Here is a 121,896-nt window from a genome sequence, read left to right as displayed (position 1 = left end):
AACTAGGTTTGATTTCTAACTACGCTATTTATTAGCTGAGAGACCCTGGGAAAGCTGCTTAATCTCTCTGAGCCTTACTGAGTTCATCTACAGCTCAAGACAGGGGACCTACATAGAAGAATCCCCTCTACAGCAACATTCCTGAATGTCCGAACTGCTTATCCAAGGACACTGTGGTCAGAAGACTCAAGACTGGGAAAAAGGCAGCTAATCCCATGCACCGCTCACAGCCTGAAGTCCTGTGTCTGCCCCCGCCTGGAACTGCACTTTTCTTTCCCCCTCCCCTCTCTGAGAAGGATGGCTCTTTGGGAATACACCCACTCAGGTGAGTCCCAAGGAGATAACCCTGCCAGCCTAGCAGCCACTTCTCCACTATACCCAGGGTAGACATGGATTCATTCCTCTGTCTGGACGCTGTCAAACCACAGTTGACACCACCTTCCCATCCACTCAGATGCTACCCTTGTCCCTGAGAGCTACCCCTTCACCAGAGCATGGAAGAACAGTCCATCCCCGACACACACACACACACACACACACACACACACACACACACACACCACGCTGCTGTTTTGCTTTAACCATATGGCCCACTTCTAGCATACCCAAGGTTGGAGTGAGTCACCAGTTAGACCCACATCCCAAACCATCCACAGCACACAGCATTACACGGGTCAGAGAAGGGGGGTGGACAGGAGAAGGGGGGATGGAAGGTAAGGTTGTTTTTTTCTCTTCTTTGTTTTGATGTGGGTCCCCTCTGTACACTGTGAATACCATTGGTTAAAGAACTTCCCTGTGCAGGGAAGAGAGGTAGGTGGAGAAAACTAAACTGAATGCTGGGAGACAGAAGGAGGAGTTAGTGAGAAGCCATGTAGCCCCACCGGAGACATATGCTGGAACTTTACCCAGTAAGCCACAGCCATGTGGCGATACACAGATTAATAGAAATGGGTTAAATTAAGATGTAAGAGGTAGCCAATAAGAAGCTAGAGCTAATGGACCAAGCAGTGATTTAATTAATACAGTTTCTGTATGGTTATTCCAGGCATCTGGGCAGCCAGGAAACGAACAAGTGGCCTTCTTACTACATTTGTTTTGTTTTTTACTAGGTTCAAATTTAGAAACCCCCTCAAGGGTGTCTTCTCCCATCCTTCAGTTGGAACAGGAGTGTGAAGCAGAAGACGGCAGGGAGCATAAGCTGATGCCACTGGGGGGGATTATAATGCCTCCCATTTAATCAGCATCTACAGGACCCCCAGCCCATGCTCCTCCATTGGCTCATGGCTCAGAGAGTAACCATGACTGGGGATGAGCTCTTCTCTGTCTGCAGGAACCTTGAGAAAGGACACTTGGTATGCTGAAGTGTCATAGTTCCCAAGCCAGAGGAATTCTCCCAGAGGAATGGTCTCTCAGGAGCCCTTGTCATCTGTCAGACCAGTACTCAGCATCCATGTCACTCCACAGATATTGAATGTGAGGGGACATAGTCTCCTGGGTGGGGTGACAGAGTCTGGAGGTCCTCTTCTGAGACTGCCCCAACTGAAACTGCCAGGAACTGAACCAGAACAAAGCAACCCCACTTTCTGCTGAGCAAGGGTCAGCACTGCACTGACATCTCAAAACCCAAGACAGCAAAAGTGACAGCTGGCCCGGCTGGGCAACACCTTAGGCAGGACCTCTTCCTGCCCACCCTCACCTCACATGCTTCCTCCCTCTCTGGTAGTTGTATGATCTTTAGGATGTACAGACAGTGGGCTGGTGGAGGAGGGAGTCCCTGCCTCTCTCCTGAGGTCACAGCTGTCTGAACCTGTTGCCCCAAGCAAGGTCACAAGCCTACACTCTAGAAGGGCTTGCTGCTAGCCTCCTCTGGCTCAGCATGGAAGGGCCTCACTCTTACTGGTTCTTCAATAGGATGATGGTTGATCTCCATTGTCTATGAGGCTAGACTTAGAATTGCCATGGAAACACACGTGTCTGCTAGGATGTTTCCGGAGGAATACAACTAAGAAGAGAAGACCTGCCCTAGATGTGGGGAGCACAGTTTCAACACGTGGACCAAGGTCTGGACTGTGCACACAAGGTGATCAGCCAGCCACTTTCACATCTACTGCTGTGCCTTTCCCACCCTGATGACAGGGACTGGGTCCCCTAAAGACTGTGAGCCAGCAGAAACCCTTCCTTCCTTAAGCTGCTTTAGTTGGGTATTTTGTTACAGCAACAGGGAAAGGTAGTGCGCCCCAAGCCCTTGGAGGTTCTTGGACCTGTCCCTACATCCCTCCAAATCATCCAATCTTAGCATACTCTTTTCTGCCAAGACATCAACTGATGGAGATATCAACAAAGCTCACATCGAGAACCCCAGTATTTATTATGGCCTTGAACCAAGAGCCCCAACAGGCTGTAAACATGACTGTCAAAAAGACTTCCCCTGCCCTAAACAGGCTACAGAGTCACAGGGTCCTCATCTGGGGACCAGCCTACCAGGCCCAGTCCCTGACACAGAGAGAATTCAGGAGGACCAGGCCTCAAGCAGGAAGGGTTAGGAAGCCTGCTTTGTAGGGCTTTCCAGATGGCTGGTCAACTCTTAACCACGGAGCCCGGGGATCAGCACATACTTGGGCTCTAAGTCTAAGCACTGGCAATTGCAGAGGGGACCTCAAATCCAGGAGTCTCTTTCAGTATAGGGAGCACTAAAGATTCTCTCCCTCCCACCCTGTTGTCAGTTGGAAAGAATGAGACTGGGTTCTGACCTGTGACAGCACTGGTTAGACACTTCTTAATAATAAGTTAGGCTACTTATTAGCCACAACATACCCTCTTTTTACAACTGTATTTTTTTTTTTTTTTGAGACAGTGTCTCATGTAGCCCAGTTTGGCCTCAAACTCCCTATGTAGCTGAGGATGACCATGAACTTCTGACCCTCCTGCTTCCACCCCTCAAGTGCTGGGATTACAGGCTTTCACTAACATGTCCAGTTTATGCAGTGCTGGGGATGGGAGTCAGGGCTCTGTGAACGTGAAACAAACACTGTATCCTAGCTACAATTGTATCCTTCAAATGGCTCTGGAGTGTTCTCTTGAAGTGTTTGGAATGTCTCAGGGGTTTTTGTTTGTTTTAGCTTATTTTTTGAGATAGGGTTTCACTGTGTAGCCAGACTGGCCTCGAACTCGCAGCAATCCTCCAGCTCAGCCTCCTGAATGCTGAGATTACAGGTACGAGTCACCTGGCTGGTCTATGTCTGGAATGTCATCCTGTGCAAGGATGTGGCTCAAAAGCACCCTTAGAGAAAGGCAGCCTGAGTGGGCTCTGCTCTGCACCAAACGAAACACCAGCCCTTTGCTTAACACCATCTGAGACCTCGGCTCGCCCTGTGCATCTGTCTCCCAAGGGCCCAAGCCTCACGCAGTACCCACATTCTTGCTGCCCCTCCTAGATAAAGTGTTCAAGAAGGGCTGCACAGGCAGAACCCAGCATCAAGCCCACACACATATAGAAAGACATCACCACACTGGTGGCCTCAGCCAGCTCCCGGGGCACGATCTTGGGCCCGTAGATGAGAACCAGTGTGCTGAGGTAACCATTACTGAGCCCCAGCAGGCAGGTGAAGAGCACCGGGTAGATGTCGGACTGGAAAAGCACGACAGTCAGGTGTGATCGTGGCTGGTAGTTACAGAGCAGGAAGAGGGGCACGAGGCAGACACGCAACAGTGCCAGTCCGGGGAGCACCTTGCTCCGAGGACCTGGTACCTGGATCCAGGCTGTGACCTGTCGGCCACAGAGGTCGGCAAAGTTGAAAAGGAGGAAGACGGTGAGGGGCACAAAAAACTTGGAGGTCCACGGAGAGCCGGTGCCCTTGTGCATGGACTGGATGTTGGTGGAGATGGCAGGGAAGATGAGAGCAGTGACAAAGTAGAGGAAGACAGTACAGAACCCAAGGCCAGCTGTCTTCTTCAGGATAGGTCCCAGGGGTGGCGTGTGTACCAAGTGTACCACTCCTGACCCAGGGCCTACCGAGGAGTCACCGGGAGTGTCCTGTGATGGGTCGTCTTCACCAGAAACCACGTGGACTGGGGCAACCGGCCTCATGTAGTACCTGTAGAGGGATAGCAACAGTCAATGGGTCACTACAAAGCCCATCATTCAGCAACTCCAGGGACACAGAAGGGGAGGCCTGGGAATCTGCTTAACCACTGCGGGACTCAGAATAGCCCTCAGAGATTCAGCAGGCAAAGCCTAAGCCCTGGGAGTCTCTCATCCAGAATCTCACAACATGATATGGAAGGGACAGGTTGTTAGATATGGCCTGTGTTCTCTCTAGCCAGCCTGCCAGACTGGACCCCAGTCCCTGGATCAGAGGTGGTGACCATACCATGAACAGGGACAGGAAACTACCCAGGATCACTGCACAGTGAGTGGAGGCCCCAGCCTGGTTTTGTTTTATGTTGGAAAGGAGAGGTTTAAGTAAATTAAAAATTAAAAAAAAAAATCAGAACTAGCTGGGCGGTGGTGGCACACACTTTAGTTCGAGGCCAGCCTGGTCTATAAGAGTTAGTGCCAGGACAGTCAGGGCTGTTACACAGAGAAACACTGTCTCAAAAAAGAAAAAGAAGAAAGAAAGAAAGAAAGAAAGAAAGAAAGAAAGAAATCAGAAATATAAAATGTAAGCAGAGTGTGATGGCTCAGGCCTGCAACCCTGGCACTTGGGAGGCTGAGACAGAGGATTGCAATGAGTCTGGGGACCTGTCTCTTATACAGTGAGCTCCTGTCTCCAAACCAAACAACTAAAATGGTGTGGCTGAGGGGTAACAGGGTATGGGGTGTGGGAGTGTGGCTCAGTTAGTAGGGTGTTTGCTCAGCATCTGTGAGGCCCTAGATTTGATCTACAGGACCACATAAACCAGACAAGGTAGCTCATATGTAATCCTGGCACTTAGGAAGTAGACGCAGAGGAGACAGAAATTCAAAGTTATTCTTAGCTACACAGTGGGTTGAAGCCAGCCTATGCTACACAGTCCATTCCAGGGTAGCCACAGAATGAAATCCTGTCTCAAAAAATAAGCAAAAATGCCCCCCCAAATCTCTGAGAAATTTTACATAAGTACATACACACACGTGCACAGACACACACGCAGACACACAGATGGTGGACACATACGCAGATTTCTGAACATGGAGTCCAGCTATAAAGATCTTAAGACTTCAGCATAGTGCCCAACTAAATTTTACAAATAACACACACAACAGTCTAGGTCACGCATCCCGGTCCTCATAAGCACATACCCATCACAATCTGAAGAACACTAACTTGTGGCCATCCTGTCACACACAGGGCCCTATGCCCTCCCTTTGTCTTTGCACACAGCTTAGCATACACTTAACTGCTCCCCTACAGATGACTCTCAGGTTGGTCCAGCCTTTCAGGACTGCCAGTCCCCAGGGCAGAGTATAATCTACACACACACACACACACACACACACACACACACACACACGGTCACACATTCCCTAGCGTTTTGGCAGGGTATTTCTAGAAAAGACCAGTGGATTCAAAGGTGGAGAGAAGAAACTTCTTTTTTTTTCTTTTTCTTTTTCTTTTTTTTTTTTTAAAGATTTATTTATTTACTATGTATACAATGTTCTGTCTATATGTATGCTTACAGGCCAGAAGAGGGCACCAGATCTCATTACAGATGGCTGTGAGCCACCATGTGGTTGCTGGGAATTGAACTCAGGACCCCTGGAAGAGCAGTCAGTGCTCTTAACCTCTGATGCATCTCTCCAGCCCCCGAGAAGAAACTTCTTTAAGTCCTCTGACCTCCCTATATACACCATGGTACCCACACCACACACCACCCCCCCACACACACACACACTCATCATGTATACATGGTAATAATACAATTTTTTTTTTTTTGGTTTTTCGAGACAGGGTTTCTCTGTGGTTTTGGAGCCTGTCCTGGAACTAGTTCTTGTAGATCAGGCTGGTCTCGAACTCACAGAGATCCGCCTGCCTCTGCCTCCCAAGTGCTGGGATTAAAGGTGTGTGCCACCACTGCCCGGCTATAACACAATTTTTAAACAAAATTAAAAATAGTATTGATAAAAAGAAGCCAGGCACAGCAGTATACAGCTGTGATCACAGCCCCTGGAAGGTGGAGGCAGGAGCATCAGGAGTTCAAGGTCATCTTCCAGCACCTTGCAATCTCAAGGAGACCCCAGCTCAATGGAAAAACAAAACAAAACAAAGAAAATACACTTTTGCTACTACTAAAAATATAATACACAAAAACTAGAATACAATTCTGTTGAATAGAAACTGCCCTTTAGATAGGAAGTACCACTTATCTGTGCTCTGTCCCTTGCAAGCTTTGAGCAAAGTGACTTGCTCTGTGACAGCACATATTTCCTCCTTTTAAAATTCTGATCACTGAGCAGGGCGGTGATGGCACACATGTTTAATCCCAGCACTTGGGAGGCAGAGGCAGGCGGATCTCTGTGAGTTTGAGGCCAACCTGATCTACAAGAGCTAGTTCCAAGACAGGGCCCAAAGCTACAGAGAAACCCTGTCTCAAAAAAAAAAAAAAAAAATTCTGACCACTGTAAACTCATGATGTTGGTTTACTGACTGTATTCATCAGGGTTCACTGCTAGAGGAACAGAACTACACACACACACACACACACACACACACACACACACATGCACATAGAAAGAACATGTTACAATGGTTGTAATATATACCTTATAGAACCCAGTGTGACCAACCCAGGAATGGCACCACCTACAACGGGCTGGGTCCTCCCTGTCAATCACTAATTAAGAAAATGCCTTACTGCTAGATTCTATGGAGGCATTTTCTCAACTAAGGTTTCCTCCTTTCAGATAACTCTAGCTTATGTCAAGTTGACATAAGACTAGGCAGCACAGGAGGACTGGAAGCTGAAGCCAGGGTTCTCAGTTCATAACTGAGGGCAGCCAAGCCAGTGGTGGGGTCATCTGTATGACTCTGAGCTCATTGGCAGCTCCTGAACCCGCACTGGGAGCCCCCCTGAAGTCAGTATAGACCTCTAAGTTCAACCCTCTACAAGTCCCAGTCCATGTGTGAGTTTCTACAAACAGGATTCCTGGCCCAGGTTTAATCAGCTAAGGTATAGATGCTAGATGCTTTATGGACAACAGGGTCCCAGGAGGCCCAGCTGGATGGTTTTCGGTCTGCCCAGGTGGACTGATAAACACCATCTGGTGGAGGTAGTACTGGGGTGTGATGAAAGCAGGGGCTGTGGGGACTTTCAAGATGTCATTCCACTCAGGGACGAAGGAATGAAACAAGAAGAGACCCTCAAGGCCTTATTACCACCCTGGGAAAAGCCCTAAGGTTAACTATCACAGGAGGGCTGCTTGATCACCCATCCTTTACCTCCTAAGTGTTAGGATAACAAACAAGTATGGGCCACCACGCCTGGTGTGTGTAGGGCTGGGGGTCGAACCCAGGGTTTTATGCTTTCAAGGCAAGCACTCTACCAACTTAGTTCCAATTCTCAGTCCTAGCTTCAGTTTTCGAGAGCAGCAGAAAACACAAAAGACACGGGCGCAACTTGTGAGAAACGGGGGAGCCCGCCGGCAGTGAGCTGAAGGTAGAAGTCTGGAGTCCTGTTCACCTTGGTCCTGCTGCCGCCTGCCTCCCTGACCCCTGGCCTCTTAATTTGCACATGGAAACATTAATAACCATGGGGTTAAAAGAAACAGGAATGTGTGAGTGTAAATGAGATAGACAAACTCCGCTAGGCTGCACCTCCTGCTGGAGCAGGGGGTGATGGCGGAGGTGCATTCAGTGGTTAGGAACCATTACTCCTTATTTTTCTTGCCCAGTCCCACCTCCACTGCATATAGTCTTCATGAACCCCAAGCTTGCCAGCCCTAGGGGTTCACATTTCCACCCAAGATCAACTCACTGACCCCGGAACCAAATTCTTACATGCCTCAACCCTCTTAAAATTCACAGTCCTGGGGAACAGGCAACCCATAAGGACAGGGACCTACGATCCCATTAAATGAGCAGATGTGGAGGGCAGGGCAGAGGGACCTCACCTGACATACTCCAGCCGGGGCAGCAGAAGGTAGAGCCACACGCAGAGCCCAAGGAAGACTGCTGCCGTGAGAAAGAAGGCAAGGGCGCTGTCCCGCACATCACTGGACGCTGCCAGGTCCACAAGTGAGGCCACGGCACTGACCGTCCCTCCCATGGCTCCCCCTGTGGAGAGCAAGAGGACATCACAATAGGCTCAGGAAGACACACTGCCTCAGAAGACGCACACATGCGCGCGTGCGCGCGCGCGCACACACACACACACACACACACACACACACACACACAGTGAAAACACCCTGGTTCACAGCATCTGAAGCTGGATGGAAGGTTGGGAATGGGGGTAGAAGTGGGGAGTCCCCGCAGCCTGAGTTCCAGAGCTTTGGACAGTGGGCAAGTGTTTCTGTCCATCTTACTGCCGCTCCCACACTGCAGGAACTGCCCTTGGTTCCAATAGACAATTCTTCCAACTTCCCCCAGATAGTTTCTACCAGCCCAGGTGGGGCTGGAAGTCGGAACTTGAGACCAGGCACAACACGCAAACTAGCAGAGTGATCAAAGGAACTCACGCTTAAATCAGAACCCAATCCCTGTTTGACCCTTCAGCCTGTGTGCTCTCTGACAAACCTCTTTACCTCTCTGTGCCTCAGCTTTGCTCATCTGTAAGTGGGAGTGTTTTGAGTGCCCACCCCTTAGGACTGTTCTAGGGATTAAAAGGATTATTCCATGTTAAACAGAGTCTGACACAGACAGGAGCCAAATGCCAACTAAATCTTCAGATTCCTAATTAACTGTTTAGCTATTCCCATCTTTCCCACATCAAAGTAGCAGCAACAATGGAGTAAACCCTTTGCCGATGGGGGGGGAGGGGGGGTGCCCACTTCGGAGAAGCTGTAATCCCCACCTGGGAGCTCTGGTAGAAGCAGGGTTAGCTCAGAGAGCCGCTCGGTGGCCGCTGGAGGAAGAGATCTTAACAGCCCCACTGACTGATCCCCTCTCCCTTCCAACTTGAATCTACAATATTATCGGCGGCAGCCACAAACTGGGCCTCCGGGAGCTCATCCCTCATGACTCCCGCTATCTCATCAGTTATGGAAATACATGCAAATGAGGGCTTTGAAAAAAAAAAAACCAAACCACCAGCACAAAACAAATGAATTGTTCCTCAGATGCCAACATGCACAGAATTCACAGATGGGCTCCTCTGGACAAAAAGCAAAGGCGGGCTGGGGGCCACAGGGAGACTGAGGCACCTCGGCTGGTCCAGGGTGCTGGCCTGGTTGGTGCCAGTGAGGGCCCCACACATTACTTTTCTCCAGGGCTGACATCTCACCCCAAATTTCACCTACCCTTTTAGTTAAGACAGAGTCTCACTATGTAGCCCAGCCCGGCCTGATACATTCTTCCTGCCTCGGTCTGTGATGTACTGGGGTTATAGGTGTGTGTCACCATACCTAGCATCCCCCACTTTTCCAAAAATAGACTCAAAAAAATAATAATAATTCCCAGGAGACACTCTTCTCTGGAGCTCTACAGGTGGACACGAGGGGCCGCTTGCCCTTGCTTGTGTCCAGCAGGGCTGAAGCTGAATTGAAGGGCTCCAACAGAATGGAGGCAGATGAGCAGATAGGAGCGTCTTTTTGAGGTCAGTGGTGACAGAGGGATTAGCATTTGATGGCCAGGTCTGCTCAGCCCAGACCTGCCTTTCTGGAAGCAATGCCAGGAGCGTGCTGACTGTACTCAGAAAACTCAATGACAAGTTCATTTTTATTTTCTTTTAGGACCAAGGGTTTCCTGGGATAGAAGCGAAGCCTAATCCTATATCAAAAATGGCAAGCAGACGGAGCTCATATCTCGACTCTGATCCAAAGAGAGTAATTGCCTCAAGTGCTGGCTTGAGAGGGAATTAGAGGCTCAGGAGGAAAGATAGGGATCTATTAGTGATGTCTGGCACTGGTATAGAGCGGGGAGGGGATATGCGCTTGTCAAGGTGCCTGTCATCCCTGCCACATGCTACCTGGCATATTAACTAATAGACACAGTCCTGCACATCGTGCAATTCTTCTCAGGTAGGCAAGTGCTACAGCATCTTCTGAACACCAGGGACACACAGGGACAGAGAAAAGAGCAGCCTCCAGGCTTGCTGTAGGGGACAGTGGTCTTCGCATAAAGCAGATGCTAACTGACCCAGTTCTGTTTACCTTGTGGTGCCATCTAGGTGAATGATAAAACTGCCAAGGTCCCCGTAACAGGCTTAGCATCCACTTGCAGACTTCAGCTAGAGAGATACCCCAAGTCAGGACCCAAGCAAGCCATGGCATGGCACGGTCTGGGAGAACCAGGAGCATAGTCACTAGGCTATCGGCTCTGATAGGACACAGTCTGGTCCATCTTTCCGCCCCTGGCAGGGGGTGGAGCCTCCAAAAAACTAGAAAGGAAAGAAAGACAGAGAAGAGGAAGGAAGGAAAAGGAGGGGAGAGGAAAAACTAAAGGGAAGGAAAAGGGACAAGGAAGGAGGAAAGATGGGAGGGAGGAAAGAAGGGAAGGCTGGATTCAGAAAGGATGCTTTGGAGGTGTAGACTTCCATCATGTCTGTGATCTTATCTCCCATCTACCCACTCTTGGGCTGGCAAGACTTCTACACCTTCCAGGGAGCCACAGAGACCCATCTGGAGTCTAGATGGGCCAAGGGCTGTGGAAGTTCTTCCCCATATGGCTTCCATTGTCACATCAAAATGAAGTGCTGTCCGATGCTCGCGCTGTGTACAACCTGGACCTATGCCACAAGATAGCCAGGCAAACACGGCGAGGACCACAAGGAGTGCCACCCAGCCCAGGGCTTTAATTGAGCCACTCCTGTGGATGCTGAATGGAGCAGTGGAGAGCCAACTGTCTTCTTAATCCACTGTCCAAGCTGCAGACTGAGCAGAATGAACAACTCTCAGCTATCGTCTCTGGGATCATTTGCTTGGTGACACTAAGAAAACACAGTGGACCCAGGACACATTTCCTTTTCCGGAAGGACCACTGTGGCTCCCTCTCATGCTGGGCTCTCACCTGATATCAATGCCTGGGCATTCCTCATGGGAAACGAGCCTGTCAGACCATACACGCTGCTGTTGAAGATGGTGGAGGAGCCGCTGACGATGGCCATGCACGCGATGGTGACACCAAAGAAGCCTCGGGTCCAGGAGGAAGTATCCACCTTCACCAGCACAATCATAACCACAAAGATGGCCAGTGAGACGGACAGCGAGGCCAGAACACGGACATTCACTGGGACCCTGGGGAGAGGACCAGAAGTGGTGGGAGGTGATTGGACTCCCCTCAGGGCCCTACATGGGTCAGCTGGTGAGTCACAAGAGAGAAGGGGTGGGCCTCACAGGTTGGTGAGGCTCAAGACTAAGACACCAGGCAAGATGCCACATATCTGTCTTCAAAACTACCCTCCTGTTAGACCCATCTAGCGCTTAAACAGCACAGCCACCCCGCTGCCTTCTCCAAATTTGGCAGTAGGCAAGGGAAGAGGTTCACCATCATTGATGTCACAGAACTTGGCTTGTGCCCAATTTTCTCCTAAATGTTCTCCACACCCCACCTCAGTCACCTCCCACCCAAGCTCTGTGAGTCTAATGCTCCTCACACCCCACCTCAGTCACCTCCCAGCTCAGTCCCCTCCCTGTTCACAGGTAAGGAAGCTGAGCTCAGAAAAGTTAGGAGCTGGCTCAAGGTCACTCAGCTGTGGGCCCCAGGAGCTCTCCTAAGGCTTCATCTAGAAGGTTTTAGCTGGGTCAGCAGCTGCTGAGACCACACCCTCACAGTCCAGAGCCAGGACCCCATGCATTCCATAAAAGCACTACCCTGCACCCAAGCCAAGTACTCCAGCTACCTCCCCAGCTCACCGACCCGGAAGGAGGGCAGGGATGGGGACCATCGGAGATGGCTGTGCAGGTCTCCACTGTAACAGAGAGAATACCATCCCAAGGCTGTCCAAACCGTCATCAGATTAGAATAAGTTCTAAGTCTGATCAGATCAGTTTCATTCCCCCACTAGCCAGAGAGAAAGTGGGGGCTGAGAGAAAAGCCAGATTAGATACAGAGATGTTCTCTGGATTAAAACAATAGCAACCAAGTTCAACTTATAAGGTAGAGACAAACAGATCTGTGCACACAACCAGGTGGGAAGTGATTTGCGTGGAGGGAGGAAAGTGTGATTACAAGGAGCTCCTGCCCCTGGCTGATGCTACTTCTGGATCCAGAGAGGCAGCTCAGGGCTGGAGGGAGAATGGGACTGCCCACCCCATCCCCCTTTGTAAGGGGAAGGACACAAAGGGAGTCCCCAGAAGCTGGGGTGGGATCTTAGGTGAACTTGGCTCCCACCCAGGCTCTTCTGTGACCCTGTGTTTTGATGACTGTCTTACACACAGGACCTGGGTGATGACTGCATTCCCGGAGCACAGGCACACACAGGAGGGTGGCAGGGCTCAGTGCACCCCAGTACTAGATACTCTGGCAGGAGGGCTGGTGGCATCTCGGGGCACAGCTGAGGGGCCTCAAGGAAGAGGACACGTAGATACAAGAGGCTAACTGAGCCTTGTCAAGATGAGCTGGAGACAGGCAGAACCCCAGCCTGCATGTAAGCATCCCATCTACCTCATGAGCCAGGCCTTAATCTTCAGAGGGGGCAGGCACATGGTGGGTCCGCAGGCTTGCCTGCCAGCATCTCTTCTCTGGGAGAAAGTGTTTCTTCGTGCCAGAGTGATGGAGGTGGTGGGCCATGCCACCCACACCAGTCCAGACTCAAAGAACAGTCATTGGTGATCCTGGCTACCACAAGTGGCCCACACAGCTCAGTCAGTCCTCCCTGGGATGGTACCATGGACCATGCAGTACGTAACTGCTCAAGTGTGTCCCGCTGCTGGTTGCCACCTTGCCAGCTCTTTGGGGGAAGGACCACATATGGAGTGCACCCCATGAAGATGCACAGAGCCCCAGGACCATGGGAAAAGGAAGATTCCCTGGACCCAGCTATGCCTGAGGGCAAATCTGACTTTAACTTTCAGTAAGAGAACAAATGACTACTTCCTGCCTGCCATTCATTCCTGCACACACCTACCCACTAATACAGAGACATCAGGGTTCCAGGGAGGGGACAACACAGCCTAAAACTCCAGGGACACTTCCAGGACACAATGGCCCAGGGTTAATTGGACATGACAGACTACTGACTTCCCAAGAGCAGCCTACAGCCAATGGCTGGTGAGATTGGTAGATACCCATCCTAGTTCCCCCTGGGGGTCAGGGAGAGCTCCCTTAGATTCCAGAGGACTCTGGTGGCTCTCTGTGTGACTGGTGACAAGGCTTCCTCTCCTGGTTACTTTCTTGCTCTCTCCACATTCACCCCCAAATTTACTACAGGCTTGAATTTTTCCTTGTTTTGGGGCCTGCTTTTGGGAAACTTCTAGCCTTAATAACCACTAGGGCCCCATACTAGGGTGCCTCTTCTTAGACTCTGTGGGGCTTCAGACAAAGTAGGACTGGAGGGAGGGCCAGGTAGAGTGGCTGGACCCCTGGAGCCCACAAAAGGCTGTTATGATAAATGAACCCAGTACCCTGGAGGCTTGCAGCTAAGCCTCAGATGGGATGCTCAAGGTGACCCTACACACTTACCTATCCCACAGAGCCCCACCTTCCTGGCATAAGAACTCACTCACCCACCCACAAGGCAGGAGCTAGCACACTGCCTGGCTTTGTCACGGATTTGCTGTGAGACCTCCGACAAACGTTCCCTCCCTCTGCTCCTTCCCTCCTCATCTCCAAAATGAGGTTGGCCTAGGTGATCTGAGGGTCTGACTGAAGAAATCTACTTGGCGACACCTTGGGATACCAAACAGTTTTCAGTGATTCCCTGGGACACCTGGTGAGGAATGTTGAAGGCAGAGACTGACCACAGAGGGAGGAGGTATAATGCAGGCAGTTGCCCCAGCTATATACCTCCTTCTCTGTTCCTGCCTTGTCCCTGAAGTTATGGTGATAAGGTCCTGTGGGGTGCCTGGGACTTGGGCAAAAATGGGTGGCTTCTTACTCAGCCCCCCACCCCAAGAGGAGCAAACAGCAAAATCACCCACTGGACTGCTTGTGACTGTCCCTTACCTGCCCAGGGTTCCTTATCTCTCTAGGTCCTGTCTAAGCAACCCACAGCAGAGCCCCCAAGTCCTCAGAAGACTCATGGAACAATTCCCAGTGTCCTAGCACTGGATGCCATGAAGTTGGAGGCCAGCCTTACATACACGATGGGGCACACTGCCTTTCCTCCAGCAGGGCGGGTGGCTTGGGATGGAAGCCCCTGGAATTCTAGGGTCATCTAGGCAAGTGCCAGCTCACCTGGTGTTCTACTCTAGGTAGGAGGCAGGCTGAGAGGCCACACCATCCCATGATGCTGGAGGAGGGTCGCCCATCCCCACTTCACTCCCTTGCCAGTGAGCGCTCAGGACCCCAGGGTATTGATTTCTTCCAAAATGTAAATCTAGCTCATCTGTATTTATAAAGCCGCAGATTTAACATAATAAAACACTTGGCGATTATGGATGAGCCAGTCAGAGCAGCCAGAGTGCTCCAGGAGGGAAGGAAGGAGACGTTTCAATCTCCCACTTTAAATAAAAAGCAGCTTCGCCCCAAACTGTCCTTGGCAGCTGGCAACAAGTGAGGCTGGAGAGCTGTTCCCCCAGGGCCCACACACGTAGCCTGAAGCCGGGACTAGGGAACCTGTGGAACCACTTTCCTGCCCAGCCCTCTCCTAACCACTCTCTCCCACCTGCCTAGCAGCCTGAGGCCTGGCCCAGGGGGCTGCAGTGCTGGGAACTAAGCACTCACAGGTAGCCCGCAGGGAAAGGAGATCACTCTTGAAAAGGAGCCCAGCTCTAGCCTCAGTGACCAAGCGACCCCCCGAGGTGGTCCCCTGAGTGGGCAGTTTTCCTTTAAGCAGGGCCACTGATTGGCTGACTGGCTATTAGTAGTGGATGTCATACACTCCAAGATCCCAACAGGAACTTTCCACTGTTACTGCTGACCCCAGAACTGGGCCACCAAGGAGAACGTCGGGGATGTGGCCCCCGCTGTGGCACATCTGTGACCGGAACAGGAAAAGTAGGATGCTGTGCCAACCTCCTACGTCACTGCACACACATGGAGATGGAGCATGGGGTTAATAGAATGTAGACTGTCCCTCCCCGTCAGATGGTGGCTTGGATCTTAAGGGGGTGGGCATTCTTGTCCACGGGTAAGTGAGCTGTCCTAGCTGGATAAATGCCCAGGGTCACAGAGCAAGTGAGAAGTCACAAGGCCTGGAAGGACAGAGGGTAGGTGGGATGGACCTGCCTGCCACTGCAAGTGCTCTTGTCTTTGTTTTTTTGTTTTTGTTTTTTGTTTTCCGTTTTTTTCTTTTCCAAGACAGGTTTTCCCTGTGTAACATCTCTGGCTGTCCAGATCAGGCTGGCCTTGACCTCAGAGATTCACCCGCCTCTGCCTCCCCAGTGCTGAGATTAAAGGTGTGTGCCATCAACACCGGGCACTCTTGCCTTTCCTGCCTTCTTCTGACCCCTTCCTCTCTGCTCTCTGGGCACTGTCAAGAATTCCACTCTGTCTTCAGTAGCCAGCAGTGCTGAGGAAACACCCAAGTCAGCTCTTAGCCACGAGAGCAGGAGATACACACTGGCCAGTTGGGGCAGGGACCCCAGAACAGCCACTCTGAGAGTGTCCTTGCTGGAGGCCAGGAGAGGTTTTGGTCCTTGGTCCCTTGTTACCTCTTAGCCTTGCCTGGAAGCTGTACTTGAAGATTTCACTGGAACAAAGGAGAGATACCCAAACAACTCGCGGATGAGCCAACTGGACTGATCAGTTCCTTCCACTTCCCACGCTCATTGTGTCTTCTGCCTTAAATCCTTCATGGAGCCCCACACTGGTAGCTTCATGGTACCCTATTTCCTGGGACCCCCTCCTGCTACGCAGGAGTGCTGACCTCTGTCCCTGAACGCTCTTGTCTACTTATCTATATCTTCCTTTCTAAAAACTATCCTCTGTGGTGGGTGAATTTCATTGTATTAGCAACTCAAGAACCCAAAAGCCACTGGCTTGGGTAGCTGTGAGGCTGGTCCTTGAGTTTTCTGCAGCCTCTTTCTGCCCCACCCCACCTAAGTTCACTGGGAGCTCAGAAAGGCTCTGTTGAACTCAAGGATACTTCCAAATTTTCCCTGATCATTTATACCCCCAAAGACTGCGTGTCTGAAGTCTAGGGACCTAGTGGGGAGACCTCTGCAGGTAGCCCTAGGGGCTGGAAGGTGAGGCCGAGTTCTTCCCCCTCTCTCAAACTACACCTTAGAGCAGTGGTTCTCAACCTGTGGGTCGAGACCCTTTGGTAGCCAAACAGCCCGTTCATGGTGGCTGCCTAAAACCATAAAAAAAACCCACAGATATTTATATTAAGATTCAAAACTGTAGCTGGGCAGTGGTGGCACATGCCTTTAATCCCAGTACTCGTGAGACAGAGGCAGGTGGATCTCTGTGAGTTCGAGGACAGCCTGGTTTACAAAGCTAGTTCCAGGACAACCAGAACTGTTTTGCAGAGAGACCCTGTCTTGAAAAATCAACAATAATATTAATAATAATTAGTAATACTAAGAACACTAATTATATTATTATTATTAATCATTATTATTTTGTGTGGTTGGGATCACCACAACATGAGGAACTATATTAAAGGGTCACTGCATTAGGAAGGTTGAGAACCGCTGTTTTAGAGGGATATCGTTTCCTTGACACTCCCTCCATGGGGATATGGGGTCTCTGTTTCCTTGAAACAGAAGAGGCTTTGTGACAGCCCTGACCAGTTGAGTGTGACAAAAGGGACACTATGTGGCTTGTCCCTGGCTTTCACGGAACATTGGCTCTTCAGCCACAATGGGAACAGTCTCTGACCCCACGTGAGCAAGCCAATGAGGACAGACAGACAGGGAGGTGGGAAAGGACAAGCATCTCCAGCTCTGTGCTGTCTGACTGCATCAGCATATTCCAGCGTACCCTGGATGCCTCCAGAACCTCAGGTAGCAAAAGAAACTAACTACTGTTACTGTTGCAAACCACTGATTATGGGTCGGAATCTACTAAACGACTGTGCCCTATACTATGATGTGTTTTGAAAGACTGCTCTGTACACAGGCTTAGAATGCACACAGGATGCATTCTGCTCTTGCCGCCTATGCCCAGAGCAGACATTACTAATCAATCCCAGCACCCTTGCTAAGGTCAGATCTACCTTAGAATGCTTTTCAGCAGGAGATCCAAGAACTGACAGAACATAGCTGAATAAATTTGTCACCATGGATCTGAAGCTTCTATGAAACATGTTCAAGGGAAACCCAGAATTTTGAATCACAGTGAGTCCAGCCATGATTATTGCCTAGAGGTAGCTTCAGGAAAATGCCAATAAGGTACTAGTACTGTTGCCACTGTTGGGTCAAACTGAGACTAGACAAGAAGGGACAGCCAGCAGGCTATGGGCCATACCAACTTACTTTTCTCTCGAATAAGTCCTTCTTCCATGGTGTACACAGAAGCCCTTCTGAAGCATTACCTGTGAGATGCACTGTGAGTAGGGGACTCACTGGATGGTATCATCAACATATTACAGAGTAGGTAGGGCAGGCACTGTTAGCATCTAGCTGCTCTTGGAGCCTGTAGAAGAACAGCTTCCCCAGGTCTTGGCCTACAGCAAGCCACACAGTGTCCTGACCGCAAGGGCCAGTGGCCCTATAGGTCTCTCAAAGGCAGAGGGCCCTTACCTGGGTGTCACTATAAGTGGCTGTAAATGAGCACCGACCCCTGACTGGAGCCCCTGGCACCTGCTCCAATCTGTAAACTGCACGACAAGGATAAACTGCCTGCCTCCAATTTGGGGGACCACCATTTAAGATGAAAACTCCTGCTATAGAACAGAGGGGCATGAAGAAGGAAGGGGGTGAAGGTCGGGGAGGCAGGGGGTGACCTACCTGTTGACAAGCAGGAAGTTGGCCACGAGGCATAGCAGGGAGGGCACAGTAGAGGCGACTGCCAGGTAGCTCTCAAAGTAGTTCTAGAAACACACAAGGAAAAAGGCTGCTTATCACTCGGGGGTACTGAGTGCATGAGGGAGGGCTGCTTTCCTGTCCCGGACACCTACGAGCCACGGCGAAGTCCACCCAACTCCATGTGGTTCCACCCCATCTCCAACCTGACAGTCATTCAACCGATAGCAGTCAATGACGGCAGTGCTACCTTAGCTGCGCTAAGTGCTGAAGTCACAGGGAAGGCTCTGGCTCTGTCCTCGTCTCCTGGGAGGCCCACACTTCCAGTGCTCCACTTGCCCCACCCACAGATTGGATCATGGGAGTGAGGCTCAATAGAGAGTTAAAAAGGAAAGCCCACCCTATTAATCTTGTTGGCCCTTTGACAGAATGCAGTAACCGGCCTCTCAGACTGTTTAGACAGCCTCAGTCCTGGGAGATTCAGCTCTCCCAAGGCTACTGCAGAAAGTCAGAAGGGTAAAGTACCTCCGAGATTAGCCAGGAGAAAGGACAGTCCTCAGGGAGGTGGAGACTATTCACCCAGAGCAGGATCAGGAGCTTGTCCAGTCACAGCAAGCTGGGACTCAGGGCTACAGACTAGCCTAATACAAATTGAATGCATCTCTCAGAACCCCCAAAGCTGCCCTCTCAGTTAGGATAGACTTGATTGTGTGAATATTATCTCTGGGTATCCCCAACTTCTAAAAACAACCACAGCAAGCTGTGAGGGAGGGGGAGCCAGTGGCCCTGGCTTCCCCCCCCCCCCCCGTACTACTGGGAGGGGGTTATGAAGGAAGAAAGAGAGGGAGAAAAAGAGAGGGAAGGAGGGAAGAAGAGAGAGAAAGAGGCAGAAGAAGGGAGGGAAGAAGGGGAAGAGAAGAAAGAATGAAAGGTAGGAAAGGAGGGAAAAGGGGAAGGAGGGAAGGAAGGAGAAAAGCCAGTCAAAGGTTGACTATCTTGCTTTGGTCGTGAACCCCAGATGAGCTTTGAGCTGCAGGAAAGGCTTACGGATAGTAAGCATTTGCTGTGTACCGAACAGGAGGGATTTAAATGGATTACACCATTTGACTCTAAGCAAACAAAAAGAAGCATCGAGTATTCCGCTCTGGAGTGCTTAAGAAATGCTGTGCACAACTCACAGCTGAGGAAACAGATCGCAAGAGCCAAATGCAAAGAACAGCGTGTGTAAAACCCTCATCCTGTCTATGAGAGGATGGAGGAATCCAAGATGTGCTTCTTGCCCCTCAGGAAAGCAGCGCATCCCACTGGGAGTAACAGGAGGAGTGTGAAGGCTTTTTCACAGCCCCAACCCCGGAGAGCTGCGAGAATTTCCTGCTAAGTTTGTACAGTTGCTGCTGCTTGACAAACCAGAAGCGAGGTGAGTGGCAAGGCATTCCAGAGAGCAAGTGGGCCCTACCCTGGAGAAAGTGGAAACTGATGGGTGTGAGGAGAGGTCCCAGGGGCGGTGGGGCTGTGGTGGGGCCTTGACAGAGGATCTGATTGTGCAGACAAAGATGAAAGGCATAAATGTCCGGGGTACATCCTAGTCTGCGGCACTGACCCTCTGAGGTCCCTTTGAAGGCTGCAGAGGGCTTTGTGCTCTTTGGAAGAGGGCACTCTGACTGTAAGGTGACAGCCTTGAAATTAAAATGATAATCGCAGCTCATCAGCCGTGAGCCTTAGAAATAGCCTTCCGCCTCTGAGGTGCCCCTTCATTGTCCCCGTCCTGATGGGCTCAGCAGAGCCTGCCCTGGGCTGGGCAGTCAGTCAATTACTTCCTGACACACTGGTTGAGTCCACGTGAGGCCAGGCAGGCAGAAGAGCAAAAGGAGAGAGCAAGGGACAACAGCCAGATGTGAGTTAGCGGGCAAGTGGAGAACCCCTACACTTGGCAGGCCCCCATCATCCCTTGACCAGACCTGGAAGTGTGCCCACATGAGGTGAAGAACCCGGTTCACTTTTTCCAAGCATGCTCAGCATCCCTGGATATATTAGGGACGGGGATTTTCCAGTAACTGAATAGCTGGTAGCCCAGCTGAAGGCTGTGCCTTTTAAGGTTGGAAAGCTTTTCAACACCAGGACAACTGCCTTGTTAAATTTCAAACCCCAGACAAACAGCTGAGGTGCCTATTTACATATCAAAGCGGACCTGACCTCCAGGTTCTTCCAACACCCCAGGGTTCCTATCTGGTAAATAACCCACCCTCTACCTTGAAAATTCTTCAGTCCAGGGGCTGGGCTCCCTTAACCCAGAGGCTCTTCCCTATATAATCCAGACATTTTGGTTACAAAGATACCTTTTGTATCTTTGGCCTCTTGGCTGCTGTACCTGGTTCCCCTCTCTCCCCTTCCCCCACCCTTCTCCCTACCTGGCCCTTTTCAATCTGGTCATGTCCACTCTGGACTCTCCCAGACGTCTCTGACTTTGTTAGGTGAGCACTCCACCAGTGAACTACAGTCCTGGCTCTCTTTATTTTGAGACACCGTCTCACCAAGTTGCCCAGGCTGTCTTTGAACCCACTCAACAATCCAAGCAAGCCTTGAACTTTTGGTCCTATCTCAGCCTCCTAAGCAGCTGGGATTACGGGCCCAGCCTGGCGGCAGACACTTAAGATGACTCCATAACTTCCACCTGGGGCATTCACAGCCTGGTGTGACCCACTGATCAATCATGGACTTCTGCCCAAGAGAAGTAAATGTGACAGGCATACATGGCTGAGTGTCCAACAGTACGAGATGATGTCTTGCTAAGCTCTGCATCTCCTCGACGGGAACACTGGTCTCTCCAGCCTCACCGTCTCATCTCTCTGGGGAAATGCACTGCTCTCCGGGAAGGACACTTGATATATGTGCTACCCAGGCCCACCAGGCCTTTGCACTGTCTACTGTCCAGGTTGGGCCCTTTAGCTGTGCATGGGTCCCGGGAAGGGTGTTGGGGGTAGGGGTTGAGTCAATGCCCCAGAGTCAGCTCTGACCGATGAGAGGCAGGACATGAAAAGGGTTATAATTCCCACCCTAACTGTGGTTCTGAACTGTGATGCGGTTGCCATGGCTTCTGGGGCGACAGTCCATGTGCCTGGGTAGTAGCTCTGTGTGTGGCTAAGCTGTAGTCAGCTCTAGGGTCCTGAAGCCTGTGTTTGTTCTCCTTGCCTGTCTCACATCCTTGCCCCTCACTCTGACCCCTAGCAGAATCCCCGCAAAAGGTTGGCTATGTGATGGAGGCCAAGTTTTGGCCAAGCCCTGTAGAGCGGTGTGGTACTGGTGCTATTCCTACAGACTCCTGAAGACTGGAAGGCCAGGTGGGTTTCATGAGACAGCAGGTAGAAGACAATGACAAAGCAGAAGGGCAGACTGGACCCCAAGCACCAGACCTGAACCTAGTGGGCCACCGTAAGCACTCAGTCAGGGCTGGGCAGCCATTGTCCATCCCAACAGCGCCTTCTCTTTTAACTCATCCTTTGCTGGTATCCCAGCGCCATGTGCAGGACAGCACAGTGCACGTGTGCACGGCTCCCTTTGGGGGTCTAGAGAAGCACACTGCCGTGGCCAGGAGACACCATACAGTAAACACAGAAGGAGGTGTGACCAGGGCCTTCCCATAGACTCCTCTGGGTGGCAGCTGGAAAGACTGGGAGAGTGTGTCCACAAACAGGGCAGAAGGGGGAGGAGGAAAGAGAGGACACTCAGCATGAGGTAAAGTTTTATTTTGCTTCGTCCCCTCTGGGAGCCAACCCGAGGCCTTGCTGCCCTCAGCTGAGCACACTGCCAGGATTCTAGACAGCCATGCTCTCAGGGTGCTCATGCCAGAGGGGGCTTCGGTCCCACTCTGGGTGCCCAAAGCCAGAGTGAAGTGAGAGCCGCTCTGAGGAAGCAAGAGGCATACCCAGCATTACAAAACAATGACAAACCAGAGGTAGCATGGTGAGCAGCAGTGGGCAGATTTCTAAGCCTCTTCCTGGTGGGGTTGAACCCCCAAAGCCTCCCAGTCCTAGGTAGCTGTGCCAGCACAGAACCCAGACTATAAACAGAACCTAGCCACGGGTGCCTGGTAGCAGCAGCCTCTCAAGGGCCCATGAGTGTGAACAGGCCACTCCGGGTCAGGGCAGGGGGTACGTGCTTCACTTGCGGTGCAATAAGAAAAGCCATTTTCATCTGCTGTGCTCCGGTGTAAACCCTAGGAATCAGAGAACCACTCTTCAAATGAAACTTAAAAGCCTAGCTGAGCCAGTCAGCCAGATGTGAGGCCATTTTCCAGCAGAGAACTTCCTCCAGCCACCTCGCTGAGAGGCCCCGTACTAAGCAGCTCTTCTGGAAGAATCTGATTCTGGGCTCAGGGTCCAGGTAAAGAGGTTTCTCTGGGCAGGGAGGGCCTGAAATGAGCCTGTTTATCTCTGGCAGGCCTTGGATAAGCTTCCTCTCCTCGGAATGCCATTAGGGCCCTTTGATATGAGTGGAGTACATTAGTCACGAGCCACAGTAGCCTCCAAGTCTGAAGGTGCTGCCACTGAACAGTTCTGTGTGGCCCCCACCACCAGCCTGCAGTGGAGGAGGCAGCTGGGCTCCTGCAGGGTAAGAAAAGTGATTCCAGCCTGGGGGTGGTAGATCAGGGCAGCCAAGCATTACCTGGATCACAAGGCCATGAAATTAGCAGCAGTGAGCAGGCTGCAGCCAAGAAGGATTGGCCATGCAGGCGCATGCCTTCGACTCTTATGGCTCCACGGCCTGCGATGCTAAGGATGTATCCCCATCCTGGTACAGTCTGCTCCAGGCGGAACAAGGTAAGAGGTAAACAGATGGAAGGCACTGGCTTCCTGTGCTCCTGAGGTCCCGAGAGGGGACATGGGCCTGGGATATGGGGAAGTTTTAGAGGCTACGCCATCTCCAAAAACCAGATAGGAGGCCAGGTCCCCAGAGGCTGGCTAGTTGGGGGAGTGGGGATTCCAAGGAGAGAACAAAGCTGAAGTTGGAATCAGATAGGGGCACCTCAAAACACTTAAGTCAGTCCATCTGAGCAACCACAGGTCCCTAAGGATGGGGAACCCCCATCAGATGGTTCTCCCAGCCCTGGGTCCTTTGACCCTTTAGGCCATTTCCAGGGCAAGGCATACTGAGAAATCTCGTTCTCCAAAGAGCAAAGCCTCCCCAGCCCTCCATCCTTGTTCATACTTTCTGGTCCCTTCCAGAAGGTCAGCACAGCTCCAGGGAACTTCTGGAAGGTGTCCCCACTTTTCCTATCTGCACAGAGTCAGGAGCACTCTCTCTTCCTTTCCCATCATAAGGGAGCACTCCTTTTCACCCCACTGCCAGAAGGAAGCACTGTCCTTCCTCCCATGAAAGGGCGGGGTGGGGGGGGGATTACTCCACCTTAGCCCATGCTGACTGAATCACTGCACCAAGACTGCCTGACTCAGCTGCACTTTCTCCTCCAGGGCTGGCTGGCTCTTCCTTCTCTGTGTGGGTCAAGAGCTCAAAAGAATTAATTTTTCTTTTTTTTTTTTAAAGCACTTTGACTTCACTGGTCCTCCTCCCACCAGGTCCTTCCTTCCCTTCCTTCAGGACTCCTAGAAAGCCTTGACTCCACCCTCCCTGCAGAGAGCTCTGTCTGCCTTCCTCCTTGGCTGCCCTGGGAGACTATTCCTGCATAGAGTCCCAGGGTCCCCACAGCCTGCTGCCCCCAAGCCCGTCTCCATCCTCATCCTCCTGGTATCACATGCCATGCCTTGCGCAGAGGGTCCAAGAGCCCTCCTCTGACAAGAGGGTACTCTTGGAACCCTGAATGACCCCTGATTTGGAAAGGAAGTCTTGGATCAGACTGAAGTAAAGGAAGGTGAACCCTGTACCCAAGGCATGGGGTACACATGAAAAGAGAGGGTGAGCACACAGAGGGGGGCTGACACAGAAATGCTGGGGGTCAGAGGCCCCCAGAGGCTGCAGGATACGAGGACTGCTCTGCCCAGGAGCCTTGGCTACTGCCTCCCAGTTTGACAGGCTGCTGAGTTACTGAGAAACACCTGCCTCATCTGTTGGCATCCACACACACCTCCCAGCCCCATACAACCCGATCTGTGCCCAGGCCTGTATCACCAACACAGGTTGGTGAGGAGCAGTCCTAGGACAAAGTGTGACTTGCACCTTTCTGTAAACATGAGGATACGGTCCCTTCTGTGACTACTGCCTGAGATGGCAGCTTTACTGGGCATCCTGGGGCCCTAGAAGCCTGAAGTATTTGATCATTGGTCCTCACAGGCCAGGCTAGTCACACTCATTTTGTATACGTGCACACACGAATGACATGTATTCTTCGGGTATGTGCACTTACTTATGTTTATTTGTGAATGTGGAGGTAGGAGGTCAACGCCAGATGTCCTCTTTGGCTGTGTCCATCTTATTCTTTGAGATGGGGTCTCTCACTAAACCCGGAGCTCACTGCTTCGGCTAGACTAGCTGGCCTGCAAGCTCCAGGGATCTTCGCATCTCTACCCGCCCCCAGTGGTAGCATTAAGCATACATACTGCTCATGCACGCTTTTGTATGTGGGCACTGGGGATCTGAACTCGGGTCCTTATGCTTATACGGTAGGCGCTTTAGCCACTGAGCCATGTCTCCAGCCCTCTTCTCTTTACTCTTAAAGATGCCCATGAAGCCCCCAGTCAACAATACAGAAACAGAGGCGCTAGCTCTCCCAAACCTGGGTCCCCCTGCCTCAGGCTGAGGAGTGAAATGGCTGTGTTCTTTCTGACAATCCTGTACCCCCACCCGCCAAGCCTTCCCAAGGCCCCAAGAGGACAAGCCAGCATCTTTGCTGTTCCTCTTTCTATTCCTCCTACACCGAAACCAGCTAGCCAAACAGTGGCTCTGGGGGCCCACAGAAGGAAGGGCCAAAGAAAAAGGATCCTGAGAAACACACACACTCACCAGCGACAGTCACTGTCCAAGTCTGCCTGTCTCTCTTTAAGCCATGGGGATACAGAACGGTGACCTTCTTAGGAAACTCCCTAGCTCCCATCCAGCCATGCCTGCACAGGGCAGCTTCTGGAGCTCCTCGGTGGGGCCCAGGAATCAGTCAGGGCCAAGAGCCATGCCTGAGACAGTTCAGGATGTGCTGCCATTGGAGGGGCCTCTCTGCTAGCCTCGCCAGGTGCTTCCTCTCACATGAATGGCGGTTTCACTGAGGCAACAAACTTCTCTGAAGATTCATGTGGCGCCAGAGCTACAAGTTGTGACTGGATTACGTGTATACATGTGGAGCACACACACACACACATACACACACACCAGTGACAGTCTAGTGGAAACCCAGGCCCTCCACTGTCCCTGCAGAACTTTCTCAGTCAGGGCCTACCCTTAAGAAAAGTGCTCCGGGCTTTTGCAAGGGCTCCGATTAGCTTTGCTCTCAGCTTACCCTCATGGATCGACCACATTAAAAAAGACACCGGCAGACAGCCAGGCTACCTTCTAGCATGCTGGGGAGATAGTCTCTGGATTCTAAGGATACAGGTGGGAAGAAATAAAATCAAAGACAGAGAAAGAGAGGGAGAGATGGATGGGCGTGGGTGGTGTACAGGCGGAGGATAGTGTGCTGGTGAGGAGAAAATCAAAAAGGAACAGGAGCTGCGGAAGTGGCCAGAGATGTGACTGACAACGCTTTAAGAAGCGGAAAAGCTGAAACAGAAGGGGGAGCCATCACAGGTGTTGCACACTGGGAACCGCATACTGGCCGGACTGTGGTTAGCAACAGAGGGTAGACAAGAAACCTAAAAAATGGCTCATTTATGGTTTTTGAGTCTACAGATGGCTTCAGCGGCCATCCACATGAGCCAAATGATGGGTAGCTGGCAGGGAGAGAGGCAGCTGACCCTCATCCTGATGGCCACCTACCCACACTCTATGGCAGGACAGCTCGAGTTCCTTGCAGCCCACTGACCACTGCTGTCTCTTTTCAAGGCGTGGTAGGGCTCAGGCAGGGCTTTAATTCACTTTGGTGTGTGGGTAGGGGTGGAGAGTAGCACCATGATTTGGGATCGTACTTTTAAAAAGTTCTTGACCAAACAGGCTACCTTTCCTCCATCTGGAAAGAAATCCATGCCACACTAAAATCTGCCTCTCTCTAGGACACCAGTGTTCCTATACTGGAGATAGTCTTGCAGGTCTGGTCCCCCTGGCAGCTGGCCACATCTGCACCCTGGGAAGCAAGTTTGAAGGATAGGGCTGGGAGCTGAGTACACACTAGGTACCCCAGCACTGATGGAGGCTGTAGCCCCACTCATCTGAGCAGCCACCAGCACGTTCCTTCAACCTCTACCCACCTCTGTGAGCAGAGGACACATGTCCTCACACCTCACAATGGCAGGAGGCGTCTTACGTTACAGGCTACAGCCCATGGCAGGCTGGGAAGCAATGGGATGGGTCCAGGCCAGAGTTCCATTTTACCCTATTTTCCTTTTTGTTGCCTGCCTTTCATAGTACAGGTGAGCTATACCGTTTCCTGGGGCCCTTTCCTTTGACCACCCTCTTCTTCTGGTGACAAGTCGTTGCCTCTGTTCAGTGTGGTGATGTCCCCTGCAGCAAGGACCAGGAGATTATGCCTACGAAGGCTCTGCCTGGCACAGGATCCTGCTAAACATCACAGAACTAACGGTCAACTTGGTGATCTTAGCTCAGTAAAGACCACTGCTGTGGCCCCACTTCTTTGCAAAGCCTGGGGAGGTTCCTGGGTCAGTCCAGGCCTCGCAGAGGTTCATAGTAGCGGGGAGGGGTGACACATATACCTTTCCTTTTCAAGGCTTCCTATCATCTTGATTTTGCACCCCCACCCCAGATGACTCCTATTTTTTTGTTTGTTTGTTTGTTTGTTGAGACAGGATTTCTCTGTAGCTTTGGAACCTGTCCTGGAACTAGCTCTTGTAAACCAGGCTGGCCTCAAACTCACAGCGATCCGCCTGCCTCTGCCTCCCGAGTGCTGGGATTAAAGGCGTGCACCACCACTACCTGGCAATGACTCCTATCTTGAGGTCACATAGGTCCCACTGCTCCTGTCCCTAAGCCCTGGAGACAGGAAGAAGACTATGCAGCCCTCTTCCAGGCCACACACTCCTGGTGAGCATCTCCCAGAGACAGTGGAGAAGACCCAAGCCCATCCCTGGCTGACATGTGGCTTGGGGACAACCCAGACACACTGAAGAATCAACCAAGCTTAATGACCTTCCATTCGCCAAGCCTCTCCAGCCAGCCCCCTGCCCCCACGCTCTGTAAGGGCTCTATCAGTCCCCCACCCCGGCTCTCTGCTATAGGGAAGGTCATTCCTTGGACTTCCGGGTAGGGTTGCTCTAATTCTCCAAGCAGGAAACAGGCTTCCCACTGGCAGGTTTGGCAACTTGACTACCACTGGAGGAAGTCCTTTGAGATGGCTTCCTAGAGTCTCTGGAGCTCTGGCCACAGCCCACTTAATGACAGTTGTTTTTCACTCCAGGGTGCCCTCTGACTTTGATCCTGATGTGGGTAAACCTCCTCCACAAAGCTGGGCATGTGTGTGCCCGGGTGAGTCAGAACTGGGTGGGTAGGTAGTTTATCACAGCTCTCTGGTGACTCCACAGTGGCTGGATGGTGACAAGACAGGACACAGTTATTGCAGGGACTCTGCTGGTCTCCAGCTTGATCTAAATCTCAGTTCTGACACTTGCTAGCAAATGACCTTGGGCTGGAGGCCTCAGACCTGGGAGCACCTCAGTTACCCCATCTGGAAACTGGGGACAAAACACTTATTTACCAGAATAGCGTGGGGGTGATGGATGGGTAAGTCACAGCGTGGGTGGGTACAAGCAACATGGCAGGGACTTAGTGGTGGTCAGCAGATCTCCAACAAGCCCTCTGATAACCCAGCCTCCAGTTCCTCTTTTAGAAGCCATGTCATCCTGGTTCCTTTTAACCCTTCCCCTCTGGAGTAGGGTGCCTGCTCTTAGTTATATGAGGTAGCTCCCAGATTGTGCTATCCTGTGGCTAGGCGATGCGGACTGGACTAGTAGGCGGTAAATACTGGAGTGGGACCCCCTAGGTTCCTCCATCTGCTGAGTCAGGTAAACCTGGCCTTCCCTAGGGAGAAACCTCATTTAACATCTATGCCAATCCATCTGAAAGGTGGGCCACGGTGACTCCAGATCCATTTCCCTACAGCGTAAGCCCTCCCTTAAATCAGGGTATCACTTTCCTCCTTAGCCATGTGATAACCAATGCCACACATCCTTGATGTATCTCCATGTGCCAGGCGCCTGCCAGATGCTTATCAGTGTGCGTCCTGAGAGTTGTCAGCGCAGTGGGAAGGCAATCCTCCTGCTTAAGTGGATCCTACATCCCTTATTATGTAGGAACACTGGGCCATGGTCACCAAAGTTTGGCTCAACACCCTGGCTTTCATGGTGAGGCCCTGACGGGAAAGCATTGGTGCTCTAAGGATGCAGATGTGAACCTAATGGGAGGCTGGGGGTTTCCCAGGGAACACCCATGGACTTGAGTGATTGTTCTCCCATCTGGGACACAGAGGGAGCTGATTTTGCTGTTCTTAGACTAGAAGAGCCCATCCAGTCTGCAGCAGGGGCTGAGAACAACTGAGGGGTCCTCCCAGCAGGAAGGAGCACCCCTAACACACACACAGACACAGAGGGGACCTTGACAGCTGGGGACCAGGAGTGGAGCCCAATGGCAGAGCTCAGGTCCCTGGGTTTCACAAGTCAGAAGAGAAAGCAGCCAGGTCACATGCTTGCACAGCCTCCTACACACCACTCTCGAAGCATGTCCACTTTTGTGACCGTCTACCTACCCAACTTCACCATTGCAATTCTCTCCAGCCCTGTCTTGCTGTATGTATGATCTTGGGCAGGTCCCCTAAGCCATCAGAGCTTCTGACTTTCTGCCTCCAAAGAGGTTATTCAGATATTCCAAGGACAGAAGAGAAAGTCCGTGTCGCTGCTGCTGGCCTGGTGGATCTAGGAAACCTGAGCCCTCACGGCACCCCTGAGCTATCCTTTCACGTCCATTCGTCTATTTTCGCACTGATAGTTTTGGTGCAGCTGCCCCCGACCCTATTGGCTTTATCTGAAGCTCCTATTCCAGAGAACAAAGAGGAGAGGGCAGGGAAGGCAGACGAAAGCTCTCTAAACCATCTCCAGACCTGCCAGCGACAAGAGGAAATGAGCCCTGGGATGGGAGATGGCCCCAAAGGCGACACAATGGGGAGAGCTGTCCACATTCCTTCTGGGACAAATTCCTCCACCTTAGCAACACACCGGAGGAAGGTTAAGAGGGAACAAGCTGTCTTCCTGACTCTCGGTGACCCTCAGGACACAGGGCAGACTGGGGCTATCAGCAAGATTGGAAGAGAGCAGGAGGGAACTAGCTGGCAGCGGGTGGAACAAATAGAAGGCAAAGAAAAAGAGCCCTGTCAAATGCAGACAGGCCCCCAGCACGCTTGCTTCCCCAGCCTGGCCCATGAATCGAGGGGGTGACAGGTCTCTCATCTCCGATGCCAAGAGCCAGGAGCTGCGGGCAGCAGGCAGGTACTAGGCCTGCACCTGCCAGCGCTCGAGCGCCGCAATAAAGTATCATAGCGGGACCCGGAATGCTAAGTGCCTGCAGCTGGGAGGGATTGGGAGCACCGTGGCCTTTCTCTGGCAGGCCTGAGGATGGATGGAGCGGGAGGGACAGGTGCTCACACAGCCGAGCCCTGCCCTGGGGAGACAGACAGATGGACAGACAGGCAAAGAGGTTCTGGAGGAAGTCCAATGGGCAGTTTCAGTCGCGGAGGCCTGTGGAAAGCTGAACAGCTTGTGTCACTAGTCCATAAAAGAACGAGGCCAGTCCCAAATGATGCCAGAGATGCTGTTCATACAATACCTGGGACGGCGGTGCCAGGCTTTATCCCGTGATGTGTAATAATGGGCCTCATTGCCACAGCTACCCTAGGAGGGCAGTATAACCAGTACATACATAAGGAACCAGAGTGTACAGGGCCCAGAGCCAACAGAGGCCACATTCTGGGGGAGCTTCCTAAAGGCCACCGTTCCCATCAGTCACCTGTGTGAATATGTAAGCCCTGACTCCAGGACCTGGGTGGAATGAGCCTGTCACCAACAAGTTCTCAGGGTGCTCCTGGTCCCACAGTTCCATGTGGTGGGCAGTAGGACTCTAAACCACCATGGTCTGTCCCTAAGAGCTTTTCGGGTACACATATGCAGTGACAGCCCTTCTCCAGACCCTTGAGCCATGTATGAATCCACAGGCATGTAGTAATGGCCCCTTCTATGCATCAGAACCATGTAGGCAGGGTGAGGGGTATGTAGCAGTCAGTGTCATATAAACCTTAAAAAAGGCCAGTGTCCCTTCAGCCAGATCAGTCAGAATCCCCGGGCTATGTGTCAGGGGAGGTTCTAGAAGTGGCTTCAGGCATGTGTGCGGTGGAGCCTTGGAGTGATGCTCAGAGAGAGCCCATCCATTGTCTGACTTGTGACATACAAAGCTGAGGCGTGTTCTAGAGGGCTGGCCAAGGACTCAGAAGGGCTTCCAAAGAAAGAGACGTGAGCCACCTCTGGGGCCACCAGAGGGGTTGGCTGGGGTCTGCTAGCACATTCCTTCTTGTCCCTGAGGGACCCACAGAGGAGGAGCACAGGGCTCAGCAATGTCAGCCTCCTGTGCTGGCATGCTAAGAAATAGCTCTGCCCCCAAGCGTGTTGCAGGCGAAAAGAGCCAGGTCTCCCAGGCCCCAACCCACTCTATAGAACCACTCTTAACAGACGCTTTTACTAGGTACAGTCAGGCTCCTCTGAGCCCTCCTCCCTTACTAGGCATTGACCTCGGACCATATGATGGTGCAGCTTTCCTTAGAGGATGACATAGTCACAGCCAGCATGGAGGGAAGGTTGCTGTGGTGACCTCCACATGATCTGGCTCAAGGTAGAAAAATAAGACAAAGGACTCTGAAAGCCAGTGCCTCCTTCTTGGGGCAGCCCCCGCTCACCCTTCAAATCCCTCTGCTCCAGGCCACGGGGGCCTGAGTGTGTCCCCAAGACTTCACTCCCCTTAGAACATAGGTGGCATATGTTTGAGTGTCCCCCAAACTTTCCTATACAGAAATACATTCCTCACCTGGAAGGAGTAAGAAGATGGAAACCGCATCCGTCTAGGATGTTTAGAGGGGACTATGGTTAGTCATGGGATGGCGCCCTACAGTTGCATTCTGGTGGCTATACGAGAAGAGGGAGAGGGACCAGGCTCACATATGCCCACGCTCATCTTCCGTTGTCACAAGACGCCTTGTGCCACCTGAAGATGACGAGAAAGTCATCACCAGACACAGTGTCTCAACAGAGGGCTGTAACCAAGAGTCAAAGCAATCTTCCTTTCTTCAGAATGGTCATCACTCACCTGACTGGTGGGACTTTGATCCCAGTCATGGTGAGCAGACTGGTACACTCTGTCTCCCCTAGCTATAGGGCCTCTAGTTTACAAGGGTGTTACAAAACAATGTTACAAAACTATGCTTAGACAGCTCTCTCTCTCTCTCTCTCTCTCTCTCTCTCTCTCTCTCTGTGTGTGTGTGTGTGTGTGTGTGTGTATGTGTGTGCGCGTGCACATGTGCACAGGACATGTTAAGGGGTGTGAAGCTTTGGTTTTAAGCGCTAAGAAATACAAGAAGACTACATTTCCCAGCCTTCTCTGTAGCTGATAGAGTCACGTGATTTAGTTTGGGCCAATAAGATGTAAAGAGGAGGAAGGTACACCTTCTAGGAAGTGTTCTTACAAGCAACAGGGCTTCCCTCCTTTGTGTCTTCCTATAGATATCATAATGGATGGAGCTTTGACAGCCATCTTGGATTACGAGGTGACCTTGGATGTGAGAACTAGCAAGGAGAAGCAACCCACGTGTCCAAAGTTGACTGTGACAGAAAAATGACCTCCTCTTGCTTTAGCTACTGCTATTTGGAATTTTCTGGAGCCCACAACTGACTTGATGCTGTAAGAGTTGTACCTTTAATTCCCGGAGGCAAAGGTTCCGTATTCTCACATGCACCATTACACGTGGTATAGAACCATCCTATCCATCCTCCCATAGACAATGGCAGACAATCTGAAGAATGGACTGGGTCTTCCCATCTCCATCTCTTCAGCCTCGGGAGGTAGAGACGAGGCCTGGGTACCACACAGTACAGGGCCTAGAGCCCAGTGGATTCTTTCCACGGTGCCCACCCAGACTCTGCACCAACAATACCCATATTATTAGCGTGCAAAGGTGCTCCCTCCAGCACCCCTAAGGATGGCCTGGCTCCAGGTTACCTGCTCCCCTGGTGAGGGAAATGGCTCTTACCAGGATGTCTGTGTCCTCGGAGTCCCTCCCTGAGGCCAGGCGGGAGCAGTTGCGGAGTTTAAATGCCCAGTACTCCTTGGCAGTTACAAAAAAGTTCCAGGGCAGTAGGCTCCCAATTCCCAGGCAGAAGAAAATGATGTAGGCACCATTGAAGCGGTCCTCTGGCCTCTGCAGACCGGGGGCTGGGTAGTCTAGTAGTTTCCCCAGCAGGGCTTCCTGGTCAGCTTTGCGAGGGCTGCTCAAGGCTCTGTAGGTAGCATTTGAGCTGTGATATACATTGTCCTCAGAGGCAACGGCCACTGTGGGAGCAGAGAGAGACGCAGAAGGGGCAGGTTAGCAAGCACTGAGGCTGGAGACTGGCTTAGCCTAGAAGACATCTCAGCCCATGCTAGGTCTACCCTGTCCTTGAAGTCTGGCAGGAGAGCTCCAGGTTTTAGGATCAGGAAGGAAGATAAAAGTCAGACTAGAAGAAGGACAGGCTATCAGAACTGGTAGTGACTGCAGCGGTCATCTCAGCAATGCAAGGACAGCACAGGTGATGCGTAAGTATGGGACAAGTGGCATGAACACCCTTGCAGGTACAGATTGAGGCAAGTGGTGCAGAAAGGAAAGCCTGGGTTAAAGGCATTCACATCTGAATCAGAACCCTTGATGGGCAAAGAATGAGACCCCAGCTCTTCTACATTATGCAAAAAGATAAGCAAGGGGGGAACCACACACACACACACACACACACACACACACACGTGCTTTTTTACATATGCTCCACATACCGTGGAAGACACACAGGGGTCTTCCAACAGTGGGTGTCTTTGGAGGGAGATGGGGACAAGGAAGGAGGAAGTGTCACTGTTAATTCTTATTTTTTGTGCCGTTTGAATTTGAGCAATGTATATTAGCTGTTCAACCATTAAACTGGGCCAGAAATAATGGCACACACAGGCCTATAACTCAGTGGGACTCTGGAGGTGGAGGCAGGAAGAGCTGGATTCAAGGTCAGCCTCTGCTGCGCGGAGAATTCAAGAGTTAACCTGGACTAAGTGAGACCCTACCTCACAAAGAAACAACTTCCGTCCTTCAGCACATGGCTACACCCAACACGTGAGCCATGACAGTCAGGTGCTAGGTACGACCTACAGATAAGAAGTTTGAGGCTCAGAAAGATCAAGTCACTTGCCTAGGTCACAGTGGCATGAAATGATACAGCCAGGCAGTCTGCATCCCCCCTGGGGATTCCTCAACTCCTTGCCCAGGGATGGTCTAGGAATGATACTCTGCTGGTTCCAAGTCCCAGCAGCCCTCCCTCTGAAGGCATCCTGCAGCAAGGAGCTACGAGCAGAGAAGGCCCAAGGGGACCATCATTAACACTGCTGAACGAATGGACTCTGTAGGACCCAGACATCACCCTGGACTGCTTGCTGCAGCTGCACACTGGAGCAGGCAGGCAGGAGGTTCTACAGGGCTCTGTCAGGGTGAGCAGGGCCCCTCGTATAGCCTTGAGTCACGTGGAGATCAAAGATGACCATAAACCAGACAGGGTATGCATGGAGGCACACACACACACGCACGCACACATGAGCACGCTTAAGAACACTTGTTCTTTCAAAGGATGTGAGTTCAGATCCCAGCACCCAAGGCAGGTGGCTCAACTACTTGTAACTCCAGTTCTAGGCGATTCAATGCCCTCTCCTAGTTTTTGCGGGCACCTGAAAGAACTTGTGCATACTCACACAAAGACACATGTATATACACTTAATTATTTTTAAATGTCAAAGAAAACCATGAACCACAGAAGCCACCAGAGAACTGGCAAGGAGCCGTTCCCAGAAGTTCAGGCTAGGAGGGTAGGTGCAGGGCCCAGTGAGGGTGACCCAGACCCACACAGGGCTGGAGCCCCTTCTCAGCTGCGGGTGTCTATTCATCAAGGACCATTCAGCCTTGACCAAAGCATCTGAAGTTGCCAGGGATCCTCTCTAACCGGGTCACCGGCCGTGCAGCAGACTGAGCAAAACCTTATTACTCTTTATAAAAGGTAGCTGTGGCTTTGGATGAACAGAGAAAGACAAAGAAAGGAGGGGAGGCCAAGAGCTTCCCCAGGCCAGGCTACCCCTGCCCCTGCCTAGAGTCCTGGGGTAAGGGCCAGTCAGAGCTGGAAAGAGTGAGAGCCTGGGGACAGAAAAGATGCCTGGCCACTGCGTGTGCCTCCATGACTCCTGAGGACACAGGTTGGGGGATGAAGAGCGAGCCTGACAGCAGGCTGGGACAAGTTCCCTCGGCAGAGGCAGCTGTGACACCCTATCTGGACCCACAAAGCCTTCTGGATCCTTCAGGTTGACCTGTCCCCACACGCAGGACCAGAGAGTGAGGCGGGGAGCCCAGGTTCAGCCTCGGAAGGGGGAGATCCAGCCAAACATGGGGGCCGCCGCGCCCGCACTTACTGTCGCTGTCGCTGCTACCTCCACCAGGTCCCGGGAGCCGGGCCTCTGCGACTAGGGCTCAGCCAGGCCGGGCTCCACCCATGCCCTCCCACTCGCCCTCCCCTCCTCAGCTCTCCCCGCCCCGGGCTCCCAGCGCTTCCGGGTTTGCCGATGCCTCCCTCTGGGCCCCTCCCCACACGCGCGCCCCCGCCTGGCGCACGGTAGCAACTGCAGGCGTCCAATTGCAAAGAAAAGAAAGTGAGTCTCTGGGCCAGGTCCCGCCCTGCTCCCCTGTTAGTACCTTCCCACGGAAGGGGCTGGGGTTCGGGGCCACCTCAGCTACATAGTAAGCTTGCTATCAACCCAGACTACTAAAGCCAGACGTGCACACCTAGATACATCCATGCACACTCATATACATATGTATGCTCGTACACACATGCATACATTAATGCACACACACATAACATGCATGCTCATATATACACATGTACACACACTCACATATACATACAGAGGTGAGGCTCAAAAATTAGCATATCTCAAAAACATCCGCAAGTGCAAGAGGAAGAATGGGGACCAGAACATGGCTCTGTGGGAGAGCACCAGCCAGCATGCTCCAGGCCACCCCAGGCGCATCCCATACACAGAGTGGGTTAGGGGGCCTCAGGATCAGGAAAAATCAGCAAACAAGAAATTAACCTGTACAGTTCTCCTTGTCTCCCTGTGTCGTTTACTGTAATCAAATCCTGAGTAAAACCAACTTGGGGAGGAAGGGGTTAATTTCACCTTAGCATTCCACTGAGAGAAGTCAGAGCAGAAACTGAGGCAGGATGCTGAAAGCAAGAACCAAAGCAGAACCCAAGAAGAACTTTGGCTTACAGGACTTGCTCTCAGTGGCTTGCTCAGTCGTGTGTGTGTGTGTGTGTGTGTGTGTGTGTGTGTGTGTGTGTGTGTGTTTGAGACAGGGTTTCTCTGTGTAGCCCTGTCCATCCTGGAACTCACTTTGTAGACCAGGCTGGCCTTGAACTCACAGAGATCTGCCTGCCTCTGTCTCCCAAGTGCTGGGATTAAAGGCGTACGCCACCACCACCCAGCTTCAGTTTTATTTCTTATACAGTTGAAGACCACCTGCTCAGAATGGAATGGGCCCTTCACATCAATCGTTAATCAATATCATTGCACCTGGAGTCTTTGTTTTTCGTTTTGTTTTTTCTAAACCATATGGTCTTTTCCCAAACTGGCCAACATGTAGAAAGACTGTGGAAGTGCTCAGCCCTAAAAGGAGCATCTAATACCACACCCTTCCTCTCAGGGGAGACTCAGGGGTCACTGAAAAGGGGTAGAAAGATTGTAAGAGGCAGACGTGGAACATGACTGCAAGGAAACAGAGTTTGGGGGCACAACAGGGAAGCTGCACATATGAACGCACAGGGGTTGTTATAGCAGGCACAAGACTCATGCAAACTTTTTTTTAATTTTTTTTAAATTTATTTATTTATTAAGGATTTCTGCCTCGTCCCCACAACCGCTTCCCATTTCCCTCCCCCTCCCCCGATCAAGTCCCCCTCCCTCATCTGCTCAAAGAGCAATCAGGGTTCCCTGACCTGTGGGAAGCCCAAGGACTGCCCACCTCTATCCAGGTCTCGTAAGGTGAGCATCCAAACTGCCTAGGCTCCCACAAAGCCAGTACGTGCAGTAGGATCAAAAACCCACTGCAATTGTTCTTGAATTCTCAGTATTCCTCATTGTCCGCTATGTTCAGCTAGTCCGGATTTATCCCATGCTTTTTCAGACCTAGGCCAGCTGGCCTTGGTGAGATCCCAATAGAACATCCCCATTGTCTTAGTGTGTAGGTGCACCCCTCGTGGTCCTGAGTTCCTTGCTCGTGCTCCGTCTTCTTCTGCTCCTGATTTGGACCTTGAGATTTCTGTCCGGTGCTCCCGTGTGGGTCTCTGTCTCTGTCTCCTTTCATCGCCTGATGAAGGTTAATATTCCTGAGGATGCCTATGTGTTTGTCTTTGGATTCACCTTCTTATTTAGCTTCTCTAGGAACATGAATTATAAGCTCAATGTCCTTTATTTATGGCTAGAAACCAAATATGAGTGAGTACATCCCATGTTCCTCTTTTTGGGTCTGGCTTACCTCACTCAGGATAGTGTTTTCTATTTCCATCCGTTTGTATGCAAAATTCAAGAAGTCCTTGTTTTTTACTGCTGAGTAATACTCTAATATGTATATATTCCATACTTTCTTCATCCATTCTTCCGTTGAAGGGCATCTAGGTTGTTTCCAGGTTCTGGCTATTACAAACAATGCTGCCATGAACATAGTTGAGCATATACTTTTGTTGTATGATAGGGCCTCTCTTGGGTATATTCCCAAGAGTGGTATTGCTGGATCCAGGGGTAGGTTGATCCCGAATTTCCTGAGAAACCGAAACACTGCTTTCCAGAGTGGTTGCACAACTTTGCATTCCCACCAGCAATGGGTGAGTGTACCCCTTTCTCCACAACCTCTCCAGCAAAGGCTATCATTGGTGTTTTTTATTTTAGCCATTCTGACAGGTGTAAGGTGGTATCTTAAAGTTGTCTTGATTTGCATTTCCCTGAACGCTAAGGAAGTTGAGCATGACCTTAAGTGTCTTTTGGCCATTTGAAGTTCTTCTGTTGAGAATTCTCTGTTCAGATCAGTGCCCCATTTTATAATTGGGTTGATTAGCCTTTTACGGTCTAGTTTCTTGAGTTCTTTATATATTTTGGAGATCAAACCTTTGTCAGTTGCAGGGTTGGTGAAGATCTTCTCCCAGTCAGTGGGTTGTCTTTTTGTCTTAGTGACAGTGTCCTTTGCTTTACAGAAGCTTCTCAGCCTCAGGAAGTCCCATTTATTCAATGATGCCCTTAGTGTCTGTGCTGCTGGGGTTATACATAGGAAGTGGTCTCCTGTGCCCATGTGCTGTAGAGTACTTCCCACTTTCTCTTCTATCAGGTTCAGTGTGTTCGGACTGATATTGAGGTCTTTAATCCATTTGGATTTGAGTTTTGTGCATGGTGATAGATATGGATCTATTTTCATTCTTCTACAGATTGACATCCAGTTTTGCCAGCACCATTTGTTGAAGATGCTCTCTTTTTTCCATTGTATACTTTTAGCTCCTTTATCGAAGATCAGGTGTTCATAGGTTTGTGGGTTAATGTCAGGGTCTTCTATTCGATTCCATTGGTCGACTTCTCTGTTTTTATGCCAATACCAAGCTGTTTTCAATACTGTAGCTCTGTAATAGAGTTTGAAGTCAGGGATGGTAATGCCTCCAGACAATCCTTTATTGTATAAGATTGTTTTGGCTATCCTGGGTTTTTTGTTTTTCCATATAAAGTTGATTATTGTCTTCTCCAGATCTGTGAAGAATTTTGATGGGATTTTGATGGGGATTGCATTGAATCTATAGATTGCTTTTGGTAGAATTGCCATTTTTACTATGTTGATCCTCCCAATCCAAGAGCAAGGGAGGTCTTTCCATTTTCTGGTGTCTTCTTCAATTTCTTTCTTCAAAGACTTATAGTTCTTGTCAAGTAGATCTTTCACTTCCTTGGTCAGGGTTACCCCAAGGTATTTTATGCTATTTGTGGCTATCGTGAAAGGTGATGCTTCTTTGATTTCCCTCTCTGCTTCCTTATCCTTAGTGTATAGGAAGGCAACTGATTTTTTGGAGTTGATCTTGTATCCTGCCACATTACTAAAGCTGTTTATCAGCTGTAGGAGTTCTTTGGTAGAATTTTTGGGGTCGCTTATGTACACTATCATATCATCTGCAAATAACGAAAGCTTAACTTCTTCCTTTCCAATACGAATCCCCTTGATCTCCTTATATTGTCTTATTGCTATTGCTAGAATTTCAAGCACTATATTGAAGAGGTATGGAGAGAGTGGACATCCTTGTCGTGTTCCTGATTTTAGTGGGATGGCTTTGAGTTTTTCTTCGTTTAATTTAATGTTAGCTGTTGGCTTGCTGTAAATAGCTTTTATTATATTTAGGTAGGACCCTTGTATCCCTATTCTCTCCAAGACCTTTATCATAAAGGGGTGTTGAATTTTGTCGAATGCTTTTTCAGCATCTAGTGAAATGATCATATGGTTTTTTTCTTTCAGTTTATTTATATGGTGGATTACATTGATAGATTTGCGTATGTTGAACCAGCCCTGCATCTCTGGGATGAAGCCTACTTGATCATAATGGATAATTTTTCTTATGTGTTCTTGGATTCGGTTTGCCAGTATTTTATTGAAAATTTTTGCGTCGATGTTCATGAGTGAGATCGGTCTGTAATTCTCTTTCTTGGTTGGGTCTTTTTGTGGTTTTGGTATCAGGGTAACTGTAGCTTCATAAAAGGAATTTGGCAATGACTCTTCTGATTCTATATTGTGAAATACATTAAGGAGTATAGGTATTAGTTCTTCTTGGAAGTTCTGGTAGAATTCTGCATTGAAACCATCTGGTCCTGGGCTTTTTTTCGAAGGGAGATTTTTGATAACCATTTCTAATTCTTCGCGAGAAACCGGTCTATTTAGATCATTCACCTGGTCTTGGTTTAGCTTTGGTATATGATACTTATTTAAAAAAATGTCCATTTCTTTTGTATTTTCCAGTTTTGTGGCATACAGGCTTTTGTAGTAAGATCTAATGATTCTCTGAATTTCCTCTGTGTCTGTGGTTATGTCCCCCTTTTCATTTCTGATCTTATTTATTTGCGTGTTCTCTCTCTGTCGTTTAATTAGTTTGGATAGGGGTTTGTCGATCTTGTTGATTTTCTCCAAGAACCAGCTTTTTGTTTCATTGATTCTTTGGACTGTTTTCTGTGTTTCTATTTTGTTGATTTCAGCCCTCAGTTTTATTATTTCCAGTCTTCTACTTCTCCTGGGCGCGTCTGCTTCTTTTTTTTCTAGAGCTGACTCATGCAAACTTAAGCCAGACAAAAATCCCATTGTGGAGGGGCATGGCGGTCAGAAGGCAGGGCAATTCCACCCCTACCAGAAGCGCTGCTAGGAGAGAGAGTCAGTATTCCTTCAGGGTGTGACGCCTGATAGGTAGACCACTCTCCAGGGCAGGCGCTACACAGGAGAATTTAGACAACAGACATTGAACTCCATCAGGAGGGGCGGGGGGGGGGCACATGAGCCAGGGAGCACAGCAAATTGGGTAGACAGGGAGTTGGGGGTGAGCAAGATCAAAATACATTCTATGAAATTCTTTAAAAAGTAACGCAATTGTTAAAAATTTAAACTCACAAAAGAAATTGTGTATACACATTTCCAACAAAGTTAGTTTATACTTTTGTCCCCAAAACAAAGCAAAACAGATAGGATCTCCCTATGAAGTCCTTCTTACTGTCTCACAGGTGGTAGGAGTACCTTCTTTGGACTCAGCCTGGCAGGCGCAAGCTTGTCAGTCGATATTTACTGGTAAGTGCTGCCATCTTGTGGCCACTTTCCTGCCACTGCGCAAGCTGCTGGTTTAGGCTCACCGGAATTTCTGGGCTCCCAGATGAAAAACACTCTTCTAACATTCCTACAATAACTAGTTCTAATCCAAGTCCCTCCCCAAGCTGACTCAAGTCATCTCTCCTTGCTATATGCTGGCTCATCCACTCCCTCAGAAAGTTCTGACCTTTAGGGAACTCCAGCCCTTAAATCCTCTGCCCCTGCTCCATACACGGGCGCCCACTTTACTTTCATCCTGAGATTACTTAGAGCCTGAGGTCTTAGTAACCACCCTGAACGCCCATATCTCTGTTTCCCTGGTGCCACTTTGGGCGGCAACTCTGGGCAGCTCACTTTGACCCGGTTTACAGTGTTGCTGGAGACCCAACAGCAGTCGGGTGGGTCTACACGAATCCATGACCACCAACCCAAGCAGGAGCTTTCCAGTGTTCCACACACACCTTAACTCCTCTTTCACCTGCCTCAAACCGCAGCACCATATTCCACCAGCATGGACTGTCCTCCCATCCCCTTTATAGAAAAGATGTTCACCCTGCCCTGTATCCCTACCCCACTTCTACATTTACCATTCTACCACTGCCTACTTAGTCTGGTCCCCTCTCTGCTGCCCCCACCCCACCCCACTCAGGAGCCTCTTGGACCCTCTCTCTCTCTCTCTCTCTCTCTCTCTCTCTTTCTCTCTCTCTCCTTTTTGATCTCTCGTGCCCTGGCTCCCTAGGGAAGTGCAATCTGCATAGAGATCTGTATTCAGACCTCAGGTGGTGTTTGTGAATGAATGCAGATCATAACAACCCCACCAGCCACATCCAGTCTGTGTTAGCTAGCTTTCCGGCTGCTGTGCTAAGATACTGTGCAGAAGGAACTTAATGGAGGCCTTTTCTTGGCTCACAGTTTGCTGGCTCCACAGTCCGTCATGGGGGTGGGGAAATCTTGGGAGGAAGAGCAGAGTTGAGGCAGCTGGTCACCTGACATGCCTGATGGGGCAGAGTTAAATGAAGGCTGCCCAGCCAGGGACCCCAGTCCATGGGACGGTACCTACCACATTGGTACCAACCAACCAAAGCTGGCTTTCCCAGTTCCATTACTCTAGACAACCTTCACAGACAGCCTTGCTTGAGTCTTCTATCAGGACTCAGGGTTAACCATCACACAGCAGGGCTATGCTTGTGCCCCGTAAAGTCTTCATTTCTGCTCACCATAGCCTAAAATGAATGCCCTTTATGCTCTGCAGAGTAAAGTGTTTATTACCCTACGGGCGGTGCCCAGCAAGCACAACCGGCTCTGTCTTGTGGTTTGGGCTTCATCGTCAGGTTCAAAGGCTGAGGTGCCAATTGCCTTCCTCTCCTGTTGGTGTGTCTGCCTCAGGATGGTCCTGGCCATCGCTGAAAGCTGACTGCAGTACTTCGCTTCATTACGGTGATGGCCTCTGAGGGTGATAATCTTTTCGGGACCCAGGAATTATCCGGGGTGGAGTCTCACGAAGCTGACCTCCAGCTCACTTATAGAAATAAGGATGGCCCCTGAGCTCTCCATCCTCCTGTACTTGGGATTACAGTTGGCTAATCTTCATCTCTAGGTAAAGGAGTATCCAGGTCATTTTGGAAGGAAATCACAGCAGACAGAGATACTGTGTCAGAGAGACTCCAAGACACCCCCGTGCTACAGCCCCTGCCCTGCCGGGTCTTGTGTTACTACTCTGTAGCTTAGTTCTACAGTGTTTGAGAAATCACTTTGATGCCCCCATTTCTCGTTGCCACAGCTGCTGTTGTTTCTGTCAGGTGCCCCTTCCCACCATCCCTTGCTCAATCCTTCTCTAAGTTTGCCTCCACCTACAAACATTCTTGTTTCTGTCGAGGTCAGTCCTTAGAAGGACAGCCTCCGGGGTCACCAGATAACTCAGTGGGTAAGAGTCGGGGCATGTTGTCCTCTGACCCCACCCCCCCCGCTGTGGTACGTGTATACTCTTTCTCATCCCCATTAAAAATAAATATGTATTTTTAAAAGAAGGGTCTCAAATTCTAGTTGGTTTTCTTTTCATTTTTTTTATGGATAATTCATCACCATTTGCTTCCAATGGAGGTTTCTGTGATCCAGCGCTAAGTCTCATTGCTATTCCCATTTCACACCAGAGGAGGGCGCTTCTTGGAGTCCTGGAGAAAAGCATGCCAAACTCCCTCCTTGGGTTGCAGTCAGATCCTCCTAGATTCCAACCACATCAGTTTTTAGGTGCCACCTAGTGGTTGCTTTCTTTTCTTTTTAAATAATTTATTTTTATCTTGACTGGTGTTTTGCCTGCATGTATGTTTGTGAGAGGGCGTCAGATCTTAGAGTTACAGACAGTTGTGAGCTGCCATGTGGGTGCTGGGAACCGAACACGGATCATCTGGAAGAGCAGTCAGTGCTCTTAACCACTGAGCCATCTCTCCTGCCCCCATGGTTGCTTTCTTATTGTCCCTGGGACGCATTGGCTCCACGGTGTAGAATGTGGCTTAGCCATAGTACCCAAGGCCAGGCATTCCAGGAAGCTCTGAGAACCTTTCCTTCACGTCCAAGTCCACACTATTCTGCTGTGGCATCTATGTAGTTTCCTCAAAGTGGAGACCGGCTGTTAAGTAGAGGGCAAGTAAGACCTCCTTCCACCCCACCACGGCTTTAACCTCAGTCCAGGTACTAAGTTTTGAGGCCTTTGTGATCTAGAGTTAATGGTGACTTGGGAGAGCCCTTTGTCCTCACTGCTTTCTCCTGCTGCCAACCACTGGGCCTCATAACCCTTGCCCAGGACCACACTGTCTCCATCCCACAAATCCCATGCACACTGTTGTCTCCACCCCACTAATCCCAAGACAACCACCCTCTCTCAAGGCAAGATGGACCCCTACCCTTCTTGTTCTCACCCTGCCCCCGGTGTACCCTCTGTAGATTTCACTATTTTACTCTATGGGGTGCCCAGCCTGGCTCACTCCCCATGCTCCACCCTACCCCAGGATACATCCACCTGCCTGTCAGATCAATACATTCCCCTTGAATTCCCAGACCACAGACCTTCACCCCGTGGCAGCTTCTGGGTCCTAGAAACTCGCTGAACGTGGCTGTCCCAGATCTTGGCTGCCCGGGCAGTGAAAGCAGGCCAAGGGGAAGCGTACACACACAAGTGTGCACACACTGTCTGCCCTGCCTCCCACCAGACTGTGGACACTCAGAGGACCATGGATTTCCCTTCTTATTAACTGCTCATCTCGGACCTGCTTCACTGGCTTTCCACGCTGGGATGGCCTCAGAGCCAGCCACAGGTGCTGGGGTCCAGAGCTGGCAAGGCCCCTTGGAACCTTGATGTTTGCAGACACCAAGGGTCTTACCACGAGGACAGTAAGAAAGTAACCACTAGGTGGCGCCACCCTTAAATGTGTGTTGGGCATCTTGATCCTCCATAACAAGGCCTAGGACTCTCCAAACTCCGGGGAATGGAGGCAGCACAGGCTTGGGAACTGCCAACCAGACCCAACTCACAGGGTGAGGCGTGAGATCCACGGGGTTACGGGGATCTGTTTAAATGGAAGTAACTAGCGGTCGTGAAGATTAAAAAAATTCAACCCCCCCCCTCCGCCTGCACATCCGCCCATCTATGATAATTGCCACACGTCCATTGATTTCATCAGCAGGAATCACCTGCTGGGAGGACACAGGATGCTGTCTGTCATCCGTGTGGGACGCTGTCACCCTCCTCCTTAGATGGGGAATTTGTCCAGGCTGTAAACAGCTCAGCTGTGCCTGGCAGCCAACCACATAAAGAGTGTGTTCAGGTCGCTTGTCCTACCTGCACAGCATCCCCACACCACACTGAACAGAACCTCCCCCATGCTCAGCCTCAGTTGGGATGCATTCTTCTGACTGGGGAGGCAGATGGGTGCTGGTCTCAGTCCATCAGCCCTCCCACCTGGGCTCTGGGTTTTAAGCCCTGGCTGGAGAACAGGGCAAGGCCCAGGCCCTTCATGAGGTCCTAACCTGCTGTGTAGCTGTCGGCAAGCCCGTTCCCTCTTGAACCATTTTCCCTTCTGTAAGGTGAGGCTGTTGAGCTGGACCAAGGGTTGGAGCTCTGAACTGCTGTGGAATTATGGAAAGAACGAGACAGTCACACCCAACTGTCATTAAAAGACCAAGAAGACATCAGACCAAGACCTGGATTTTTTTTTTAATTAGACTAGGAAATATAATTTATTTCATAAAAATTAATCTTGTTACAAGAAGAATGCTAAAGGCTATTTACAGGTTGTTTACAGAATGAACGGGTGGGGCTGGGACCATCCCCGGCATATTGGAATCCAGGGACAGAGCCATGTTCACAGCCCTGCATCCAAGCTCCCGGCCACCCGCCCTCTGAGGGTGAGTGGAAGGGGCAGACTCAGATGCCTGGGAGCTTCAATATGGGGACCGAGTGCCCTGGAAGTCCAGGGATGAGGAGGGTCCCCATCCCTCAGGAGGTGTCTGGCCAGGGCTCAGAATCATGGGCCCCAGAAGAGGGCAGGAGAGGCACATAGGAGATACGCTGACTGACCCTGTGACTCGGAAACAGCGAACGGGCATGCCCACCTCCAGTGGCACAAGCCTGGGCACAGAGGCCATGTCCACAAATGGGAACAGGGGTGTGCGTTCTGGGAGGGGTGCCCTGATGTGCCCAAGTTGAAAAGCACAGGCATGCACACACACACACACGACACACACACACACATGCACGCACACATACGCTTGCAAACACACATATACCCTGCAGGACCCTGCAACACCAAGCCGGCCAGAAACAGGAGGAGGAGGGTCCAGCTCATTGGAGGCAGGAGTGGAAAGCCCAACCCAACAGCCCTGGCTCAGTTCATAGCTGGCAGATATTACCTGGGTTGCTGCTACCAAACTGCCCACTTGGAGTCCTGCCCTAGGCTCCCGCTAACTGGGACCCGCTCACCAAGTGCTCCCACTAGCGCCCAGGCAGGCAGGTTTCTGAGGATGGGCAAGGGAAGGCATACAGACCACAATCGACCTCTCTCTACTGATTCCCTTCTGAAGCCCAGAAAAGGGTGAGACCCCAAAGGGTCTCATGGAGCTTCTAGGATAAAAAGGAGCCCAGAGACAGCAGTTATGTGCCCGAAGTCACACAGCACGGCCAAAACTTGGTTCCTGGTCTAGACTCCCAGAGTGCAGATGGACAGAGGCCCCTTCTGTGCATGGGCTAACAGTGACCAGCAGGGATGGGCATCTTTGGCAGGAAAAGTTCAGGGTCACTGTCTGAGGCAGTATTTACCTAGGTGCTAGGGGCACGTTGGTCTCAGTCTAAGACCCACCTCAGGAACCATAGCAGAGAAGCCAGGACACAGATGCTTGCTGGGTCTGTGACCGTGAAACCTGCTTCCCCTCAGAAGCCCCAACTTTCAAAGTCCAGAACGTGCCCAGACTGGTCTCAATGGCAGTTCAGGAACAGGCCATGGCCAAGAGTGAAGGTGTCTACTTAGTCTCCTGACCCCAGCAGGAGAGTGAACGGGTGAACCAAGGTCTAGAGGTGCGGGGGTGGGGACCGGCCAGTGCCAGCCTAGACACAAGGCCATTCAGCCTGAGAGAGAATCTGGAGGACCCCTCCTTCTCTGCAGGAGCCTCACCTCTCAGCCACATTACTAAACCAGGCTGGTAAGACAGACCTGGACAGTCTTCCCAGGTCACAGCAGGCCTGGGCCTTCAGCTGGAGTCTCAGAAACCCAGAAGGCCATTAAAAGGGCATCTGCCTGGGGCACTGGAGGGTGGGAGAACCACCAGGTCCCAGCTGCTGCTTCTGATTTTAGAACTCAATGCCATGGCTAAAATCCTGTATCATCTCCCTGCACAGCCGGGGAAACTGAGGCCTTGTCAGAATTTAGCCCACAATGGATTCATTTCCCTGACCACACCCATGCACACACACATTTGTGCAAACACGTGCCCATGAATGCACTCATCTATGGCCCAAGTCACAAGCACACCAACTCCTAACCACACTGGAGAATAAAAGTCCCCCCACCCCTCTTCTTTTCTCACTTTTTTGTTTGTTAGTATTTTTTTTTAAAAAAAAGGACCTATCCATGTATCTGGATAATAAATCATTTGCGTTTCCTAAGAAACTGTTTTTGTTTTTTTTCCCTTGTGGTTTTTGCTGACTTCTAAAGCATTCATTCACTCACTCATTCATTCATTCATTCTTCCTTTCTTCTTTTTTGTTTCTTATGGACAGAAGACAGCAGTTTGTCTGAACCAAACTCAACTTTCATAGAGGTCCAGGGATAGCAGAGAGGTCCCTAGCCAAGGACAATGTGGTGAACACAGAATTGAAACCTGTGGACCACCAAAGTCACAAGGCTGAGGGTAGTGGGCTGTGAAGGGGGAAAGCCTCTGGTCTTAGGCTGCCCCAGAGGCCTCAGCCCATCCCAGTGCGAGCCAGGAAACAGTGGGGCAAGGATCCCGGCCTCGCAGCAGTAGAACACAGAGGTTTTCTAAGGCTGGTGGTGGTCTGAGGGTTGCGGCAGGGAGGGGGGTGGGGGACCATTCCAGCTGTAAGCCAGGGATGGCAAAGGCTGGACACCCCCACAGGGAGGCTGCTAGGCCTCCTTGAACTGTCTCATACTGGTCCCCGCTTGCCTGTGGTCACAAGCACTCAGCAGTCCCCATCAGTAGCCATGGCCACCAGCATCTCGCTCTTGCCCATCTCCTCCAAGGCACTGGCCAGGCTGTTGAGATCCCCATCATCTTGCTGCAGGGCTTCCCAGAGGTCCAAGATTACACCCGTGGGACTAGTTTTGGTGGCAAAGTAATTCAAGTACCTGTTGGAAGGAAAGAGAAATGTTGGCTTCCCTGAAGTGATCAGCCTTTGAGGTGGGAAGGTCCAGGAGGTGGAAGACTTTAGGCTCCAGAGTCATGGGCCTAAATCCTACGTCATCTGAGTGTAGGCCATGCAGCCCTATGCAAATCAGGGCACTCTCTAATAAGACTGATCCCGTCTCCAAAATAGGAACCACGCCAGTTATCTCCTGTTAGAGCCTGGGAACACAGCCTTCCTGAAAAGGCTCACGGATGGACAGCCTGATCTCCTACAAGCAGTGTTAGAGGTGGGACTTTGAGCAAAGGCCGGGGTCATGAGCAGATTCAACAACAGATAAACTCACGGAGGGGCTCAACCTCGGAATAAGGGCTGGCAAAACAGTTCTGTGGGTAAATGCAAAGACTCGAGCTCAAAGTCCTGGTACTGACATAAAAGTCACATGCATACCATAAATGTCTATGACCCCCGTGTTCCCTTCAGGTAGATGGGAAGCAGAGACAGGGTGGCAGCTCCTGGGGTTAGCCTGGCACACATGGCAGAAGAACAAAGAGACCCCATCTCAAACATAGTGAAAGGTGGGGCCCGACACCCAAGGTTGTCCTGACTTCCACACATGCTCCATGCAGTATGTTACATACACATGTTCTAAACACACATATGTGACATCTAAATAGATGGTTGGCGGAAGGTAGGGCATGGTGGGAGAGAACGGTCGGTTGCTGGGGTGTCTTCCCCTGGCCCTTCCAGTCTACTTCTGAGGTGACACTGCTCCATCATAGTGAACCCTCCTGCCACAGTGGTTAGCTTTGCTCTGACGTACAGCACTGGCAAAAGCAGAGCAAGGACCAAAGCCTCTGGAAGCGTGGACCGAGATCCATTTTGACCCCTTTTAAACTGCCCAATGAACTCCACAGTGATGAAGAGCTGTCTCCCACATCCCTTCACACTGCTGGGGAGGCCTGAGCTCTCCCAAACCACCCTCATCTGGTTCATCAACATCATGGAAAGATGCTGGGACCCTGAAAGACCTTCCAGGCTGGCAGGCCACACTCTTTCTGACTCTGACATTCACTTTTGTTCCGGGCCTGATCCTGCAGCACAAGCTCTGCTGAGGGTAGGAGCCGAGTTATCTTTCTAAGCCCTCCTACTTTCTGGTAACCAGTTGTTTTTAATTTTAACATGTGTGCACGTGTATGTGCGTATGTGTGCATGTGTGTAAGCCAGAGAACAATCTCCTGTGTCATCCTTAAGAACACCATCCACCTCATTTGACGCAGGGTCTCTTATTGGCCTGGAGTTCACCATTTAGCTAGACTGCCTGGCTAGCATTTCCCAGGGATCTTCCTGCTTCCGTCTCCACATTGCTGGGATTATACATATGTGTTAGTGCATGCCTGGCGCTTTGACGTGGGTTCTGGGGCTTGAACTCAGGTCCTCAGGTTTATGAAGTAAGCGCTTCACTGACTAAGCCATCTTTTATACCTGCTCAAGGCCACGGATAAGAATTTCTAGTGAGTGACCATTTAACATTTTTACCACGTATATCTGGCATTCAGAGTTCCCTAAGAGAGCCTGGGCACCGAGGCGCTAGTGATGAATGACCACAACTACCTGGTGTCAGGGCTGGGTCTGCCCCTGGTATAGGCAGGGAAGTGTTTGCCTACACCGTGGAAGAGAGCAGGACTTAGAGAGTGGCACTGTCACTTAAAAACCTACCTGGCTCACAGGTGTACTCTCTGAGAGGGACAGAGACCTTAGACTCAGTGCATGCAAACCCAGCTGTGGATCTGTCACTGATTATGGCACAAGGGGAACTGAGTCTTGGTCTGCTGGGATTATGCACCCCCGCTGCCCTGCCATACCCTGAGGACGAGGGAATAGGGGTGACTGTGGCTTGGGATGCTCACCGGTCCATCGACAGTTTCTGGGCCAACAGCCGCCAGTCGTTGCCCCGGGAGCTAGGGGCATCAAGGCTGTTGCAGATCTTCTGGCGGATGGACAGTGGTATCTTGAAGGCATAGGGTCCCAGCTGGGTGGTGACAGCATTGCCGGGGGCAGAGCAGAGTGCATCCAGGGAGCCAGCAGGTGTCTGGAAGAGAAGGGATGAGAGTGAAGTAGCCACAGTGCCGGACAGGACCTCACCCAGTCTCCTGCCCGGATAGGGGCTTAAGGGCCGAGGCTGTAGCTTAATTGGTAGAGTGCTCGCCTGGCTCTAGTGTAGAGCCCTGGGCTCTATATTCAGCTTCTTCTCCTCTAGGCTCTCTCTAGCCAGCCACTTCTGCAGGGCAAGGGTTGCTTGCTGCATGCCGGGTGTGATCTTGCTTGGGATCAGCCTGGGCACATGCTGACTTAGTCTTGGGAGGAGGAAACCCCAGGAGCCTAACCAATGAAGACCAGCTTTGATACAGGTGCAAAACAGAACCTAGAGAGGACAGGTGACCTACCTGGGGCAGAGCTGGCTGTGTGGAGAGCTTTCTACTACACTGGTCATCTTAGGAGTCCTGGCTTTGTTAAGAGGTTGGGAGTCACAGGCCAGTCTTTACCTTGGCCAGGTTCAAAGTCAGCCTTGCTTGGTGGTCATGTGTAGTGTACTATACTCGCTTCCCTACGACCTTTTATCTATCTATCTATCTATCTATCTATCTATCTATCTATCTACCTACCTACATATTCATTAATTTATTTTTGAGGTGGGGTCTCATGTAGCCCAGGCTGTCCTCAAACTCACTATGTAGCCGAAGATGACCTTGGATCTTCTTGCCTCCACATCCCAAGTGTTGGGATTATGGGTGAACACCACCACGCCTGGTGTATTTGATGGTGGAGCCCAAAGCACCATGCATGCTACAGAAGCACTCTGACAAGTGAGCCCCGGCCCTAGCCTTGAGACTCTCATCTTCCACAAGGGGACCACCACAACCCTCTCCCTGCAGGTGTGCCAACTTGATACGGTAATAAATGTCACATGAGCAGTGCTCAGCAAGTAACGGTTGCTTGCTCAGGGTGAGCAGATTCCTTTAGCGATTTGAGGGGGGGGGGAAGGAATCTTCATGGGAGATGCTGGGGAATAAGGTGCTTGTGTGCCAGAGCCTCAGTCCCCCGGGCTGTCACCGACCCTCACCTCGGCCAGCGTGGTGTGCACCTGGAAAATCTGGCCTTCCCCTTCCACCTGCCGCACGCAGACTTTACAGGTGAACTCGGTGGAAGCCAGGCTGTGCCTCTCCAGGGTGAAAGTGCAGTGCAGGGCTTTCTGGCTGCCGTTCCAGATGTGGTAGAAGGGAATCTCCTGTAGGAGAGGCAAGCATTCAGGGCTGCAGGTGAGACTGGGTATTTGCCAGAAGTGGGTGGGGACCAGCCTCAGGGAGGGCTGGGCCTCTGGGGGCAGCTCGAGTCTCTGTATGAAACGATTTGAGAGTAGGGAAAGCTGGCCAGCTACATGGTGCTGATCCATTGGCTCTGGGAGGGAGTTGAGAAAAGGGCCTGTGTGAGAGGAGAAGACAGGAGTGGTGTGTGTGTGCATGTGTGTGTGTATGATGTATATGTATATATGTCAGGGCACATACACAAGCTGGAGCAGGGAGCACCTAGGACTTCAATGGTGGCATATACTGCAAGATGGGACAGAGGGACACAAGTGCCAGAGACAAGCAGAATCAATCTGCAAAGGCTTGTATCTGTTTAGATGGGTCTGGCCCCAGATCAGAAACTTGCAGTATAAAGGGCCTGAAGGGGAACGTGGGGGTGATGGGCATGGGTATTTGTGTGGGGGAGGTGTAAGAGGGGCTGAAGATGTGGCTATCAGTGGCACAGAATTTAGGGTATGAAGATGGCTGGAAACCTGAAGGACGATAGAGTGGGGGAGACAGGACAGGGCTGAGGGACCTGGGAAACAGTGCCTGCTTCACTACAAAGGTGGAGTCGTGGGTTCCTCCCTGCCCCTCCCCAGGCCCAGTGCTCACCTGGTACTTGGCCAGCAGCTTGCTCCTCCAGTGAGCATGCGGGATGTCATGGAGGGAAAGGCGCAGGTTGTGGTAACTGTCCTTGAAGAGCAGAGGCTTGGGCTCCTCTACCAAGTAGCCGCCCAGAGTGCGTTCCAGCTCCAGCACTTCCTGTTGATGGGGCAGTGGGAGGGGCTTGTTACCCGTGGACCACACAAGCCGCTAGTCTGGGGCCAGACCCATCTGATCTAATTAAAAAGGTGTTTTGGATGAATGTGGGGGCAGATACTTAAGTGGATGAATGGAAAATGAATGGGTGGGTGGGTGGATAGACAGACAGACAGACAGGCTTCCAGGCAATGGTAGATAAACAGATAATTGGCAAACTGGATGGATGATATATGGATGGACAGATAGAGGGATAGACAGATACATATAGAGAACATAAATGTGGGTACCAGGAGATTGGAAGGAGAATTAGACGTACAAGTAGGATACTGACTGAGTAGATGGATGGGTGCACACAAAGATGTGCGGATGGATGGACCGATCGAATGGATTGCTGGATGGATGTGTGGGTTAGGCGGGTAAACAGATAAACAGATGGCTATACAAACAAGTAGGTATATGAATAGAAGAATATTTGGAAGGACAGTTTCATGAACGAGGAGGTGGATAGTGGCTGGGTGGCCAAGGCTGTTTACCCATGAAGTGTATTGGAAGATGAGAAAAATGGTAGGTGGATAGATGGGGCTGCACCAAGCAAAGTATGCGGTCAGGCCAGAATGCGTTGACCTTTGGCTAGGGTGAACACTAGCCAGCATCAATACCACCAGATCCAACTGCAGGGGATTGCCTGCAGTGTCCCAACCCTTTTGGAGGCCTTTTGGAATGTCAGGGTAGTACAGTCCCCATAGGGGATATTCCTTCTCCCACAGGGCCTTTTCATCTATGTTGCATCAGTCCCCAGAACGGATCCTGAGAAAGCCACACGGGGCTCAGAGACAGCGCGACTAGGAGAGACCCCAGCTCAGAGCCGGGGCAGGGAGGGATCAGTCTGTCCTGTCTGTCAGAAAGACAGACTTCTGGTGAGGCTTCTGGAGAGCTGCTGCAAGAATGGAGAAGAGAGCCAGCTCTACATTCTCCAGTATCATGCTGGCATGAGACGATGGCCCGGGAATGGGACAGAGTTCAGAGAGGAAGGGACAGTGGCTTTGAGACATGCATGGCAGGCGATGCCCACGTTGGGCTCGACATCTGCTGATTTACCCCCCCGCCCCCCGCCCATCTATGCCCAGCATCTCCTCATCTCTATTGGCTTTTCTTTGTGTCTGCTAGAAGCCTGGGCTATCCTCGCTCATTCCATCAGTCCCTGGTCTGTCTGTCCTACTGACCAGCCACAAGGTCCAGCCTCATCTCCTGGACACTGCCACAGCCAGGTGAACTGGGATTCAGCCCCAATTTCCCAATCGGCCTTTGCCTCTTGTTTATCAACACACACATATGCGTGTGTACACACACATCATAGCCCCAGCTTCCTAACTGGCCTTTGCCTTGTTTGCCACACACACATAGCGTGTGTACACACACATCATAGCCCCAGCTTCCTAACTGGCCTTTGCCTTGTTTGCCACACACACATATGCGTGTGTACACACACATCATAGCCCCAGCTTCCTAACTGGCCTTTGCCTTGTTTGCCACACACACATATGCGTGTGTACACACACATCATAGCCCCAGCTTCCTAACTGGCCTTTGCCTTGTTTGCCACACACACACATATGCGTGTGTACACACACATCATAGCCCCAGCTTCCTAACTGGCCTTTGCCTTGTTTGCCACACACACATATGCGTGTGTATACACACATCATAGCCCCAGCTTCCTAACTGGCCTTTGCCTTGTTTGCCACACACACATAGCGTGTGTACACACACATCATAGCCCCAGCTTCCTAACTGGCCTTTGCCTTGTTTGCCACACACACATAGCGTGTGTACACACACATCATAGCCCCAGCTTCCTAACTGGCCTTTGCCTTGTTTGCCACACACACATATGCATGTGTACACACACATATGCATGTGTACACACACATCATAGCCCCAGCTTCCTAACTGGCCTTTGCCTTGTTTGCCACACACACACATATGCGTGTGTACACACACATCATAGCCCCAGCTTCCTAACTGGCCTTTGCCTTGTTTGCCACACACACACACACACACACACACACACACACCACAGCTGCAGACCACTCTACAGAGCACCTGTGAACAGGTGTCTGCTACAGCTGGGCCCCTTGCCCCTGGACAGCATCCCAGTTACCAAGTGCGACCCGAGCTCACTAACAAGCGGTTGTCTCTTCAGTGCCCCCTCTCTCACTCACACAGTCTCACACACACACACCCTACACCGTTTACACACACGCCGAGCTGCACACCCGTCTTGGCAGAAAGTTGTCCTGCTGGTTGGACATGTCCTTCCTCTTCTCAACCCAGAGTGACAACTTGCTATCCAGGGCTTAAGTCTCAGCCCACTTTCTCAAACGCCTCAAAAGAGATCTCTCGGTCTCCCACCTCCAGCCCTGTCTGAGAGTCCAGCGCTGTTCTAATGGCTGATGAAAAGTAAGCACGGAGGTTAGCGCTGGAAAGAAGCCTGACAGAGACCACGCAGCCTGGGAGGGGAGCGAGCAACTGACGGACCGTGCTGATGTCCCCGCAGTGTCCCTACACACCTACCTTCAATGCCACAGGCGTGTCCTCCAGACAGTAGACCCTGAGGCTATACTCCAGGGAAGTACAGAGGGCCGGGGCAAAGATGGCCAGCTGGAGCCGCTTGACTGCAGAGCGGGAGTAGGACTCGCCCGTGAACACATAGGTGCCCAGCTGGTCCAACAGGATGTGGCAGGACTTAGCCTCCAGCTGGCAGTAGCAGGGGGTGTTCAGGGTCTCCTCATCCAACGTCACCACCTCCTACAGGGGGAGAAGAGGATGCTGTCTTCTGGGCTGGGACGAGTCAGGAGAGGGGCAGGTCTGAGAGCCAGCCACGCCACCTGGCACCTCACCTCCCAGTGACCCTGATGGGTCTGGGTCTTGAGCTGGAAGATCCAGTCTCCAGCGATGACTTCAGCACAGTGGGGCACGGTGAGGATGACAGGGCGGCACAGGAGGAGGCCTGTGGGACCACAGGTCACTGAGGGGCTCAATACTGTCTGGGTCCCTTCCGAGAGTGGGCTAGGGGAGGGCAGAGGGAGGCAGTGAGCAAAGGCCGGAAGTACTCTTGCAGCAGGGACATACTCCACCCCTGCAGGGCCCCAACTCCACCCCTGCAGGGCCTCCAACTCTATCCCTGCAGGGCCTCCAACTCTACCCATGCAGGGTCCCCAACTCCACCCCTGCAGGGCCCCCAACTCTAACCCTGCAAGACTCCCCAACCCCAACCCCGTCCCTGCAGGGCCTCCAACTCCACTCTTGCAGGGCCCCCACCTCCTCTACCCAGGGCCTGTACCAAGGCAGTGTCTGCCACTTGGGAGCCTGGGACTGCCAGGCACCACAGCAGTGGGAAGTAGGGATATGGCATAAACCGGAAATTGCAGTCTAGATTTTTTGCTGTTATGTCAAAAGAGTCACAGCCAAAGTTTTGCACAGCCTTAAAGGTCTAGGGTTTTAGAGAACATTCTGGTCTTTCTTTTACTTTAAAACAAAACAAAGCAACAAAATAAAATTAAAAAAAAACAAAAAACAAAACAAAAACCAACCCATTTGAGGACATTAAAAACAAAATAAAACAGTGGCGTATGCCTTTCATCTCATCACTATGGGAGGCAGAGGCTGATCTGAGTTCGAGGCCAGCCTGGTCTACATAGTGAATTCTAGGACAGCCAGGGCTATACAGTGAGACCCTGTCTCAAAAAAACAAAGCCATTTGGTGTGTGTGTGTGTGTGTGTGTGTGTGTTTGCATGTGTCTAAGTGAGAAGACAACTTATGGGAGTCAGTTCAGCTCTCTTCTACCAAGTGGACTCTGGGGATGTAACCCAGGCTCGCTGACAAGCACTTTTACCCACTGAGCCAGCTCACGAGCCAGCTTTTGGTACATCTTGATTGCATGCTGTTACACTGCCCTCGGGAGAGCCGGTCCCATTCTACGCAACCACCAGTGTGTCAGAAAGAGCAGTGTGCCTGTGCTCTTGGAGGCGTGCAGGGATTAACATGAGGAAAAACATCCTTACAGGTTCCTCAAGCAAAACCCTTCTTATCTACCTGTGTAGTCTCATTAACTGTGACTGCAATTCAGACAGAACAACTTCTCATAAACAATGTACTTGGCGCATGTACATATGAATCGCTTGTTTGTGTTCTAGCCCCATGTTCAAACTGAGATGTCCAGTTTTTCTTACTAGCTGTTATAGTTATCTTCCCTGTCGATTTGACTGAGTTTGGGGTCACCGAGGAGATGAATCCCTGACCTGCCTGTTTGTGAGGGTGTTCCTTGAGGGGGTTCGGTAGGAGGAGAGGCCTACTTAGGTAGATAGTGTATCCTGTGGGTTAGGGACCCAGACTGGATGAAAAGGAAAGAAAAAGAGAGGGGAATGCTGGACCCTGATGCTCACCCTTCTCTGGTTCCAAGTATGGATGCTTCATGCTCCTGTGACCACAGCTAGAGAGGCTATCACTATGGTGAGCCCAAATTAACACCACCTCCTGAAGTTCTCATCATGCATTTCGCCACAGCAATGGCACAGAAACGATACCCTCATTTATAAATCCCCTTTACATAGGAGAACTTGCTGCTGCTGGGTTTTACCCAGTTAGAACATGCTCTCTGGGGGACCCTGGGCACTGGTGACCAAGCTCTGAGGGGCACATGGAAATATCTGTGCCCCGGGTGGGCAGAGAAGAAGGGGCGTTGCCTGGCCAGGGTTGGACTGTCTACTCACAGGGTACTTTCAGCTTTGTTGATCAGCAGATACATCTCATAGAACTTGCCGGGGGGGATGGCTCCATTTGGCACCAACAGGCTGACCCCTAGGAAGGAAGGGAGGAAGGTCATCAGGAAGGGGGTTAGAGGAGGGAGAGGTGATGAGAAGAATGGGGTGAGACCTGGCTTAGGGAAGGGAAAGGATTAGGGAGAGAGGTGGGGGCAGACACAGGGAAGAGTCAGGCCACTTGGGCATAGCTGATATGCCCAGGAATACAGGGGCCTCTAACATTGCTGGGGACGGGTGTGTGTGTGTGTGTGTGTGTGTGTGTGTGTGTGTGTGTGCGCGCGCGTGCGCGTGCATGTGTATATGTTGGGGGGGGGGGATCAGAAAGCCCTTATTCTGGCTCCATGCTGGCTCAAGACAGGACCCTAAAAAGCTGCCAGCTGCTACTTTCACAAGAAGAGATGGGCACCCCTGCCCTGCAGTCAGTCACAACTAAGACCTTTCTGTGGGACTCTAATGATAAGAGTTGTTCTCCCACCCTGACAGGGGCAGGGAGGCCACTCCAAGTGGTTGATCCAAGACTTCCCTGGCTTAGAGAGGCCCAGGCCAGCCTGATCTCAAGTCTTCTACCAGACTTCTCTATGTATTATCTACCTGGAGCTTTACTTTCCCATCTGAGCAATAGGTTCAAAGGCCTACCTGTGCCAGGAATGCTCAGCCTCCCACCCAGGCAGCCAAAGGTGCCGCTGAGGCTGCTGCTGGGGTCTCGAGGTAGGCCCAGGAGCTGCTGGGAACCAAGGCTGGCACTGCGAAGGTGCAACAAGTGGGCGTCCCGGGAGAAATCGCCTGGGTATGTGCCGGGCGGTAGAACACCCAGCAGGTCGGCTCCATCAGCCAGGCCGGATCCAGAGCCGGTGGTGCTGGAGTTATAGACCTTGATCTTGAGGCTGGGCAGGGGATCCAGCAGGGGTGAGTTAGTCATAGGGATCTTATCAGCGGAGTCCTGCAGGGCATAGACGGGCCCACGGTAGATGCCGGCACTGGCTGTCAGGTCCGGAGGGGCAGCAGGGTGCAGGAGCTGTGGGTTGTCTGCAGGGGTGAATGCGATTGTCAGAATCACTTTCCCTGCCCCTCACCACCCTGGCCCTGCCCACTCTGCCCTCTCCACATGTCTAGCCACAGAAGGCTCAATTGCCACCTATTACTTTAGACAAACGGGTCAGTATACCAGGGAGCTGTTGGGACCCCAGCTCTGGTGACAGCTACACTACTCTGGGTCCCCCGACCATTCCCGCTACCCCAGGTTTCTCCTGCTCCTTACTGGGCCTTGCAGTCTTGAAGTTGACAGGGTGGAAACCACCAGTGAGGGCAGCAGAGGAGTCGGTGATGTCCGTGTCAAAGTCCCGGCAGTTTCTTCGGTACACAACCACGCCCACTGCCATGAGAACTGCCACAACCACGAAGATGGCCACCACGAGGCCTGCATACAGCGCCACATCTCCTGAGGGTTCCAGGACTGGAGAAGCAGCAGGGTTAAGTGAGGGGCAGGCCCTTTAGGGTCCCAAGGAAAACCTAGATTCTAGGCTTTGCCTGCCAAGATGACCTGCAGGCCTCAGGCAAATCTCACAACTCCCTCTTCCCCACCTCCTGACACCGCCTCCTCCCCCAGTCTATCTCTTCCTCAGTAGATTGTCTCAAAAATCCCTGCCCGCTTATTACTTTGAAGGCAATAGAACCAATACACCCGATTCACAAGCTCACGCATGGCTCACTGTTGAGGAGCCAGTGGTGTGAGGCTCAGAAACATGAGGACACACAACTCCACCTACACGACAAAGCTTCACTCCACACCTACCACTTCCATATGACCAAAGGCCCTGGCTCCCCGAAACCTTCTTAAGCAGTCTCCTCAACTATGCCAAGGATGGGAGGTGGAGTGGGCGAAAGGAGTGGGTGAAAGGCAGAGCAATGGATGGAGAGGCGGTGAGCAGATGGGCAAACAGAGATGGAACTGGGGGAGGCCACCCATGGCTACACCTCCTTCCTCCAGCAGGGGGCTGTGGTTGCAATTAACTACTCATGGCCAGGCAGGAATGTGGCAAGGTCAGGGACAGGGTCCGTAGGTCATTCTAGGAGGACGGGAGTATCCGGTCCACGCCATCCTGTGTGCACTCAAGTACACAGGCACATGCGGTTACTGAAAACTGAAACGTGACAGGTGTAACAAAGGGGCTGTGTTTTTTTTTTAAGTGAAATATAAATTTTATTTATTTTTTTAAATTATTTATTTATTTATTTATTTATTTATTGGTTTTTTCGAGACAGGGTTTCTCTGTGGCTTTGGAGCCTGTCCTGGAACTAGCTCTGTAGACCAGGCTGGTCTCAAACTCACAGAGATCCGCCTGCCTCTGCCTCCCGAGTGCTGGGATTAAAGGCGTGCGCCACCACCGCCCGGCATATTTATTTATTTATTATGTATACAACATTCTGCCTCCATGTATGCCCACACGCCAGAAGAGGGCGCCAGATCTCATTACAGATGGTTGTGAGCCATCATGTGGTTGCTGGGAATTGAACCCAGGACCTCTGAAAGAACAGCCAGTGCTCTTAACCACTAAGCCACCTCTCCAGTCCAAATATAAATTTTAAAAGCCACCTGTGTTAAGTGACTATCACAGCAGCCAGCTCAGGCACAGTCAAGATGGAGGCCGCTGGATGGCTGCTCTTTGACCTTGCTTCTTTTGGGAGTTCCAAGAAGCTCCCATACATCATTAAAAACAGGGGAACTCTGGGAGAGGGAGCCTAAGTTCCAAGACCTGGCCGTCTGCACCCGTGGGGGAGTCCATGCCTCGTGGCATAGAAGGCCATGGCTTCCAGCTCTGTGAACCTGCCCATTTTCCACACTGTCTTTCTACCTAACGGTCCTCACTAGGACTCCCCAGAGTATCCTGGCAACCAGGGAGCTGCTAGAGACTCTTCCTCAGAGCTGACCTCCCCCCTCTCTCCAGAGGCTCCTGTCCCAGCAGGCTGCTCCTCCCAAAGCTCGGCTGGCACACTATAATGTCCTCACCCGCACTGGGGGCCACTTGCTTGGCGATTTATACTCTCTAACCAGCCACCAGCCTGGCCTCTTGGGGCGCTGGGCTGAAGACTTCCCTGCAGGTTTTATGATTCCAGAATGATCTGAAATTGTTCTTTAATCACCACAGGCTGATCTGAGGGAGAGGTTGTATTGCCCTGATATTGCAGTCACAGCAGCAAGGGCCCTAGGGGCAGGAGGAGTCCCTTGGGAGCTGAATCAGAGCAATACTACTGATGCTGGCCAGAGTTAACTTGGGAGGTGTGGCCCAGCTGCTAGGGGTACAGTGTGGGGAACAGAGGTGGACAGACATGACACCGTCTCCTGGCATGTCTCAGAGAGGAGGGACGATAATTAAGACCATCTGCTTTGGCCACAAAAATATCCGGGTTCAAGCCCTGGCTCTGCTACTTCCTGGTCTGCTCCTTGGACAAATTTCTTCTCCTCTCTGAGACTCAGTTTCCTATTCTATAACAGGAGGGTGAGGGGGAGTCCTGGGGCCTTTCTGTCAGCCAAGAGTCTGCTTGCCTCTCTGTGATAGGACTGTGGCAAAATGCGTGAGGTACAGGGAGCCCATGGTGTTGTACTGGGGGGAGACAGTGTCAGCTCTCCCTGCCTTTCACCCCACACCCGTGGCAAGCCAGCCAAGGAGAGCCAGGGATCCCCAGAAGAAAGAGGACAGTCATGAAATGGGACTTACGGTGGCTTTTAGGATCGTTTAGAGTTCTCTTATCTGTCAAGGGAAATAAAGGGAAAGACGATGATGACACCAGTGACAGCAAAAGGATGGTCGAGAAGGTCACGGGGGCACAGTATGGATGAAATGAAGGATGCGGGGCCAGACAGAGGCCCTGTGGGCTGCTCTGCTCAGGGTGGGCACAGCGGCCAAGGGCTGGGCAGGGGCAGAGGGGTCTGTCACCTGACTCCCGAGCACTCACTCTGCACGCACAGCCCGTCGGTGCAGTTCTTGGAGTCAAGCAGCGCCCCGCTGCAGTCGCGGCCTCCGTTCTGGGGTGGGGGCGCCATGCACTCACGGCTGCGCCAGTGCGCGCACTCGGTGCTGCAGGCCGACCACTTGCTCCACTCGGTCCATGCTCCGTCCACTGTGGGGGCACAGCACGTGCCGTTATGTATGCAGACAGCAACACAGACACAGTAACAACAGCACGGGCCTGCATGCACACATGCACGCACGCAACATACGTCCCAATCAACAAATAGATACCATGTCCACACAGCTGCAGGCTAGGGGCAGTTAGATGTGCTCAGGGGACAAGAACAAAGATACTTAAAGTTACCGGCACACAGAGAGCCTAAAACCCGGGTAAGAAAACAGCACAAAGTCACATATTCAGCATCAAGGACAAGCACAGCTGGATGGACATGGACAGGGGAAGACAGACAAGGGAGGAGGTTGCTAATAGGATGAGCAGCTGTGGCCAGCAGACATCTCAACAGATACATTCAGGATGTTTTCTGGGCCCCTAAGAGCTCTCAAAGCCAGAAGTCCTATCTAGCTTAGTTCACTGCCTCTGATTCCAGCTCTCCATCAGCCTGGGACAGACTCAGATGCTAGAGACGACAGAGGATGCCAAGGACCTGGGGTCTGGACACTTGGCTGCTCAGGAGAAGGTGACAATCCAACTCTGTACACATCCTGTAGGTAAAGGAGCCTGGGAGGGCATGTGACTCCTACCTGGGCACACGGTGGTGCAGGCTGTCTTCTGGAAGGCCTGTCCCTCACAAAAGGCCCCTCCGTTGAGTGGGGCTGGGTTGGTGCAGGTCCGCGTACGCTTCTGCCAGCCTCGGCCACATCGATTAGAGCAGGGTGACCACTCTGACCAGCTGGACCAGCCGCCATTCACTGTAGGGATGGGCCATCACACAGTTAGCATGGATCGGGGTTCCTCCTGGTATTTCACACCCATCACCCACCTTTACTAACCCAACCACTCTGGCTAGAACCCTTCCCCTACAGGACTGGGCACTGAGACACCACAATTGGAACCTGGCAGGGACTACGAGGTCACTATCCCATCCTGGCCTATTGTACAGTGACACAGGAAGACTGGAGGGTTAACATGTAACCAAGGTCACCCAGTGTGTGACGGGGTACCTGGGCTTTGACTTGGGACTGAATCCCAGGACCGGACTTCTTAGTACATTCCAGTTACCTCCACTATGGTTCTACGCTCCATCCTTGGGCCCCCAAAAAAGAGCAGAGAGCAGCATGCAGGCCTGAACCGCATCCTTACCTCTACTGGGACAAAATGACTTGAGCGTGGCGATCTGGCTGCAACCCTACCTTGGGCCTAAGTCAGGAGACGTGGGTCTATTTTTAGAAGTAGCCAAGGGGCCCAAAGAGTAGGGAAGTGCTCCTGGCTGGGGACCCAGAGTGTCTGACTTGGCCACTGATCTCTCTAGATTGCCTCTCCATACAGTTGAGGGGGCCCACTGGCCCTTCTGGAGGTCAGGAGAGGGGGGATGTGCTACCTCAGGCCTCCCCCTAGCATCTGAGAACTCCCACCACAGAGGGCACCCAGGAGAAGCACAGTGTATCCCCAGCAAAGCACCGGTGCACACCATAGACGATGACCGTGGCGGTGGTGCTCCGGCGCTTGGCCACAATATTCTTGGCCACACATGTGTAGTTGGCCGTGTCTGACAGGCGAGCCTGGCGGATGATGAGGTTGTGGTCAATGGTGAGCAGGAAGTTGGTGTCCTGAGTGGGGTCAATGACATCTTCATTCTTGAGCCATTCGACCTGTGGAGGGGAGCAATGAGGGCTCAGTTGTCTGCCTGCTGGTGCTGGGGATAGGCCTCCTGCAGAGGGGAGGAGGGGTCCAAGCATAACTAGAATACCGGTCTTGCCTATATCCACACCTAGGTTCATGCCTGGCGGTAACAGGCACCAACATCACTGTGGGAAACATCATTTACCAGCAGAGTGATCTTAGGAGACCCAGGGCCTCAATCTTACCAACTCTAAGATGGACCCTGAATAACACCCACCCCACGGGGAAGGGGTGAACATCACACGCTTGGCTCAGAGAAGTACCAAACACGCACAGGCTGCTAGTGCCTGCCCTAACCAGACCCCCGAGCTCCTCAAAGCTGCAGCCCCCGCAGCAGGACCCCTGGGCTCAGTCCTCAGCTCTGTTACTCACAGCACCACAACAGAGATGGTCACCTCATCCCTCCCATCTCTAAAGGGGTGGCCTTGCCCACACTGCAGGGCTGCTGAGACCAGAGCCCAGCAGGTAGCAATCCCCCCACTCAGGTGCCCATGAGGGCACAGAAGCAGCCTAGGAGACCAGTACAAAGTTTGGGGTCTTGAAAGCTGAGTCCCGAGTAAGAGGCCCATCCTTTGGGGCACAGCCATCTGTCCCCTGTGAACTTCTACAGCAACGGACGGCATGCGTGGGGAAAGAGGAAAGCAGTGTCCAGCTGATAGAGTGGCTATCCGGTGGTATCTCCAGGTGTGGTTTCCTAGGTCTGTGTCAAGTGGGGGTGTCAGGGGCTAGACCTAGGGTCTACCCAAGGATCCCTGGGGTTCTCCTTCTGTGAGGCAGAACCACAGAGGTCTGGAGGCTGTGTTATCACAGCTGCTGGTAAGTGCCCTGCCTGGCTGGTCACATCCCTCTCACCTCAGCCACAGGCACTCCCTCCGGTGGGCGGCACTGCAGAAGGACCTCATGATCCAAGGGCACCTCCTTTGCCAGAGGCTCCTGGTCAAAGTTCTTGCGCAGGTCTGTGAGAAAAAGAGTTTTCAAGTCCATCAGGTGAGTGCTGGATGGAAGCATGAAGTGCCTGTTGTGGCCACTAGGGGGCAGAGTATATCTAAAGACCTGTTTACAGGCTGCCTTCACCTGGGGAAACAGGGTCCACTCTGGGACCTTGCCTAGAAGCTGCTGGCTTCCCTCCACAGGTGGCAAGGGCTGCTGGAAACCATGGGGCCTGAGGAGGCCTGCTTCTGGGTGTAAGAGTCCACATGAGCTGGCATGCACATGTCCCCTTAATGGATATTTCTCTCTCTAACATTAGTAGGGAGACGGAGCAGGTTAATCAAGGTAGCATACAGGCAATGCGGATGTAGGCTCGGCGACTCTTGGTGGTTCCCGAAGAGCTCCAGGCTACACACTGGCACCAATAGTCCTCCAGCCCGAAGAGCTCCTCCACCTGCTGTCTTGACACCTCAATCTGCACCTCTCGCACCCGCAAGCCTGGGAGAGAGAGAAGATAGGGTCCTCAGTGGCCAGGGAAGACACTACCTCCCTTCCATCCCAGTCTGTGGCTCCCCTGTAAAATCTGACCAGCATCCATGTGGAGCTATCTACAGCCATCCCCCAGGTCTGTTTGAAAGCTAACGCCAGTCTTTGGTATCCTCAGACCCATTCACTACCCGGCTAGCCTGTGCTTGTTAAAGAACCCCCATGTTCCACAGACCAGGGCCTCTGTGCACTGTCCCCTGCCTGAGGCTCTTCTGTCCCTTCTATGCCCAGGGTGCTTCCAGTTGGGATATCTGCTGGCCAGTCCAGGCAGGAGCCACGAGTGTCTGTCCCTCTTGTCCAAGCCACAGCTGTTCTCCATGGGCTGTGGGACCACTGTCACTATGCACAGCCAGTGGGACATCACAGAACCCCAGTTCTCAGGGCTGGTGGGGACCATGTCCTCCTGATAAACAGGAGGAGCAAGAGCCAGGCTGGCACTGTTACTAGGAATCATTGGGCTGCTACTGCTACTACGGGTCATCATCTGAGGATCCCAACAGGCAAACTGCCTCCTGCTTGGGCTAGAACTCATGGCTGGCCCTGACTGAGATGAGAAGCGACTCACGGGCCAAAGAAGTAAGAGGCCAGGACAGCCCGAGAAGAATACTGAGGGGTTTGGCAGGGCCGAGACGGCTGATTCCCTGCCCTGCCAGGCACTACGCACGAGCCATCTTGTTGCCTCCCCACTGGAACCTCTTGTTAACACATGGGCTCAGAGAGGCTGAGTGACTGGCCCACAATCACACAGCCAGAGGAGCGATGTCGTATGGATGGCGGGTTAAGCTATTCTCTGATCTCACTCTGTGGACCTGGGCTGTCCTCAAACTTTTCATCCTCCTGCCTCAGCTTCTCAGAGGTTGGGATTGACAGGCCTGCTCGTTTTGTTTTGCTTCTAATTCATTTATTCCTCAGATTTTAGATAAGAGTGGGACATCAAGTCTTTTATTTTAGAATCCCGGTACCAAGCTCACACCTGCGCCTGAACCTCCGGAGCAGAGCCCAGTGGTGGTTAAGTTTGGGGTGTGGCTTTACATCTAGGCGGACCTGAAATCAGGGCTTTTCAAGGCAAAGCAGAAATTGAAGGAGAGAGAGGTGGGAGGGTCAGAAGAAAACAAATAGGAAAGACACAGACTGAGAAGGGAACAACAACCATGACCAAGTAAAAGAAACAAACAGGAAAGCAAAGGAGGAGGAAGCAAGAGTGAGCAAAGCCAGGCTGGGTTCTGGTGCTGCTCAGCTGGGGTTGCTGGGTTCCCTCTGTTGGGGTCTCCCCTCTGTCAGGAGGCATCTGTGCATGCTCTCTTCCTAGGTCTACATTCTGGGGAAAGCATTCTACCAGCAACAGGGCTGGCGACAGGCACCTTCACTGAGCCGGGAGCACTGGAGCTCGCCAGCCTGTGGGAGATGTTTAGAGCTGCTGAGCCTCCACCTGGCAGCAGTGCGGGCCTTACCTCAGCAGGAAGGGCCCTTGTCCTTCTTTCCTTAGGGTCAGGTGGTAAGACAAGTGCCTCTACCCACTAAGCCACCTTGCCAGCCAACTTTATTTTATTATTTTTTTCTATGTAGGGGATTGAACCCAGGGCCCTGTGAATACTGGCAAGCATTCTATACCACTGAATTATAGCGAAAACTTGTACCTGCCATCCTCCTGCCTCGGCCTCCTGAGTAGCTAAGCTCAAAAGCCTGTACCATGAGTCCCATTCTAAAACCAAAACCTTCTGAGCGCTGACAGGACATTGCAGGAGTTTCAGGTTCTGGAACACTTGGATGCTGCATTTTTTTAAATTAGGGGGACTATCTGACTCTCAATCTGGGCAAATTCAAAGTCCCAAAAAATCCCAAAATCTAGAACATTTCTGGTCCCAGATGGATTGACAAGGGCTACTGAGCATGTGTGAGTTTTTTTCTAGTATACCAAGAACAACTTTTGTTGAGGGAAACACAGCATGAATGTGACTGGAAAAATGGCACCATTTTCCTCAATGGAAAGTTCCGGAAGGACAACAGCAGGGTTGAATCTTGTCTGGTGCACCAGGGCAAGACCGGCCACTATGCAGGAGGGTGGGAAAGAACTAGCTCCCCGCTGGGGGCTTGTAGCTAACTGGGGAACCGGAGGGGACACTGAGGCCCAGAGGAGCAACGTGGCTGTGTGGCATCTCTGGGGGAGCCCAGGCAGGACCAGCCTCACCTGTGGCCTCATCCAGGCTCTCCTGGGTGACGTGGTCGTTCTGACTGACCCACTCGCCATTGCACTTGAAGTAGATCTGTGTGGCGGGGACAGCGCGGCAGAGCAGTTCCACGGGCTTGTTCTTCACAATGTAGGCGTCCTGGGGCTCCTGCAGGAAGTGAGGCAGCTGCTCCGCAGGTGCTGACGGCAAGGAGTCTGGGAGGACTTGGCCACCTAAATCAAGAAGACCTGTGGAGGGAGGGAGCACCATGAAGTACGGGTTGGATACCCCTCACCTTGGGGACCTGATGTCACTCATACACTGAGCCTGTGGCTTTCCCATCATGCTTTGCATCCAATAGGTCAGACTTTGAGGGTCTGGGAGTGCTAGTGGTCCTTCTTCCTTCTAACTGGAGAAGTCGGGGAGACCAGAGGTGAGGATATTGCACCGTCTCTTACCCTGGCTCTGCCTGGCTTCAGTCATCTCCCACAGCAAAGCCTCAACACACAGGCTGAGGCTAAAGCACAAAGCAGGCCAACTCTGCCCCAAAGCCACCAGCCCCAGCCAGGCAGGCTGGTGACACAGAAGCATCCAGGACCAGCGGAGAGGAGGGATGAGGGGGCAGGGTGTAGTGCCGCCAAGCCCAGGGTTCTGAGCACCCTGCAGCCTCCTCCCAGGCTCACACCCTTAGCAAGACAAGAAGAGAATCTTCAAAGCACACAGCTAGGCTAAGTGGGTGGCCACCTCGTCCCCCACCCCCACGTGGCCTGGTGGAACTGCCTGTGTCCCTGGAAAAAACAGCACCTTGGGAGGTGAGACAAACAGGAAGGGAGGAAAGCAGGCCAAGCCTATGATTGGTCACAATTCACTTAGGAAAATTGGCTCTGCATCACAAATGCAGCACAATCAGGCAGCCCCAGACAAGCAGTGGGGGGCTTGAGCTCCCTGCTCACGATTCCTGGGAAAGTGGAATCAAGCACAGGGTGAGGTGTGCATGCGGCCCGTCCCACCAGCCATGTGCTTGTTGAGGAAGTGGGGTCCTGGGTAGCATAAATAGGGATCATGCACTTGTCCCTCAGAGTCAAAAGTCTGTGTATGGTTCTAAGGAATCCTGTGGCAGCCAGAAGGGCAGGGGGCACGGGGTCTGCAAGACTATAATAAGTAAAATGAGTCTGTTTGTTCTCTGTGTGCAACAGGAGGCTCTCCTAAGGCTGGGGTTGTTATGGGAGACAAGACCTGGACAAAAGATTCTTGTTTTAGTGGGGTGTGGCAGGGAAGAGGGAGGGTGCAATGTACAACCCCCCCCCCCCACACACACACCTAGTGGTAAACACAAGAAACCAGCCAATGGGGCACGAACTCCTCTGTCTCAGCATTCTCTATGAGACCCAGAGCGAGTGTGTGCTGATGGGTGTCCTGTTCTTTTGCTGCTGAGGAAGACTGGGAGAGGAGCACTGGCTTCCCACCGGGCTGCTTTGAAGATCACACAAAAGTGACCTGGCACTTGGTAAGGACACACTGCCCTGTCTACACAAGCCACTGAGGATTTGGGAACAGTCGAATTATCTGATTCTTGCAACAATTCTCTGTTCTGTTGTCCTTACTTTATAGAGGAAACACTGTGGCTCAGAGCCTGATCAAGTTATTCAAGATCGCACAAAAGAGCTAAGGTTTGAACCCAAGAAACAGAACATCTGGACTGGACACGAGGGGGCTCAGGTGTTGTGGCCTCAACCAGGTCCTGTAGCACTAGCCAAGGATAAAGTACTTGGGGTTCCTATGCCCAACACTGCTTGGAGGATATTTCCTAGCCCCTAGATACCTCCCACGGTAACCCTCGACAGAGTCGCTTACACTTTCTAGCATAGTAGCAGTAAATGAGTCACTTTTAATGGCATCACAAGGGCCACAAAGAATTCCCCATGTAAGGAATTTCTCACACAGCCAGAGTCAAGGAACTCAGCATGAATTTATTCCTAAGAGCTCGGTCGCCATTTGGAAAAATACTCAGTATAACTGCACATCCACGTCATCACGGCCCTACTCACAATAGCCAGGAAGTGGAATCAGCACAGATGCCACGGTGCGGATGATCAGTGAAAACGTGGCGCACACACCCTGTGGGGTTTCACTCATCCACAAAGGAAAATGCAATCTACAGGGAAATGCGTGGCTATATGTAGTGGTATTTCATTTACATTTTGATAAATAAAGTTTGCCTGAAGATCAGAGAGTAAATAAAACAGCCACCCTGGGTAGCCTTACAGACCAGGCAGTGGTGACACACACCTTTAATCCCAGTAGCCATATTGGTTGCCATAGAAACCGAGCGGTAGTGATGATGCCTTTAATCCCAGCTCTAGAGAGGAATATAAAATGGGAGGAGATAGTTCCCAGGCTCAGTCTCATTCTGAGATTCCTGAAGGCAGGATCACCATTTTGGACTGAGGTGGAGGTAAGGGCCAGTGGCAGGATGTTTTGCTTTTCTTACCTTCAGGTTGAACCCCAGTATCTATCTGTCTCTGAGTTTTTATTAATCATGCTACAGACAAAAAAACTTAAGTGTGAGTTACCTAGGCTCAGAAAAACAAATATTACCTCAAGTTCTTTCTCACATGTGGATCTGTGGCTCCTAACTTCCACTACACATACACACACATCAACCATACACACAGACACACCTCAAACACACACACACACAAAACACACATACATACATACCAACCACACACACACATCAACCACATATACCAACCACACACACACACACACACACCAACCACACATACACACATACCAACCATACACAGACAAACCTCAAGCACAAACACACACACCCACACACACACTTTTCATCCATTCCAACAGCTTACTAACTGGGATGGCAGGGAGGCACCTGCCGGGCACAGCACAAGTTCTGGAGTAGTGTGGACATTATCTGTCACAGCTTTGCAGCGACATGACCAGCTAAAGGAGGGCCAGGGAACATTCGTGTTGGCACAGTGAGCTGCTCCACAGCTTCTGCCACTGTTTCCCTAGGATTAAAACAATATTCCACAGCACCCTGAGGTGTCATAGCACACAGAAAGGCGATCACAGCCCTAAGTTAGTGGTTCTAGCCTCCCTACTTTACAGTGGCCTTCTAGCCCGGGGGGGGGGGGGGGACGACCAGTCAGGGAACACAGACTGGGCTCACTCTAGGCTTCTGAGGGTGACCTTGAACTCAGGCCCTCCTGAGATCCACCTCCCAGGTGCCAGCACCACAGGTGTGCACCTTCAAGTCTCACTTTTAACTTCCTGTCCCTATGGAATGAGAGCTCTGTGGGGGTGATTTAAATGCCACTAGTCCCACTGCCCCCCACAACTTTAACACACACACACACTTCCAGGGACTCGGGGGAAGACCCCTCTCCCCTAGGCTACTTTGACAGACCAACAGCTACCCTTAGATGCCACTGGCTAGCCGTTCCAGCCAAGACACTAACCTTGGAGGTCACACCTTGAGTGTGTACACTTTGGGAGGTCTCCGCCATCTCTAAGGACAGGTTTGAGTCCACCCACCATCCTTCACTCCTGCTAGTGACAAGCTCCCTTTTCTCTTGGCCACAGACACATGGGCAGGTGTGGAGCCAGTGGGCCTCACCGGCACTGTCTGTTGGAGCCCTGAGGCTCCTTAGCAGTTTTACTGGCTGTTTGGGGGGAGGGCAGGGGATGTACCACACTCTTCCAAGGGACCTCAGTGTTCATGTGAGGGTGTTGAAGAAAAGCAGTGGGGATGGCAAGATCATGTGTTCCACAGGCTTCTCCCCTAGAGCTGGGCTATGCTGGTAGTGAAGACACCAGCTGCAGAGGTGCCAGGACCCATGGTACTAGAGTAGGCAGGAGGCAGAGGACCAAAAAGAAGCCAGCTTCTCAGAGGTCCCAGCCCAAACACTCTCTCTTTTCTTTTCCTTCCTTCCTCACTCCTTTCTTCCTCCCTTTAGTCTAACTAGGCTACCCCCAAATCTGCAATACCCCCTGCTCCAACCTCCTGAGTGCTTGAGGTACAAGCACGTGCCTCCAATCCCAGTTGCTCAAGCATTCTTGTCACTCTTATGAAGGGAGAATAGTTCTGTTTCCCCTGTGGTGACCTTGACCCCAGGCTCTATTTGGGCAAGAGTGAGCTGGTGGTCCAGAGTCCCTGACCTGGTTCAGTTTAAACCAGGAGACTGGAGAAGGCGGTTTTCCTCTTGGGTCTCAGTTCTGGTCTGTTAGCTTCAAGGTGTGACCATGAAGGTTACCCAAGAACTAGATAAAAGTATGCTTTAAGAACAGCGGTACCCACAATACGTGTGGCAGGCGGGAGAATCTGGAAACCTGCACTTCATGCTCCTTGGGGTCCACCACTGTCACCTGGACCCCATAAAGAAAGCTGGTCTGGAGACCTGCATGCAACCAGCTCAGAAAGGGGGAGAAACCAACAACATCACACAGCAAATTAACCCAGCCAGATCAGAGTTCAGTGCCAGAAAGATGCCCAGCTGTGGCAGGATACAGGGATAGGACCAGCATCCCACACGGGAATACAAACACCCATCAATTTTTTTAGAGGCCAGACTTTGCTCCCAAGGTGGAGGTCCCAGTACAAAGCTGCAGCTTGATGGGGAGGGTCTCGACACCTCCATCACTGGCCTTTGTCCCTGGAGTTGAGGGACCCTGGCACGGTTCTAGGTATCTATTTACAGAGCAGGGCCATGTGTCCAGAGCTGGCTGGCACAGACAGGGAGGAAAGGAGGAGGGGGGGTAAGGGAGGTAAGCGCAGAGCTGCCCCACGCTGGGCACATTTATCATCAGTAATCACCGGGGTTCTTCAGCTTCTGGACACCGGGCTGATTCTCCCAGCCCTGACTCCCACTGCATGGAAAATCTCTCCCTTTCACTGCAGGCCACTGTGCTCAGTGGGAAGCCAGCAGAACTGGAGGAGACAAGCCAACTTATTATTATGTTTTAAAAACACAAACTCCACAGGCTAGACTCCTCCCTGGACACAAAGCTCTGCCTCCATCTGGCCCTGGCTCCTAAGGGGTTCAGGCTGCGGTCCCCCTCAGAGGCTGTCACAATGCCCGTTACTGATGACAAATGGGGGCTGGCCAGCTTGTAGGACACCAAGTTGTTCCTAACAAAGAAGGCTTCTCACCCAGTCCTGTTCCCACACCCTCCACAGACCCATCCGTGCCTGTGATGTCATTTCCTGTGATGACCACAGGAATTGGACTTTCCAAGAGGGCCATTGGGGCAGAAACTTAGAACCTGAGGAGCCCAGCTGCTCCTGTGAGGTCCCCTCAGAGAGGCCCAGGCATTGGGCTAGAATGGGGGTGGACATAGTCCTTGAGTCACTGGGCCACCCAATTCACATAGGCACTTCCCCTGAACCCTGGACTCCCTGGCATGGACACCTACAGTTAACTTCAGTGCCAGGCTTGGAGGGGTCAGAGCTATGAGAACACACTGTCACCTTTCTCTATGGGTAAGGGGACCAAGGCCTCTCATTCACCTAGTCCAGAAAAGGATCTCCAATCCCCCTCAGGGCATTTACAAACCTTTGTGGTACACACACATCAGCCATGCACCCCACTTTACAGGGCCAGAAACTGAGGCTTACAAAAGCCAAAGGATACACCCAGGCTCACAACTACGCTCCTGTGGACCAGCGGGAACAGCTTCGTCCGTCTCCTCAGAGGTGAGGACCAGGCCTCAGCCCCTTACGCCCACCATGTGGGCCCCTTTCCTCTTGGCCTGACTCCACCATGCTCCAGAGCTGTTTGTGGGCGCCTCAAACTTGCTTCCACCATCAGGCTCACGCACCCCACATCAGAAATCACCTGTGACTCTTTCTCCAGACATCAGAACTCCAGCCTTGAGGTCACTATGCTAATACTGCCACCCCTTCTTGGGTCACGGCCAGCCTCCCCGCCCTTTTTAATTTGTTGACTTGCAATGTCAGACTCCACCAAACACTCAGTTGCTCACATGGGCAAGGTGGGAAGTATTCTGGTACCATGGACCAGGTGGGTGTGTTCCTGGTACCGTGGACGGGGTGGGAAGTGGGTTCCTGGTACTGTGGATGGGGTGGATATGTTCTTGGTATCATGAATGGGGTGGGTGTGTTCCTGGTACTGTGGGCAGGGTGGGAAGTGTTCTGTTACCGTGGACGAGGTGGGAAGTGTCCTCTTGGTACTGTGGAGGAGGTGGGAAGAACTTGGCACTCTCTTCTTTGACCCCACAGCCAAGCCCCTGATGCTGAGTGGACCCAAATGCTGTGGATAACCCACATGATGCTTCAGACTGCATGGCAAACGCCCCCCCCCCCTCCTTCCTGCCATCTCCCGCCCTGCTGGCAGCACCAGACCTCCCCCCACTGAACTTGCTGCTTTTTCTTTGACCACTGGACCCACCCTGCTCCTGGCCTGGGGTGGTCTTGAGAGTCCTCAGCTCTCCTTCCAATGGCTTCCCTCACCCTGCTTTAGACACCCACTCACTTCCTTCTCTGGAGCCATCCAGAGCCCCTGGGACACCCCTCCCTGACCTCTACCTCAGGGCCTCTTTGAAATGTAGCCTTTCCCCAGGTTCACGGCTCTTGGGGAGCCATTTCAGCTCCAATGCTGTGACCCCCCCAAGGCCTTCCTGAGACGAATCTCCCCACATTACCCATTCTGATCTTCACCAGGGGCCGCTCACTGTGTCCTTGGAGTACAGTCCCTAAAGATACCAAGGTCATTATAAAGCAAACTTCTTGAGGGCCTGGGGCCCTGTCTGTAGAGCTGGGCCCACTGAGGAGGCAGGCTTTTGTCTGGCTGTGCTGGCCAACTTCTCTGGAATTGGGGAGGAGGTTAGGGTACAGGGAGTGCCTGGGTCCCAGGAACAAGCACCTTTGGAACACTGGATCCTCAGAGCTCACTGAGACCAGACAGGGCACATTTTGGCCTGAAATCACACTGCACAGAGCTGTAGATCCTGGGTACTAGACCCCCAGGGGCATAGAAGGAACTTTTTTTTTTTAATCTTTCCTTAGGGCTGAGGACAAAGTTTAGCAGTAGAACACTTGCCTAGCAAGCACAAGGCCCCTGGGTTCAATCCCTGACTCTACAAAAATAAGTTAAATTAAAACCTTTCTCTGGGTGGTGGCGGCGCAGGCCTTTAATCCCAGCACTTGGGAGACAGAGGCAGGTGGATATCTAAGTTTGAGGCCAGCTTGGTCTACAAAGAGAATTCCGGGACAGTCTGAGATGCTACACAGAGTAGCCCTTTCTTAAAAAACAAAAAGCCCTTTCATTTGCTTCTAGTAGAAACATTTTTCTGAATCTGTTCTCATTATAAAGGTAACCACGCCCTTGACATTAAGAATGGTTTGGGGAAAATAAAAAAGGAAATAAAGACCACCCCATTCCTACTGCTGCCTTGATGGCTTTGATTATTATTACTATTATGTGAGAATTTCATACTTGCATTGGCATGGCATCTTCCTCCCCCATGCTGCAGGCATCAACTACACAAGTCCCACAACCATAGCAATTTCTCCTCTCCAGGCTCCTACCATCCTGTGCCCTTCTCGGTCTGAATCATGGCTGCTCTTGGAGAGTCCACTTCCCACTGGGCCTTGATTTTCTCATCTGGGAGATGGGATTGTTTCAATTTGCTTTGTCAGTGTCAAAATGTTGGGCTTATCAAATTCAGAAGGCAAAAACTCTCTTCTCAGCTGGGCTACCCCCTACCCTCGTTGCCTCTAGAAGAAAGACAGGCAGGGCTCCAAGGGGTGTAGGGTGCTGGCCAACAAACAGCATCTGATTTTTTTGAGACAGCAGTCTTGCTATATAGTACAGGCTGGTTTTGAACTTGCAGCAATCCTCCTGCCTCCTGAGTGCTGGAACTTCAGGCATGTAACCATGCCTGGCTGGGCTAACATATTCATAGACGACTTCAGGATTCCAGGGCCTCCCCCCACCCCCACACCAGCCTCTGCCTGGCCTGCTCTGTGATGACATGAACTGTAAAAGGCTGATGCAAGCTGGAAGAAGGGAATGAAACAGACTCCGTGGGGCAGATGGAGCTGTTGCCGGCCCCTGTGGGACACAGGGCCCTGCTACACCCGCCTGTTTGCGCCTGCTGATGTAATCGCCAGGCCGACTTGGCTCAGGGCTCGGCCTGCTCACCTGGTTTTCCAAGTGAGCTGCAGGCAGAGGGTGAGAGGGCAGGAAGGCAGGGGGATGACGGCAAGAGCCTGACGGCATGCGCTCCAGATCACAGGGCCCACTGTCACTTCAGGGTAGCTGGCCCCATCTCTGATGCCCCACCCTTACCCCCCCCCCCCCAGCCTAAACCTGGGACTTAACAGGTTCTTGGTTAGTTCTCACCCGTGGAGTTCTTGGGTAGAATAAGGAAGGAAGTAAAACACTTGAACAAGTCTCTGGTCAGCTGCTAGTGACTGGGTGACTCTGGCCCAGCTGTCTAATCTCCTGAGGCCTCGGTTTATTTATCTGTAGAATGGATGTGTTGGCACTGTACCCACTTCTGAGGCAGTTGGGGGCCAGAGAGTGAAAGCCCACTAAGGCATATGGATGGCTAGGGCACTTGGGAAGAGCAGTAGTGGGTGGAGGAGCATTTAAGTCCCAGGGAGCCAGAGCTACAGGCTGGGCAGAAAGGAAGCCCAGGAGCTCCCCCATGGGGAGGAAGTGTGAAAGAGATGTACCAACTCCCTGAGGTCTTAGAGGAGCTACCAGAAACATGCTGGGGCAGAGAGTTGCTAGGAACCCCAGAGGTACCAAAAACAGTAAGGTGCATGGTGAGAGCTGGACCATCAGGGAGGCTATGCCTCTGAGTACCACCTGGATACTGGCCTTGTAGAACTTTCTCTGCCCCTTCCCTACAAAAGGGGAAAGGAGCCTCAGAACATGGTCTCCCTGATTGGGCCATAAAAGCCCCCAGGCTACAGAGAGTCACTGGACAGTACCAGCAAATTTGGTACTTGGGGGTGGGGACTCCCTTCTAATTAGGGGTGGCGGCAAGAAGGCTACCATGGCTAACAACACCACTGAAGCTGGGATTAATAGCTTACCAGGCCACAGAGTTTGAGAGGCAGAGCTGTTCCCAGGCTCTATACCCAACACTCACTGGTCAACAGAATCCTCCCACAAGCCCTTGCAGGTGGAAAATGGGCACGGGGGGTTCGGGTACTTGCCCACGTTCATAGAAGAGGAGAGTCAGCACCCAAGCTTGAGTCCCTCCCTCCACCTCATGCTTTTTAAGCTCTTTGGTGTTGCATCAGATCAACTCAGATCAGTCATGGTGAGCTCCTGGGAGGGTCGGGAGGAAACTTGTCACACAGAACCAAAAGGAATGGCACGGTCACACGGTGCCAGCTCTGCTCCCTGTTTTCTTGCACAAATGCACGAATTCTCACTTGTTAAACAGATATGGGGCATCCAGTGAGGAGGCCACAGGGACACACGGGAAGAGGCACATAGAACGGCCCCAGGCAACACCAGAAGGCATGAGACTAGAAGCCCACATCTCCATTCGCGTCCAAGTCATGCATAGCACCTCAATGGCTTCCATAACTTTACAATGTGAGCCATCACTGCTGTCTACCTGAAGTCACTGACAGTAACTAAATGGTAGAGCTAAGAGTCAAAGTCATGTGTCCAACCTAGGCAGCAGATGGGCCACCAGCAAAAAGCTGTGCCCCCTTAGCCTGCTTCCCCTGAAAGGAACAGGGAACTATATTTTAAAATGTCCTGAACTTCCTCCCAGTTCAAACACCTGTCCCTCATTAGCCCCGGGCACAGGCAGTGGGGGGGTGGGGGGTGGGGGGAGGCTCTCAACTAAGGGAACTTGAAGCTCTACGGCCTTGAGTAGCCAGCACCCCGCACTCCCTCTCGGATTATCCATCCTCTGGTTCTTTTACTGGGCATTTGTGAGGCTCAAGAGTGGTTCCGTTTCCTATGGGAGAGGGGTCAGCCATCAGCTTCCCCAAATTCCCTGGAATTCAAAGTTCAAAACAATAGAAGCGTTGGGCCGCCCTTGATGCAGAGGTTTTGGTTTTGTAGGTGGCTAATTTTAGCTGAGAACTCTAGCTTTTTCCCAGCCACGTCACTGGTCACTGTCTCGTCGCTGGCCCTGGACAAAAAGGCCTTGCTTTTCCTCCCCAATTGTTCTCAGCTGGGAGCCGAGGACTGCATGGAGCTCCAGACAATTCCCTTTGTGCCTGTTTCCGGGTGGCTCCTAATAACTCAGGGACTGGTCAGCCTTGAGCTCCCAGCCCTAGCTAGCTCTCAGCCTGGACCCCTGAAGCATCCACTCGCTGTTCCCAAGAGGTGGCCTTAGAAGGCACAAAACCTGCAACTTCCTTTCAGGCTTCAGGGTCGGGGTAGAGCGAGGTACTAATGGGATCGCCACAGTTCAGAGGATGTGAGCCGCCTGAGGTCACACAGTACTAGGGCAGAGCTGGTCCTGGAGTACACCTATGTCTATTCCTAGGCCGATGCTGTACGAACGACATGCAGAAATTCTATCGCTTCCACCAGGGGTGCCCAAGTCTGACTGTGACAGCATCTGGGGGTGAAAAGTCGCTTCCTGCTTTGCTGTCCTTTGCCTGGCTACTCCTGGATCCTCCCTCAGGCCTCACCTGAAAAGTCTCCTCCGTAGAGCCCCGCTCTGACTGAAATACCCTTCACCCCAGCCAGCCGGGTTATCTTTCTGGCTTATCTTTCTTCACTGCCCACATGGCCTCCTAAGTTCGGGTGCATCGGCACTGGCATGCTTCCTTGTTAGTATCCAGACCCTAGGGTCCCAGAGGACAGATTCTCCGCAACAGTCCATTCAACGTATACCATGTATGTGGGCACTGAGCAATCTAAAGATCCTGGGACGAGGCTTGGAGATTCCCAATGTACCAACTGAAGCTACAGGGTCCCAGGTCACTGACTGGGGCAACAGAGAGGCTCTTGCAGCTTGGGACAGGGACATCTTCTGATGGCCACACGATGCTTTCATTTTGAAAAGTCTGATATCATGAAGGCATTTCGTCTACTGCAGTGCCTCTGGGTTAACCTGGCATACGACAGAGAGTTTTCATTGTTTGAGGCCTGGTCTCAAGTAGCCCAGGCTGGCCTTGAATTCACTCTGAAGCCAAGAATGACCAGGAATTTCTTAACATGGTCTCTTCCTCCTGAATGCTAGGATTACCAGCCTGTACCATCACACCTGTTTGTGTTGGGCTAGGGATCGAACCCAGGCCTTTCTGCATGCCCAGGCCAAAACAAACACTATCAACTGAGCCACGTCTCCAGACATTTCTGTAGACTGTAGATGCTTCAAGTGCCTCTTACGTGAAGTACTGAAGTTTCTGGACTCTCTGGAAGCCACACCTTCCCACATAGACAAGAGGAATAAGAAGCCTTCGGGAGGCCAAGGACAGCCCCCACTCCCAGTCAGCTCAGGGTGCCTCCCTGTAGAGGCAGGCTGCTTCTGTGGCCTGCCCCTGCAGCCACTCCAGCCGGATAATTAGAGTGCTCCTTGCAGGCCCTGGTAATGAGGGGGTGTCTGGTGCCAGCCGTAATTACAGCCTGGTTGGAAGGCGCAGGGGCCGCCTCCAAGCCACATTACAAAGTCTGCAGCGGGACTCCGGCCCGACTGCTCTCTTTTTATGGGGCTGGTTAAAGGGAGGGCTGAGGAGCTGATGGAGAAGCCAGCTCAGGCTGGGGGCTGCGGTCTTGGGAGAGTTGAGAGCTGAGAGTCCAGGCCTGTACTGCTTTGAAATTAGGTTCCTGCCTCACCCCTATCCCACCCACGCCAACATTCCCATCCATGGGAGAGGTCAGACTTGCAAGGACACCAACTGAGTGAGACTCTCAGTTGCAAGGCTCTCAGCTAGGCCCAGGGTCATAGGCCTTAGGCAACAACCAAGATGACACAGCACACCTATTTACTTAGCTGATGGTCAGGGCTTTAAAAAACATGGTGCCATCCACATAGCCAGCAAGGGCAGATCCTCAGCTCAGGCCTACAGCCTGTGTCCCTGCCGGTAATGATAAGAGGGCAAAGAGCAGGCAGGGCTTGGCCAAGCTCAAGTGCCCTACAGTTTGCAAGCTGCTACTAGGAGGCCCATTGGAATGGTCCTCTTTCTTTAAACAGGACTCGGGCCAGGGTGTTGCTGGTGGCAGCACACCTTGTTTAGCATGTTCAAGACCAGACACAGGGTTTGAGCACCAGGATGGGGTTCAGGGTTCAGAATCCCAGACTCGGGTTTCTGCAGGAATCCTAGGGTCCAGAAAGGTACAACGCCAGCACCACAAGGGTCTTTTCTCTACTATCCTGAGCCCTGTGGGCTTCAGAATATCAGGGTATTAGTGCAGATGGGAGAAAGTCATTCGAGGGGCAAATTCATGGCTGTCTGACACAATGCCAGGCAAGACAGACATCACTAGTCAATAGTGGCACACTCAATACAGAGTACAGCTGAAGATTCCACCATCCCTGATTGACTCAGTCCCCATCTACCCTTCCTCAACCCAGGGAACACCTACTGGACGTGGACAACTTGACTTTCTTAGTGAGCGGTTTTCATGCTTGGTCAGCCTGCTGCCCCAACCCTGTGAATATAGGGCACCCTCAGCAGACTCCTGTTAAACCCCAGTGCAGACCAGGGGCTGTACAGACCCAAAGGCAGCTTTTACAGGGATGCAAGCAAGTACCTGGAGAGTCCTCCAACACAGCTGCGGGCATCTCTGCGCTCAGCTCCCATTCCCCCCTCCCTTCCATAGTCTCTTCCTGGGCTTCTCTCCCAGCCCAAATACCTGACCCCAACAACCACTGCCCACTGGCCTCAGGTGATTCAGAGCGCTGTAGTCTCTAAGATGTCTCCCCTCCTCCACTCATAGCCTCTAATCCCAGAGAAAAGGTGGCTGCTGTAGGCTTCACAGGTATGTAAGAACTGTCCTAGAGGGTAGTGTGAAATGGGATTGGACAGGGTGGACACAGCCCTGCCAGCCCCGACCTCACTTTCACGGCTTAGGTCCTGAGCCCACAGGCGCTACACGAAAGACAAGGAGTCCCTGAGACTAGGGGAGGTACCTTGCCTGTTCTGCCGAGCCAGAAAGCAGGAGGCATTTCAGAAGGACACTCTAATTAGGAAACAGGGCAGCCAGCCACACCCTGTGCAATCAAAGGCCTACAGAGTCTAGGCCCAGCCTGCTCTCTGACCTGAGGCAGCTTCTACCTTCTCTTTGGGACTTGGGCAGGGGCCCCAGTACTCCCCTGCCTTCTCAGACAGCGGCTCCTGGCATAAAGCACTGGATTCTAAGATGCATTTCCTATACAGAGCTTTGGACTTGGACGCGGGAATGGTGCCCATGAGGCTAGTGGAGCCAAGAGCCCTCCTGACAGAGGCAAGGGCAGCGAAACCCTGTGGTGAGCCACCGAGTCCTGATTCTACATGTCCCCGCCAATGACAAAAGTTCCCTTTGGCCACCGGTTTGTTTCTGCTCAAACCCAAACTGTGCTGTCCAGACAGACAGTGGTTTCCACCTGAGAAACTGCCTGCCCTGTTGTCTGCCCCAGAGGAGTGGACGGGACCTGTGTTCCACCCTCCACTCTGCCCCAACTACCTGTGCCATTAATCTCGGGTTTCTGTGTCCCTATTTCCTCCTCTATAAAAGAGGAGTCACACTGAGAGTCCCAGGCCACTGCTAAGGTAAACAGAGTCACAGTATAACAGTAACCAATAGGGGGCTGAGCAGGACACTGGAGTTGCAGCGTCCAAGTCTTCTTCAAGACTCCTACTATTTGGCTGTGTAGGGCTGAGTCTTTCGGCTCCTCAGCCTCGTCCATGGCCTTGGATAGGTAAACACTATATTAGGATGAATGCAAAAACACTTTATAAACTGTAAAGTGCTGTCCAAGCCTAAGATAAGACATTATCATTTTTCTATCTATTTTACTTCATTCACTGACCCCCATCCTGCCCAAAATGGCCACTTCTATCCCAGCTCCCCTCATTGGACTCTAGTGGCATCTGGTTTACAGGACCCCCCTACCTCAAGGCCTGCACCTCGGGGCCCAAAGTCCTCCTTGGAGTGGAGGAAGAGGGGCTTTGAAGGCTCGGGTTTCTGGTAGGAAGATCTTTACCCGTCACGCGGATGCTCTGCAGGGCTGAGAACCAAGCCTGAGAGAAAGAACCACATAGGTGGAAGGAGGCAGGGGGAAGCATGGTAAAGAACTTGCCACACAATCCCACCCTTGGCGCCTCCTGCCTTTTCCTTGTAGGAATCTGAGAAGCATAACCTGGAGGCCCCATGCTATGTGGCTTATGGCAAGGCCCAACTTCTCTGTGGACCGCCTTCCTCAAAAAAGGAAGTGCTAGGTTCGTGGCTTGTCTTGAGGGCCTAGGTGCTGGGAGTAGGAGCTCTAGGAAAAGTCTATCAACTGTTGGGGAAAAATCCCAGCTGCCTAGTTGTGCCTGGGGGTGGGGCTACATCTGGAGGGGCAACTGCAGCCTGGACCCTTAAGAATGGGAGAGACTGCCAGTCTTTGATGGATCTGCAAGCTCCCCTCTCATCTGGATGTGGCAGCAGGGGGCAGAGACAGGCACAAAGAAGTTAATGCGGATGCCACCAGCCTCACCAAGAGATGGGGCCTGGCTCTGCTCCGCCAATAGCTAAGGACACCAGTATCACCCAGACACTGAAGGGGCCTTAGTAAAAAGGGATCAACACACAGGACGGGAAATAGCCTTGGATAGCTGTGGGAGTTTTAGGTGGGTGACTTTGCTTCTCTGGGCCTTACTCTTCACCTGAAATATAGAGTGCCTGGATATCAAACAGAATAAGCCCAATCATATGTGGTATCACTAGCTAGATGGCTGGCATAAAGAGGAAGCTAAAAATATTCCCAAGTTAGGTATCACTTTTCTTGGACATACTGGCTAAGTCTCTGGCCTTTGTTTTTCTGCCTGTGAAGTGGGTGTGCATCTGCAAGACCATAGGCAGGGCACTTACGTAGAGAAGGCACACTACATGTTTATGGGAGCTACTGAGACCAGGTGACCTGGCAGAGTTCCCCGCACACCTGGCCACAGTCACCTCTCGGCCTTGCAACAGACACCAAGTTGTTGTCAGGTCCCAGGTGGCTGTTGGGCCCCCAGCCAGAAGCAACACCACCTTCCCAGCCCACGCACACCTCCGAGGAGCACCTGGCACGAGGAGGAGGGAGCTGGCTGCCCAGCAGTGGGATGCCAAGGAAGAGAGAAGCCAGAGCCTAGGCAGGTGGCCCTGGGTGTTACCCACTTCCCATTGGGGCCAGGCAGAGAGACACAGGCCACCTAGGTGGCTGACTGGTTTGGAGGCCTTCAGGAGAAGGAAGCCAGGGCTTAGACTCTGAACCACTGAATCACGGTCAGCATTTATTCTCTTTGGCTTAGAAACCTCAACCCCGGCCTCCTACCTTTTCCATGAAGTGATAGAATCATTCCATTGGGGGGGGGGGGGGGGGAGAGGTGGGCAGAGGCTCCGCAGAGGTGAGTGGCAGGCAGCTCACACACTGAGCTAAGGATAGCTGGGTGGGACTCAGGCTTCCCTTTCCCATCACAGAGGAAAGGCACGTGGTGACATCTGGGGTACAGTCCCTTCCTGTTCACTTCTTAGTGTCTGACAGAGAAGCCATAGGGTGCTCCAGCCAATGAGGAACCCACTCGGTTGCGGGATTTTAGAGTCATCCTCAGCTGGCCTCTGCAGGACCCTATACCAGGTGCTGGCCCTTCCCAAACCCCCTCAGCCCTTGCTACCCTTGACCCACTCTGACATCCCCTGCTCAGAGCTTGTCTTCTCTGTTCCCTTGCCTCATGCTGGCTGGAGCGCTCCTGTGAGGGGGCAGAGAGGCAGGAGGGCCTGGGCTCTGCACTCAGCTCACCTGACCCTCTTTCAGCCTTGCTTTTCCACCTGTCAATGAAGGGGCAGATGAGCTGCTTGGCTAATCTATCGCCACCAAAGCTTGCTTCCGAGACACGGCCTGAGGTGCCGCCAAGCATCTGGGACCTCAAGCCTGAGTTCACCTCTTGGCTCTTCACTGGGTGCCCAAGGAAGACGGTCTGAGGAATGCCAGGCAAGACTACCCTCCACAAAGGCATCCCCCACTGGTCTCCATCTGTTCTCTTTCAGAGCTTCCTAGACTCTGGCCTCTGTCTGAGGCCCCTGTGTTCCCCACCCCGCTCTTCACCCATGATGTCTGCCCCTGTCACTAGATCCATTCCTGGCAGAGTTATTTCCCTCTGTGTGAGCTTCCATTAGGCAGGAAGTACACCAGTTGCAGGCGGGGCACAGGGGGATAAGGTGGCCATAAATCACTGGGCTCTCCCCGCACCACCAATGCTGCTGGCTCGGCAGCACCTCCCTTCCTGGAGGAGCTGCAGCTGAGTTGCACGTGGCTCCAGTAGAATGGGTGTGGCAGCCATACACAACTCACCTAATCACTTCTGAGTAGGCCCTTATGACCACAAGTTCACCTCTCCTCATAGTGGCACCTGGCTATCCAGAGGGAAGGGCCAAGGATGGGAACAGATCAAATCATTGAGACTTGAAGACGGGGTGATGACAACAGCAAGCTCACAGGACAAAGATCTCTTCCTCTGCCTCCTAGGGGCATGGAAAGAATGTGCCCCGGGAACGTGGGCGCTCACGTTAGAGCGTGCAGCCTTGTTTCTATCCACAGCTACCTCTTCCTTCCCACACTTCCCCTCTTGCAGCTGGTGAGGAATAGTGCTTTTGTTTTGGGGTACAAGCTGCCTTTGGGGTGAAGGAAGCCTCGGCAGAGTCAAACCCGCCATCGGGAAGGTTGAGAACCAGCCTGCGAGCCGGGCGCAGAGCCTCTGGCTTCCTCCGTGAACAAAGTTTGGTTGATGAAATTAAATGAGATCACAGGGGTGATATTAAAAGAGCAAATTACTTTAAAGGGCTTCCGCTTGGTCCAGATCTGACTGCAGAGGGATGGCGCTAATTAGCATTGAGGAGTGGCCCGCTCAGTAGAGCCCATCCTCACACGCTGGGGCTTCTAGGGGCTCCAGAAGTGAGAGCCCCCAAGTTCCTCTTTTACCCTCCTCCCCCAATTGGTGAGGCATAGTGAGGTACCGAATTGGGCCATCTGTCTGTCTGTGCCCATCTGCTGGGACTTCTGACAGTGAATTTAGGAGGTGACTCTTATCCGAAATCCAAATCCACAAAGCTATCCTACAGGGCGCGTAAAAGTAGGGCGTGACTTTTCACCCACGATTCCCACTTCTGGGAAACTCTCCCTAGGGACTAGCTGTGGGCACGGAGATGTTCGCTGGAGCCTTACTTAGTGGAGTGAGGCGCCCCTCTGGCGGGGGAGGGGACCCCTATGAGGTGAACTGCATGTGTTCAGGTATGACAGACAGTGTAAGCTAAATAGTCTGTGTAATTATCGGGGACTGTCGGGGTGGGGGTGTTGCATGAGGAGATCAGAGCGATATTAAGTACATGAGCAAACCATAAAACAAACCTGGGCATGTGCCTCCGAGGAAATGTACTAACAGGCTAGGAGGAGTGGGAGCCGGGTGGGGGCATGAGTGATTGTTTTCCAGAACTTTTTGGGGGAAATGGGACTGCAGTTATTTGGATGATGTCAACAAACAAGCAAATAAACCTCTTCCTGGACCCAGATACGAGGAGGACATCAGAGACTGGTGTTTTTCAAAGGACCTGGAGACTTTAGGAAGTGACCCCTAGGCAACAATCTGAGTGTAGCTTCCCCAGTGAGTGACAGCCTGGGGGCGGGAGCCTGGGGGCTGCAGCTATCCACCTGTACACCTGTTCCCACAGGAAAGTACCTCTGGACCCCCATTGTTCTCTGGCTAGGAGGAAAGTGAGGGGCAAGGGGCACAGCTCATGCCAAAGCCAGGAAGTAAATCTCCTTTCAGGTCACCTTATTTGATGGGAACCCAGGGGGTCTGGTGAGAAAAATCTCCTCAGGCCAGGCCCATGCCATTGAGTAGACTCCGGGGGGCCCATCCCGGAGGCTTCCTCTGGCTATTTCCTGGCATTGTTGACCCCATTAATCCCAGCAGCCACAGGACATGTTACCTAACAGTCAGTTCCCACTCGTCAGCTGTGGGGACCCAAATCTTCACAGACTTTGTGAGAGTTGATAATCTGTGAAAGAGGAACCTTCCTCCCCGCAGTCACTAGGACACCCCACTCCCCTGGCAAAAGAAGCCATTTGAATTTGCATAAAATTTACATCAATTTGCATAGCCACCTGCTATAGGGGAGAGAGCACTGAACCAAGACTCACACTTTGGAGTCCAGTCCCAAAGATATGATTAACTGACCGTATGACCTTGAGCAAATCACTGTCCTCTCTCGGCTCCCGTTTCCCTATCTACTAGGGCACCGCATTGCCAAGAAGTGTGGCCCGGCTGGAGGATGGATGTAGCAGCTGTAAGTGACAGCAGGAAGACAGACATACAGACAGCTGGGAGGGGGGCTCCTACCGTAACCCCTACTGTGGGCAGGTGTTTCCTTGCACACTTCCTGGGAGGCACCTGGGAGACATCTAGAAGCATCTCTAACTTCCTGGTACCTGTGCTTCTGCCCACTGGATCCCCACCCAGACTGCAGGGATACCTAGGGAAGGGTACATACACACTCAGGCTCTGCCCAGCTGTTCCATCTCTCCTCCCTTAGGAGCCCCCAGGGGAAAACAGGAACTCTGGCACCCTGGAAATGCTTTCAGCCAGGTGCCAGGGTGCTTGGTAGGGCCCCAGGGAGTAGCAGGTGAGGCCCCACGTTGTCCCGGAACCGAGTGGACACAGCCCATGCACGCATGGACACACATTCACGCTCACTCACTGTCACCTTAGCTTGGACCAAAACAATAGTGGAGAAACGGTAACACCAATCTAAACCAGCCTTCCCTGCAGTGTCCTTGGGTGCGCTGCAAATATTTCCCAGGAAATGGAAAGGGGAGGAAGTGGAAAGAAAGCCTCATTCCTGGGGAGCTCTGCTCTTGCAGCTGGTTGCATCAAGATCTCCCGGGCATGGTGTCGGGGGAAGGGCAGGGCACCAAACTCTGGAGGTGGACACTGGCACCAGCTTCCCCGTGGGGTCGTCAGCATGGGACAGCCAGTGCGGCTGCAACCAGGTTTTGGTGAAAGGGGCAAGAGAACATTTGGCAGCAGGGGCATGGAGCTTCTCGTTCTCCAGCCAAGGTGAGCCAGGTTTTTGGACTGTCCCAAGGACTCTGCAGTGAGCTGAGTGGGCACAGGACACAGGGAGCACAGGCTGAGCTGCAAAGGGACACAGGGCTGTAGCTTAGTTGATAGAGTACTTGCCTCACATATACTGAGCCCTGGGTTCGATCCCCAGCATTCCATAAGGACATGGGGCTGTAGCTGATAGAGTTGATAGCGTACTTGCCTCACATATACTGAGCCCTGGGTTTGATCCCCAGCATCCCATAACCTAGGCGTGGTGGTACAGGCCTGTCATCCCAGCACTAGGAAAGGAAGAGTTCCAGCTTGGGATATAGGAGACCTTGTCTCAAAAACAAAGACAAAGAGTTGAGCAGGATAGTGAGGGAAGCTGGTTTATACTCTGAGGCTCTTGGAACCCAAGTGCTACCATATCTCCTGCTCTCCAGTAACCTTCCTCCCCTCCCCACCCCACCCCACTACTCCTCATGTCACATCCACGGCCGGGAAAAAGTGATGGGTAAATGCATGCCAGCGCACAGCTGACCCTCTTCATTTTATCCAACCCAAGGTCCTCCTAGCCAGGGAAGGGTCCACCCACAATTAAGATGGGTCTGCCTGCATCAATTCATGTAATCCAGGTGATCCCTCACAGACAATTCTCAGAGGCTAACCTTACTCTAAACAATCCCCAACTGGTGTGTCTGAAGCCCTACCTCCTGGTGTGGTGTTGACAATAATGGCCACCCATCATAAGTAGTGCCGCCACAGTTGGATGTGCAAGGAGACGCGTGAGGATTTTCTTTAAGGTGAAAAGTGGAGGTTCTCCTCTTTATAAGAAGCTAAGGGATAACCCTATGAGAACCACCAGGAAACAGTAACAAGACTTTGTAATTTGGACCTGTATCTACGACAGTCAGTACCCAGCATGAGTGTTACTGTGTCCCCACCCACAAGGAGACATCACTAAATGATGCTGACCTTTGCAAACAGGGCCAGATGTGGCCCTAGAATTCTCAGCTCAACACACCAGGAGACATTTTCAGGCTTTCTGACATTTAGGTCACCCTTGGGAGTCCAGGGAGGTTGCAGTCAGAGACAGGAGCTCAGCTGGGACTCCAGGAAAGACCCCAATGCTCCACTCAGGGATGAGGAAGAAGGCATGGAAGTTTTGAGGGGGCAATGGTTTGGGCCTCACAGGAAGGCTAGAGCAATACAGCCAAGGAAGGGGATACAGTTTGGGGCCAGTTGAACAGCTGAAAGCTTAGTTTCAGCCTGAGGGTCAGTGGGGAAGGGGAGGGCTCTGGTGTTTGCCTGCTAGCATCCCCCCCCCCCCCCCCCGGCATCCTGAGGAGCTCCTATATGGTAAGAGGCCTTTAGCAAGTTGCTGGCTCAGACTCAGCCTAGTCAACTCTGGGCTTCCACACCATGCTTTAGAGTTGGAGGCTGCCTGGCACCTCAGCAGATTCCCCAGGGGATAGGGAAATGGGCACCTGTAGACTTATTCTTTATACCAGGAGCTTGGACTGCTTCTGCACTCCACCCAGGTTCCAGGACCAAAGCCCAACCCCCGTGTGCACTGGAATCGATGGGCAGATTCCCAAATATACCATCCTGCAGCCCGAGTTCTCCATCTCTATTGTGAGGAATGCCCACTCAGCAGAAGACTGCTCTGCCCACTTACCTGTCTTCACCCTCCTTGTTAGCTGTGACTGAGGCAAGAGACTCCACTGATCCTACCAGATGCTCTCCCGAGTACAGACTGACAACTGGGAAGTCAGGGGAGCTCCAGATCCAAGGGCCTTGCCCAGAGGTTAGGGAATCAGGGTGACTACCTGCAAGGCCAGGGAAGCATCCCAGCCAAACATCACCCTCTGTCACTATTGTCCCCATGCCTGGAAAGTCCTGGGCCTCTGCAAGCTGGCGCAGGGGCAGCTGGGCCAGAATTCAGGACCCAACAATCCCAAATGCGATCCCTTTGACAGCACTGTTGTGTCAGGGCAAGAGCTCAGGCTGCACCAGTCTCCAGTGCCAAGGCCCACGTGGGCAGCATGCCTGAGAAGCCTAGGTGGAGTTCACATGTGGTGACAGCCCATGCCAAATGAGCGAGCTGGACATGTGGCCACCGTCCTATACTCATGGTATGTTCAGTCCTAGAGTCAGGTGCCTATGCAGAGCTGTGCAAGGAAGGACTGAATGCCTGGCCAGAGAAGAGCTCATCTGAATGAATACCCTCCAGAGGCCCAGTGGGGGTGCCCGTCAGAAGTGGTAACATTGTGGGGAACAACAGGTGCCAGGGACAAAAGTGCGTGCTCATCGCCCAAGGGAATGCAGAGGGGGTGGCGAACAGGTGCATGTGTGCAGATGGTGTATCTGACGGGGTAAGCATTTATGTCTGACGGTGTATATGCCAAGGAAGGACCCTGGAATGAGCCGGCATCCACCCTGAGTCCAGACAGCCTCCCTGTGCACCTGGGAGAGCGGCCACTGGCTCCCGCTCACGCACTGAAACCACTTTTAAAACAAAGACCTTGGGCGGCAGAGAAAAAAAAAATGCTGAGATTCTTGAGACCGTGGAGCTCAGCGGATCTCCACAGGTCTACTGGGGGCTGTTAGATGAACCGCGTGTCCATTCTGCCTAATGTATAAATTACTAATGTAAATTAAAGGATAATTGAAGCCCTTCAGGCCCCAAATTTAAATTATTTAGCAGGTAGTCAGGAATAGGAGAAAAAGGGGAGGAAGAGCTGAGTTTAACACCCAGAGGAAAAAAAGTGCCAGCTCAGGGGGAACGGGAAAGGTGCCCCTCCCCCGCTCCTCTCACCAGCTTCCAGCCTTCTGCTCTGGGACTTCTCCCTGCTCCGTCTACAACAGCCATGTAGCCTCCCAGGAGAACATTCCTGCTTGGGTAAGCACTGCTGGGCCAGAGGCAAGGCTGCCTTCCCTAGGGTGCTGTGGGTGGGGGTACACACTGACTTCAGCTGTTGGGAGGCAGGATCTGGGGAGGCCTCAGGGTGACCCTACTGCAGGAGCTGAGAGCTGGAACCTGGGGCTGGAGCCCTGGATTACTCCAAGACAGCCTGAGTGGTTGGCCATACACTCACTGAAAGGAGTTCCCTATTCTCTTCCTGGAAGCTTGAGATGGGTCTCCCAGGGGTCAGTCAGCAGGACACAATAAGCCCTCCAAGTCACTGGGGAGTCTTTCTTCACCGGAGCCCTGCATCCCAGGTACACATAGGTAGGAGGCACACCTTTCCCTGGGCCTGCTGTGTAGGAAGTATGCAGTCTGCACAGCTCACAACTACAGGAAGATTCCAGTTAGGGGATACAGCCATTGTTTCATGCCCTGACCAGGGCTCAGCAAGCTAAAGATGGGAACAGCCTACACTCATTCGGTGAGTCAGCCTGGGCTTGGCTAGGGAGTAAATGCCAGGTAGAGCGTAGAGTTCAAGGGAGAGCACTGGGCGAGGCCACTGGGCAATGTTTGCGATAGCCACAGCTTGGCCACCAGTGAGTAAGAAGGCCAAGAGCCAGGACTGTTGACACCTTTTTCTCTCCAGCTCACCCAGTGGCTGAGAACTCCCTTTGCCCACTCAGCTCCCATGGCAAGGTGCCACTCCATATCTCTGTCCCTGATAGCTGGGGTGTTCTCTCTTTGGCTCTCCTGCCATTTCTGTGACTTCTCCGCTTTGGGACAAGGATATCCCTTAACTACCCTGGATTGTCTCCGGGAACTTCTGCCAAAAGGCTGGGGCTCAATTCCTTTGCAGTGGCCAGCTTTCTGGACAACCTGCTGAGCCAGAACACGCCACTGGTGGACGGTCAAGGCCATTGGTGCTCACATTAGGTCTATGCTGGAATCTGAGCAAAGGCTCAACCCAGACGCGCGGCTGGCGCCAGTGCTCTTGGAGCAGCAGAGGCAGGACCAGACAGGTCCCTGGTCAGACGGGGGATGGGTGAGGGAATGAGGATGACTTGGGCTGAACGTTCACCTCCACGATCCAGAGAGGGAGAAGGTGTGGTGGAAAGGGTGCTGGCTCTCACAGGACGGCCACCATTCACTCATCCATCCGCACAGCTGTTCCTCCCTCGTCGGTTGATCACCCATCCTTCACCCAGGGATGCCTGATAAATATGTGTGTGCTCATGTCACTTGGCTGCTCCTCAGGGTAGAGGGGTGCCCAGATCCCACGGAGCAGTCTACTTGTCTTAGGAAGGCTCTCTTGTCAACCCAGCCAGGGAGATTCCAGCATAGTCCCTCATCCTACTACGGACTCACCTGCTCCTGGATTAGACAGTCACCTTGCTCCTTGGAGAAACCTCACCAATATTCTTCCCTGGGTCCCTCCAGCTTGCGGGGCCTCACCATGCCCCTCATTCTCCTTTGGAGGGTAGAGAGCACCCTTCTACCTCTGAGCCCCGGATCAGAATACTCTATGCTCTCTTTCTGTCTTTCTTGCTCTGTTTTTGTAGCCCAGTCTTGTCTCCAACTCCTGATTCTCCTACCTCAGTCTCCCAAGTATTAGGCTTACAGGCACGCATAACCACGACAGGCTTAGAGTCTAGTTTTTGCCTAACTTTTCAAAGATGGGAGCCTGGTTTCCCTCAGCCAAGCTATCGGCTCACAAGGTCAAGCTTGGGTCTGTCTTCTTGAGACACTTGCTATTTCCACCTAAGCCAGCTGCACGAATCACTGAGAGCCAAGGGACAAGCCCCAAGCACACACTGGGCACCAACCACATCATTTACAGAACAGCAGCTACACTGTTTGTTCTACTTAATAGGGGACAGGGCCACCATCCAGGCCACATAGAAACAGAATATAAGTCCAATGCATCCCTGCAGAGCCAAGGACATCTCAACTGGGAGAGAGGCTGTGTAAGAAAATCCTATGTTAGAGGTCAGTTGGGGATGGGCAGACAACTAGAAAAGCCCAGGTCCTCTTTACCAGGTTGGTAGAGTACCTGGCATATAGCCTGGTCTTGATCAGAGCTAGGAAAGAATCAACTCTAGATACATATATCCAATAGACCCTCCTTGTCTCCCATCATCAGAGGCAGCTAGGCTACCTCTTCCTCCAGATCACCCAGAAGGGCAACTCAAACCCCCATGCCTCTGAGTTCTCGGGACCTGCCTCCACCCCTAGGCTGATGATGCAGGGCTCTGCCCCACTGGACTCCAGCTCCATCCACAAAGCAGAGCTGAGCTCTAAACTTGAAGGGAAGTAGACTCCTGGGAGCCTCTTGCTCTGAGCAGCAGTGCTGGGACTTCACACTGTGAGTGAGCTTCCAGGTGTCAACGACAGAGCAGCTCTAAAGAGGTCCCAGCTGAACCCCAGCTTCCCTCTGCTTTTCCAAGCACCAGCCCCAGCTTCCCAGAGAGCTGGAGTCATGGACAGCACATATACTGTGTAGTATGAAAAAGAATTCTTTTCAAAAGTGGTCCCCGAGGGTAGGGGAAGGGAGGGCGATGAGAAAGGAGCCGGAGGACAATAGTGAATAGAGTTAGGATTGTTTCCTGAACTCTGACTCTTCGTGGGAACAAGGTTATGAAAAGCTTTTCTTAAAATGGTTATTATTTAGTGGGCTGCCCAAAATAAACACGAACATCCATTGCACGGAGCCAAGCAGGAAGCGAGAAACATCTGGGAGACATCTGGCTGCTGGAGCACAGGGAAGTGGTGGGAAGTCGGTTGGGGAGGGGCTACCAGGAGTCGGACGGACGTCTGCGTGCAGTGGTCACCCATAGTTACACCCTGACACGCCAGCACGACCAGTTTGCCACGCAAACACATGCACAGAAGCATGCATACTAGCACGCAGTGAGGAAGGGGGCAGACCCAGGGACCCAGTAGGACCCCAACTCATGGCAGGCTGGAGAAGGTGCATTCGGAAGCAGCCACCCTTGCCAGCAGACACCCTTGTGCTCTGCATCCTTCCCTCTTCCTTCTTCTCTGGGAGGCTGCTGTATTTATGACTGTTTGCCTTTTACCTGATCCCCTCTGTTGTTCTAGGACAGCAGAAGGGGAAAGTGCAGAGTCTGGAGGGGACAGGAAAGCTGGGACTACCCTGTTCCATTCTAAGCAGGGAGAGGCGTAGGACAATTCTTCAGGCTCCCCTAGATCTGTCTCCTCCTTCGGTAATATCAGTTATGAGAGATGCTCCTGCCTGGCTCCCCCAGAGGGACAACACCTGAGAACAACCTAGGGAGATTGGGCCCACACCCCAGCATCCAGGCTTAGGATGCTGCCATTATACTCGGGAGGTCCCAGAGTGGAAGCCACCATCATGAGGTAGGCACAGGCCTAGGCTGCAGACAGGAATTTCATGCTGGCCTATGGAGACCTGAGATGGCCTGGATTTTACAATTGGTACCCGGCACCAGTTCTCTGTGGGGAATTATCATGTGGAGGGGTATAGTGAGCTACCTCTCATACCTGGGAAATTCATACCACACACCCCACAAAAAGACCCAGGGATTCAGAGAATAAGTGTAGCTCTTGTTCTGTCTGCAGGGACACGGCCCCAACCCTCTGAGAAGACATGACAGTCAAGCAGGGGACAGCACCATCCAAGAGCCTGAACCCAGCCAGGGCCACCATCTTTCAGCTGCAAAAGAGCTTCTACCATGAGCTATGTCCACACACTGTCCTGTCTCAGGGGCAAATGATAATGCCTGGAACACTTCTGTCCTCCCAAAGGACAGAAGTTCTGCTGGGTAGTTGTCCCCCTCCCCCAGCAAGTGCTGTCTGCCTACTGTTCAACACAACCTCTGTTCTCCTGTGGAGACTTCCTTCTGTGCAGAACCAGCCTGGAGAACTCCAAAGTGCCTCAGCTTCCTTACCTGCACAAGTGAGACTGTCACACCCTGGTGGGATGGAGTGTGCAGCAAGCTGAAGCTATTACCTGTCCTGGAAGGCAGAGCCCCTCCCTGCTCTACTGGGAGGCACTAGGGTAGCTAACTAAGAAAGGCCATGAGCCTCAGCCAAGCAGACTGACAGGTGGGGCCGCTGCAGCCTGAGTGCCGGGCTGTGCGCAAGTCCACTGCCACAATTTGGGTGATCTCTTCAATTTGGGTGGGACCGCATCCATTATGCTGCCCAAGATAAAGGGCAGCACAGTAGCAGATCTTAGGAGTTTGAAATCACTACAAACCTGGCCTTGCCCCACCCAGTAGCCTGGAGGCATCACTATGTTCCTGTGCCCCTGGGTGGCACTGAACTCAGGGTGGCTCTGGGTGTCCCCCTGGGCAGGTCACAGGAGGTTCCCCACAGCTCTACCAGCCTATGATTCAGAGACCTCCTACAGATGGGTCAGGCTAAGAAGACCTGCTGATTCCCTGCCTGGGATCACTGCTGGTTCAAGTCCAGAGCATCCCTGTACAGGACCCAAAAAAGATAAGCCTAACTGGTACATCTCCGCCCCTGTGCCCTCTCCCTACCTGATATGGTACCAGGTTCCATGATGCCAAAGCTGGTGGCTCTCAGACCCCCAAGGCTGAGCTGCAAGTGAGAACACCCAGTATCTGAGGCCTTCAAAGCCTCTGAGACAGGTGGGGCTTGAGAAGGAGACCTGCAGAGAGGACTCACAGTCCCTCCCGGGACCACCTTAGCCTAGGTGACCCACAAGGCTTCTTGGACCTGAAGGTAGGATGCAAGCAAGACCCTACCTATCTGATTGCTTCACTCCCCTGTTTCCTCATCGGTAGCCCTAGTTTCTCCTTCCATACAGGCCTAGTGCTCAAAGCAGGCCCTGGCACACCGGAAGCCTTTTGATGAACACCGAGTCTAAAATTAAACAAAACCACTGAACTTACAGCCTCGGGCTGCTCGTTTCAGAAAGGGTCATCCAAATGTGCCCTCTAGGCAGGGATCCACTTTCTTGGTCCACTGGGCCTGAGTACCAGAGAAGAGAGTCTGCCTAGGCCACAGGTATGCTCAGGACAGAAAGACAGAGAGAGGACTAGGAATAGCAAGCTTACACAGCCCTGCTCTTCCCCACCCCCACCCCACCCCCACTCCCTCCATACCCCCCACCCCCCTACATCAGGCTGAGAAGTGAGGTCATAGTTGGTACAAGAGGGCTCATATGAGGCCATCATGCTCCTGCCTATGCACAGGTGCAACCCTTAAGAAGTTGTTGCATAGGCCCAGGGAACCCCAAAGTCTAAGTAAGGGATGAGAGGAGATAGACCTAACAGGTCCTACCACTTGCACCTTCCTGACCTCTTGGCTCCATTCACAGTGTGGGCCTTCCCAAGGCAGGCCATGGTACCACCCTCCATGGCTGGGCTATTGGCTACCCTCCCTTTGACTCCTTGATGGAGTCTTAAAGACCCTTCTCACTAGAGAAAGGGGAGATTGCATTGGGGAGGAATCCACATGTCCTTGCTACCAAGTGGCTGGTCCCGAGGTGGGAAGGGGCAGCAGTCAGAAAATTGCAAATTCAAGCATGACACCAACAGCACTCTCAAGTGTCCCAAAGCTGTCCTGGGCCTCCCAGCAGGAGGGCAAAGCCTTGTGTGGGCAGGCCACATCCGGATGCCTGTGGGTACAGCTCACAGTCTTGGGGGCTCCCGCTGAGGGGAACACAGCGGTACAGGGGTGGGGAAGGAAGGTTCAACAGGGGCTGCACCTACCGCCCCCCCCCCACTTGCCTAAAGCTTCTGTTTTCACCAAAGCTCAAGGACAGCCCTCCCGTGGCCAGTAGTTCCTAGTGGACAGGTCCAGTGACTTACACACATACGGCTCACAATGAGCATCCAGCCGATACCTACACTTTTTCTTAAATAAAACATAGCTCATAAACTTATCAATTATTATTATTATTTTATCTGTAGGTGTGTTTTGCCTGCATGTACATTTGTGCACCACATACATGCTTAGTGCCTGAGGAGGTGCTGAGCCTCCATGTGGGGGCTGGGAATCGAACTCAGGTCTTTCAACAACTATAAGTGCCCTTAACCAATGAGCCAACTCTTCAGCTCCCAGACCTACATTTGATCACGTGGAGACCATAGGACAGACATTCAGGAAGCTGATCTGGGGAACTTGGGCTTCAAGTCCCTCAAAAGCCATCCAGCACGGACTACCACACCCACCCACAAGGGAGTCCTGCTCTTGCACTGGTAGAATGAGCCCACAGGCCCTCTCACTAACATCCCAGCTGCTCCTGAGCGAGCAGCAAGACGGGATGGAGAAATGTGCCTATGTTAATGGACCAGCATGAGGAGCCCCTAACTGCTCAGACCTGAGGCACCACACCTACCTTGTCCACCTATTTATTCCCTGCTAGCTTTTAGGTCTAGAGAAACCTCTTCTGGGGGTAACTAGGCTCTCCTAAGGGTGGAGCCATTGTCTCATGCAGATTCTTATATGGGAAATGAAACCCAGCCACAATTCCTAGAGCTACCTCCTACCCACCAGCCGGTCTCCAGGAATGTCCTGGGGGAAAAAACTTTGGCCATGTTTCCAAGGAAGAGAGCAGACAGCCTTCCCTAGGTTACAGGTAGCCTGGAAGGAGAGGAAGTACCTAGGGTGAGTGACTTGCAGAGGGCCTTCTCAAACCTGACCCTGCTCTTCCTCTACCTGGGACAGCTCACAGAGGAGAGAGGAGCAAGGAAGTCCCTAGCCATCACGGGTAACTCCTTCCAGAGGAGATCCAGACACTCCCTTCCGAAGCCTGGGAAGAGGTGTGGAAGGGACTGAACAGCCAGAAAGAGACAACAAAGAGCCTGCCACGAGGTCTGTGGGAAGTGACAAGCTAAAACGGCAGGCTAATCTGTGTGGAGGTGAGGCGGGCAGACAGAGGTCAGCAATGGCAGGTCTAGCCGTGGATCCACACAGACCAGCTCTTTTCCTGCTCTTAGGAGATCCCTGGGAGAGCTCCGGCAAGCCCTGGTGGATTTTGCCTGGCTCTCCAAATCTCTTCTCTGAAGCAGTCTGTACATGAGTTTTACAAAGGACCAGTGCCTGGCACGCCACCTCATGGAAAGGTCGGGGGTCCCTAACAGGAAGCTAGCAAGTTCTCCATCGGGGACTGGGGGCCATGGGCTTTCCTGTTTCCATGCTCCTATTTGAACAGATGCCCCAGATTCCTATCAGGGACGGGAAGGGGGGTGGGGTGGTGGGAATCAATGGCAGCAGCTGTTTATGGGGAAGTTAATGAAGCTCTGCCTCCCCTCCCCTGCACCTGGGGGGAGATAGGGAAGGGAGGACCAGGTTCCCAGTTACCTGCACAGCCCCCCCCCCCACCTCCTCACTTCTCCCAGCTCAGGTTACAGCCTGCTCCCACTGCCCCACCCCCACTCCAGACCCTCTGGCCGACTGCAGATAAAAAACAGACTCGAGATAAGTACTGGCATACCAGCACACACTGCTCCTTCCCAGTAAAGACACTTCCAGCTTCCAGACAGGGGTCGTTAAGCTGAGGATGGAGTCAGGAAGCTTCTGGCCCAACCTCACTGCACACCTGAGCACAGGGCGTGAAGGCGGTGGCTGTCCCACTAACCGGTGCTCAGAACACACCAGGCTCTGTGCTAAGGACCTTCGGTGACTTCACTGCCATCTACCCATTTTACAGACTACAGAACTGTGGCTACGCGACGACAGGACCAGTTAGAGGGAAGGACGAGTTTCAGATCTAGGCTCCAGTAGGAGCGCCAGGCCAGAAGGTTCTCTGAACAAAGGACTGAACTTCGTGGCATTGCTATCAGGCAGAATGCTCTGGATTCTATTGTGTGGAGTGGACGCTCAGGTAGACTCTGTAACTTGTCCTAAGGACCAAGAGATGGGAGCGGCAACTTAAAGCCAATCAGTTGTCAGCACCTGTTCCTAGAAGCACACATCTTAGTGGCAATAAAAAGAGGGACCCCTGGCGGAACAAGCATTTGGTCCCAAGGTGGCCTCTGCTCACACCCAAAGAGACCAATCTTGGCTCTTTGGCCTCTACTGTTCATCCCACACTAGGCTCCTGGCCTTTCTTCACTCTGGGCAGGCCCTTCTATCAGCTTGCACACACCCATTCCCACCTCCCCCTAACTCCTACAGTCCTGGAGCCCCACCCATATCCACAAGGCTTCATGTCTGGGTCGTAAAGAACCCAACTCCTGGGCTGTCCTGCCAAGATGTGAACTCCATCTAGATGTTCTCTGTCTCTCTCTCTGTGTCTCTGTGTCTCTCTCTCTCCCTCTCTCTCTCTCTGTGTCTCTGTGCCTCCCTCTCTCCCTCTCTCCCTCTCTCCCTCTCTCCCCTCTCTCTCTCTCTCTCTCTCTCTCTCTCTCTCTCTCTCTCTCTCCCTGAGACAGGGTTTCTCTGTGTAGTCCTGGCTGTCCTGGAACCCAAAACACACAAGCAAAGAGGCCATGACGGGGCGCTAATCAAGGTCGGGTGGTACTTTACTCTGTGGGTGCTCTGCTGAGGGCTTAAGGACAACTCTTCCTAGCCCTAGATTGTATATTTATGAGCTGAAAGGCTGGAGGGGGGGATGGAGGTGACGCTCAGGAGGAACCCAGCGCATACTGCTAGATTTTCAGCCTTCTGATTCCCAGTCCAGGAAGCCATAAAAGATGATCTCGCTGAGCTTCCCCTCCCTCAGAGGGTGTTTTAGGGGCGGCGGGGGGGGGGGGGGGGAGTGGCTGGGGGCAGGGCAGGTGGGGAGTCTTTAACAAAGCCTGCACAAGCAAAGAGTGCTAGGTGGGATGGCCTTGGCCTCCTCATAGGCTCTATATATCCGGTACTGGAGCTCCTGCCTGTGCTGTATCATGGGCTGGACTCATAATTGTGGAAATCTACACCAGGCCTAGGTGAAGTTGGCAGGGTTCGGAAAAGTGGTGTCTGTTCCCTCCTGTCCGTACCACAAGACACCCTCAGTTTGTGGCAGAAACATGAGAAATCCAGGAACTTTCCCCCCTCCTCAAATTACAAAGTGCATAAGTGACAAGACATGAGCCAGAGCAAAGGGCTCACTTTCAGTGAGCAGAGCTGCAATGCTGGTACCAGGAGAGAGAGGACCAGACTGCAGGTTTGCCAATGGGCTTGGTGCTCCCTTCTGGCCTTGAATGGGCCATCCTCCAGTGGACTGCCTGGGAGGCCCGAAGCTCTGAGGGTAGAAGAGGGGCTCTAAGGCTGAGATTCTAGCTGAAGCCAGTCTATCTTGGAAGACCACTCCCCAGTCTCTGGCTGGGCTCTGGGAGCCCTCTGGCACTCCCTTTCCACGTTCCCAAGTGTCCTGAGCCCTTCCCAGGCCAGCTGCTCCCACAGGATGTGGGTGTCTGGCTGGCTGCAATCTCTACCACATCCCCTCTGGGCACTATCCAGGCCCGAGGCCGATGAGTGCTTGCCCACAGAAGTGACCCCACCCTCAGTCTCCATCTTGGCCTGTTCTGGTCCAGTCTCCAGTCTGCGTGCCCACTTCTCTCTCATGTTTCCTAAGGGTAGGACTGACCAGTCCTAGGCTTGGGGCTAAACCTCCTGTGGAGCTTAGAAAAAAACAAAAAACAAAACCACAGATGGGTGAGGGCCTGGGGGTGGGGGTGGGGGATGGGGCGGGAGGGCTTGTCAACCGGTCCCACCTCTGACTTGCTCTGAGCTCTCGGCACAGTCCCTAGTGGCCCCCTGGAGAGGGGCTGTCTGCAGATAATCAGGGGACAGATTTGGAAAGAAGGAGGAAAAAAAAGCACCCAGGCGCCAGACAGGATCCTTATCGGCTGGGGCGGAATGTCAGAGGCAGCACAGTGGTGCAGGAGGCCTGTAGGAGGCCGCATCTGCATCGGCAGCCTGGGAGGGTAGAGGGGACCTGCCTGGGTCCTAGGGGACAGGCGTGGGGGGAGGGCTTGCTGGCCCAGACAGGCAGGAATGTGGCCTACCCGGAAAGGGCTAGATGCCACATCCTGCAACCTCCCCTTAGCACTCTCTAAACTCTCACCTCCCCCAACTGAGATGGGAGAGAGACCAAGGTTCCCAACAAGAACACCCAGACCCACCAGTCCCTATCTGGCAGGGCTGTCTGCGTCACAAGACTAACTGGGTCCTCTGGCAAGCTGTACTCCTGTACCCCAGAAACCCCATGTAGGTCTTGCTCCGCATTCTAGGGCACTTGTCCCCTCCCCCAAGACAGAGAGAGAGAGAGAGAGAGAGAGAGAGAGAGAGAGAACACGCACGAGGAAAACACCACACAAAGGCAGGACCCAGCAGCCCTAAGAAGGCCACGGAGGTGCACTATGGTCCCTGGAACACGGTCAGTGAAACCCCAGCTGCAGCTTGTTCCAGAGTGGAAGGCAGGTTTCTGGTGGGTGACGGATTCCCTGGCCAGGAGGGTCCTGTGCCTTTCCTCTGTGTCAGGGTCACCAGCACAGTCCCCAGGTACCCATTCAAATCCAGGATCTGCCACTGTGAACCTGGAGCTAGCATACTGAAGCACCTACCGCTGGAAGCGTCAGCATCCTTAGCTATACAATGGGCTTTCCAGTGTTAACATTCCGTGGCTCTGTACTGGACCTCAGAGCCCTGAGAACTGAAACTCACTGTAACAAGAATGCCTGTGGACAGAACAACTCACACACACACTGTTCACAGAACATCAGACTGTGCCCATGTGTTCTGGGGCATTCTGGGGCCACCTGGGGCCTTGGTTCTAACTTCCTGGTTACCTCAGCCAGGGGCAGTAGCTGGGGACTATGGTGGCTGAGCTAGAGGGCATCTCCTCTGTGCCGCAGCCCCAGGAGGGTCTGGCTGGCCTGTCACTGTCTGTTGCAGAGCTGGCCCCCATTAGCAGATCTAAATGGAGCAAGGAGCCCAGAACCAGGACAGGGCAGTGGCTGTCCTTGGGGTTGAAGTGATGTACAGAGGCCTGGGGAGTCACGGGGGAGGTAAGACAATGGGAGTGGGTGGGAGTCCAGGCAAACAGGTTTAGCCAGTGGAAGGGACATTGAGAGAGCTAGCAGGAACCTCCAGCATTTTCCGGGCTGTTATTCTAGGGAGCTTTTTATTTATTCAGAGGCTGGGGATGCGGCTTAACAGCTGTCAGCTCAATATTTATTACAGGTGCATCAGCCTGTACCACGGACCCTGCGATGGGGTGACCACAGGACCCTCTTCCCCCATCGCCTCGGTGTGGAGCATGCTTGAAAACCTGCAAGGAAAGGCTGAAGGTCTGACTTTCCTGAAAGTTAACCAAAGCCAGCTCTTGGTTTACTTTGGGGGAAACTGAGGCATCACCCTAGCGCAAGGTCACAGAGCATACTGGCCATTATAATAAACTAACGCTCTGGGAGATGAAAGGTTCCAGACCACATTCAGAGACATAGTAGGAACCTGCCTGTCAGCCCAGGCTAGGTGTGGGCAGAGCTAGGCCAAATCCCGAGGTGAGACTGCAGCCATGCTTCCAAGATGCTCAAGCTCCCAGTGCCTCAGTTTCTTCCTCTACATAAATCGCCCACCTTATACCCTGGCTGGTAGACTACAGGAACCCAGAAGGTACCCTGCAGCTAGGGTTTGCTTACTCATTTCTGTACGGCCTGGGAAGTGCTAAGAAGAGGCTCAGGGTGGAGACTTATGTCTGTTCATGGTCACCAAGTGCCTTCCTTATTAGGTTTCTAACAAAGGCTTCTAAAGAAGGCAGAGGCAACCAATAAATCCTCACCAAGAGTCCCTTCCTAACTGACTGAAGACATGTAAATGACCCAGCGCATGACTGGGAGTGCCAACTGGCGGAAGTGGTGGTGACATCATGCGCCCATCCGGCTCCAAGCCTTCCAGCAGCCTGAGGTCAGCTCGCAGAGCCATGGCACCTCCCCCAGCAGCCCCACACTGAGCCAAGTGGAGCCTGGCACTGCCAGGGCCGGGGCTGGGCTGCCAGCCCGGATTCCGTGGGTCCTTCCTTCCTCACATACCCTCTGGGTGATGGCGTCTCCTCCCGTCCCCTCCTCCATCGCATCTCTGAACAGCATTTCCCCGGCAAACGTGAGATTGCTGCTTCTCATATAACACATGAGCTGTGGTGTGAACTTCTGGTAAATGAAGATCTTATTTAAACTGCATGCTATCAGGGGAGAAGAGACAGGTTCCAACATAGCTCAGCTGTCTTGCCAGAAAATGGAGGTGCTGGGGATACTGGGGCCCAGAGCCATCAGTGTTTCTGAGAGGAGCTGGGAGAGGGGCAACAGGGCCCTGGACAGAAGTTTGCATTTATTTGGGAGGGACAGACAGGGTACCAGTTTCCAAGGAGGGTTTGGCAAGGAGGTTACCCCTCCAGGGAACTGTTGGCTATGTGGAACAAAAGAATAGCCTAAGGTCATAAGACATCCCCAGAAAGGCAAAATTTGGATGGGGTATGAGGGCCAGAGCATACATGATCCCAGCCCTCTGCCTTCTTAGCATAACAGAACCACTGAGGAGCTCCTAGGTCCAAGCCTGCAGTCACTGAAGCCAGAAACTCTGAGTGGATCTGGGTGCCCCAGGATCCCACTGTTCAGCCAAGGCTGGAGAATCACAGAACCAGAATCACCTGGAGCCTTGCCAAGTCCCGTTGTCTATGCCAGACCTAGATCTGCGAAGCGCGGTGGAGAAAGCCAGGTGCGTGAACTTGGGGCAAACTCGGGGGGCCGAGGCTCCCTAATGATACTGTATTCATTTTGCAATCAACTGCTCACTGAGGCCCGCTCTGGGACGGACACAGCCTTGCCCCTGCGGAGTGAGACGCCAGGTAGGTGTCTGATGAAGCAGAGAACTTCTGTGTATACATCCATGATAACCTCATGGGGTAGCAAGTCCTGATGGGTCGTTTAAGAAGGACCTTTCTAGGAGGGGACATCGGAGCTCACACAGGACAAAAAAGGAGTCAGGTCAAGCTTGGGGTCCCCACACCTCACAGTGGGGCAGGTTTCCTTATGTGAAAACAAATGAGCTATGGAACCCACACTCTGGTCAACACGGCTCACATTCACAGGGTGCCCATGGTGGTACCCTGCCATGTTTAAATGGCACCATGTTTAAATGGCAGGAAATACTTGAGGCCAGTGGGCATGACAGCTGTTCTCTCTACCCACGAAATCCTACAGGCTACTGGGCTATGGGGACACTAGAAAGTGTCCAACTGCAAGAAGAAAGGGGCTTGAGTCTACTAAGCAAGCCCTCCATCTAACAGATAGAGAAACTGAGGCTCAAAGAGACGTGCACAGCTTGGATGTGGCATCTCTGCTTTGAAAGGGTTAAGGGGACAATGGCTCCACTGTGCCCTAGCTTGCTGTCTTCTCAGTCTTCACCAACAGCAGCCCCTTGCATCAAGTCTCGGTTACTGGTCACTCAGTTGCTCTCTATGTAAACAACCTGTTCTGGCGATGCTGCAAGCCTGGGGCACACCCAGGGCACCCCATGGCTCCCTGAGTTTGGGAGGGAAGAGTGGGGTGACCTTTTCTCTCACACTATCAAAACCAACAAAGCCCAGACAGAATGGGGCTAGATAAGGAAGGCTCTGGAGTCTGAAGTTTGGTGGGATCCAGAGTCTCTCATGTTGGAAACATAGTCCCAGCTGGCCACCCCTCAGTCACATGAAGAAAGAGAGCGGAATATAATTGGGTTAGCGAGGGTGACCCATGTACCCAGGAAGAAGCTAGGGGAGCATCCTCAGGAGGTTCCAGCTCAGAAAAAGCAGCCGGAGTCTCTGGTCACTCAGTGGACAGACAAGTGAAATCGATTTCTAGTTTGGCCCCTGGCTTGCTTAGGTCATCTCTGATTCTACCTTTGGGGTAAGGCCTGGAAGCCAGTCTCAATGGCCTTGACTCTGCTGGACGCCCTCTCTGAGCCTACAGTTGGAGGGTGGGGGTCCTGCTCAATCAGAAAAAGGCTTGCCTTGAGTTTGATCTCCATACCCTTGTAATCTCAGCACTGGGGAGGCAGAGACAGGCGGATTCCTAGAGTCAATTGACTTAATCTGCTACGCAAGTAAGTTCCAGCCCAACAAGAGACCTGTCTCAAAAAGAGATAGGTAGGTGGTCCCTGGAAAGTGACACCCCAGGCTGTACTCTGACCTCCCCACACCTGTGCAGCTTCACACACAGGAATACATACCTACACCAAACATGGAGAAACTGCAGGGCGAAAATACAAGCCTTGGGAGGCGTGCAGCAGACCATGCCGCCACACCTCTGCCTCAGGACATAGTTGGACAGCACGATTCTCACTCTGGTTCCTGCTCAAGTCCAGGGGACATTCTCATGTGCTCTATTAGGACCATAAACGTGAGAATTCCCTAGAAGGAGCTTTGGAAAGGAAGTCGGGGAAGTGACCGTGAGAGACTCCAAGCACACGGGGATTTGGTTTGGTTTCTTTCTGCAGCAGACACCAGGGCATCCTGGCAGTGGGCAAAAACTCTGGTATAGTGGTCAGGGTGGGAAGCGAGCGGGGAGGCTGCCAGTGGTCCTTTCAGAAGAGGCAGACTCTCAGCCACGCCCCCTCCTCAATAAGGTCACAGGATCCTGGGCAGCATCATCAAGTTGTTACAAGGGTTCACTGACTAACTACCAAGCAGGATTCTCAGGCTGGAGCATGGTCTTCCAGTCATTGGCTTTAGTGCCCCTGCCTTGCCCACACCACGGGCACACTAAGGGTATTCAGCCCCATCTCTCCTGGATGCCGCTGGCATACTCCTGACATGGCACCCCTACCTACACCCTAGTAAACATGTGTTCCCTGGCTGTACTTAAATGGCCAAGGGCTGCCTGAGGCTGGGGCCGGCTTTGGAAAAGCCCCATCATTCCACCTGTCTGAAGCACTTTACCCTAGACACCATTACATGGTGACTGCAGACTGGAAAGTCTGCACTTCAGGACAGTTCCAGTTCCTTCCCGTCACTCAGCATCCATGACTCTACCAGTAAGCATCCGACATCTCCCTCTGGCCTCCACCTGCACATGCATGCGGATGTTTGCAACAATTACAACTGTACACGCGTGTGCATGTATCACACACACATACACCATACACACAGAAAAATAAAAGAGAGTGGAACTAGACAGCAATCATAAGCACAACTATGGGATGGGTTCTCTGACCTCCACATGCCTGATCAAATCCAGCCCTTGGTGGTCTGTCTGAAAGGGCTATGTTAGTCCTGCATCTCAGATAGGGAAACTGGGCAAACGGTAAATCCACTTGGCCAATGGCAGACCACTGGCAACTGAAGGATCCTGGGGATTCCAGAACCCAGCCCCCCTCAAAATGCATTCTTTGTCTGAGAGAGTAATTTACAAATGCTTTACATCTGACCCAAGGTAGGAAGCAGGGTGACCCCAGGAACTAAAGGGGAAGGGGACTGTGTCATCCCCACAGACTTCAGCACTGGGGTGGTAAGGTGGTGCTCAGTGGCCAGGTGTGCAGTCAGTAGGCACTTTGTGAACCTCCTGGAGTCCACATGGCAGGACCCTCGTCTTGCACCCTTCCAATCTCAGCATCCTCTGCCTTGACCTCTCTGTCTCAGGCTCTAGACAGCCTGGCCGGTCCATGGCAGACCAGAAGGGAACAAAACACACAGGTCTGCCTGACCGTTTTCTACAGACGGGTGGCCAGCAGAGGCTTATGTAACTTCTACCGGGCATGGCAGATGGTGCCCTAGCTCACGTGCCATCCAAGCTGGAGCTGACACTAACCTGGCCTGACATGGCACCCGGTCTCCTCTGTTATGAGCACAGGGCCCATGCCAGGGAATCGGGGCATGGAGAGGTGTGGAAAGTGGCCCAAACGTTCGTCATTCAGATCAGTAGTCATGGCCCAGTCAGGCCTAGCAAGAAGCCAAGGCCCATTCGCTAGCAGGCAGGTTCCAGCCATGTAGGAAGGGAACATGGTGCCCTCCTTGCTGTCCCGGTTTTGGGACAGTACCTTCCCTGAGTCAAGGCTTCTGGGGTTCAGACAACAGTTTCCTTAGCATGGGCCTCTGGAAGATGCAGAGCTGGTTGCTTGCTTGGCTTTGGCCAACTCAGTTCCCTTGTTTCTCTTCCAGGATTTGTGAACTGAGGCGGCTGGAGGGTCTGTGTTATCTGTGAGTCACCCTGAGACTTGGTCTTTGGGCCAAAGCTTCCACGCTCCTGGAAATTCTTCAGATAATACAGGCTCTATCACAGATAACCCCTGGGATCTACAAGTCACTTCACGGACCAATTTGAGCCTTATCCAAGAAGGCTGCAAAGAATCTCACAACTCCCTAGGCTGATCCCTTCCACCTTCAGTCCAATACAGCCTGTCAAGCCACACTTTCTAGGAAGAAGAAAGGTGAACGGAGTTATGGGTAGGCTCCCTCCTTTCAATGGTTCTGTCTATCATATGCAATCTTCCCAATAACCACCAGGTCCGCCACTTTCAGATAGGAGAGCCCCAGAGCTCAGGGAACTGTACTTAGATATGCAGCCAGGACTTGAACCTGTGTTTTCTGATTCCAGGATGAACCCTGCTTATTTGACTAGAGGAAGCACAGAGAGGCCAAGAAACTGTTTAATGCTACCCATCGGATTGGCTTTGGGACTGAGACTAGAACTAGGCTTCCAATTTCTCCCAAGGTTTTCCCAGCTATTCGTGTGTGTGTGTGTGTGTGTGTGTGTGTGTGAGAGAGAGAGAGAGAGAGAGAGAGAGAGAGAGAGAGAGAGAGAAAGAGAGAGAAAGAGAGAGAGAGAGAGAGAGAGAGAAGAGGGAGTGAGGGAGAAGAGGAGGGGTGAGAGGAGACAAACTAAGTACAGCTGGCAAGCAAGGAAATGTGAGGCCAGATGAAATTTGCAGCAGGGGTCACCGTGCACAGCAGCCCTGGCTGCTAAGCTGCCAGACAGGAGTTCAGACCAGCCTGTGACTCCTGGCAAGGGCCGGTGGGTACCAGCTGTGAGGGTGGTAGCTGAGCCAGGCATCTTGCTTGCCTCAGCCAAGGGCCTGGGGATATTTATCTCCTAGGAATGCTCTTGAATCGTACTACTGGGATGTGCCACGGACAGCCTTGGGCAGCCTGACCCTGCAGCCAAATCTGCTACCCTCACTAGGTCTCACTCATGCCAAGAAGCTAGGGGCAGTTGCTGCGGAGGGCTGGGCCTGGACTCAGCCCCTGGCCCTAAGCCTCCCCACATGCTGCTTAGTCTGCACCTGCTGCAGGCAGCAGAGCCAATGTCCATGCAAGGGGCACTCTGCACAGCTACAAGCAGTGATCAATGGGCTTGGGCGTGCAAATGGGATACAAGTTTGTTTTATTTAGAGGTAGAGCCCTGGAACTGGCTATGTAGGCTGAATTGGTCTCAAACTTATGATATACCGGCCTCTGCCTACTAGCACCGGGGTTACAGGTATGTGTCACCATGCCTGATCAAATGCAAACATTTTACAGCCCAGCATGTGTCTAGTCTGCTCTCTCCCCACGCAGCGGGGACCAGGACACCAAGCTGGAAAACTTGGTTAATTCCTTGTTGGCTTCGTTAGATTTATTGAACAAATTCTTTCTTACCCAAGGGCCCTGGCCTCTGAGTACACAGCACTTGCTGCGCCTGATGTTGGTAAGCACTTAGTAAAGACAGAAAGAGTAGAGGAAGTACTCAGGCAAGGCAGAGGGGAGGTGGTGAGCAGAGGACCGGGAATCTCCCAATCTCCAGTTACTCATCCAGGCAGCCAGGCAGCAGTCAGAGCTCCCTCCTGGCCAGTGGCGTCTGTTCATAGCTTCTTCCCTGTCTCACTTTGCCACTACTGAGCACCTGACATTGTGCTGGTCCTAAGATATACCAGGAAGTAAAACCAGACCCAGGCCCCCCAGCCGCTTAGTAATCACCCAGCCCCGTCACAGCTCCTGGTCACTTTAACTCATCACCCTCCCAGTCCCTGCAACAAGGAAAGGGAAGCCACACGGGTGGGAGGCTGCTATTCCCTGGGACAGGCCCCACTCCAAACCACTGCTGGCTCTGCCTCTGCCCGTCACAAAACGACTTGAAGGTGCTTGGAGCAACTTTCCTGGCATTTCTGACTCAACTTCTCACGAGCTCAGCATAGCCCTCTGCAACTCCCGCTAGGTGCTGGAGCCCCAGGCTGGGCAGCCAGGCGCCGCTGATAGCATTACCAGCCACTTCGCTTCAGTTCCATCTCTTGACGCCAGTAATGCCTCCCCTCCGGGCGCCACCCGGGGCCTCTGGGAATTACTGACTAGTGGGTGAGCAGAACTGAGAAAGCCTCTGAGCTACCAGGCTGCAGAGTGGCCACCAAAAGCAGAAAAGACATCCTTTTCCCTACCACCCACCCCCAGCTCTCCCACCAAGGGGGAATGCAGCCGCCAGGGGCTATGTCCCCTGTTCTCCCACAGTCACACAGGAGAGCAAGGCCCATCCCCCACTTCCAAAGAGTGGGACAAGGAGAGAAAAGGAGAAAAGGCAAAGGACTCCAGAGGACCCCAGTTGGTGTCAGATTATGTCACATGGCTCACCAGGGAAGGCCATACTCTCAGGTTAGTCTCACAGAACCCAGAGCACCCAGAGGCTGAGCTACCAGGCCCAGAAACAGACACCATCACATCCTTTTAGCTCGGCCGCCCTGGGCGCTTTTCTCAGTGCTGAGCAGAGACCCCAGAGGGACAGATCTGGATCTAGGTAAAACCAGAGCCTTTCTTGTGGGACTGTAGAGGTATTCTTCCCTCCACTCCCTACACAAACAATCCCTCCAGGCCTCCCTTCCTCTCCACAGCCCAAACTGCTGGACCTTCAGGGCCACTTTTCCCTTCTTCAGGAAGTCTGACCGCAGGCCCAACATGCATTTCCTGTTGTTTCTAATTCCCATAGTAACGATAACAGTGGTGACTTAGGAACAGGTATATGTATCAAGTGTAGGGCTGAGCTGGGGTTCCTATGTCCAGTGTGTGCCCAGAATCCTCACGTCTACCCAACCAATCAGCTTCCCTTACTCCTGAAAGTGAACGGACCGGGGCCAGAGTCAGGCTGCTGGCTGTCCCATTAGAACCCCCCAGCCCCGTTAAGTTTGGTAGGGTCCCTTGCCTCCTTCAGTCTCCTGAGCCCCTAGTAACCGGGGCTCTCTGTCTTGGAGGCCAGAAGAGATGCCTACAGAGCGGGGGAGGGTGAACTTAAGTCCTAGAAGGTAATTTATAGGCAGGCAGACAGAGAGAGAAAAAGAAACAGAGACAGATCAACCGAGACTCAGGGCTGCATAATGTACACATGGGCTTTCCAGTCAATAAATTGACTTTCTGGATGGGCCTCTATAAACACAAATGAAGTGAAGTGGCTCTGGATCTTGGCTACCTCTGTCTGCTGTTAACTGCTCGCTAGAAAACCCCATAGCCCCTAAAGATCTACCATCTACCTCTTCCAAACTCCACACACAGGTAGGGAGGGAGATCAACCAATCCTGACCCAGAGGGGGAAAAAGGTGGTCCAGGGTAATAGAACAGAGGAAGAGTAAGGCCGAGTCTTAGTAAGTTCAAGGCCAGGAGGTACTGGGACACCGAGTCCGGCGGCTCCCTGCCTTCTCCAGACCTCCCTTCTCTTTCTGAGCAGGACAACAGTATGAATAGTCACCACACGCTAGGCACCTCACAACAGTCTTTCTTTGGGGTACATGCTCACACAATTTGCAAAACACCCCTATCTCACAGATGAGGGACCCGAGGCACGGCACAGTTCAGTCAGCCAGTAGATGGCAGCCTGGGGTCGGGTGGGCGCTATGTTAGCCTCCTCAGAATCCTAACTGGCCACACCAGGCCCCCTACTTGGCAGATAGGGCCCTAGGAACTGGCCTCTGTGGAGGACCTCCATGTGAAGACATGGACTTGGGGGTGAGGGCAGCAAGCAGGGAATTCTCCCCTAATGCCCCAATGGGATCCCATCCCTACTTGCTGGGCTCTATCCAATTCCAAGAGTCGCGGAGAGCAGCGATGTAAGAATTCTTTCCATCTCAACCCCCTGCCCCAGGTTATACCATGAGTCAGAGGCATCGAGGGCATCCTCAAGGGTCCCAGGGAAACCTGGATGGTGTTGGCTGGGACCCTGGCTCATCACCACCTCTAGGAAGTCCTCAGGCTTTGAGAAGCTTTCTGCTGTGCCCTCCTCTGCTGTCTTTCGACAGCATCCAAGACTCTTAAGAGCCATTTAGGATCTCTGGAATGGACATCAGGGTCCCCCTTTAGACAGTGATTTCTTTGGGAGCCGGGGTTTCAGGCCTCTGTGAGTGAGTGATCTGGACCCAGTCCTGCCTCTTCAGCTTCCCAAGAGAGCATCCACCTCCCAAATGGGGTTCTCACAGGCATACCCAGAAAAGGGTTTTGTAAATTATAAAGTACCAGGCACAGGGGGTTGGGGTGTGAGGCTCCTGTCACCAAGTATCACACCCGAGAGTTAGAATGGTGGCAGTTCTCAGCATGGGCACAAACAGGAAAAACAGGGAGCCAATCACCAGCCTGCCACAAGCAATGGGGAAGAGCACCTGTGTTTGTGACTATGCCCAAGCCCAGTCCAAGATATAGTGTCCCTCAAGGAAGCTCTGCAAGCTCCTTCCGCGGGAAAACTTCAGAGACCCTCCTGAGAGAAACGGGCTTGCAGGAGCCACAGCCAGGTGGGAGGGCAGACGGCATCATAGGGCCATCCACTCCCACAAAAATGCTCCGGGTGAACTAGGGCTGGAGGAGGAGGTGGAGGGGTCCCAACAGCAGATTCTAGCACCCAGGCCAGACCCTTCACACAGCAGGATGCAAGATGGCACCAGGTCTTCTAGTGCTGCAGGGCAACTGGCAGGTCCAGTCCTGAAGAGGAATCCCCAGGGAGACATAATGGATGGAGCTTCCCAGACCTTTCATGACTCATGGTCCCTACATCACACACACCTGTTTATACCCAAGCAAAATGAAACCATGCCGGTATGACATTGCACCCCCCCCCATGCTCAAACATCCACACACTGATGCACACACGCCACACCCTCCTATACAAAAGGTGGAAACCATAGCATACTCTGGTCCTCCTCCTCCTCCTATACACAACACACACACACACACACACTCACACTCACACTCCACACCTAAGACCGACATAACACTCACCTCCCCTCCCCCTCCCCCAAACACAGTTCCACCTGCCACCTTCCCACTGCACATTCTCACAAACACTCCTCAGTGCAGCACAATCTCACAACCACAGGCCCGCCTTGCTGGAGCCGGGGAAGTTGCGATGCGCTAGGGGCAGCTTGGAGGAGCTGATAAAGAGGGGCGTCGGGAAGGAGGGGGGACACAGTGCTCAATGGTTAAGCGGCACAGTTCCCAGGACTGGGCAGACTCGGACCAATTATATTGACTGGGGAGAACGGTGAGAGGTGGACACGGAACAGGAGGGTTTTGGTGCACTGTGGTTGGTACTTAGCAACAACAGGTGACGGACTGTACAGAATCCAACCCCCCAATCTTCGGAGCCGCTAATCAGACGGCTTTGTAGAAAAGGGGACAACTAGGAACTCTCCCAGCAGCCCGGAGCTTTGGGAGGGAAAAGGAAACAAAAGGAGGGAGGGGGTAGGCAGCTGATTTATGCCTGCACTTCAGCAAATGTTTTCCCTGCCATTAGCCTCGGGAAGATCAGGAGCCAGAGGAAGGGCGCGTGGGGGGTGGGGACCTGTGGCTTAAGGAGCTCAGCCCGGGCTTGTTTGCCCGCCGGGCTGCAGCGGAGTTCCGATCCTCAGCCTCCAGATCCCACCATCCAGATTTGGCCTGTCAACTAACTCCCTGAGAACAGCCGGCAGCCGGCTTCGGAGTGCCAGTCTTCTTTCAAAAGGCTTGGGCGGGGGTGTGGGGGACGGCTCACTTGTTGCCCTAGCTCACCAAAATCGCCCAGGTCGAGGGGGAAAATCCCCCAGGCGCCGTGCCATCACAGGCTCCAAAAGGGCAGGAGGTGGCGCTCCAGCCCAGATTTCGGGACCCAGCCAATCGGGAGCGGAGCAGGGTTCCCCGAGCCTTCGGACACATGCTTCTCCCTGAATGGTTCTCATTATGGCATTTTAAAATTCCCTTTAAAAGAGAGGGGAAAAGCACAGCCTGCACTTGTTTGGGTTCATTCTGCCTTCACAGCTTTAATGACTCCATTTGTGGAAGCTGTTTAGGAAGCTGGTGGAGAGGCGTTGGAGAAGGATGCCAGTAGAAGTGCCAGCTCAGGCCTGGCAGCAGCCTTTCCCCTCCCTTCCCCCTGGAGGCCATCTGCCTAGGCAGCAGTTTCTCTGGTAGGCTCATGACCACCCAACCTCAAGTCACAGCCGGGTACCCAGGCCCTTGCCTTTCCTGCAGATTTCAGACTCCAACTCGCCTCCTTTCTACCCCAAACCCTGCTGGTTCCCCAGGATACTACTGTGGCCGGCCAGTCCCTGGGGGAGGGTTGAGTACTGTTCACTCAGTCAACCTTGCTGTCCAAGCACCTGGGATAGAAGGGCTACAGCTCACCCTGCTTGTTCCCCCAAGGGCCAGGACATCCCACAGACATCGGGGTGACTCTGGGAGGGGTTTGGGAGACCAAACCTCATCCTAGCTCCGACAGACAGGAATGGCATAATACCCTTCACATAAGGATTCCATAAGCAAACTATGGCAGAAACACAGGTTCCCAAAGTGTCCCCAACTCTATAAATGAATGTGGCCATCTACAAGGCTGCCCTTTGACCATGTAGGCCAGGGAGCTTAGCCGATGACCTACATTTTGCTAAGACCAGTACCTGTGGTTGGTGTCATTTGTGAGCATCTACCTGGTCTTGGACCCTTATTCCTGACCCTTGTCAGGCTGTGTTCTGTTAAGCAGGATTCAAGCTCCCCAAGCAACTCTCTTTCTCCATTCCTGCTTCAAATCCAATCTAAACTAACTGTCAAAGTGATCCAACTTAGGTGGGGCCTCAGCTTCATCCAGCATCCTGAGCCCCCAGGGAAGCTGTCCAGCCTGCTGGTGAGGGTGGAAGGATCAAGGAGCCTGAAGCACTAGCCGAGGCAGGCCCTTGAGCTCCGAGTTCAAACTCCAATTCTACTGAGTTCCAGTGTGACCGTGGGCAACTCCAAACGCCTTTCTCGAGGCTCCAGCAGTTAGAAATGTGGAACTATTAGGTCCTATGGAATTCCCCATTGGGTAGGGAAAGGAGTGGGCCAGAGCAGAGGCATTACAGGAGAAATTCCTCCTCTCCAGTGGTACCACCACTTTTTAATGAGAAAGCCCATTAAGATATTTGAGTTGTTCATTTGTTTAAGCAAGATGGGAGCTTGCTGTGGTGTGGCGGGAGCTTAGGGTAAGGCATCAAGCCACACAAGCAACAGCAGCTCAGACACTAGGAAAACTCCCAGTTTAATTGCTCCTTTAAAAGATGATCAAGAGCTCCTTCTCAACTAACCCAGCCAGAGGCCTGGGAAGGGCTGGGTGGGGTGGGGTGGGGTGGAAGGAGACTCCCAGGACCAGCCAGTGCTTTTGAAGTGGCGGCTCCCAGCCAGTCACTTGCTGGTTGGCATCTTCCCAAGGGTCTGAGGGTCTGGTTTTGATTCTTCTATCATCAAGAGCTTAATGCTTAAAAACAAAAATTCTCTGCACTCTCAAGGAGTTGCCTGTCATAGTCTCAGGAGGCAAGCGGAGCAGAGGGAAGTGCCCGCTACTTTGGAGCGTCCCTGTAATCACTCCTGCCTCATCAATCTATCTCATTGCAGCCAGAAGGAAGTGTGGAAGAAGCCTGCTGTAGCTGAAGTTGGTCTAGCTGACATAAAGCAGCCCAGCATACTAGTCCAAAATTGGTGTGAAGTGTAGACAAGATGTGAGTGAGGAAGGCCTACACTCTAGCCTTGATTTTCCTCATCAGTGAAATGGGATCAGGAGGGAGACACTGGAAAAACCTAAAGAGTATTCTGGTAAAAAAACGCCTCATGCCCGTGGCTGTGTGAGAAGAGGCGTGTTCCAGAAGGTAGGTTCCTAAGGGCAGCATATTCTGGGCAAAGGAAGGCTGCAGGCGGACCCCAGCAGCTGGCCCTGCTCCAGACTGGTGGGCAGGAGGTGCCCGCCGTGCTGTGTAATGAGCCCAATTCCAACACCGTTTCTGCTCGCTCGTGAGAAATCAAAGCTGGGTATTAGAGGCCATTTCTGACTGGGCACTGTTCATGCCCAAATCCATCAAAGCCCTGGGCCTGGGGTTTCTTCCGGGGAAGATGGGGGCTGAATGCTTTGTTCGGCAGAAAAAGCAGGCCATCTCCAGCATTCCTGGCCCAGCCCACCCACCCAGAGAACTCCAGGTTCACCGGTCCTATTTTCCTCCAGATGGAGTCCCAACCGGAGCAACTTTGGTATCTATTCCCGAACCCACTACCCTGCTGATAAATATATTCATGTTTCCCAAGATGTAGCCTGACCCATGTGCCATTTCCAAACAGACTTCACTCCACCCTTCAATCACCCCACACAGCCTTAGACAGAAACTAACACCCAATCCAGCACCTCCCACATCTAACTGCACTCTTTAAAACAAGGCTGGTCATTTAGCTTGCCTCCCCCTTCCCCATCATTACCTTCCAACTTCAAAACACTGCTTTAAATACCCGAGTCTGCCCAAATCATAATTAACTCGGATCAAATGATTGAGTGTTGTAACTTTACAGCACAAGGCTTGGGGAAAAATAAAAACTGTGTGTGTGTGGGGGGGGGGTGCTTAAAAGCAAGCTCTAGCCATGGGAACCATTAATTCCAGGGGAGGGACCTTTAGCGCTTTAAGAGAGGTGGGAAGTGTGGGGAGGGCAGAAGTCAGCATCGTTGAGGAAGGTGGGATGGGGAAAGCCGAAAGTGCTAGTTTTCTTGGCCCATTCTAAGCCTTTGCTTAGGGGAGGCCTTTGTACAGGATGCGCCCCCCCCCCATTCCCTCCCACCCAACCTCGGGAGTCAAGGCATCCTGCTGGCAGTTCACCTGCTTGGGTACCGGAGAAGCTAGAGCGAGTACACACTTTTCCTTCCAAGGAAGACTCAGCCCACTTTGGAACGCCCAGCAGAGGCAGCAAGACACTTCCACGTTCGCGGCGGGAGAGGAGGATTAGGGGACTTTATAAACTTAGGAATTCACCAAACCCTATTAGGGCATCTTGCTGCGTCCAGGTGCGGTTTAGAGGCTCACCTGAGAATGCTAATAACCCACTTAAAATTGGGGGAAAGTCGGCAAGGGTTATTACGTCCCTTCACTCTCTGCCAACACTCACTCATTTGAAACACCCACTAACCACGAAACCCTTCCAAACCCTACCGCGCCGCACCTCCGGAGACCAGGTTGTGCAGGACTCGGCCCCTCCCCCTTCAAAGGCTAAAGCCTTCGGGCCTCGTCTCCCCAAAGGTGGAGGGGAACAAGCGCTTCCAGGGCTCCTCAGTATCCTGCTCTCTCCCTCTGACCCGCAGAATGCTGCGCGTGCTGCCCATGGGAGCCCGCGGGAGCCGGGACTCGGACTTAAGTTGCAGGCAAACGGCACGGAACAAACATTCGGCCCAGGTAGCGACATCTTTTTCGGTGGCAATCGGGGGTCACCTGGAAGTGAATCAGACCCCATTCTATGGCCAAGCAACTAGCCCTTGGAGGCAGGAGCAGGGAGTTTCGGGCTTACGTGGCACCCCAGGTGGCAACGCGTCGCCCCCTCTCCAGGGCGCCGAAGCTCTTTTTTAACTTGGGTGCGTCCACCGCGTCTCCGGAGCGCAGCGACTCCCCAAGAACCACCCGAACTTGCGGTTAGAGGCTGGGACTCGCCAGATCCGCATCCCTGCGTCCCACTCCCTCTTGATCCTACCTGCTAGGCTCAGTGTCGGGTCCCAGCAGAACAGCAGCGCCAGCAGCAGCGCGCCCCGCGTCCCGCTCCGGGCCCTCATGCTCCTGTCGCCCGGCCCGGGCGCCTCTCCCTCGGGGCTCTTTCCCGGGCCCCAGCCTCGCCGCCTTCGCCTTCGCCGCCGCCTCGCCGTCCTCGCAGGCGCCCCGCAGCGCCAGCCCGTGCACTCCGTGGGCGCAGCGGCAGCCACGCTGCGCCGGGAAATCGCCCGGCTGCACGGAGCGCTCCGGGAGTCGGACGCCGCTAGGGATCCGGGCGCTTGTGCGCCCTTTCCGCGATCTCCCGCGGCGAGCGCGCTCCGCGCCCTGCTCCGAAGTTGCGCGAACCCAGCAGAGTGCGCTCAGCGGCGCTCGCAGCGGCCGCGCCGCGAAGTCTGGCCGAGTGGGGTGCGCGCTCCTCTCCGCGCCCAGCCGCTCCCAGCGGCTCCTTGCCCTCCCCGCCGCCGGCCACAATGCCCAGCGCCGCGGCGCGCTCGCCCTAGAGTCAGCGGGCCGGGGCGGGGCCTCACGCGCTATGGGGCGGGGCATTGAGGACGGGGGCGGGGCCACAGGGCCCTGCGAGGGGGTACTCCACCGCTGTGCAGGCGCGGCCGAGTTGGGGCCTATCAGAGGGGACCCTCGAAGAACGTAGTCTCCAGAGCACCGAAAAATCAGTCCGCTGAGAAGCGGAGTTCACCGAATCTTCTTGCCGAAAATAAAGAAAATAAACTTTCGTGCCTTTCTTAGGTCGGGTATAAGTCGGCTTTCGCTTTTGATTCCATCTCAAAGGAGGTACGGGAGTTTTAAGAAAAACCTCAAAACACCCAAATACTGGTGGAGCTGGGGATGTAGGTGAGGAGTTACAGTTGGGGGGTATTTGGGCCTGAGTTAGGATCATGATTGGTTCTACTTCTCTGCATGACCTAGGACAGGACTCTTTACATGGGATCCGGAAGGATGGCTCTTCTGAGGATGTGGTGAACCAGCCAAGTGTGTCGGGAGGGGCCTGCTGCTGCCTTTGGCTCAGTGCAAACTTGGTTCTGCTCCTTATGAGTGTGACCTTGAAGAAGCTGCTGAGCTCTTTCCATCACTGTCATCTGTGAAATGGGGAATAGTGATGTTAACAGTCTCATGAAGGAGCAAGGAGCAGAATGGAGGAAATGGAAGGAAAGTAGTGGTATAAACGGTGGTCCCTGTTCCCAAGATTCTTGTGGGAAGTCCTGATCACCCAAAGGGGGGCCCACAAGCCTCTGTGGCCAGATGAGGTTTGGAGGATGTCTGTGCACCAGCTGACATGAACATCCTTTCAGCGAAGCTCCATGAATGGGCATCATTTCAGCTAATTCCTCAACTCTCTGGAGAAAGTACCATAGACACTCGCTTTATAGAGTAGAGACTGAGACACCGAGAGGCATGGCCATTTGTCCAGGATGACAGAGCCAGCTCTGAGTGAGGGAATGAAGGGGATAAGGGAGATGGGGTTGGAAAAGCCCCATAGCTGAGCATGATGGTGTATGCCTTTAATCCCAGCATTCAGGAGGCAGAAACAGGAGGATGCCTGTGAGTTTCTAGGCCAGATACCAAGGGTCTCCCTGCTACCCCTTAACCCAGATCAGCTGTTCCTCTTTGCAGATCCATGCCATCGTTCCCTGAGGGAGGGGCGGGCAATGAAAGCAGGACTTCCGGACACCCCCTCTCTCCCAGCTCCACATACTGAAGACTGGAGACCCAAGGAGGCAGTGGATGGAAGCAGCAGTGGATGGAAGCAACACCCTGCATCATGGCTGGCCAGGAGGGTGGATACGGGTGGAGTGAACTCCCGAGACAGGACTTTGGTTTCTGCGGGCAAAGGTAAATGGGTTATTTTTAGCCTGGCCTGGAACAGCATGAGCAAGGGTAGTGGCTGATCACACCCAGCCATCTCCACCCATTCCAGACCGCAAATGCATAGCCCTACACACCCCTGGACAGTTACACATACCTGCAAAGGAGTATACAAGTAAATATGCAACAGGGACACACAGGTGCAAGAGGCTCCTTCCTGAAACACCCTGTGTGCAAATAAACATCCACCTAGAAAAACACCCACGGACAAAACCCACGGGGCTAAAAACCCCAAACACACCTCTAAGCACACACATAGACATCTGACTGGAAAGACAAACAGGTATTTTGGATATTTAAAGACCGCCTGGAAACACCGTGGGTGCATGGGTACCAAGACTCACATCTCATGCCCAGACCCTAGACACAGGCACAAGGCCCTAGGCCTGAGAACTCAATAGAAGCTGCAGGTCATTCTCCCTCCGTGGGGAATGAGAGACTTTGTGCTGGGCAGAGAGGGGATAAGAAGCATTTTTCCTCCCTTCTACCCAGCCCCGTTCCACCCTTCAGTCTGGAATCTCTCTCCGCTTTAAAAAAGCAGAATCGCTTTATTCTAATTAACTCACAAATGAAAGCATCACACAGGTAGGGGCAGCCACACTAACCATTGCCAGGTTGGTTCCATTCCATGCTCTTCCATCTCAGTGAACATCTCTGTACCTAGAATGACCATTCTGAGGCCATGGAGCTTCCTTGGGGTTCTGCATGTGCACGGTCAATCACAGCTTTTATTCACTTGTCCGAGAAGGGGGGGGGGTCTATAACAGAATTGAAACTAGATAAAAATTAGATTTATAGGGGCTGGAGAGGTGGCTCAGAGGTTAAGAGCACTGACTGATCTTCCAGAGGTCCTGAGTTCAATTCCCAGCATCCACATGGTGGCTCACAACCATCTGTGACGGCTGCCGTCCATCTTTCCTCATCATCCAATTTCTCCAATCTTAACATCTTCTCACAGAGGTCTGTCTCTCTGGATTCAGGGTCAGCCCTTTCAGGGTCTCCCATAACTCCTCTGGGCCCCTTCCTGTGTTAAATCTCAGGAAGATGCCTTTCCCAGTCACCTGCAGCTAGGGGACCCTGCTCCCTGACACTCCAGTCTAGCCCAGGCAACCTCATCTTTGACCCTCATCAGGGAATGGCCACTTCCCTCCCATGTGCAAGGTAACACAGTGGAGTAGGTGTACAGACCTTTCCAGATGTGTCCCCAAACCCTGTGCCATGACACTCAGTCAAGGGGGGGGGGGGGATGCTTCTAGTTGAGCCAAAACGAGGGCACTGAATTGTCAAAGTTGGCCTCTTTTTGGGGTGAGATGTTCAAGACAGTGTTTCTCTGTGTAGCTTTAGAGCTCCTCCTGGAACTCGCTCTGTAGACCAGGCTGGCCTTGAAATCACAGAGATCCATCTCTGCTCCCTCCCGAGCGCTGGGATTAAAGACTGCACCAGCACCGCCTAGCAGCCTCTGTTTTTATTTATCCCGACACCATCAATGATGCTTCCTGCACACAGTAGGATGCATTGTGAGGCGGCAAGACAGAAGAGAGGTTATTGATCCAATGCCTACAATACCTATGAGAAGGAACACCAAGGCTCCACCTCCATGTCTGGAGGCAAGGGGCCCAGGGTCTGAGGCTGGAAGCAGGGCAGCCTTTGTAGGGGTGCAACTGCTTTAAAAGCCTGGGCCAGTGTTGACCCTTAATGAAGGCTGCAGATGCTTCCGGGACCACTCTCAAATCTTCCAAACAGGATAGCATGCAGGACTGGAAGGTGGAGCCAAGCTGATGGATGTAGCCCCAGACCCCCCGCTGTTCTTCTTACCTTCTGGGAGATCTCACGGGCCACTTAGTTGCCCTCTCTGGGCATCAGTGCCTTCCGTTGTAAAAGGGAAATAATCACCACTTCTCAGGACTAAAAGGAATATGCATACATCCTCTAATCTAGCTGAATAACAGCTACCTATTTCATAACAATTATGATTTGAAAGCAGCCTTTGGGGCTCCCTGCAAGAGCGGCTGGCAGCTTGTGCGTGGCGTCTCTAGCCCTGGCTATGCTCGCAGGTGCCACCAGGCGGCGCACTGCAGCCTCATCCTCCTCGGCGCCACTGCAGGCTCAGGAAGCGAGGCAGAGAACTGTGGAACCGTCCCCTAGTCCATCCTTCTGGGACCCTCCCAGGAGAGATTTCTGTTCACTGAGGGAGTCGGAGGTAGGCTCTCAGAAGGATCGGATTGTGGGTTCTCTATTGGGAAGATTTGAGAGTTAAGTTCACACAGCCGCTCCTGATTAGTCCGGGGCAGAAGGACCTCTAGACATTTGTCAGCTGCAGAAGGGAGATATCTGTGATAGAAGTCTTTCAATGTGTAATGGTATCAGCATAGCCAATGCTGAGACTGGCCTAAGTTCTTCACATGCTAACCACATACATGATAGGTGCTGTTGGGACCCTACTCACAAGTGAAGGCAATGAGACCCAGGTAGCAGGACAAGGGAGAGTCCCACCCCGGGACAGTAGATCTCCAGCCGGATCTCCCCTTTTAAAAAACTGAAATGTGGCCCCGTGGTGGCGGCATACCTTTTTAATCCCAGCACCTGGGAGGTAAAGACCTGCAGATCTCTAATTTCAAGGGCAGCCTGGTTTACAGAGCAAGTTCCAGGACAGCCCAAGGCTACACAGAGAAACCCTGTCTTAAAAAAAAAAAAAAAAAAAAAAAAAAAATGAGAGGAGAGGGACAGAGAGATGACCGTGCCAGTAAAGGGACTGATGCAAAACCAGGAAGGCCCGAGTTCAGATCCAGAACACCCAGTAAAAAGCAGGGCTCAGTGAGTGTAGTATTCCCTGTGCTGAGAAGGAGGGCATTGGGGGAGGGTGCCCTGGAACTCACTGTTCAGACAGTGTGCATAACAGGTGATCTCCGGGTTCAGGGAGAGTCCCTCTCTCAAAACGTAAGGTGGGGGGTGATTAAGGACAACAATGTTGACCTCTGGCTTCCACATGCATGCACACACCTGTGCACACACAGAAACACATATACCAAGCAACACACATACACACGGCTGGGGAAATGGTTCTTTGGGTAAAGTCACTTGCAGCCATACCCGATAACCTGAGTTCACTCCCAGGATCCCACAGGGTGGGAAGAGAAAACTGACACCCAAAAGTTGCCCTTAGCCACTGAGCTGTCTCTAATTTTCTTTTGTTTTGAGACTGGGCCTCTGGTAGCCCAAACTGGCTGTGAACTCCTGATCCTCCTGCCATTACTGGCTAATCGCTGGGGTTACAGGCAAGTGCCACCACGCTGGGCCTCACAATTCTTTTCCTGCCAATTTACGAAAGTAAATTATATTTTAGTGAAGGTTTGATTTGCAGAAAATTTTAAAGTACAATGCAGAATGTTTCCCCACATCCCTTAGGCCGTTCCCTTCGTCATGTCTGACATCATTAGTCTCAAGTTACTAGGATGAACTGGAGTTAACGTGAGTTATCTTGACTTGGGCCTTATACCCCTCATTCTGGGTTGGGGTCCCATTCCGGGACCCATTCCATTGTGACGCCTTAGCGCCCTATTGGCTGTGGCAGTTTCTCAGCACCTCACCCTTAGTCCGATGACCCTGACAGCTGAGGATGGTTGGGTATTTTGGAAGATGTCTCCCACATGGGGTTTGCCCATCTTGGCCTTCACAATCATCTCCCACAGGGGGTTCTGATTTATCCGATCCACACACAGCACATCAGCTTGTATAGTGGCCACTGGTCATGAGCAAACATGCCTTGACATGGCCTGGGCAGGTTCATTGTCCTAAAGCTGGGGTGCTGGCAGGTCCCCCAAGGGGTAAAACAAAATGGAGCCATAAGCATGGAAAAGGGATAAGGAGAGATTGCAGGTGTTCAGTCGCAAGGACAAAGGCCCTGAGGCAGGGAAGTGAGAGGTGAGACAGGTCAGGAAGCTGAATGACCAGACACCGGAAGGGGCAGTCCCAGCTAGGGTTAGCCCTGTGAGCTAGAGCTGAGATCTGACTATGGAGATAGCAGGAGTCACAGTTGTGACTGACACAGAAGGCCTCATGGGTGTGTGCCAGGAGCATCTCGGGGTTGTGTGTCACAGGGGTCTGAGGAGGGGTGGATGGTGAGGAGGTGTCCATTGAGGGCTTCTAGAACAAGAGGATCTGTCCCAAGGCTTCAGGGAGTGTACTGAGGGAAGCAGAGGTCTCTGGACTTAGTGCCACAGCTTTGGGGGGTGTGGGCTAGGGAAAAGCAGTGAACTGGAGTTCGAACGCTGTGAGCTCAAAGTCTCTGTGGACTCCCCAGCACACGATTGTGGGCATAGCACCGACTGGTGTGCTCAGACGTGGTCATTATTTTAAAAATAAGGACATTGGCTGACACATGCATTGATAGTTTCAGCCCCCACAGACAGGAACACCACATGGATTAGCTGTGATAACCTAGAGGAGGGAGTCATGGTCATTCTCACTTTGAAAACAGAAGAGCTGAGACTTGGATGACCCCACTTAGCTGGGACGACCCCACTTAGCTAGGGACAGAACCAGGCTCAAAGCCGAGTAGCTGGTTCCAGAGCCTATGAAGCCAACAAACAAGGTGCTCAGGACTCCTTGATCCCTGACACAATCTGACGGACGGCGGAAAATCCCAGGTTCTTTTGTTTTAGGCCAAGCTTTCCTACTGGTCGTCTAGGTTGTTCTCGGAGGGAGATGTTAGCTGTGAGCATATGAAAATGGAAACCAAGGAGCTGGAAGACGGCCCAGTGGGTAAAGTGTTTGAGACAAGAGCATGAGAACCTGAATGTTTATCCCCAGAACAGGGGTGCGGCCAGATGTGGAAGTCTACATCTGTAATCTCTGCACTCCTGTGGCAAGATGGAGGCAGAAACAGGAGGATTCATGAACGATCAAGGGCCAGCTAGTTCGTTGTGTGTGTACGTAATAGTAGACAGCTTGAGACCCTGCCTCAAACAAGCTGGGGAGTGAGGTTTTCCTCTAACTCTACACACACACACACACACACACACGAGAGAGAGAGAGAGAGAGAGAGAGAGAGAGAGAGAGAGAGAGAATTTTTTTGAGAAAGGTTTTCTCTGTATAGCCCTCTAGTTCCTAGAACTCACTCTATAAACCAGCCTGGCCTTAAACTCAGAGGTCCACGTGCCTCTGCCTCCCAAGAACTGGAGTTAAAGACATGCACCACTATATCTAGCAGAAGAGAAAAATTCTTATGCTCATGGTTAAGAGCACTTACTGTGAGGACCCCACTTTCAGTTCCCCAAAGCCACGTTAGGCAGCTCAGTACTGCTTGTATTCCACTTTCAGGTGACCAGACGCCCTCTTCTAGCCACTGTGGACATTGCATCCATGTGGAGCACATACAAGTATGCAGGCACATACACATAATAATAAAAATATTTTTTTTAAATAAAGGAAAATAAAATTCCCAAAGGAAAAGGACTTATCTGAGGTCTCCTCTAGGGTCAGACTGTGTTCTCATGACCAACCCATTCCACCAGCTTCTCCTAAGTCATGAATGGGAATTCTGTATGCAGAGGTCAGACAAAAGGAGAGAACACGTATTACCATCCTGGGGGGAAAAAGCAGTCTTTTTTCTGCTTTCTCATAGTTGACTGTTGAGACATTCCAGTTTCAATGCATTCAGGTGAACATTGAGCTACCTTATTTAATAAAAACATTTAGAATCGTATTCTATATTTATCTTGAAAAGTAATACAGCTCTTGGCAATACAACATCCTTTTGCTGTGCCAAACATGTCCATTTCAATATTGCTTGCATGACGCCTCCAATATTGTTCATGCAATAATAGACAGTTTATCAAATTAAATACAGTAACTCTCTTTCTCAGAGAGGGCAAGACAACATAAATAACCCACTCCATGAGGTTCATATTTAAATCAGCTTCTTTATAAGGCATAGCTTTCTTGGAGAACCGTGATTCTGTATGGCTTGCATTGAGGCAGAAGGACAGTCACCTAAGTTATAGCTGTCACTTCAGCTAAAAGCAAGAGACACAGGAGGAATTTGGAAGACAGACAACCTTCTCTGTCATTTTCTTGCGGTCCTGCGTTTTTAGTACTGCTGTCGGGCTCTCTTGAAGACTGAGCCAGCACTGAAGATAACGGACTGTCATTTTCAGGACAAACGCCAGACACGTCCTCCAGTGGGAACCAATCCGAGCTGATTCACACGCACTTTCTGGAAGGGCAGGAGGAAGAAGGTCCTCCCTCAGGAACGGTCCCTTGGGATGTGCTGCTGGCAACCGAGACCATTTGCCTTCTCACTTTGCTAAAGCATACATT

At 52.4% G+C, this 121,896-nt stretch overlaps 2 protein-coding genes across 3 annotated transcripts; both read right to left on the bottom strand.

The window, feature by feature from the left end:
• Positions 1-1,006: 1,006 nt before the first annotated feature.
• Positions 1,007-35,065, bottom strand: Slc29a3 (solute carrier family 29 member 3). Its single transcript, XM_041656635.1, has 6 exons — positions 34,976-35,065; positions 32,538-32,836; positions 18,131-18,213; positions 11,145-11,371; positions 8,090-8,252; positions 1,007-4,094 (listed from the first exon to the last, which is right to left on the bottom strand). Coding segments are annotated over exons 1-6 (1,437 nt in total). The 5' UTR covers positions 34,977-35,065; the 3' UTR covers positions 1,007-3,430.
• A 9,570-nt stretch (positions 35,066-44,635) lies between these two features.
• Unc5b (unc-5 netrin receptor B) lies at positions 44,636-114,167 on the bottom strand. Of its 2 annotated transcripts, XM_041655710.1 has the most exons (17): positions 113,681-114,167; positions 65,695-65,922; positions 63,315-63,458; positions 62,883-62,986; positions 61,819-61,999; positions 60,932-61,099; positions 60,174-60,338; positions 59,936-59,968; positions 57,478-57,672; positions 56,856-57,245; positions 56,169-56,256; positions 54,296-54,464; positions 53,970-54,203; positions 51,246-51,395; positions 50,408-50,572; positions 49,194-49,375; positions 44,636-47,287 (listed from the first exon to the last, which is right to left on the bottom strand). In XM_041655710.1, the coding sequence occupies exons 1-17, from the start codon at positions 113,757-113,759 to the stop codon at positions 47,122-47,124; spliced, it is 2,841 nt and encodes a 946-aa protein (XP_041511644.1). In that variant the 5' UTR covers positions 113,760-114,167; the 3' UTR covers positions 44,636-47,121. The 2 variants fall into 2 exon arrangements, with proteins under 2 accessions (XP_041511644.1, XP_041511645.1); XM_041655711.1 differs by lacking the exon at positions 59,936-59,968.
• Between the last annotated feature and the right edge of the window lie 7,729 nt (positions 114,168-121,896).

The sequence above is a fragment of the Microtus oregoni genome, unplaced genomic scaffold (assembly GCF_018167655.1).
Source record: "Microtus oregoni isolate MIOR12 unplaced genomic scaffold, Mior012 000007F_ref0000211, whole genome shotgun sequence".
Taxonomy (NCBI): Eukaryota; Metazoa; Chordata; class Mammalia; order Rodentia; family Cricetidae; genus Microtus; species Microtus oregoni.
The sequence above is the reverse complement of the archived record's forward strand: the minus strand, read 5'-3'. Positions and strand labels throughout refer to the sequence as shown.

Coding starts and splice junctions, on each gene's coding strand:
- Slc29a3 (XM_041656635.1), bottom strand. Junction 18,214..32,537: donor CCGAGGACACAGACATCCTG/GTAAGAGCCATT, acceptor GTGTGTTTCTAG/AACTACTTTGAGAGCTACCT. Junction 8,253..11,144: donor TGCCCAGGCATTGATATCAG/GTGAGAGCCCAG, acceptor TGCTCTCCACAG/GGGGAGCCATGGGAGGGACG.
- Unc5b (XM_041655710.1), bottom strand. CDS start 113,759: ATGAGGGCCCGGAGCGGGACGCGGGGCGCGCTGCTGCTGGCGCTGCTG. Junction 65,923..113,680: donor CCCGACACTGAGCCTAGCAG/GTAGGATCAAGA, acceptor CTCCCTCCACAG/GTCTTCTTGATTTAGGTGGC. Junction 60,339..60,931: donor CTGCACCACCGTGTGCCCAG/GTAGGAGTCACA, acceptor GTGCCCCCACAG/TGGACGGAGCATGGACCGAG.